Raw genomic sequence first — 144,179 nt, forward strand, 5'->3', positions numbered from 1 at the left:
CTTGTAAATTAGGAGTCATTCATTGCAGATCCCACCAGAGGGACGATTCCCCAATCACTCGCGGGAATTGTAAGGCTGACCTCGCCACCACCCACAGACACAAAACCAACTTCCCATTCTTCCATACGGCTCCCAAGGTTCACAGACACCCTCTCAGCCTCAACCGCCTAATGATAAGTCCTCTCTCTTTTGCTTTCTCCATGACCTGTTTCACACTAGCCCCCAAGCTTTATCCCAGTTTTTACAAGCCTTCTTCTCAGTCACCCCATCTGACAAAGCCCTCTTACAAAAAATTTCCTCCTCATGCACAATCTGCCAGCGTACCAACCCTAACACCCCTCTCAAACCTGGGCCATACCCCTCCCACCAGGCCACAGGTCTCACACCTGTGGCCGACTGGCAAGTCGATTTTACACACATGCCTTCCGTCCGGCGCCTCAAATACCTCTTGGTGTTTGTTGATACCTTTTCAGGATGGGTAGAGGCATTCCCAACATCCAATAAAAAGGCCTCCACCATAGCCCAGACTCTCCTTTCCCAAATCATCCCATGATTTGGGATGCCCACTTCCATTCAATCTGACAATGGACCTGAATTTACCACCCAGGTAATACAGAAACTCTCCCAGTCACTCTCTCTCCCCTGGCACTTACATTGCCCTTACCGACCTCAGGCATCCGGAAAGGTAGAGAGAACCAACAGAACCTTAAAGGACATACTAACTAAATTGTCTCTGGAATTACACCTTGATTGGGTCCGTCTTCTACCTCTCGCTCTACTCAAGACCAGGGCTATCCCAAAAAAGCCCTCCAATCTTTCCCCTTTTGAAGTCATGTACGGTAGGCCCCTCCTACCCCCGGGGATCACAGCAACTGAAGGACCCATACCACCCACCATGGCCTTACCCTTGCTCTCCCACCTTCGCACCGAATTATGGAAGTACCAGGACTGGCTACTTCCAGATCCGTCACTTTCCAAAAATAACCTTTCACTCAGCCCAGGCCCTTCCTCAACCATTCATACCCACACCATCGCCCCACAAGGCTCTTTCTTCTGGTGCAATGGAACCCTCTCTACCTCCATCCTGCCTAATCTTACTGCCCCATGCCTTGTTGTCACCATCGTCCCTCAACTCACTCTGTACACCAGTTCAGAACTGTTCCATCTTCTTCATCCCCCCTCAAGGCAAAAAAGGGCCACCTTCTTCCGGATCATGGCCGGTATTTCCCTAACAAGATCAGCGGTCGGAGCCGGCCTGTCGGGAGGAGCCTTAGGATGGGCGGTCGAAGACATAAATGCTAAACTTGAAGAGGCTCTGACCTCCACTGCCGAATCTCTTTCCTCTCTACAGAGACAAATTACCTCTTTAGCTCAGGTCACCCTCCAAAACCGCAGAGCACTAGACCTCCTCACCTCAGAAAAAGGAGGTACTTGCATCTTCCTTGGGGAAGAATGCTGTTATTATATCAATGAATCTGGTCTAGTAGAAACAAACATCATCAAACCCACCGACTTAGCTTCCAGCCTACGAACCACATCCAGTTCTAACCCCTTTTCTTCTTTTATCTTAAACCCTATCCTAACTTGGGTTTGGCCCATTTTGGGACCTCTAATCATTATCCTCATAACCTGCCTTTTCTTGCCCTGCATCATTAGGTTTCTTCAAACCCAAGTGGGAAAAATCTCTAATCAGGCCTTTAACCAGCTTTTGCTTAGAAACTACCAGCTTCTAGGTACCGATGAACCCCCTGCCTCATCTCGTGAGCGCCTCAGCCGATGCTGAAGAGGTACCACCTTACAGAGGGAACGCATTCCTACATGCCCTTGCCACCGACGCCTGGCTGCTCCCTCCAGTCTCCAACTACTAACAATGGAACCGGTGCATATTCGACTTGTGGCTTCAAGGAACGTTTATGGACTTTTCCCCTTTTGAAATTACTTGTTTCTCCACCCTCCTTTGGGGTTTCATAATGGGTATTTATGTACCTTCCTCCCTTTGCCCCCCCCCAATGCCCCAGTTCAGCAGGAAGTAGCTCGATGACTTCAACGTCCCCTTTCCTAAAACAAGAAAAAGGGAGGAATGTAAGAACCCAAATGCCCCAAGGGATAACACCCTGATCACATAAGTCCTTCACGGCCACACCCCATCATGGCGCTGGTTGCCCTTCTACTCTCCTTCCCGCCGGAATCGCACCCCAACAGCTCACCCCGAGCCCCATGCGGTATGCTAAGTAGGGATTGTATTTTAAGCCAATCAACCTTCCCTAAAAGCCCTATATATATATGTGTGTGTGCCACCTAATAAACGAGCTCTCTCCAGTGGATCGTCAACTGGTGTCGACTTGTCCTTTCACTCAGCAAGAATTAAGTTTGGAATTTAAGACAAACTAAACTTTTCATTATTTTTCCAATGCTAACTTCAATACAGATGTTTTCTCTAAATAGCTTACCTTTAATCCCTCTGATTAGTTGTTATTGTTACATTTCTCACTGTGTAACAGAGATGAAGAAAGGATTACGCAAAGCAGCATGAATGGGATGAGAAGTCTGAAGGGACTTCACTTCAGCAACTCCTCTGTTAGGAAGAGAAAACTGGATACAGCCCCGATTCAAAGTTAGCTTCTATTTTTTATTGTAAAGACAAGGAAGTTTCGCAAGAAAAATCCGTTGATTCAATCATTACAGAAGGACACAGAGACATGGGCAGTGTTACAAAAGTTATCTATGGCTAAGTATAGCTTAAACAATGGAAACTAGCAACATCAGTAAAAGTAACAATGTGCATTCCAAAGTACAATTTGTGAAAAGCTAAAGTTGGTCAAACTGTGATCATTATCTAAAGTATAACCTCTCCTTAAATGATATAAGTAAAAGTTGCATTCTTATGATAAAAATCTAAGTATAATTATCTCTAAAGTTCCCCCCAACAGACAGCTTGCCCCTAGCAAATATCTTTTCCACATCTTTCCCTTCAGCAATTCTTAAAATCTCTTAACAGGATCAGTATGACAACTACCTGTTAGCTCTAAAATCATTAAAGCATACAATCCCATACCTACGCAGTGATTAGAGTTGATTAGATGGGCTGTTGCCCAGCGAGCTATAGGCCGCTGCCTCCTACCCGAGGACTTTTGCCCTATACATGCATTTACCTAAAAACCCTATTCTAAAAATCAAACGAGAATCAAGATTTCTAACCCTCTACACTCATGATATACAAGAAAATCTTCCCACACATATATGAAGATTCTAATTTTAGTAAAAAAGGAAAAGCTGAAATTCTAAGTTGATGTGATACCCATTATGCAAATCATCACAAGCCCAAGGAGAGATGAACTAGTGAGTCTAAGAAGCATGGTCTGGTTTGTCCTTCCCTTACCATGTGTAAGTTTTTTACGTAGATGCATTTCTGAGTAAGGATTGTGTTTTCAGCTGACAGTCTTTACACTAAAATATTGGAATTCTGGGGCTACAGCCCTGCCTGAGGGGACCCAGCGTTTACAAATATGCATGGGGCTAATTCAGACTGGACAGGGTCAAAGATTCTTCTTTTTTCCTTTAAACATTTTATTTTTAAATCATTGTAGACTCATAAGAAGTTATAAAAATCGTACAAAGAGTCCTGTGTTCTCTTCATCCGGCTTTCTGCAATGGCTACTTGTTACGTAGGTGCAGCACAACAGTAAAGCCAGGAGTAGACATTAGTATGTTAGCACTAGACTACAAACCTTGTTTAGTTTTCACTGTTCTATAAATGGAATCACACAGTTTGTAACCTTTTGAGATTGGTTTTTTTCACGAAGCATAACACCCTTGTGATGCATTTAGTTTGTTGCATGTGTCAGTAATTCATTCGTTTTCCCTGGTGAGTAGTACTCCATTGTAGGGATGGACTAGACCTTGCTCAGCCATTCACCCACTGAAGGACATTTGGGTTGTGTCCAGTATTTTTCTACTATGAATAAAGCTGCTGTGAATATTCATGTATAGATTTTTGTGTGAACATAAGGTTTCATTTCTCTGGTACAAATGCCCAAGAGTGTGACTGCTGAATCATGTGGTCAATACTGCAAAAACTATTTTCCAGCATGGTTGTGCCATTTTACATTCACACTGGAAATGTATGAGACCCAGTTTCACCACATTCTCACCAGTATTCGGTATTTTCATCATTTTTTATTTTAGCCATTCTAATAGGTGTGTTGTGATATCCCATTGTGACTTAATTAATGATATTGAACATCTTTTCAAGTGCCTATTATTTTGCTTGCTTTTTTTGTTTTAAATTTCATTTCCTTTTGTTCTTTCTTTTATTTATTTCTTCTCTTTTCCTCCTCTTCTTCTCTTCTTCCTTCTTCTTCTTCTGCTTCCTCCTCCTCCTCTCAGTAAACTTACACAAGTATAACATACTTGTACATAGAGAAAACTATAAGCATACAGTTCTAGAAATTTCTCAAAAAGTGAACACATCTGTCAACCAGCATTCCAGCAGAATGTTTCTATCACCAAGAAGTCTCCCACCCAAGGTAACCACTATTCTGACTTCTAGCACTAGAGGTTAGTTTAGCCTGTTTTTGAACTTCATCTGAATGGAATCATTCAGTATATACTCTTTCGTGTCTGGCTTCTTTTATGCATAAGATTCATCAAATATTTTTGAATCATCTCTAAGAGTGACTGACTTCCAACTTGAGGCAGCAAATACCATGAGGATACTCTCCAAGATACGTTGTGGAGTTAGATGTAAGAATACAAAACCACTCTAGGCAGAGGCTTCCGGTCAAGATGGCAGAATAGGTGGTCCCCAGCATCACTCTCTCCCACAAATCAACCAATTTCCAACTATAAAAAAGTAACAACAGCCACGCTGGGACCACTAGAGCTCAGGGGAAGAGGAGGAGAGACCTACGGAGTGCATGAAGGTGGGAGAAGCCACGATGAGAGAAAGAAAAAACCCCTCTGACCATTTCAAGCCCTGGCCGTGTCCAGGCTGAGGCTGAGCACACAGAGCAGGAGCTGGCAAAAGCCTCAGCTGTGCCTTTTGGGTGAAGTTGCTTGGAGACTGCGGAGGAGAAGAGGGCTTTGGTGGCCCCCAGGACAGCAATACCACTAACAGGGTTCCCATGGACTCACATAGTACTGAGGAGCCACAACAACTGAGAAAAAGGAGCCACTCAGAGGCCAGTGGATCATTGCAAGGAACTGGAGCATGATCCATCCTATGGGAAGTGTTTGGAGCACAGGCAGTAGGGGAGATGGGCCTACTGGGAAAACACTGGGGCACAGCAAGGACAGCTGATCTGCACCCCTATGAGCATAGGATCCCTCAGAGGAGACTAGTCAGGAATAAAGAATTGCATGGGGTTCAGTTTGATGAAAAGACTCAGGCCCACACCAGAGTTTCTACACAACCCAGGTGCACTGAATCTCTTGAGAACCGGAAGTACCTATAAAGTCAACAATTAAAACCTGAGCTGCACAAAAAGCCTTCCCCAGGGAATCAGTAGCAAAGCTGCAATTTAGCTCAATCACAGAGTTCAAGTACTGATCCCCACAGGAAGTTCCCTCATTTTAGAAGTAAGCAAAGGACAACAAATTAGTTACAGTGCAGAGTTTAAGTGGTGGGAACAGCAAGTAATTCAACACAGAACTAAAAGAAAAAACGAAGTACCCACAACCAGAGACAAAGTTTCATATTAACTAGTAAAGGTCTTATTTCACCAAAGAACAACTATAACACCTAGAAGGACTGGAAGTTCCCTGGGCTACCAAGCCAGCAAGGAGGGAGGGCTGGGGGCCTCAGCAATGGCCCCTGACATCCTCAACCAATCCTGAGGGTGGGGTCTTGGGCCTCAGCCACACCCCCTGACATGTAGCCAGCCCAGTGATGACCACTGAGCTGCCACAGGAAGCACCCAGGGCTCTCCCGACTTGGGGTGATGGGGGGCCGAGGGCCTCAACCACACCCCCTAACACTGCAACCAGCCCAGCAACAACCACCAAGCTGCAGCAAGAAGGGCCCTGGATTCCCAAGCTGGGGTGGTGAGGGAGTGAGGGCTTTTGCCACAGCCCCCTGACAACTTCACCCAGCCTGGCAATGACCAAGCCATTTCTGGAAGCCCGTGCTCTCCCCTGTGGGAATGAGGGGGGGTTGCCACAGGCCTCGATCCTGCCCCTCCTCCTTCCTCCTCCTTCCATCCCATTTCCTCCTCCTTTCCCTTCTCCCCCTCCCTCCCAACTGCTCCACAACAACATCCTAGCATGTAAAAAATAATATTAATATAATTACATTTTCTTTAAAAAAACAAAAAACCCCAGTCTTGGCTCCCTAATCACCTGGGCCTGATATCAGCAATCAAGCCAGTGATGATTCTGAGGCCTGATAAACACTAATGACAAATACTATTGTGGGATGATGATGATAATGGCATGGCCTAGGCATATACTTAAATATAAACTACTGAACCTCCTTGGTCCATCTTTTCAAGGGAGTAACAGCTGTTTTTAAAGATAGCTTTTGTGGGAGGAAGCAGATACTACCAAGAATACTAATGAGTTGCATCAGGGATAGTTCCCTGAGGTGTGATGAACTCCACCATCAGCTTCTTGGTATCTGAAGAGGTGGCATTTCTAAGATCATTTGGGTAAAGGTGGAGGCAAATTGGCTGACCTGTCCCACCCCACCTTTCCTCACTAATAGCACGGCTGCTACCAGTGATAGTCTGAAAACTCTGCACACAAGTGAGAGTCAATCAAGGGAAACTGTGATGTAAGTTCTCACGGATGATAAAGTTACTCTCTGTTCCCGAAAAGAGGAAGTGGCACATTTAGGGTAGTCAAGATTAGTTCTTGCAGAGATAAAACGGGTATCTCTGAATTTAATCCTTCCTGTCATCTGTGAATTCTGTCCCTTCTGCAAATATCTTGTATTGGTCATCTTGGGACTCAGACTTTTCCACCCTGAATATGATGTTATCATCATGGAGGATTTGCTGTGTGCTAACAAAGGTCTACTGTATGTTTTATATCGTATTCTCTCACCAGGAGGTGTGTGGTGTCATTCCCTTTTACAGAAGAGAAACTGACACTAAGAAGATAATTTTTATCAGTCGTGCAGCTGGTATGGAGCAGAGTCAGGGCTTGAACTCAGGACTGATGTTGAAAGCTCTGCTCTCTGGGCAGTGCCCTAGTCCTCCCTGAAGGGTGGGTGGCTGACGTGAATGCTTACTATTCTCCTTCTCCGGTTCCAGATGTTCAATTGCAGAATGTTTGTGGTGGGTCAAAGTTGCTATCAAAAATTATCTAAATCACCTTAGTCCTGTCTTTACCCATGTGCGGCTTGCTCATGCAAATTCAATTAGAATGCTGACAATTATTAGATGTAACAACTAGCTTGCTGCTGAAGGTGAAAAAAATTGAGATCCTTACTTCCATGTCCACAGATCAGATGATTGTTAAACATTGTATGAGGGAACCACTTACTGGCTGTGACCTTGTGCAGGTTACTTATTTTCTTTGTCCCTTGTTATTTTCATCTAAGTAGAGGTAATTGTAGTGCTTATATATAATCCATGTAAAGCACTTGTGTAAAGAAGAATGCCTTGCATATGGTAAGTGCTCAATTACTGTTAGCCATTGCCACTACCACCATCATCGTCACTATCATTGCCTGGAGGAAATGGACAGGGATGTGGAGGTGATGGGGGTAGTGCCATGTGTGGGCTGAAGCCAGCTCCCTGGGCTGAGATACCTCTGTAGTTAGCAGCTGCCTTTTCTAAGAAAATTCTAGTTGTTGAGTTTTAGATTTGAAATGTACTTTAATCATCATCCAGGCTGTTCTATGAAGAAGGAATCTGATGCAAAGAGAACTTATTTAGGAGAATTGCTTAGTCCTTGGAACATTTTCAATGAGCAGTTTATATGTGAGGAAGATGCAGATTTAGAGTGAAGTGTTAATCTTCATTTTGAAAATAGTCACTAGCTATCATTTTGCATCTCTTTACTTTTGGAATATAATAACATATTCAACCAAGGGTGCCAAGCCTGTGCGAATAGTTTCATCCAAAACCAAATTCCGTCTTACCAGTCTGCTCTCTCTCTCCAACAATGACCATTCTTCTTCCCCAGTGCCTGCTGAGATCATGTTCTCCGGTGAATTCCAGCTATATGAAAGGTGACTGATTGGTTCCTTCTGCATCACCCTTGTCCCTGGCTGTAGATTTGACCTAAATTCCATGTACACAATATGTAAACCATATGGGGACCATCTGAGAAGAGCCTTCTCCTCTGTTAGCTCTGTAGGATAAGCTAAAACTCAACTCAGGCCTGCTTGCCTCTGCCTCCTTTTAGTTTCCATTACGGCTCCTCTGTTTTAAATCCTGGAATTTCCAAGGTTGTGACTAAGTGAGTGTGGGGAGAGAGGGATGATTAACCCCTGTTACGTTATTCTGAATTCACAGGTATTGATCCTGGCCTAACAACTGTCGAGTGAAAGGGGCTTTGTAATAATTGATGAAATCCATATTTGCTAAAATATAGGACCTCTGCCCATATGTTGGCAGTGGTTTGGGTTTTAGGGATTGTCCTGATTTCTAACATTATGTTTTATTGTTATTCCATGGGCCTGGAGTTTAGTCAAGAATATATATGGTTGAGTCCCTAGATTTATAGGACCTATAATCATGCACGTTTGTGGTCTTTTACATTTGTTGCTTAGCATTCATTCCTCATTCCACTGTTAATAATATCCTTGTTTTTCTTTAGGGGTACCTCTCATCCCCAACTCTATCCATGTGCTGATGTCACTTCTGGTAACTGTGGAGCACATGAGCTAGGTCTGGCCAATCAGAGCACTTTATCCCCTTTGCCACAGTGATTGATTCAGGGTTGAATACCTAATACAGGCATGCAATCAGACTTGGCTATAGGTCATCTTAGGACTTTTGTGTGAGATACAGGCAAAGAACCATTCTTTCTTCCCAGTGGACTTAAAACTATGAGGCTATGAGCCTGGAGCTTCTGGCAGCAAGTGTGCTTCCATGAGGAGAGAGCCAGCTTGGGAAAGAAGTGAATCTGGAAAGTGGAGCCAAGAGATGGGGAGAAAGTGACCTGATGCTGTTGTCTGAGGTGTGCTCTCAGCTGTGCCTGCAGCCAGCCTTGCCCTTGACTTCTTCAGTTTCCAGAGCCAATACATTGTGCTTTTTTCCTTAAGCCAGTTTGAATAAAATTTCTTATAACTTAAAGAGTTCTGATTGATACAAGATGATTGCTAGGTTGGTCTTTCATTCTTAAGGGAACTTAAGAAAACTCTAGTTTCTGGACACTGGCTGGAAACAGACTAATGAGCACCTGGCATGGTCAGTAGAGACAGATCAGTCAAAACTCAGAATTAAAGTCTGTCCTTAAGTATTAGGAGAATTATTGATTCAAGTAAAGGTTTATTATTTTTAAGCATTTGTGATCACTTATTTAAAGTATTTTGGAAGGTTGTAAATCATCCTCAGTTAAGAAAACAATCTTTGTAGTTGGAAATTGGGAAAGTGACTTTATTTCTTTTAGCCTCAGTTTCCTCATCTGTAAAAGAGCATATCCAGAGTACCTATATCAAAGAATCATTAAAAGAGATAATTTATATAAAACACTCAGAACAAGGTGTCTAGTACATCCTCAACAAATAGAAACTATCAGTATTAATAATGGTTTGAATTTTTACTTTTTTGGATTGTGTGATAATGAATCATATTGCATCCTTGAGACAGAATTTGAGTGGAAATAATCTAAACCAGAAGCACAAACTCTCTAGAAAGAGGAACTGGGTTTAGTAAACATTCTTCAGGCTGCCTCAGATTTGTGTGCTAGCTCTTCCAAGTTGGTAGACAAAAGGAAACTTGAGTACTGTTCCTCTTGCTCAGTTTAAGACTGCTGTAAGTTGTCAATGGCAGTCCTTTTACTGATGGAAGTAAGAGTCTTGGCAAAGCTTTACCTCCTTTGCACCTGAAAACACACACACACACACACACACACACACACACACACACACACACACACACGAAGAAAACACAATACAACACAAATAAAAAGCCTAATCCAGATTAACCTTTATTTAGTACTATGTGCCTGGCAGTATGCTAATCAGGTGGACTATCTTGTCTCTATTACAATTCCAGAAGGTAAGAACTCTTATCATCACTTTACCGATGAGAAAACTCAGGCTCAAAAGTAAAGGACTTGTTCAAGGACACCCACAGCTGGTAAATTGTGGAGCTGGAATTGTAGGCTAGGCTGCCTGAATCTGGAATCCTGTTCTTTTAGCCACTGCATACACTGCCCCATTGTCTGTGCCCTCTCGCGTCTAGCAGGGTTTGAGTCCTTATCCTCTTCCCTCCAGCTGTACCCCCATTTGTCCCTGTAGGTCTGAGCTCATCAGGAGACCTCGTTCCCAGGAGTCAGTACTCCCAGGATCACCCACAAGGCTGACAGTGGGATTTTCCAGTGGCAAGCTACAGACGATGGGGGCAGAACTGAATCACTTTGAGGAAAAAAGATGTCTTTCCTGGGAAGAATGGTTGTATTCTCCTTATATCTGCTTGTTGCTCTGTAAATTTGAAGACGTCTTACTGTGGAGGGATAATCACTCCTGCCTAATGAACCACTAATAATCTATTTGATTACAGGTAGTTAATATGTGAACCAGATGGGAGGGAGGGGTAATTGCTCTTATTTATTTCTTTATTACAATGCTCAAGGGAGGGGCAGAGAATGGAGCTGTTTACTTGAAAAAAAATGACTTATTTTATGTGAATCTTGTATTGATAACATGCCTTCTTCTACAATGAATTAAAAACAGTGATAACAAACATTTTCTACCACCCTGGGATTCTCAATGTTTCCCCCATCACCTTGACAGTTAAATCCAAGATATGTGTTGTTGCTGTCAGATGTCTTTGTCTTCCTTTGTCTCCTTGAGTTTCTTTTATGTGTGCGTGACTTGTTGACGATAGAAATTAATGAAGGATAGGAACAGAGACTGAAACGGTACTGAGCAAACGTGTCCTCATCACACAGCATGTGGTTGCTGATAGTCAGGGCCACCACGTTGCACACAGCACCAAGGGCCTTGTTTGCATTATATTCAGACATCCAAGGTTCCAAATGGGCTGTGCTAGGTAATGACGGAGAGGGAAGAGCTAAAAATGGCTGAGCTGGATTTGTGTTGCTTCTTGGCTGCCCAGCATTCATTTACTGTATTTATAACAGCCTCCAACATTCACTGGGAATCTTCTCTTCTACTCTCAATGTGGGCTGTTCCAGTAGCGCTGATTTCCAGCTCTAAGGGTGGCCTGTGACCTGGGTCTGACCAATTGAAGCTTCATATTCCCCTGACTGCAGTGATTGGTTCAGAGATGGATAATGACAAGCCATTGGGACTCAGTCCTCTTTTGCTGAGACTTCTGAGATAGACTTTGACATAATGACTTCTCAGCTTGGGTATAAGGGTGACCTGTTTCTCAGAAGTCTCTGAGCTTTGGGACCCAAGTGTAAACTCATATTGACTTGAGCAGGTCTAAAGCTGGGAAAGAACACTGATACCATGGCAGGAATACAAGTTTGTGGTGAGTTGGAGGTATATATTTCTCCATAATAAATAAGCATTGTGTAAGAGGGACCAGTGTTTATGGAAGAGGGTATTAAGGGAGGAATTTGCGGAATTGCATCACAAGACATTCTGGATCTGAAGTCTCTGCTGGAGGACTCCAAAACTCACGATGTGATGGGTCTCCCAAGTTGTAATGAGCTCCTCCAGCTTTTGAGATCACCGAGATACAGGGCCTTGGCTGTATCCTCCTTCCTCTAGCCAGCTGAATGTTTTCACACCCAAAGATTTAGCCACTGCTCTTTCTCCAGTCCTCTTCCCTGTAAGGCATTATGGTTATTGCTTTTCCTTCTCACACCTTTTCTTCCACCACCAGAGCTGGACTATGCTTTGACTCTGGGAGCATTTAAAAGAACTTTACATTTCCATTCAGCACAACACTTTGAACTCCTTGGAGAAAAGTTATCATAGAAATCTAGTACAAGAATGACATTTGGTAATTTGTTTTCAAATTTTTTCCATCGTAATTTGGAAACCCGTTCTGGTGAATCTGTGTGTATTAGTAAGCACAAGGCAGGATTCAAGGAATCATATTTCTGTTGTCACAGTCATAACTTTTCTTCCATTGTATTTACTCCTCCCTGTATTTTTTGCCTGACATTCTGCCGGCAGCATCTGACTAACTCTGCTGAGGGAAAACTATCTTACTCAGCTCTATTAATCATTCCTTTTTCCAGGCCATATTAACAATGACAAAATAAACCCCAATACACCCTGTATGGTAATTACATATAACGTGCCACCATTTATGGGTCTGAGTTTTAGAACTTCCGCAGGCACAAAGGATTTAGGAATGATTGGGGATTATAATTGGGGATTTCTATTTATGTCATTCCAAGAAAGGTGTGTTTCCCAGGCTCGAAAGCTGACCTTTCTTTGCTTACTGAGTGTTTATGGTAGGCCTTTGAAAGTTACTCATTGCTATCTATATCATCTAGTTGCTTTAATGTCATGATAAATTAATTAAAAAAGGACTTGAATAGTTGAACATAGCAACTATTTCCATAAACAAGATATTTGGGCTCTGGTGGCAAATCAGAACAGAGACAGGCACTGGACAGTGCCTTCAGCACTGGGACAGGAACCCACTGCTGTGTAAATCTGTGTCAGGAAGTGTTTCTTCGGGAAGCCAGCCTGGAACAGCAGCAGGAGATATACGATGCTCCCAGCTATCTTTGCTTCATCTTTTTAAAAATAATTTTCAAAATTGCACTTATTTTGGGGTACAGTGTATTGTCTCAATACATGCATATATTGTACAATGATTTACTTAGGGTAGATAGCATGTCTGTCACTTAAACATTTATTCTTTGCCTCATCTTTACAGTGAGATCTGCAGATATTGGCTCTGCCTTTAGCCAGAAGAAAGTCTCTGGGTTATTAGAAGGAGAAAGAGAGTAGGGGAGATGGAAATAACAAAAGTCCTCTGTTTTCTCCAGAATGGTAGATAGAGCTTAGCCTTAGAAACACTGAATATGTTTCAGTGGCTCTTTACTCCCTCTTGTGGTGATGTGTTGACACTGTGTTCTAACTGTCAACCTTTGTGTTTGCACAAATCACCTAGTTGAATGTGAGAGTATAATTAGATTGCATATAATAATACAATGAGGCAAAGAGAAGAGGATCTATGGTGCATTGGGATATACCTCTCAGAAAGTTAAGGAATTCAGCTTTAAAACCTTGTAAATAAGCATGTAGATCCACTGTTCCCACCAACAAATAGCTTTGCAAACACTTTTTCTACCAAATGTTGGACTAGTATGAGGATTTTCGGATTTGGAGAGGAAAGAAAGTGCCAGATTTTCACTTTCCCATTTCAGCTCAGGGTAAATAATATAATTAATTATACTATAATTACATAATTATTTAAATAATTATATTTGTCCCTACAAAATATAAAAATGTAGGATCTGAATTCATACATACATTTCAATGATATAATATATATCTAATATTACTGGAATTATTTTATTTATTGGATGTTACATCCTCTATAATATCCTTCACTCTGAAGCACAGAGAGAAGTGGAACAAATGACACAGTTTAATTGGGAGGTCCCTTTTTTGAAAACTTATACGGGATGGGCAGCTCTCCAAGAAAATGTGCCAGAAATAGATTCTGTTTTTCAAGGAAAATGAGCTGGCTGCAAATTTTAAAGTACTATGCATTGCTTTAGGGTCATTCTCAATAGAGCCAAGTGCATCTATTGTGTTGCTCAGTAGTTTTCAGTACTTCGAGAAATTATGTGACATCAAAATAAAAGTAAACTCTTCTCAGGTACAGACTCTCTAAAGGGTATTCTTTAACTGGCCTGACTGCTCGGGCACAGTCAGGGTGGCTGTCAATATTTGTCTCTCCTGATGTGGTACGCAACCTCTAAAATTGTCCCCATTGTCCTTCCCTCTTGTGTTCATGCCCTTGTGTAATCTCTCCCCTTTGAGCATGGGCTGGACGTACTGATTTGCTTCCAATGAATACAATGTTGCAAAAGTAGTGGTCCATCACTTCCAAGATTAGGTTACAAAAGGTCTATAGCTTGCCAAAACTTGAAAGCAACGAAGATGTCCTTCTACTGATGTGGTGCATCAATCAAGACAACGGAATATTACTCAATACTAAAAAAAAAAAAAAAAAAGAAGAGAGAAAGAGCGAGCTATCAAGCTATGAAAAGACATGGAGGAAACTTGAATGCATACTACGAAGTAAAAGAATCCAATCTGAAAAGGTTACATACTGTATGATTTTAGCTATATGACATTCTGGAAAAGGAAAAACTGTGTGGACAGTATAAAAAGATCAGTGGTTGCCAGAAGTTGGGGTGAGGTGAGGTGGGGTGGGGAAGGGATGAACAGGCCCAGCAAAGAAGAATTTTAGGGCAGTGAAAAACTCTGTATGGCACTATAATGATGGATATATGTCACTACACATTTGTCAAAACCCATAGAATGTGCAACACCAAGAGTGAACCCTAATGTAAACTATGGACTTTGGGTAATAATGATTTGTCAGTGTAGGTTCATTGATTGTAAATAAATGTTCCACTCTGGTGGTGGATGTTGATAGTGGGGAAGGTAGTGTGTGTGTCGGGGGCAGGGAGTACATAAGAACTCTCTGTACTTCTGCTCAGTTTTGCTGTGAACCTAAAACTGCTCTAAAATACAAAGTCTATTTAAAAAAAAGACCGTGGCTTCAGTTTTGGGTGTTTTCTCTTGCTCTCTCATTTGCTCACTCTGAGGAAAACCAGCTGCCATGCTGTGAGTGGTCTTACAGAGCAGTCTACATGTCAGAAAACTGATATCTCCAGCCAATAGCCAGCAAAGACCTGAGGTCTGCCTATGGCCACCAGAGTGAGCTCAGAGTAGATCCTCCCTGCAAATGAGCCTTGAAATGATTCCAGCTGAAGTGGACACCTTGATTGCCTTGTGAAAGACATTTTGAGAGATGCTAAGCTTTTGGTACCCAGCCAAGCCTTGCCCAGATTTCCAACTCCAGAAAGAGATAATAAATAGATATTTGTGATTTTAAGCTGTCCAGGTTTTGGAGTAATTTGTGAAGCAGCAATAGATAAAGAGGCTGTCTTTATCTATTAAATAGATAAACTAATAGATAAAGGTGGCTGTTAAGCCACCTCTTATATCTAAATATTGAAGAGAATCTTTAAAAGTGAGAATTAGATGAGAAATACTAGAGCCACAGTTCATATTATGAACTCTATGCACAATTAAGCATAAATACATCCAGCTATCTATGAGTATAAACTTACAATCACTGTATTGTTCTAGAGTAAATTATCGATCCCTCTTCATGAGGAAAATTAACTTTTTATTTTTATAAAATTAACTTTCATTACTATTTACTGAGCACTTAAATTATATCTTTTAGGAGGAGATTAGAGTAGTTAAATAATTTATCTAAGTCTATACAGATGAAAAAGGAAGGAGATGGGATTCAAACAGACATAACTTTTAAGTAAAACTAATTCTAGAACTTTTCCTTGCATTTTCTGATTCTATATTTTCTACTAATCTGTGTTAAATGGTTAGGCCTCCCCCATAGTCCATGTTGGACTGGCCACTTCCTTGAATCTGAGTCATTACACTAATTTCAGAGAGTTCTCATGCTCTGTATCAACAATCATAAAAAGCTTGGTTGCAGTGAAAATTTATTGTACTGTCTGTGCAGAATAGTAGCCCACCTTTTTTGAGGATTTCTCATACGGTTTTTGTTGTAAGCTGCCAGTCCTAGGTTTTACCTTAAGAAAGTATATCATGATCCAGGATAGACTGTCAAAGCACCCTTGGCCACAGTGATTGTTTTCCAGTGAAACACCAATCAGAGAATTTCTCTAGAATTTTATTTTATTTATTTATTTGTTTTTTGACATCTGGCCAGTAAGGGGATCTGAAGCCTTCACCTTGGTGTTATAACACCATGCTCTAACCAGCTGAGTTAACTGGCCAGCCTCCTTCCAGAATTTTCAAAATTAAACCTTGCCGGGGTTCTCATGTTCTTCAAGAGGGTCTGGGTAATTTTCCGGGTCTTAGTCTTCTATATTATACAGTGGATCACAGGAAGATAGCATAACTTCGAAATATATAAAGCAAAAAATGAAAAGAACAATAGGAGATTTAGAAAAATCTACAATCATAGTGGGATATTTCAAACATATTTCTCTTAGTAACTGATAGTTTAGGCAGGCAAAATATCAGTAGGGCTATAGATGACTTGAATAATATGATCTGAAAACTTGACTAACAGCCATAAATAGAATACTTAGCCCCAAAATGCAAATTACACATTCTTTTCAAGTACACATGGAATCTTTATTAAAATTGACAATATGGTGGGTCATAAAGTCAGTCTCAATATATTTAGAAGGATTGAAATGAGAGCATTTTTTTTATAATAATGCATTAAGCTCAAAATAATTACTAGGAAATTCCTCTGTTTGACATTAAGAAACAAATCTGTAAATACCTCATGCATTAAGAAAGAAATGATAGAAGTTAGAAAACATTTTAAACTGGAAAACCTCAAAGCTTTTTAGGAGAGTGTGATAGGAAAAGAGAAGCAATGTTGTGGATTATAGTGATGAGTCATGGAGTCTAAGCAGGACAAGAAAGGAAGACAGAAAAGGGCTTTGGGTATTAAGAGAACTGTGGGAGTCAACACACCGGAGGCCATGGTGATAATGAAGAATTCTGCTATGTGAGTGGTTGTGCAAGAAAGGTAGGGCACTTGGACATGAGATTTCAGAAGTGGTAAGGTTTTTGGTAATGAACGTGTCCAGGGTGTGACCATGGGAGAAAATGCCAACAGTTCATGGATTAAAAAAAGTCACTGAAAGTGAGAACGCTAACTAGGAGGCAGGACTTTGGATGGGTCCAATGCATATAGATTATGAAGACTGAACGTAGAATAAAAGGAGTTGAGGTGGAGAGCAAAACAGCAGGAAATAAACTGTGTGATGAATGAGTTTGTGAACAGGAAGTTGAAAGATTGAAGCCAAGGAGATGTGAAGGTGGGTGGTAAATCACAAGTAGCTCAAGGATCAAAGACGTAGATGAATGAGGTGAACCAGGTTTACTCCTGAGGCACATATTATCAAGTACATTCTGTAAAGAGAGCTAAAACCTGGCTGTAGCTCAGCTTTACACTGAAAGTGGTTTTCATAGTCTACACAGTGCACAGGATTATCAATTGCCTCCCTTTGAGAGAGACCAGCCAAGTGTTTTCTCCTGAATTGCATTTTCTCAGCCTCACAATGCAGCTTTACTTAGCATGCTCCTCTGCATTCCCAACTTCTCTGCTCCCCAAGCTGATTTGCTTACTCTGCAATACACACGGCTGCTTGTGGTCTCTCTGAGGGAGACACACATTCTATAACTCAGGCTTCACGAGCTGCATAGTACTCTTCTCTTTAGCATGATGCATCTGCTAGCAACTGAATGGGCTTTAAGCTACACAGCACATGGGATCTCAAGAAACTTAAACTGTTTTAAAAAGTTATTCATTTGTATAATTACACGAGTACATTTTCATGTTAAAAAAAAAAAGATAAAGATAAAGTCCCCTTGATCACCATCATGGTCTCCAAATCCATCTCCAGAACTAACTACTGTTATCAGTTGGATGCTTCCCCTGGACTTTTCTCTGTGTATTTACATTCTGATAAATGTACATAGGGAAATATGTAGTTATATGTATGAGATCATTTAACTCCCTGGCTTTTCAAGGGCTTCCCTTTATAATTAGAATAAAATCCACACTCCTGACTGTGTCTACAAGATTCTATGCAATCTGATCCTTGCCCACCTTTCTGACCTCCTCACATACCGGGAAGTGCCAAGGACAGCCTTTCTATGTGCTGTTCATTCTATGTAGAAAGATCTGTCCCAATCCTTGTTTGACTGATTCCTTCTCAACATTCGGGTCTCAGCTCAAAATTCACCTCCTCATAAGCCTTTCCTAGATTCCCTCTTTAGATTAGTACCTCCTTCCCCTGTCTCTGCTTCCAATTTCCTTAGATTCCCATTAACTTGTTTTGGGCAACAGAGCTACACCACTGAGGTTTGAATCCTTACTTTACTATGTGGTAGCTAAGTTTCTTAACCTGTTTGTCCTCATCTGAAAATGAGGATAATTATAGTACCACTTTATAGGCTGTTAGGAAATCAGTTGAATTAATATTTGAAAAGCACTAAGAAAGTGCCTGGAACATAATGAAATCTGTGTTAAATCAATAAATATTTTCCCTTAGCACTTGCAATTATCTGGAATTACTGATCTATTTGTATGTTTATCATCTCTTTTCTTCCTCCAGCATGTAAGATCTATAAGTGCAGGGACTTTGTTTTTTTCTTAGCACCAAGAATAGTGCCTGACTCATGGCAGCCCTTAATAAACAAAGGTTGAATGTATGAATGTTCAAATCTTACCACCAGCGTAGGGGTCTGTGTAGCCAATAGATAAGTTTAAAATGGAAAACATAGTCCTGCTTTTATAAAATGCTTTTCACTTTTATACACAGGCCACTGGTTGCTATCACCATATCTTTCACTACTGTACTAGAATCGATGTGGCTCCTCTAGTACCTCTGAAGTAGTATTAACCCAACTATAATTCACTCATGTGTCTTACTTTTCCAAAGAGCACAGGATCTATAAGACAGTGTAGCGGCAGCCACACACTCACAATATTTAGAAAACACTAGCAGCAGTTATCACAAGCAAAAATGACATTCCCACATCCCAGCACAACCCAGACAATATATATATATTGCAGTTGCCAGCCAAGTGATTCAGGATTATCTGGAGGATGGAGAAAAGAGAAAAGCTTCTTGTTTGAGTTTGTCAGATTGCCAGTCATACTGTGCCAGTTGGCCAGGGTCTGTGAACCTAAACCCAGTTGGGAAATATCTTGTTTAAAGAGGTTAGTTATGCTTCTATGTGCTCTTCCTGATACCTTGCAGAAACCCACGGCATTCCCAAGCAGTAGTAGCTACTGTCACCACCATGACAGGGCTTCAGAGGCCCAGTGAGGGCACACTGACATAAACTTTGCTACTCCAAAAAATGCATAAGAAGTTTCTTTCTTGCAAACATTTTCTTGCTGCAGCAAGCCTAATGTGGATCATCAATACAAGGCTAAAAAACAAGACGAAGGAGAAGAAAACTAGAAAAAAAAAAAAAAAAAATTCCGGGCTGGCCTGTTAGCTCAGTTGGTTAGAGCACAGTTTATAAAACCAAGGTCATGGATTCAGACCCCCATACTGGCCAGCTGCCAAATAAATAAATTAAAAAAAAATCCATTTGATTTTCGCTGTAGTGGTTTAGAAATCTTGATTCTCCTTTGATCTTAGAATAGGGTTTTTAGGTAATGCATGAATGAACCAAGAGGCTCTTGAAGGGGGACAAGAGTCCACAGATAAGTTTGGCAAAAGCCATCTAATCAATTCTAATCACTGTTTAGGGATGGGATTGTGTACTTTGACTGTTTTAGGTTGCTGGTTTGATTCCGGCTTGAATGGCTATTGACTATTTAACCTACTGATTGTTCTGAAGATAATGTAAAGGAAACTGCTTAAATGCTATTTAAATATGCTAAGGAAATTGCTGTAGGAAGCATGTGGAAAAGAAAATGTTTACTAAGGACAAGCTGGTTGTTGGTGAATTAACCTAGCTTTTTACAAATTACATTCTGGAATGTCACATTGTTAATTTACTGCTGTTACAAGTTTTACACTGCCTGTTTTTATGTCCTTCTTTGATGATTGAATCAACTGATTTTTCTTGTGAAACTTCCTTGTCTTGTCAATAAAAAGAAAGGCTGATTTTGGATCGCGGCTGCTGCTTCCCTGATGGGTGGCAGTCCCTCCAGGCCTCACTGATGGTACTTTGAGTGAATTCTTTCTTTCTCTTTTTTTCCGTCTGGGTTACACAGAGGAAAGTATAACATTTCACCTACTAAGATGAGCTTAAGAAAAACCGGGTCTGAAGTGCTGCATTCCTGGCTCTAGCAATGGTTCTGAAATTTATGCAAAGCACAGCTACCTTTGCAGTAGATGGTCCCTCAGAGAGCTTCTGGTGACCCCCAGGAAAAAAATTTTTCTATCTCTATCCAAGACTTGATCCTGACTAATGCAATATGAGTTCCTGGAAATCCTGTGTTGATCCCCAGATAAATCCATTTTCTTATTAAATTTGGCTACTGTGGTCTAAAAGTACAGCTCATATAGCCACAATCTAAAACCAGCTGCAACTCAGTGACAGCTCAAACCAGCCATAGTAAGTATAAAAGTTTTCTCCTCTCCTTGTCATACTTTGCCCCAAGATGGTAGGTCTCATCTGTTGCCACATCGGTGAGCACCTATATGTTCAGGGTTCAGCATGGGCCTCTCTCTATTTCACACCCTAAGGTCTGCAACTGCAGAGATAGGAAAGCTATGCCCACAGGAACCAAAAGAAAACAAAATAAATTATAAAAAAGAGTATGCTTTTCCCAATGCCCATTGTCAGGCAGGTCTAGGCTGGCCAGTCCATGGCTGAAGTGATGATCTGGACCAAGCTGCCGTACTGGAAATAAAAGGACAGAAAGGTGATGGCTGTGCCTCTTACCAGCTGAGAAACAGTCTTGACCCACTTGTTGATCCATGTGATAGAAGAAAGGAAGTGGAGAAATCTTGCTGTATGGGTGTAGGAAGTGAAAGAGACGTGGTGGGCCTGACGACTGCCTTAGAGCAGTAAGTGTGGTTCAGTGAATGTCTCTGGTGCTCTTCAGTCAGACTGGCCATTCCTCCTACTTTGGGGGAGAGATATTAAGTGGGGCCAAATGAAAGAGGAACAAGATATGTCCTCTGTTCACTGTGAGCCAAGGCTGAAACATGGCTTAAGGTGCAGAAAATTCCCCCTTCTTCCTAATCAGTGATTGTTTCTGGAGAAGTCTGTCGAAATGACACTCTTTCAATGATATTCTCTGCCACTGCCAAACAATTGGCGTCTCCATTTTCTCCTCTCTTGGGTGGATTGCTGTATTTTTCTGGTTCTTGTCACAGCTGTCACTTCTCCTCATTCTTCACTGTTGCCTTTTCTCTACATGGGTCTTGAGCATGCGAATTCCCTCCTCTCTCTCTTTTTGTTCCTTTTGTTCTCTGCATATTCTGGCTGCATAATTTCATTCACTTTCAAAACTTCAGCTCTTCTTTCACGTTGGTCTCTTCTATATCTTATACTCTTACTTCTCTCTTAATTTCCAAACCTAATTTTTCAACTGCTTTCTGGGTTGTCCACAAAAAGGCCTCACATACATCTTAAAACTTATATGTCAAACCAAATTTATCAACTCCACCTCTGTTTCCCCAATTTTTTCTATCCGTTGCGCTCAACAAACTCACTCCTCCTCTGAGGTTCCCTATTCCAATTACTGGCATGCCTACGTAAATCTTTCAAGCTTAGATCAAATTCCTCCTTTTTGAAGTCTTCCACAACACTTTGGTTAGAATAATGAACTCTTATCTCTGCATAATATGTTGCTTACTTTTCTTTTTAACATGGATTTGTCAAGCACTGTGAAGATTGTACCTTACTTGCAAGCTTAGTAGTTAGCCTGGCATAGTTCAATGGGTGCAGTGATCAGATATAAGACTCCGGGGTCAGAGACAAAGGATTTCACTTCTCAAAGCACAGCAAGCTACATGAACTTTATGTTTGCATTAGTTCTGTTGTCCTCACCATGTCCCATGAGTGAGAGTTAGAGGGACTTAGCAGGCTGCTGAGCATGCAGTGGTTTTGTGCCACAGCTGAAGAACTCCGAGCATAGGAAAACTAGATCTTTTTAAATGGTTGCAAGCAAACCTGCCTGACCCTTGCTCTAGAAGGAGATCTTATATTTATTATAGTAGACAGTAAACAAACCTCTCCTTTGTACATTGGAAAATGCCGTCTCTATCTTCCAATTCATTATATTGTTCATTACACGAACATTCTTTGTCCCTGGGACAAAAGGGAGTTAGTGCCTCTTGTCATAAGTTGAGAAGAAACATGAGGGATTCATCCTGCCTTGTACTGTATTAACTACTTAACATGTTTTTCCTGTATGTCTCAAATGTAAACTCTTTGATATCAGAACTGTAGTTAATTTAGGTATATTTTCAATAAAGATAAACAAGTTTCTCTCATGTCCTCGTGAAAACTGTTAATAGAACAAGGTACCCTTGACTATTGCTAGACTACTGAGATCCTGAAAGGAATGGGGGAAGGATTCGGCATAGCATCTGTTTAAAATCATTACCCCAACAGTGGCCTCAAATATTACAGTGTGATGAGGATAATACTTTGGAAATAACTGTATCACTCAGGGTTTTTATTTACCAGCAAGAAAAACTGATTCTGGCTGACTTAAGTAGGGAAGAATTATTAGAAGGACATGGGATAGCTGATAGAATCTCTAGGCGTGCCAGAGAGTGAGGTTCCGAGGCTCTGCAGCCATGACCTGTGCCCAGATCACGCCACAGAATTGGTCTGATGAAGATACCATTATCCTTACAACTGGAAACCCAGTGCTGCCACTTGTACTTCTGAGGCTACTGCCATTGAATCCTGCCCATTACTGCTAGAACTGGTGTCATTGCTGCGTCCACCACCTGTCACCAGAATGGATTCTGTAGGGCCGAGCCCGTGGCGCACTCGGTAGCGTGCTGCGCTGGCAGCGCGGGGACGCTCCCGCCACGGGTTCGGATCCTATATAGGAATGGCCGGTGCACTCACTGGCTGAGTGCCGGTCACGAAAAAGACAAAAAAAAAAAAAAAAAAAAGAATGGATTCTGTATAGTTTGTCATCACCCCATCAACCATTAATTCCCAATTCACCACCTTGGGAGGAAGTATCTGATTGGCAGAACTTAGGTCATGTACTATGCCCAGCTGCAAGAGAGGCTGGGAAGATTAGTATCTGGTATTTTCAACCTCTAGGGCAGGAAACAGGTGAGGTATTCTTCAACAGTAGGAAGTTGGCTTAGAAACTGGACAGCACAAAAAGGAAAAGAATGCAGTTTCACTGTAATATCCCTTCATGCTCTCTCACCTTTCCATATTCCATCAGGACTAAACCATAAAGCTTAGAGTTTCCCTTGGAAGAATGACCCCTTAGAGGACCCAAGGGCAGCCCCATCCACCTGGAAGCAGGACAGTGTTGTTTAATTTCTACACATTTGTGAATTTTTAAAATTTCCTTTTGTTATTTTGACCAGATAACATATTTTCCATGATCTTAGTCTTTTTAAATGTATTAAGACTTGTTTTGTGGCCAAAAAATAAAAACAACAAACCCCCCCCCAAACAAAAGTTTATGATAGATCACCAGTAAGATTATGAATTCATATTTCCCCATTAGTTCACAGTACAGCAGAATGACGTTTTAAAGCTTGTGTGGAACGAAACAAACACCTTGTCTACATTACCTTAAAAAAAAAAGAAGAGTGACCTCTTAGAAGAAAAACATTCATAAGGCTGAAGCAAAGAGAACAAACTTAGGAGGTTCTAACCAGCAGAAAAGATGAGTAGAATTCTTCCTAGGAAAAAGATGGAGAAAGATGAGGAGGGTGGATAATAGGAGGTGTGGTCTGTCTGGGTTCTTCAGGGACTCAACACCCCTTTTCCCCTTCCCAGGTCAGCCTGAAGAGATGGTGCCGTGGAAGGGATAGAAACAGCAGATAGATTTCGACCCTGAGAAGACACTACCTTGCAGGTGATCTTGAACCATCGCAGGTTGACTATATATAGCACAATGGCAATGGCCTGGTTGCTTACTTATGTGATGAGTGTGCTGAAGATCCTACTCCAGTTTTCCTTGACTCCTTGCTGGAGTGGATGGGATATATTTTTGTTTGTTTAAATATTTTATTTTAGTCTTTCTCCATATTAGAATAAATTAAAAACTATTTAAGCAACACAATAGGACAACCATAATTAATAGACCTAATGCTATTAACCACAGAAGCTCAAGCGATTGAAAAAACTGGAAGTGGTTACGCTTATTTAGAATTTTGCCAATGTCAAATTACAAAGAGGAGTGTTTTCATTTTATTTAAAATTTTAAAATGTGCTTGTAAAGGCAAAGCATTGTCTTTATACTTTGTCAACTTTTTTCTTTAAAGTTTTAAGTTTCCATCTTTCTTTATATAGTGCTTTGGTTTATCAAAATGGATTCCATTTTATTAATAAAATTATATAGTGATGGAGTTTGGATGTATTGTCCTCTCAGAACTCATGTGGAAATCTGACCCCCAATGTGGCAGTGTTGGAAGCTGTTTGAGTCATGGGGCAGATCCCTCATGAATGGATTAATGTTCTCCCTGGGGGAGAAGGGGTAATGAGTGAATTCTCACTCTATTAGTTCCCATGAGAGCTGGTTGTTTAAAAGACCCTAGCACCTCCTCTCTCTCTCTCTTGCTCTCTCTGCTTCCATCACCTTGCAGTGTGAGACCTCTGGGTCACTGTTACCACCACCAGATGGACTTTGGATTTCCCAGCCTCAGAAACTGTAAGCAAAAAATTTCATTTTCTCTATAAATTATCCAGTTCCAAGTATTTTGTTATAGCAACACAAAACAGACTAATACACATCTATGAGTAAAAAATATTTTATTTTAATAATTTTTTATTTAGAATAATTTTAGACTCATGGAAGTTGCTAAAATAATACAGAGAGTAACAGATAAGACATAGCAGATTCTAGGAATACCTAAGCCCACATACTGATGTGAATGTGATTCAGAGGCTAGACGGATTTGAATTGGGGCCAAGAGCAGGTGGGTTGAGGACTACTTAGACCTCTCAGTTATGCCGAGAAACAAACCACAAGTTTCATCTACCACAGACGTTATCAGTAGCTGGAGGGAGAAGCAGAGGATAATATGGCCTTAAGGAGCATCCCCACCCCTGCCAAACCTTTCCTCTATGTTAAAGTGACACTTAGGCTAGGAGAAGAGAGAGCAGGAAGAAATCCCCAGAGACAACATTTACCCCCAACAGACTGAGTTACTTTTAACTGGCAAGTTTACATTTCTTTTTCTGCCTCCCCTCTGACAAAAATGGGACTTTAGAGCAAGATGAGACCATTACATAAAGTAATCTACACTTACATGGCAACACTTTCACAGTGTGTTAAATTATACACCTCACTGTACTTTGATGACTGTAATTCCTAAATCTGTATCACCTTTACTTCATAGTCAAGTCATATTTATTTGGGCACTTATTGTACTAGGCACTTGCATTTACCTATCCCTGTTGGCTGTGGTCCCGGATTGGCCAGCATCAAGTTTTGCTTCTGGGAAGTGGGATCTTGGCTCCCCAGCAATGGCTGAGAGAAATTTAATTCTTGCTCATGTTGTGGCCTGGTGGCTGAATGCACCTCCTCGTAGGTTTCTCACTTACATTTCTGAACATAGAAATAATGTGCCCTGCTTTTTCTTTTTTGAAGATATTTTTTCCCTTTTTAAACAGAAGAACAGGGTTATTGGATGAAACAAGAAAGATTACCACACAAGATTGAGACTGTTACGCTGCTGTGCTGATCTGGGAACTTGCTCCATGCCGGAATTAGGCAAAGGGGCCAGTGCACAGCTTGGTAGACTTCCTCACTGGATATAACATGAGGAAGACTAGTGTCAGGCTAGATCACAGACCCTTCTACCCCGTCCTGTGCAGGTCCTGAGTCAGGTAAGCAGAAGAAAAACCAAGTAGCCGCTGGCGATGTGGACATGCTTTATTTTTAGACGTGAGCTCTGCCAACCTGCAGTTCAGAGCTGCTGCCTTCCATACTGAAGGTACACAAAAGTGGCAACAAGCTAAGAAGTACCTGGGCACACATGCACACTAACTCTACTCCCATGCAACTTGTTTACAACGGATGTGCTGAATCATACCCAGCCGGATATGAGGCGAAAGGGCCTGACTGGGCTAACTCCATTTTCCTCACACTCCACCCCTCCAGGGTCTCTCACTGTACAATCTACGCATCTGTGATCTTCCACAGTGTTCCCTTAGCAAGGATGGCTCACCCTTGCATCCCTATACCCTCCGTACTTATTGTGCATTCAATACACCTTGAGGCTTGTCCCCGTAGCTCTATCCTTTCAACTATTAGCCACAAAAAACCCCACCCATACACATGTTCAGTTAGTCGTTACTATTGGGGTGATTGTCCACAGGAATCCTGCAGCCACACTGGTTGGAAACTTGGTGCATATTCAGCAAGCCGGCACATTGGCCACATGAATGTATGTATGTATCCAGTCAACTCTGGTGCCTGCAGCCACAATACTATGGGCAAAAAGACAAAAAAGTTATTGGCACCAATAGAGGTAATTCTCGTCCCTCTGGCAGAATACCTGCCAGTTTACCATCCTGGAAAGAACGGTTGCAGGAACAGGTGCTGCGGCTCTACTCAACAGAGCCTCCACTGGAGAGGGCCCACCCTAGCGGGGTCTCTCATTTAAGATCCTGACTGTCGGCCATAACCACTGTGTCCACCCCTTCAGGGATGGGGATTGGGTGGATAGCCTTAGTCCCTTTTTTCAGAAGGCCACTGCCTGGGGATGATATGGCACATGTAACTGCCACTGAATGGACAACTGGGAAACCCACTTCTGTACTTCTTGTCCAGTAAAGTGGGTTCCATTATCACTTTCTGTGACCAGAGGCCATCCGTACATGGCCGTAAGGCTATTCAACACCTTAATAGTGCTTACCTGGTCTGGGGCCTTACTGGACCATAGAAACAGAAGACCAGTAGCCATATCAATGGCTGTGGAGATATGCCTGTAGTTCTCTGGCTTTGGCAGTGATCCCACAAGATCCACCTGCCCCATGTTAGGAGCATCCTCCTCTCGGGCTTTCTGCCTATCTCCATGTGTCACCCAGCAAGTCATCAAGGGTACATCTGCCCATCGGGGGCATTCTTTCTCGGGTTTAGGCAGCACCTGGCAGGCCATTGACCGCACGGTCTTGCAGCCAGCATGTTGCATTCTCCAATTTAGCCACCCAGCTACATCAGTGTCTGGGGCTCTCTCCAGCCCTCTTACCTTAGCCAGTGTGTCAGCTTCATCATTGCCTGGACTGGCTAAGGGGAAATGTCCTGTGACATGGAAGAGACTTATTTCCTTTCCATGTCCTAATTCCCATAACTCTTGCCACATGACTTGTGCCCGCAGGGGTCAGTGGACTACCATCCACCATTGATATTTCCAAGTACATATCCAAAGGGTATTTGGATTATTAATTTATTATTAATTGTACTGGCAGGGAGCAGGGTCGAATAGCTCCAGAGGACCTTCTCTCATCTGTAAATTTGTGCCCAAAGCCAGGAGATGCTCAATAAATACTGAATGCATGAATGACACCCTATGACTCTTCTCAACATACAAATGCAAAATTCATTTCGGAGCACTTGTTAAAGTTTTTTTGTCCCCTGAGTTCCTATTTCGGGAAGTCAGTGGTGGGAGGCCCAGGACTCTGCATTTTGACAGCTCCCGGATGATTTTTATACAGGAGGTCCAGGAATTACATTCTGATAAATCTTCACCATCGCTAAGAGTGATTTTCCTTCTTAGGGGCTATATCCGAAAGCCACAATAGGGGCCGCGTGCTATCACTCTAAGCCAGCGCCTGAATCCAGAAAACGTTTGTTGTGTGAATGACGAAACGATAAGTGAACAGATGAACAAAGGATACCAAGTCAGCCACTTTGCCACACACGTCTCAGCAGCTCCCATTGCTTCTTTGCGGGAATGACCCTTTCAAGCCAAGCGTCTTTGGCAGGTTCTCCCAGAGCGGAGTCACGCTGGACTACATTTCCCAGTGTACTTAGGAAGCCCCGCGCAGGCGCACTTGAAAAACTACGGCGCTCGTCCTACCAGAAACTGGTAGGTCACTCACTCGCGTCCCGCCCCCGCCAGTCCCCTGTTGTTCTCTGTCCCCCAGTCTGAGCCCAGAGGCTCTGATTGTGTGCGTGTCGCTTCCGGCCGGACTCATGGACTTGCCGCTGAGGTTTGATGGGCGGGTGGTACTGGTCACCGGCGCAGGGGGAGGTGAGCACGCAAAGGTTGGAGGGTCGGCGCGCCGTCTCGTTCTCGCACCGCGGGCCCCCCCCCACTTTCGGGCCCGGCATACGCACGCAGCCGCAGCTGTAGGGGCTAAAGACAGTGGTGGAGGGGCGGCTTGAAGAGTGAGCAGCGGGACGGGTGGTGGTGTAGGGCAACAATTGTTCTCGGGGCGCCTGATCTGCTGGGCGTGGGTTGGGGAGGGCTGGTTAGCCTTAAGTGGAGCCAGAAACTCCTGGTTATTCAGGCAGGTGCAGCCCGCTTCTCCCCTGCACCCCAGTGGAAGCACCCCAGGGTCGCAGGTCTTGCCTGAGAGGAGAGGCCAGGCTGGGCTGCGGTTGCAGAACTGGGTAAAAGTTCTTTCTGACGCTCGTCTGTGGCGTCGTTTGCGGCCCTTGTCTAGTCTTTTAAAGGCCTGGAAAGCCGCTGGGGAGCTGGAATTCGGTCCCCCCCTCCCTCAAGAGGTGTAGAGATGTCAGCCCCTTGCCTTTGAAAACTCAGTTATTCAGAGTTTGTTTCCTTCTGTCGGATGATATTTATTTATTTATTTATTAATTGTTTTGGCGAGCTGGCCGGTACAGGGATTGAACCTTAGTCTTTGGTGTTATCAGCCCCATGCTCTAACTACTTGGAAGCCCGACAGTCCATTAAGTTTTTTTAAAGAGGGCGTCCAATAAGAGCCCTCCTTGTTGGCCTTTGTATGCTTAGCAAGCCACACACTATACTCAAAGTCCACTGGAGTCTTGGCAAAGGTTGTAAACTCAAATGTGTACAGAGGTCAGGCAGATGATAAAAGTGATGATAGAATAAAATGGGAGTGGGATGGGAACAGTGAGGTACTGGAGAGCAGAAATGTTTCTGAAGTAGGCCAGTCGGTGGGAAAGTTGCCAGATCTTCCTATCTCAGGAGAGGCAAAATGGAGAATTGTTATCTGAAATAACTCTATTTTTAAAGGACAGAAAATTAAAACAAACCACTTATACCCACAGAGATGCTCTACAGTGAGATTTTACATTAGTTTCCCACCAGTGGGTGACCTCTGTAATCTCCAAGTGCAGGAATCTTGACCTTATGCACCTTTGATTCCCCGCTGATAGTACCTTATATCAAGAAAGGCCTTCATGCATGAATTATTTGAATTGTATATTAAAAGTCAAGAGCAATGGAATTCTGTCAGTTAATTCATGTGTACTTTTACATCTCCATTGATAAAATGGATTCTTATGCTGTGTCTCAGAAAATGCTTTTGGTATTAATTGATAGCTAAGTATTTTATACCCACAGCTATTTTCATCCTACAATGATGTTTTTGGAAAACATTTTGTTTACTCTTTGCTTTTAGTAGAAATAATGTCATGTACTCAGTGTTTTAAACCTCTTTTGACAGTGACTTGCAGTATGCTGTACCTTTTACATCAGGACTCCAGTATACATACACACAACGCACACACACACCCCATCTATATTGGAAACAAGCTCATGATATGGTAACATAATAAATGCAATGCACTTTGAAATTTTCTGTTCTATTTTATTTAATAAGTTCTGATTGCAACCCACCAAACTGATTTTGTGAAATGTTGATGAGTTTAGACGATTATGAGCTTAGCACTTCCTGTTCATAAACTGGTCGAGTTCTCTCTCATCCATTCAGGGTAGATTAAATTCTAAGATAAATTATTTGGTGATATCTTATAGTTTTGGAAAACTTTATATTTTGGGTTCTTTTTGGAAGAGCCTGATAATTTATCCATCTATTTGTTATTTGTATACTTATTAATCAATTAATTTATACTAAGTATGTTACCAATTAAATTTATCCATTTATCAGTGAAATTTATCAATTAAATTAAATTTTTAAAAATGTGAGCACATTAAAAAAATTAAGCAATGCAAAAGTAAGCCTTGTACCCCTGGTTGCCAGCCACACAGTTCTGTTCCCCAGAGGTAACAACTAATTGCCAGAGTTTCTTATGTATACTTCCTGAGATATTCTATGCCTATAAAACTTCTGTAGACATATATATTCCTTTTGGGATATATAAATTTATACCTCATAGCTCTGAGTCAGAGTTAAATACTTTTTTCTGTGTTTGGTGATTGTATAGTCAAAATTCAGTTCAGGATACAGAAATCACTAGATATTTTAAGCAGGAAAGGATTTAATATTGGCAAATGGGTTTTAGGCAGGTCCTCTTGGAATGATTTCTGGAATAATGTGGAACTGGTCCATTAGAGGAGCCAATACCTCTGAGGCTGTCATTGGAGCTCTGCCACAGCTCAAGTAGCCACTGGACACCAGGGACCTGAAGTGTGGAAACTGCCACCAGGGATTGGGGAGCTGGATCAAGAAGTTGCCTCTGTAGCCACTGTTTCTTAATATGTAGGACGTCTTAACCAACAGTGACAGCCAGAACTCACAGTAAGGTGGCCTCTGCCCCACTTCCACCTTCTGAATTCCATGTAAATATGTCTAATGGTGGAACCCATATCTAGCATCCCAGCAGCTAGGTAGAATAGTAGGAAACGGTAGGTAGAATAGGTGGAAAAATGTAGTTAAGCTTTCCAACCTCTGTAAGCAGAAGAAGATGGAATAGAGACTGAGGGTACCAATGAAGCCTACCATTGTAATATAATTAATTGCTCATCAGTTACTTTAAAATGGAGGAGTTGAGTGGACCAACAAAACTATGCTGACATTTCTTCAACTTCCTGATTATTTTATTTTCAATTAGGATTGGGCCGAGCCTATGCCCTGGCTTTTGCAGAAAGAGGAGCATTCGTTGTTGGTAAGTTGGTGGATTTTCTTTTTTAATCAGTAGCTGATAACTAAAGTACAGTTTTCATAAGCTATCTTTGTCTTTCTATCAAATAGTTTGTCAAGGTTGAATTTCATCATTAATTTTTACTTCTGCCAGAAAAATTTTGCCCCCCTCAAGGCTAACTTTTTAATTTACTTTTTAAAGTAAATTGGTTTCACAGAATTTCCAGCTTAACAGAATTGATAAAGAGGGGCAAGCATTCATTATATAAAAGGAAATTCTTGACTTCAGTAAATTGTGGGCTGTAAGTTTTTGAGATAGAAGGCTTATCTACTGGCACAAGATCAAAGGAGAGTCCCTGTAAGCATGCTGAAAAAAGTAAGAACTGAATTTCGAGAACTGGAATTTAAGAGTCAGGGGATCCAAAGTATGGATTTCTGATTTCTTTCATCAAAACTTTTCAGTTGGAAGCTTTTTTTATTAAAAAAATGAAAAACAGGATTTAATTGGGGGGGGTAATTACTTGAGTTTTAGTTTTATTTCGGGGAGGGGAGTCAATTGGAAGATACTGTATTGAAGAATCCAAAAGGTGGGAGGTTTTAGTAATCCAAATGGTTTGGACTGGACTTAATGTACTTGGCAGTTGGTATGGGAACAGGAGTGAAGTTCACAACCAAGTCTCTGTGGGGAATAACTGAATGGACATTAAGTGCAGGGGGTGTGTAGGGCAGATGTTATGAGTCAATATTTATTAGTATCTTTACTGGGATAAAATTGTTGATCCACAATGACCTCCTAATCCCAGCTTTTCTACATCTTACTATGGAATACAGAGATACAAATTTCCCTCAATTTGATTATAGAGACATGTATAAGCATACCTGGGAGATATTACAGGTTTGATTCCAGACCTATAATCACAGTAAAGCAAATCATACAAATTTTTTGGTTTCCTATTGCATATAAAAGTTATGTTTATACTATGCATATAAAAGTTATATAGTCCATTAAATGTGCAGTAGCATTATGTCTAAAAAATGTACATATCTTAATTAAAAAATACGTCATTGCTAAAAAATACTAATGATCATCTGAGCCTTCACTGAGTCTTAATCTTTTCGCTGGTGAAGGGTCTTGCCTCAGTGTTGGTGGCTGCTGACTGATCAGGGTGGTGGTTGCTGAAGGTTGGGGTGGCTGTGGCACTTTCTTAAAATAAGACATCAGTGAAGTTTGCTGCATCCATCGACTCTTCCTTTCACAGAAGATTTCTCTGTACCATGGGATGCTGTTTGATAGCATTTTACCCACAGAACTCTGTCAAAATGGAAGTTAATCATCGTAAACCCTGCCACTGCTTTATCAGCTAAGTTTATGTCATATTCTAAATCCTTTGTTGTCATTTCAACAATGTTCACAGTATCTTCACCAGGAGTAGATTCCATCTCAGAAACCACTCTTTGCTCATCCATAAGAAGCAACTCCTCATCCGTTAAAGTTTTGTCATGAGATTGCAGCAATTGAGTCACATCTTCAGGCTCCACTTCTAATTCTAGTTCTTTTGTTATTTCTGCCACATCTGCACTTATGTCCTGCACTGATGTCTTGAACTTCTCAAAATCATCTATGAGGATTGGAATCTATGTCTTCCAAAATCCTGTTAATGTTGATATTTTGACCTCCTCTCATAAATCACTGATGTTCTTAATGGCATCTAGAATGATGAATCTTTTTCAGAAGGTTTTCAATTTATTTTGCCTAGATGCATCACAGAAAACACTATGTGTGGCAACCATAGCCTTATGAAATGTATTTCTTAAATAATAAGACATGAAAGTCAAAATTATACATCATCCATGGGCTGCAGAAAGGATATTGTGTTAGCAGGCATGAACAACATTAATCTTCTTATACATGTTCATCAGAGCTCTTGGGTGACCAGGTGCATTGTCAATAAGCAGTGATATTTTGAAAGGAATCTTTTTTTCTGAGTAGGTGGTCTCAACAGTGGGCTTAGAATATTCAGTAAACCATGGCGCAAACAGATGTGCTGTTATCCAGGCTTTGTTATTTCATTTCTAGAGCACAAGAAGAGTAGATTTAGCATAATTCTTAAGGATTGTAGGATCTTTGGAATGGTAAATGAGTAATGTCCTCACTTAAAGTCATCAACTGCATTAGCCCCTAACAAGAGTCAGGCTGTCCTTTGAAGCTCTAGTTTTGACAGTCCTAGATGGCATCTTCTTCCAGTATGAGGCTGTTTTGTCTCCATTGAAAATCTGTTGTGTCCTGCAACCACCTTCATCATTTACCTTAGCTAGATATTCTGGATAACTCAATTCAGCTTCTACATTAGCACTTGCTACTTCATATGTAGCATTTACTACACTTTTATGTTATGGAGATGGATTTGTCCCTTAAACCTCATAAGCAAACTTCTGCTAGCTTCCAACTTTTTTTCTTCAGCTTCATCACCTCTCAGGCTTCATAGAATTGAAGAGAGTTAGTGCCTTGCTCTGGATTAGGCTTTGGCTTAAAAGGATGTTGTGGCTGGTCTGATGTTCTACCTGGACCACTAAAACTTTCTCCATATCAGCAATAAGGCTGTTTTGCTTTTTTGTCATTCATGTGTTCACTGGAATAGCACTTTTAATTTCCTTCAAGAACTTTTCCTTTGCATTCACAACTTGGTTCACTGTTTGACACAAGAGGCCTAGCCTTCAGCCTATCTTGGCTTTTGACATGCCTTTCTCAGTAAGTTCAATCATTTCTAGCTTTTGGTTTAAAGTGAGACTTGTGACTTTTCCTTTCACTTGAACACTTAGAAGCCATCGTACTGAAATTGGCCTAATTTCAGTATTGTTGAATCTCAGGGAATAGAGAGGCCAAGGAGAGGGAGAGAGATTGGAATGGCTTGTCGGTAGAGGAGTCAGAATACACACAATGTTTGTTGATTAAATTTACCGTCTTATATGGGTGTGGTTCGTGGCACCCCAAAACAATTACAAAGATCACTGATCACAGATCACCATAATGGATATGATAATAAAGAAGAAGTTCGAAATATTGTGAGAATTACCAAAATATGATGCAGAGAAATGAAGTGAGTACATGTTGTTGTCAATAGACTTGCTCAGTGCAGGGTTGCCACAAATCTTCAGTTTGTGAAAAATGCAGTGTCTGTGAAGCACAATAAGGTAAAGTGCTATAAAACTAGATATGTCCGTGTAACAGAAGATAAGCAAGCAACCAGGTTTTCTAAACAAGCGGACATTTAATATACAGTTGTCGCTTGGTATCCATTGGGGATTGATTCCAGGACCACTACGAATACCAAATCCGCAGGTGCTCAAGTCCCTTGATGTAAAATGGTGTAGTATTTGCACATAATCTGTGCACATCCTCCCATATACTTTAAATTATTTCTAAATTATTTATAATAAATAATACAATGTAAATGCTACATAAATAGTTGTTATATTGTGTTTTTAAATTTGCATTTATTAGTATTATTATTTATTATTATTACTTTTAAAAAATATTGTCCATTTGTTATTGGTTGAGTCTGTGGATGTGGAACCCACAGATGCCGAAGGCCAACTGTACTCTTCTTCCTCAGTGTGGATGTGTAGCTTATTTTCTGGAAGGGACACAGAGACTTTGGATGTTCCTTGTTCAAGATCATAGCCAGTGCCTCCTAATTCAATCTGCTTCTTACTTCAAGGACAAATTTTGACATTGTAGTATTTGGATAGGGGGTGCGTATTTCAGGTTCTGTTTGCCTGATTTTTCCAAGAATATTTCATGTTGGGCCTAAAGACATGTGCTGTTACTGTTTCTTTCTTATTTTTTTTTGGGTTGCTGGCTGGTACAGGGATCCAAAACCTTGACCTTGGTGTTCTTTTTTTATTTTTTTTTAATGTTGCTATTTAGTTCTTAATATTTTTACCTTATAACTTTTTATTTATTTATATCTTTTCTACTCAATTCTGTTAAGTGTAGAGATTTTGTTTTATCTTTCATATCTCTTAAAAGGACCTAGAATATTGCCTTGTGCAAAGAAAGGTACTTTGTTCATTGGTTCTTTTATTGTTGATATAGTCTCTTTTTGTGGGGAGAGGCTGATGTGTCTGATATTGGTTGAATAAAATTTTTTTTTTCTTTGACTAAGATATTTTTTAATATATATTTTTATTATTTATGTATTTATAAATATATATATTTATATATTTTTAAATTTAATATATATTTTTATTAACTTGTTTTATAAAAAATTTATAGTAATGCATATTTCCCTATTACCTTTGAATTTATTAAATTCAGATTAGGAGTGTGTGAGTTCTAAGAAAAATATAAAATAAACAGGAACAATATTTCTACTTTTTCTCTTATTACCTTATGATAGTAGAGATGATATTGCAGCAAGTCCTGGTGAAAGTCAAAGAAGGCAGAAGAAAAATATTTGCTAAACTTGGCTGGAAGCCAGGTTTAGTTTACTGTTAAAGGGGAGATTTCAGTCTGCATGACACTGCTGAACTTTTGACTGATGTTTTCTATACCTTTTTTGGCTGTGTCCTACCCGTGAACTTTCTAGGCCACCAACATCTTGTGTTCTTCCTTACCATGACTACCCTTTACTTTAGCTTTTTTACATGCTCACATAGACACCCTACTTCCAGGTTGCACCACATGCACTAACATTTCTCCTCTGTTAATTTGTTTCTGCTTAGCATAATTTTTACCTGAGTAAGCAAAAGATAGTAAAGAGGAATAAGCAAACCTATGATGTTATGGTGATATCAGGGTTTTTTTTTTTTTTTTTTGGAAAAGTGATTAATCAGATTATTTTTTGACCAGCTCAGAGGCCAATAAAAAGACCTTAAGATATACAGTAGGTTGTTTCTCATATAAGTCATCTTTTGCTAGGTTATTCTAGATTAAACAACCTCTAAATCTCAGTGGCTTACAATAATAAAGGATTATTTCATGCTTATGTGACCTTTTAGCTCTGGTCATCCGTGGCTGTGCTTTATGTGTCTTCCTCATTTTGGGATCCCAGCTGAAGGAGCAGCTCCTGTCTGGGACATTGTTGTTTTTGGTGCAGAGGGGAAATAGTGGATCTGTTTGATGGCTCTTAAAGCTTCTGTTCAGAAGTGGCGTGCCACTTTCATTCATGTTTCATTGGCTGAAGGAAATCACTTGGCCAAGTCCACAGTTAAGTGAATCTTTTAAGATATTCTCTAATTTCATGTTACTATAATGGCTGTGTTTTGTATTCCATCACATAAGGCATTATGGAATACTTAAATTTGGGTATAAGAACTACTAAGCCTTATGCTGTTACTGTAACAAGGGACATTTGATTTTGTATAAATTACATCTTTCAGGAAACATTGGCACATACTGAAGTAGGTGCTGGGAATTGAATAGTTTTGAGGTTTCCTTAGTAGATGAGCCATATCCAGTTCCTTGAATAGTAAGTTTTATCTTGAGGACATGAATAAAAGAAAGACTGAAGTGTTCCAGCAAGAAGAACCTCTTCTTAGTAAGGAAGGCAGAAAGTTTTCTTCTCTTGAATCAAAGAAGTAACACCTTTGGGTAAATTCAATTACAGTCCTTTAAAGTAAAATTACTTGACTTCTTTTCCATGCTGCAGTTGCATAATAACTGGTGAAACTGAGTCTTAAATTCTCATGGGTTGATGCCAGAGCCTGTGTTTTTAAATCATCGTGTGATGCTGACAGCTGGGAAGTGAACGTTAGTGTGGAAAATGTATTGCCCTTGAAGTCAGGTCAGGCTTCAAATCCTGGCTCTGCTGCCTAATTACATGATCTCTCTGTAGTTGTCTTACTTACCTTCCAGGATTATGATGAGATTAAATGACATAAAAAATTAAAGCCCTTTGTAGAAGGAAGAGAAAGGAACCAATATTAGTGCCATGTACTAGGCACTGTGCTCAAGAACTGGATGTATCAAGTGAACCTGAGGTCTTGTTCACTCAGGGGGCATCCCAGCCCCCTTATATAAAACATGTTTCTCCTATAGGCACTTGAAGTAAAAGGGCTGCTTTAGGCACTGATATGTTCTCTGCAAGTGTAAGCATAGTGCTTTGCTTAGTGATCAATATAAGCTGATTGAGTAAATAACTTAAACTTATATAACACAAGAAGCACATGTGGATTCCAGCTTATAATGAATGAACCCTATACATAATACCCTTATCTCCCCTAAATGTCTCCATAACTGTCACCAACCCAGATTATAGGGGAAAACCTTTGAATAGCTTTAGAATAGCTCTTATTTATCATTTTGAAAGCCCTATTGAAAAAAAAAATAAAGCTAATTGACTTAGCATCGAATGGATTCATTTATTCAACCAATAAGTATTTATTGAGTGCCTATTATGTAGCAAGCACTATTCTGGATGCTGGGGGAATATAGTGGGAATAAAAACAGAGTGCCTTCTTCATGGAGCTTACATTCTAATGGGGGGTAGCAGAGGGACAGATAATAAATACATATGTAAAAAATACAGTAGATAGTGGTAGGTGCTATGGAGAAAAAATAAGAGTGAATGGGATAGAAAGAGGACTTTTGAGGAGAGATCTGCAGGAAGTGAAAGAGTGTGCTTTGCAAGATTTGGGTCCCAAGAGTTTCTGGGGGAGCAGCTGGTGCTGAGACAGGAGCAGGCTTGGAGTGTTTCATGGTTAGCAAGGTGGCCAGTGTGGCTGAGTGAGCAAGGTTAGCAAGGGGAACAAAAGTGAGAGATGAAAACAGGGAGGTTGCAGGAGGCTAGATCACAAGGGTTGTTTAGTTCAGAGTAAGGACTGGCTCTTACCAAGATTGAGATGGGGAGCCATTGGAGGGTGTGAATAGCAAGATGACCTGATTTAAGTATTAAATGGATCATTCTTGTTGCTACTAGGTTGTAGTGGAGCAAGAGTGGAAGTGGAGAAGAATAATGGACATATTGGATTTATTATACTATTCTTTTGGTATATGCTTTGTAATTTTCCATTAAAAAAAAAAAGTGGAAGCATAGAGACCAGAGACTATTGCAATAATCCACAGACGAGATAGTGGTGGTTTAGATTGGGTGGTGGGGATGGAGGTGGTGCAAAGAGGTTAAATTCTGGACATATTTTAAAGGAAGGTATGGCAGGATTTGTTGATAGTTTGTGGATTGTCAGGGATGATTCCAAGGTTTTTGAGTTGGACATATGAAAGGATAGAGTGGCTATTTACTGACATAGGAAAGACTGAAGGAGCAACAGATTGGAAGAGAAGAGACATTCCTATTAGACTTTCAGATGGAGATACTAAGTAGGTGTTGCTTTGCTCCCCACGGATTTGTCACCCCACTTCCCGTGGGTGACAGAGATGCAAAGAATTACTCAAAGCCCATCTCTTCTGAGCAGTGAGAAGCCCCAAAGTGGTTAGCTTTCCCTCCAGCAAGAGGGATCCCTTCCTTGGGAAAATTAACACCGAATTGGGGTTCTCTTCCTGCATTTGTCTTCCAGACCAGGAAGTTACAGGAAGAGAACAAAGGTGGGGTTTTAGTTTAACAATATAGGCTGGTAACTTTCAGTGAAACAAGCCAGATGACATTCCAGTAAGGCTATCAATAAAAGCTTTGATCTTAACAAACATTCCTTTTCCCTCCGGCAGTTTCTCAGTGTCTTTACAGAACAATCAGTAACTAGTCTGTCTTTGAGCCAGCAACCTGCTGTGCCACAAATCTTTATCTTACACCAGAGACTTATAGCCCGAGGAAAATTTCCTGTCCTTGCAAGGTCAATATTTGAAACTGCAAGACTTTGGAAAACCAGGCCCTGTGAGGTTCATTTGCTTTATAGTATAATCTACAGGTAGGCAGTGGGATGTAGCTCTTTGTAGTTGGGGGGACATGTGGAGGCTAGATATATGATACATAAATCTGAGTATTCTCAAGTTATAAATGGTATTTAAAGCTAAGAGACTGGATCAGATTACCTAGGTAGTGAGTACAGATAAACAGAAGAGGTCAGAGGACTGAACTCTGGATGACAGTCTCTCATTTTCACTTTTCGTCTTCCTTTAAGGATACCTTTGATGCCTTCTTGTTGAGGCAAAGAAAATGAGTTAAAGGGATCTAACTCAAGATACTGCTCTTTGAACTACCACCACATTTTGGAGTCTTTCAGATATTTAGATACATACATGGCCATTCTGGAAAAGATTCCTGATGAACTAAGGTGATTGTATCTTTCTACCAAACACTGAAAGCGGTGTAACTATATGTTTTCTCCTGTTTCCTTGGCTGTCAAGAAGCTTGAGAGTAAACCTGACACTTTCCCCAGAGTAACTGCCATTAGCCTTTGCTTCCAGTATGCTTGTCTTTCCCTGACATAACTTCTTGTTAATTTTCCCCTTCTTTAATAGTCCTATCACACTTGCATTTCATATTTAAGTCACTTCAAATACTTTTTGGTAGCAGTAAAGGCATAAACAAAATACAGGAAAAAAAAATCCCCATCGGGTCCACCGCTCTAAAATCAATGAAATGATTCTTAATGCTATTGTTTGCTATAGGAAACTTTATATCAAAATGGGAGAAAAGGCATCAAGTATAAGAAACAGGAATGTATGGAAAGACATCCAAGAAATAGTTAATAGCAGGTACCTCTGGGAGAGATTAGGGTAGGGGCAAGAATAAAAAAGGAATTTTTGGTTCTGCACAGTATGAATTTCTTTAAAGCATAAAAAAGTAAATAATCCCTCCAAAAAATAAATATATTTATAATATGATATTGCCCTTCTTCTTATATACACTTGGATTACTCAGGACAAAGGATGTCACATAATCAGTACATTTAAAAGTTATTCTGATTTTGCAGAATTGGGAAGCACCATTTTACTTTGGAAATAAAAATAGTTTATAGATTTGTCATTGCTAATAGATGTGCTGTAGTGACAAGTCCTTGGACTGAGTATGTATATGAACATGAATATGTGTAAGTGTAATTATAAATCACTCTATAAGTGTAAAGCATTATAACATTATTACTCTTGGTAGGTAAGTGGAGAGTCAGAAATTTCTATATAAATAATTTTCCACACTGGTCTACAGCAAAAAGAAGGAAGTGCCTGTGGTACATTGAAGCTTTAACGTGAGGCCAGACTACAGGGTATATTCAGTGTTAGGCAGTGAATAATAGGGAAATCCTCTGCAGTTTTTGAGCAAGGGACTGACATAGTGTAAAGGCCACATTAGGAACATTACCCAGCAACAGTCTGATGATAGGTTAAGACTGGAGGCAAAAGACTACCTGGGAAGCAACTCTAGTAAATCTAGGCATGAAACGATAGAACAGTAAAGAAGTGGAGATAGTTCCTAAAAAGAACTGGCAACTTCTCAGTACATAAATTGTCTACTTTGAGTCCAAAGCACCCAGGACAGTGCTGGATACAGAGTAGGAACACAATAAACATTTAAAGAATTCTAATGAAATCGTTGACAAGACCTAATGACCCAGTGGCCTGAGCTGTCCAGAAATGGAAGAAGGGATAGAGTGCCTGGGGGAAGTCTTACACAGCAGTGAAGTGACACTGAGAAGAGGGGGACAGTTTGAAGAAGATAATGCTCAGTTTGATTTGCATTTTTTTTGTGTAAACTAAAAGTGAGACATGGCCCCTCAGCTGGTTTAGCAGCCCTGATAACAGGAGACCCTAGCACATTTTTTCCTGTAGTCTTTGGAGCCAGTAGTCAGAGAAGGCTGGGAAGGACAGAGAGAAAGAACAAGAAAACCAGTTTCTAAGAATAAAGACATATAGAGCAATATATAAGACAAATCCAGATTTCTCAATCTGGTTTATATAACAATACACTGAAAAACAGTGTACAGAACACTCATCAAGTAATATTGATGCTCAGACGTGACCTTTATTTGTCAGGATTTTAGTAAAGGAATTTATGATTTGCAACATGTATAACAAAAGAATTAAAATCTTTTAAAAATAAAGGACACAAAGTTTATAACAAAGATGAATACCCCAAATAAAATGTGGACTAAACAGGCAAAACAATAAGAAATATAAAGAAAGAGCCAGTAAGCCCATGAAAATAAAATATTGCTTTACTAATGCTCAAAGAAATGTAAATTAAAATAATAAGCTACAATTTATAGTTATTTTTCAGACCGAAAAGAATGATAATAGACAATGTGAAGATTTGGGGGAACAGGCATTCTTACAAACCTGTGGTCTTATTTTTCAGGCTGTCTTTTTTGTACTTTATATTTATTTATCCATTTACCTACTTATGAATACCTTTTATAAGATCTTAGTGTGTTTTAGAATTCCCTGGATGCTTATATTCCCAATATAGCAGATATTTAATAGAATTTTGAGTTTGGATTTTTAGGGAAAACTTCTGTAATCTTTAATAGGCTATTCAAGTCACTGTGTTACTTAAAATGACAGAAATAGGGAAAATATTTTGTGTCTTAAAAGAACCTTCAGTTCAAACCAAACTGGATTTTGTATGGAGAAATTACAAATCTATGACACTTTGGAATATTTTGATGGTTTCAACTGAAAAGATTCTATCCTTACGTATCATAATCTTACCATTTTTACTACCTTTTTAAAAGCTATTTGTTTAGTGGGGTGGCTCGTCTAACTTTTCCTCTATATCTTTGCCAGCAAATTTGATTTTTTTTTCCTGGTGGAAATAATAATAATAATAATAATAATATATGTGTGTGTGTGTGTGTGTATATATATATATAATATATATATATATATATTTTTTTTTTTTAGGAGAAAAGAAACTTGCTTACAGCATTAGGGGAGCAGAGTGGTATTGTAGTAGGTCCAGGTTCTAGTCTAAATTTTGCCATTTTTATATAGCCTAGGCGCCTGAGGTTAGATACCTAACCTTTTCCAAACTGTTTTCTCTCATCTGTGAAAATAGGAACACTTGTTACTGCCAATCACTTAAAAAGCTATAGGGAGATTAAATGCATCATTTTACATAGTGGTTCTTTGAAAATGTGAAGTACACACATACCAGTATAAGTTGTTGGTATTATTATAATTATTATTACTAGAATTTCAGTTATACATTTAAGCGGTGTCACATAGTGTGGATACATTTCTCTTCATATATCATTGCAAAAACTCTTTTTAACATCGTTGCTGTCCAAGCACTTCAGCATATAACCACCACTTCCTGTGATTGAGCTCTGGTGATAGAGGGATGACTGACTGGGTTAGTGTTAATTTCGTGCTAACCAATGTAGAGACTTGTTTTTAATAAATCTGTTGTAATATTGTTTAACTGCACATCATTAGTCTTAATAAATTACTTTTCCAGGCTTCAATGCTTACCTGTTTGGAAGCACTTTGTAAAATTTCCACTTGGGGGTAGTGTTTCACTGCACAATTGAACAATTCTTTCTTAACATATATATCAAATTTGCTAATTTTCTTTTGAACTTTCCTGTGCTTATTTTAAAACAGCCATAAAAGACTGTTTGAACATCTTGATTTTTTAAGAATTAGTTTTAACGTTTACTAGTACATATTTGTGGGGTACAGTATGTTGTTTCAATACATGCATATGCTGCACAATGATTCAGTTAGGTCAGACAGCATAGTTTTGTACCTGTTAATCCAGCACTTCTGCTCCCTGCTCCCTTCCTCCCCTCTCAGCCTCTGGTAACCATTATTCTACTCTCTACTTCTATGAAAACCACTTTTGTTTTTAAAGATTCCACATGTGAGTGAGATCATGTGTTCCTTTTTTTATGGTTATTTTGTTGATTCTATTTGCCAATCTTCCTTCTTCCTTTGTGATTGGTTTTCTCTAGCACTGTATATTGATTTCTCACCATTTATTTTTAGTATGTCTCTGATAAATTTTTGGTTATGTTTACAAAAGTTATGGTTATGGTTACAAAAAATATATTGTACTTACAACAGATTATTTTAGATTAATAACAACTTAAGTTTGATATCTAAGAAAAAAGAAAAAACCAAAGCCAACTCTCTGCTTTAGTGTCATTTCCCCTGACTTTTGGCAATTTGTTGTTTCAAGTTACATCTTTTTATATTGCCCATCTCTTGTATGGTTGTTGTATATGTTAGTGTCTTGTTAGATTTGTCTTTTAGTTTTTATACTAAGGATGTAAGTGGTTTATTCACCACCCTTATGACATTGGAATATTCTGAGGTTGTCTGTGAACTTAGTTTTATTAATGAGTTATATACTTTCAGATGTTTTCTTGCTGCTGCTTAACATTGTCTTCTTTCAGGTTGAAGAACTCCCTTTAGTGTTTCTTGTAGTACACATCTAGTGTTGATGAATTCCCTTGGCTTTTGTTTGTCTGGGAAAGACTTTATTTCTCCTTCATGTTTGAAGGTTAGTTTAGCTGGATAGAGAATTCTTGGCTGATAGTCTTTTTCCTTCAGCATCCTGAACATATCATCCCATTCTCTTCTGGTCTGTAGCGTTTCTGCTGAGAAATCCATTGAGACATGTATTGGGGCTCTGTTGAATGTTATGTGTTTCTTTTCTTTTTTTTTCATTTGTCTTTTTCGTGACTGGCACTCAGCCAGTGAGTGCACTGGCCATTCCTATATAGGATCCGAACCTGTGGTGGGAGCGTCACCGCGCTCCCAGCGCTGCCCTCTCCCAAGTGCGCCTCGGGCTTGGCCCTGTGTTTCTTTTCTCTTGCTGCTTTTAGTATTCTTTCTTGTCTTTTTTCTTTTTTTTTCCTTTGGTTTTTGATAATTTGATTACAATGTGTCTTGGGGTATTCTTCCTTGCAATTAATTTGATTGACGACCTTTGAGCTTCCTGTACCTGAATGCTGTCATCTTTCTCCATACTTGGGAAATTTTCAGCCATTATTTCCTTGAATATGCTTTCTACATCTCTTCCTTTTTCTTCTCCTTTCGGTATGCCAATTATGTAGAGGTTGTATTGCTTGATGGAGTCCTATATTTGCTGTATTTCTGTTTTCTTTTTTCTTTTTGCTCCTCTGATTTGGTAATTTCATATGTTCTGTCTTTGAGCTCACTGAATATTTCCTCTGTTTAAGTCTGCTGTTGGAGCCTTCTGTCTAGTTTTTCAGTTCAGATAATGTGTTCTTTATTTCTAGAATTTCTTTTTTTAAAAAAATTGATTCTATTCCTTTGTCAAGTTTCTCATTCTGCTCTTGAATTGTTTTCCAGATATCGTTTAATTTTCTTTCTGGATTTTCTCGTGACTTCCTGAACATCCTAAGAGGGTTATTCTGAATTGTCTGTCAGATGTTTCATGAATCTGCTGTTCCTCTGGGTCCATTGTTGGTGGTTCATTTGCTTTGTTGGTTTCATATTTCTCTATACTTTCTTGATCTTTGAATCTTTCCGTTGATTCCTAGGCATTTAAGGAGACTGCTACCTTTTCTAGGTTTTATAGGTGTTCTTTGGTGGTGTTAGACATTTACTGTTTATTATCAGAGCTTTGTTTCTGGTCCGTGGTTTTGGTTAATTCCAAAATTGGGGGAACTTCCTATGGGGACCAGCACTTGAGCTCTGTAGTGATGCTAAATTGTCGCTTTGCTGCTGATTCTCTGGGGAAGGCTTTTTGTGTGGACCGGATTTTAATTGTTGGCCTTGTAATCACTTCCAGGTCTTGTGAGGTCAGATACACCTGGGCTGTGTGGAAATTTGGGTCCAGGTTTGAGTCTTTCCAGTAAACTGCACCCCCTGCAGTTCTGTCACCCTGACGAGTCTCCATGGAGTGGGCCTGTGCTGATTTGAAGGCAGATCAGCTGTTCATGCTGCACTCCAGTGTTCTCCTGGCAAGCCAGACTGCCTTCTATACTCCAGACAATTCCTGTGGGGTGGGCTGTGTGCAGGTCCCTTGTGATGACTCACCAGCCTCTGGGTGGTTCCTTTCTTTGGTCAGCTGTGTCCCCTCCTGTGTGGTTCTGGGAACCCTGTCAGTGTTCTTGCTGGCCTGGTAGCTGGTATGGTGTACTCTGAGGCCCTCTTCTCTCCTGCATACTCCAGGCAACTTCATGCAAATGGCTCAGCTGTGGCTTTTGCTGGCTACTGTTCTGTGTGCTGTAGCTTCTTCCTACCTCTCACAGGGTGGGCCCTGAAGCTGCTGGCGCCTGAAACAGTTGAAGCAGTTTCTTCTTCCTCTCAATGCTGCTTCTCCCTCATAAACTCTGAGGGTTTCTCCTTTCTTCTCCCGAGCTCTAGAATTCCCAGGTTGGCAATCTTTTGCTTTTTAATAGTTGTAAATTGGTCAATTGCAGAGGAGAGTGACACTGGGGACCATCTATTCTGCCATCTTGATGACATCACAGTCTTGGTATTTTTTTAGCCAGTAGTTTTCTGTTATTTGAATAATTGTATGAACATGAACAATTAATACAAATTCGGTCTTTTGAGAATGTTATCACTTTTTTCATCTCTTGACGGTTGATGTAAGCCTTTTTTTTTCACATTATTTTGTGTCTTTGCAGCATTTTTTAATTTTAGTAAGACTGATACTATTTCATTGTTGGAAAAAAATATATCACAGTCCACATTTTGAAAAACTCATTTCCTTTTAAAAAAGAAAAAAAGTTAAGTGAAAACACATTTGCTCTACCTTATTTTAAGAGTGGCCAGGCATTGTGTTTTTCCTCTGTATCTTCCCTTTACTTCCTTAACCACCCAATTCCACTTTCAACCCTCACCCTAGTCCAACAAAAGAGTCATTCTGTTTTTTTTAAATGCTATTTGTAATCATCATCTTTTAAATAATGCTTCTTGTTCATTAATTATTTTGTTTAGAATACTGTTGCTACTACTTTTATTTTTAACATTTTAACTCATATACAAATCTCACTTACCAAATTTTAATATGGATTATGAAAAAAATAATACATTGCATTTTATTCTTTAGGGATTTAAGATTAATGATTAATCCATGCCTTAAACATTGTATGTTTAATCTTTCTGTTCTTTATTTTTTAATTTTATTGTGGTAAGAACACTTAACGTGAGATCTACCCTCTTAAATTATTATTATTTTTTTTAAAGATGACTGGTAAGGGGATCTCAACCCTTGGCTTGGTGTTGTCAGCACCACGCTCAGCCAGTGAGCTAACCAGCCATCCCTATATAGGATCCGAACCCATGGCCTTGGTGTTATCAGCACCGCACTCTCCCGAGTGAGCCATGGGCTGGCCCTACCCTCTTAAACTTTTAAGTACACGATACAGTAATGTTACAAGCCCTGTGTTGTACAGCAGAATTCTAGAACTTACTGATCTTGCATAATTGAAAACTTTATTCCCATTGGTTAGCAACTCCCCATTTCCAGCCTCTCCCCAGTCCCTGGCAGCCACCATTCTTTTCTCTGATTCTATGAGTTTGACTCTTTTAGATACCTCATATAAGTAGAATCATGCAGTATTTCTCCTGTGACTGACTTATTTCACTTAGCATAATGTCTTCAAGGTTCATCCATGTTTATCACATATTGCAGGATTTTCTTTTTTAAAAAAAATGCTAAATAATAATCCATTACATGTATATACCACATTTTCTTTCTTTATTCATTCATCAGTGGACATTTGGGTTGTTTTCACATGTTAGCTATTGTGAATAGTGTTGCAGTAAACATTGGAATGAAGATATCTTTGATATTTGAAGACAATTTCAATTCTTTTTTGTTTTGATTTCAATTGTTTTTGATAAATACCCAGAAGTGGAATTGCTGGGTCATGGGATAGTTTTAATTTTAGTTTTTTCAAGAATCTTCATACTGTTTTCCTGTGTACTTAAAGTGATTTTTACATTTTTTTCTTTTCTTTCTTTTTTGCTAAAAAATGGGTTGAATCATGTTCTTTTCAAAGGATAAAAAGCATTGCAAAGTTAAAAATTCTTGATATGAACATGTGTTTAAGTATTTTTGCTGTTTTAAAAATATCTGCATGGACAAACAAAGAGGCATGTTTTGAAAATACATATTTTATGGTGTGTTTAATAAGATGGGAGTAGGGTAGAAGGGAATTGGGCAGATGACTGAAGAAATACACTACTAATTAGAATTTTATTTCCAACTTATATTTTGGAGGTCTAGAAATTAATTATTCTTTGCTTGTTTTTGCATTGCAGTGAATGATTTAGGAGGGGACTTCAGGGGATATGGTAAAGGCTCCTTAGCTGCTGATAAAGTTGTTGAAGAAATAAGAAGGAAAGGTGGAAAAGCAGTGGCCAGCTATGGTATGGTATTTGAGACAACTATACTGTTTCTTTTATTTTCCTTCAACTTATGCTATTGCCCATGTTAATAATCTGTTAGTAAATATCTCAGCATTCTAGTGTAATTATGAAATTAGATTTTATCTGAGTTGGCCAAAGCTCTTTGGCTACCTATTTTATATAATATGTAAGATTTTTAAAAACTTTTGATGTAGATTATTTCACATGATTCTAACCTTTGTTCTGATGTTTATCTAATATTTTTATTAATGAGTACATGATATAACGAGTAAATTATTACAGATATGGATATGTTCTTATTTTTAAAGACCTGTTTTAGTTAGAAGGTAATATATTTCCACAGAATGATATTAAATTCTTTTAAAAATTGTTATAAAAAAATTCTTAAAATAACATAGTGTAAGAAGTGAAATGCCCCTTTTCTGTATCCAGCCTTCATATTCTGTTTTGTGGAAGTAGTCACGGCTATATGTAACTTTTTTATCTTTGTAAAAACTTTAGTCAAAGTTAGGCATTAAATAAAGCCATGAGAAAAAAACAGCAAATACAACTTTTGCATCTGATGAGTTGATCGTCATAGTATTTGTAAGGAGCCTCGTTACTTTATGATGCTAGTTGCTTACTGATTTTTCTGCAAACTAGATTGTTTTTATGGGCTGGGGATAAAATTTGAGTGACTTTATTTTGAAATTTTAGGGGAAAGGAAATAGGATATGGTTTGTTTTAAGTTTTTGAGGGAATAATGAGACAGACATTTTAGTATCTTTTTTCTACATTGGACATCTAGCAAAAATATTTTCAACTTTTTTTTTTTTTTAAAACTCTAGAGCTTTAAAAACCTATCTTATAAAGATAAAAATTCCAAACTCTTCTCCCCCCCCCTGAGTTCTGATAGGCAATCTGTATCAATCAGGCTTCAGTCAGGAAAACATAAGCCCCTCAAGGTTTTCCAAGTGTGAAGGGTAGGGAATTAGAGGCTCACACAACTGTTGGGAGGTCTGGGCAAGTGAAGGTCAGGGAAACTTTTGGTGACCAGCTCAGCCTGCAGCAGGTGATTCTCAAAAGCTCACTTACATGCGCTGTTAATCTTACATCTGTAGTCTGCTCACAATATTGCCTGCATCTGCAGCCTTCTCCTACTTTTTTACCTTCTAGGTGAGAATCTTTTATTGGCAGATCTAACTCAGGGCTACATGGGTCCCAGGGAAGGGACTGACTGTATCTATTGGCTTCTGACCTGTGATTAAAGAGAATACAGAAGAGGCAGCAATGTTGAGTTGACAACAGTCTGTTTGACACACAACTGTGCAGATGTGAGCTCTTCTCTGGGCTGGTTAGCAGAAAATAATAAAAGCATAAGATTTTATTGAGCTTTCTTTTTGTAGTTAGTATTGCAAAAACAGGTTTGTTTTCCATATATAATTATATAGCATTAACCGTGCTTTTTCAAATTAAACATGTACCTTCCTGTCTCTCAAATTCTCATTTGCATCCTGAAGGGGAAGTGCCTATGTAGCTATTTAAAATTAAATATAAATTAAAAAAAATAAAAATTTTAATTTTTCTGTGACACTAGCCACATTTTGAGCATTCCATAGCCATGTGCAGATATGTGGCTACCATATTGGATAATGCAGAAATAGAAGATTTCCATCTTCACAAGATGTTGCATTGGACAGTGCTGTTTTAGATAGTATTTGCCAAATATTTCTCATTCATCTTCTCCCCTCTCCCTTTTTTTTTTGTATGTTAAAGAATTGTCTATGGGCTAAATTTTTTTGTAATATTAGACCATCCATATTTTGTTGTGTGTCTGTGATATAAATGTATTGTTTTGGAAATATTCTGTTGGGTAAATAGTATCCATCCACCATGTGCTCTGATCCACAGAATTTAGAAGTCATTTGTGAGAGAGATTGCAGAAGTTTTGTACTAATTTCCCTTTCCCTTAGATTCAGTGGAAGCAGGAGAGAAGATTGTGAAGACAGCATTGGATGCTTTTGGAAAAATAGGTGATATTTCTTTGCCTTTATGGTTCTAACAGAGCAGCTTCTACCTTCCTCATAAAATATTTTTGAATTTACTTTTGTTTATTAGACACATCTCACTTTCTTGATAATCAAATTTTAGATTTGTTTTCTAAGTTAATTATTTTACATACCCTGCCTTATTCCATAAACAGCTTGATGTGAGTTTTATTCATATATGATTAGAGTTTATTGTTTTTTGTACCTTAAGTGCTTTAAAAACCTTATACACATTTGCTCAGTTCCCTTTTTATAATAATTCAATTAAACCCCAAATATGTTTGTAAGAAAAAATGTCAGTATTTTGGCAATAGAGGACTCAGTGGATTCTTTTGTATAATTATAATGATTTGGATAGAAATGATTCAGTGTCTTTCAGTTAATTAAGGTATCATAAGTATCTTCATTTTTAAGAAGCCCTTTACATATATCGTTTAGTCCATGTTTCTCTAGATAATCTTCCCAGTTAAAACTCATGCACTCTTAATAAAAGATTACTGAATTACTACAGGGAAGCATTACTGCAGATAAGCCCAACATGTTTACAATCTGAAAAACTTTACTTTTTGTAAATCGAATGTGCTCCCCCCTTTTTTATTTGGTCTAGTGTATTTATTTTTCTAGTTATGTTAGGTTGAACTCATAAGAGCCATATTCACATATCATCTGACAGAGGAATAGAGACCACAAAGGAGTGAAGTCATAGGGTGAAGCAACAAGATGATGGTTTAGCCTTAAAAAATAATTACTTTCTTTGTATCTTCATGCATAGAGAATGCAATTATGTGTCAAATTTCTAACTTTTTGGGGGAGGGCTTTTGACTTTTGAATGGCAAGGAACAAATCTACTAACCTTTTAACCTTCCAAGAGGATTTTGAGGTTAAAGTGAAGGATGGCTTATATTATGAATCCTCAGAATTTAAGTGTCGTGCCACAGCTAGTTCTATAGATAAGCTGATAGTATTTAAGTTGAAGGTAGAGGTGGGAAAATGTAAATATCCTCATATAAGTTTAAGAGGAAGATGCTGATATAATGTGATACTTGTGTTTTTGTGAATGAGTTTTTTTTGCCATAGGTGTAAAATTTTGTTTTGACAGCCAATTTTGAAAGAAATATGAGTTGTAAGCAAATGCACGTTAATATGCTTGCTTTTATATTTGTGACTTGGATTTTTTTATATTGTAGATGTTGTGGTCAACAATGCTGGGTGAGTATTTCTTTTTTCATTTTTAGTGAATGAGCATACAGTTATTTTTTAAGTGTATACTATCCCCCCTGCTTCTTACCCTATGTAATATCAATTTTTTAGAATTCTGAGGGACCGCTCCTTTGCTAGGATAAGTGACGAAGACTGGGGTAAGTTGTTTTTAATATGTATGTCTGTGGAATATACCTACCCACTTAACTTTTTTAATATTTGATAAATTTATACATTTAAGGAAAATCCTGCTTCTACCTACTTTTGCTTCTGCTAATATAAATGATGAATAAGCGCTGTACTGCAAATGATCAATAATTGGAAGTAGCCTATTTTTTTTTTCAACATTTGATGAATTAAGAAAATGTTAAATCTTTCAGCAGAAGTTATCTAAAAGGGTTTTGTTTCTTTCAATTTGTTTCCCCCTTTTTCTCAAGTGGTTGTCAGCATTTTCTAGCAGTATAAACTCTTTCTTTCTTTCTTTTTTTTTTGTGACTGGTAAGGGGATCGCAACCCTTGGCTTGGTGTCGTCCGCACCGCGCTCAGCCAGTGAGTGCACTGGCCATGCCTATATAAGATCTGAACCCGTGGCCTCGGCGCTCCCAGCGCTGCACTCTCCCGAATGAGCCATGGGGTCGGCCCAGTATAAACTCTTTCTAACAGCCTTTAACATTCTTACCTAGCTGTGTGATTCTTTTTTCAACAGCAGGAGTAGGATATGGAAGGGAGTGTAGGGCACTAAAAATGATGGAAATATGTAAGTAGGATAGGACAAAACCTGGATGTAATTTTGAAGCTTCTAATAAATAGGAAAGATTTCCATGTTTCTTTGCCACACTGGAAAGATCTAGTTTAGATAATGAACAAATCACAGTTATGAATTATTTTTTTTCTTTTGCTCTTTTTTGCCCTTACTTTCATTGGCCATCAGAACTAAAACAACCAACCAACCAACCAGTGGTGGCTGTGACAGCGGCAGGCATAGCAACTCAGGTGCAACAATTGTATCATAGTTTATAAAGTGTGCTTCTGGAGAATATTGCCAGAAGTTCTTTTGAAAGAAGAAAAATATCTTTGTGATTTAGAATTAAGCAAAGAAGAGCTTTTAGTTTCCACTGCACTTGTCACAACTGGGGTAAAATCTTTTTTCTCCCGAAAAAGATCAGATTTGCTGGCAGAGGGGGCTTATGTTGGTGCTTTTCTCAGAGCTGTGATGGGACTGGGGTATTTTCTTTTCTGATTCCATCCTACTAAGTCTACCATCCTGACTACACTTTCCTTTTTAAGTTCGTCTTCTCACTCTTGCATTCTTCTCAAATACACATGAAAACATTTGTTGAAGCCACAGACTGAAGCAAAAATAAGTAAGAATGATTAAAAAACTCTACAGGAGAATCAAATTAAATCTAGATTTGTATATCTAAACAACATTCCCTAAATGGTCTATTCATTAGATTGAAACCTCTGAAAACAGGCTTCTCTCTCTCTCTCTAACTCATTTGCAAACATGGTAAAAGTGGGGATATAGTGAGTATTTTTAAAATATTTCTTGATGATGAACTGTGTGGTTTATGATTATGCTTTAACTAATATTAGTGTTGAGTGCCAATTATACATGTAAAATTTTTGAATATTTATATTAGCAAATTTTTATATAAAGTAGGCATAAATTAAAGATGGCATTGTATTTAGATGTGTACAGAGATCATAATAATTTTGTAAATTATAGGGAAGACTGTTGTAAATCTGGGTGTGAACTATTGATTGATAGCATAATTGGAACAAAAGCAAAATACTCAGAAGAGGGTGTGACAATAGGTGATTTTGAATGCTAGGTATAAAATAAACATCTTTGTATAAGTAAACCATTGCTTATGTTTGTTCTGAGACATGCCTATGTAATTTTTGACAAAATATTTAATAAAAATAATTTCTTGTTTTAGATATAATCCATAGAGTTCACTTGCGGGGCTCATTCCAAGTGACCCGAGCAGCATGGGATCACATGAAGAAACAGAATTATGGAAGGTACAGAGACATGTGGCTGTCACGGGAGATTGACAATGTGTGTGGTTTCTTGTATACAGGGAAGGATTATACAAAGTGTTAATGAAATGATAGCTTGATGTCGAGGAAAATATCTTAAGATATGTGCAGCCTTTTAAAATGTAGTTTTGGCACATACCCTCTCATTAAACTGGTATCATTTTGTCACAGAGTTGCTGGCAGGACAGTTTATGTATTTCTCACTTCCTACGTTTCACTAATGAATTTCCTGTTGTTCGCTGGCATTTTAGAAGGTAGTACAAACATTGAGGATACAGCTGTACCTTATTCTCTAGCCAAAATGTCATTTTGTGTGTCCAGTCACCAAATAGGGAGAGATGAGTGGCTATTTTGTGCTAGCTGGTACTGGTCAGACATGAGTTAGTTTTTACTGTTTAGGGACTGTAGGACTTCTCATGATTGCTGCTATGTGAGGAGCTCAGAATGTGGCAGTGCGAGTACACTTACTCATGTACTCCGTTGCACTCTAGTCTCAAGGTCATTCCTGTTAACTTAGGGTTCATACATAGGTACTAGAAGCAAATTGTCTCTGATGCCTGTTGTTTTTGGAGATTTCTAGTTTATCATGATCCTGGTGGTTTCTGAAAATAAATGATATGTTTTGTTTTACTTGGTCTAAGTAGGTGAGTGAGGTTGGGTCAGATTATGAGATAACATTGTTTTAATGAGACATTTAATATCCAGAAACGGAGAGGGGCAAAGTGATGAAGATTGAAGAATTAGAACTGCTTTATCTAGTATTTCTTGCTATAATTTTGACATATACATTGCCAGTTTATTTTATGTTTGTAAATATTTATTGTTGTTTTTGATAGCTAATGAATGTACATTCTTACACTTAAATTCATTTGGTTTTGACTAGGGGTTCTTTTTAAAAGTTGAATTTTGAGAGATTACTTTTATTATATTAGTGTTATTTTAGATAAATGAATCATGACTGTAAGAAGCCAATGACAGTGTACAGAGTTGCTTTTGACAGGCACAGTAGTACCAGAATAGGATTAGAGTGGAACATTATCAAAACATAGAAACAATGACACTGAGAGATTGATTTTCCTTTTAGGATCATTATGACTTCATCAGCTTCAGGAATATATGGCAACTTTGGCCAGGCAAATTATTGTGCTGCAAAGCTGGGTCTTCTGGGCCTTGCAAATACTCTTGCAATTGAAGGAAGGAAAAGCAACATTCATTGTAACACTATTGCCCCTACTGCTGGGTCACGGCTGACTAAGACTGTTATGCCTGAAGGTAAGTAAGCTTAGATGTTTCAGTTCTGTTACCCACAAATCTGTGTGGAGTGAGCTTTGCAAAAGCATTTACTTTTTTGAATACTTAAAAAAATTATTTTCTTTCCTATTTCAAAACCATTTTGTGTAATTTATGTTCATTGTGGAAGGTTTAGAAAAGGACAAAGGAAAAAATAAAAAGTGACTCAATTTTACCACACCACAGTGCACTTTTTTTTTCTTTGCATAGACATAATGTTTTTATAGAATGGGGTAATAACATTATTACTGTTTTATAGTAATTATTATTAAAAAAATAATAGATTTGTTTTTCAGGGCAGTTTTAGGTTTATAGGAAAATTAGGCAGTTAGTACATAATTCCCATATACTCCCCTTCCCACTCAGTTTCTCCTGTTACTAACATCTTGCATTAGTGTGGTATATTTATTACAACTGATGAACTAGTATTGATCCATTATTATTAACTAAAGTTCATAGTTTACACCAGGATTCACTTTATTTTTTTTGCTGCTGGCTGGTGCATGGATCCGAATCCCATTCTTTGTGTTGTGCAGTTAATTGGGTTTTCACAAGTGCATGATGTTATGTATCCACTGTTACAGTATCATTCCAAAATAGTTTCACTGCCCTAAAAGTCCCCTTTACTTCGCCTATTCAATCCTGGGGGGATTGAAGTTCATTTCTTTTTATCATTCAGTAATATTCTGTTGTATGGATATACCTAATTCTTTTATTCATTTACTTATTGAGGGAAATTGTGGTTGCTTCCAGTTTTTAGCAATTATGAATAAAGCTGCTATAAACATTCATGTGCAGGTTTTTGTTTGAACATAAGTTTTCAGCTAATTTGGGTAAATACCAAGGAGTGTGATTGCTGAATAGTATAGTAAGACTAGGCTTAGCTTTGTAAGAAATTGTCAAACTTTATCATTTTGCATTCCCAATGAGTGAGAGTGAAAGACTCCCGCAGTGGGTAGTCAGTCAGTTCAGGGAGACCCTCCCAAGGAACAGCGAGACCACGGCTTCGGATGCAAAAACAAGAGGTTTATTGAACACACAGGTACCCGGGCGACTCAGTCTTTCGAAAGACTGGCGCGCCGAGTAGAGCTCCTGGGTCCTTTTTATAGCAAAAAGCGCGGGTACAGAAGCGAGAAGCAAGGTAATTGGTTAGTTTAAATCAAGCCAGGGGTGAACTTCGGTCAAGTGGGAGTCCTTGAAACAGCTGAGGGGCACTCTTGAAACTTTAACTGACTTGTCTATTTCTGGGAACTATCCGCCCTTTGCCTCGGGCCGGGGCCCAGGTGCATAACCACAGATATCCTGTTTGACTCTGTTCCCCTTGTTTCTTAACTTGACTTTTTGGCTGTATTTTCCCTATACCCTTGTAAAAAGCACTTCCTTCATTCCCCCATTTCTCTTGTGGATCGCTCTAATCTTAGAGCGGAATTAAAAGTTATCTTCGCCATTTAAGGTTTGGTATTTTTGCCTAAGGACCAGAATCTTAACTGCACTTACCCTATCATTGATGAATTGGACTAGTCTATTGATGACGTAGGGCCCAAGGGTGAACAACAGAAGGAGGAGTAATAGGGGCCCGGCGATGGTTGACAGTAGGGTGGTCAACCAAGGGGAGTTATTTGATCTGGTTATAAGCATTTTCATAGTTTGAGTCAGGAGGCCTGACTCTTTTAGAGGCCGGTGCATCAATTTCTGGAATATCCCAAGCCTCGAGACCCGCCGCCAGGGCACATATATCAGGGGTAAGGGAGGGCCACCAAGTCCAAAGGGGGTGGACTTCTGTCTTGAACCAGACAACCTTTCCAGTTTGGGACAGTACCTGCCAGGTGAGGGTGTTGGGCTGGTTAGGGTTATTACTTGGTAGGCTTGCTCCGCCGCCGCCGAATGCGCAACTTAAGAGGATTATCAGTCCTCTCCAGCTCCCAGGATTCATCTGGTACGGAGGGTGGCGCAGGCTTGAGGTGAGAAGCATGTACCCAGGCTGCAATGCCGTCTACTTTTACCGCTGTTGGTGTGGTCAGTAGCACCAGGTACGGGCCTTTCCACCGAGGCTCAAGGCTGCCGGTCCGATGGCGCCTAACAAGCACTTGGTCTCCGACCTGGAACGGATGAGGGATGGCCACGGCACCTGGCTCGTATACCTCCTTGATCTGGTCCCAGATCTGGGTTTTTACAACTTCTAAAGCCTTTAAGTGAGTAAATAAGACAGGAAGAAAGTTATCATCGGGACCCAGTGTTCCTCCCAACTCAAGTATGGGGGGGGGTCCCCCGTGGAGGATTTCATAAGGGGTCAGACCAAGCTGGCCAGGGGTATTCCTGGCTCTGAACAGCGCTAAGGGAAGGAGGGCCACCCAGTCTTTTCCACCGGTCTCTAAGGCCAATTTAGTTAAGGTCTCTTTGATGGTTCTATTCATTCTCTCTACTTGACCTGAGCTCTGGGGCCTATACGCACAATGTAATTTCCAATTTATTCCCAGTTGTGTGGCCAGTCCCTGGCTTACCTGAGCAACAAAGGCTGGGCCATTATCTGACCCGATCACCTTAGGGATCCCGAAACGGGGCAGGATTTCTTCTAGTATCTTTTTACATACAGTCAGGGCCGTTTCAGTTTTGGTAGGGAAAGCTTCTACCCATCCAGAGAAAGTATCTACAAATACTAGCAGATACTTGTTTCTATACCGGCCAGGCTTTACCTCTGTAAAGTCTACTTCCCAGTATACGCCGGGTCGATCTCCCCGTTGTCTTTTTCCGGTCTCTCGGTAGGTGGTAGCCGCATTAGTCATGGCGCAAGCCGGACACCGATTGGCGACTTCTTGAACAGTGGACCGGAGGTTCGGGATGGAGAGGCTGGTGCGGCTTGCCAGTTGAAGGAGCTTTTCTGGTCCTAAGTGTGTTAGCTGGTGTAACCGCTGAATGAATTCCTTTCCCTGGTCAGGAGTGAGCTCTCCTGGCCTGGTCTTAGCTTGAGCAGGCTCGATTGGCTCTTGAAGCTTTATAGTTTCTGCTAGCACCCTGACCGACAGGGCGGCTTGTTTTGCAGCCTCGTCGGCCCTCCGGTTCCCGGCCGCCACAGGGTTATTTCCTCTCTGGTGGCCCGGGCAGTGGATAATGGCGACCTGCTGTCCGTGTAGATGTTGATGTTTTTTCCTTCGGCTAGGCGTAATGCCTGCGTCAAGGCGATTAGCTCGGCCTTCTGGGCTGATGTCCCTTCTGGCAGGCTGCTTGCCCATACCGTCCGTTTGCCATCTACGATGGCGGCCCCTGCTCTCCGCTTACCTTCCACAATGAAGCTGCTACCGTCTGTATACCAGGCAGGCACTCCGGGCAATGGCTGGTCCTTCAGGTCCCGTCGAGTCCCAGCTTCTTCAGCAAGGATTTCTGAGCATTGGTGTACTGGGGTGGATTCTGACTCGACTGGTAGTAGGGTAGCTGGGTTCAGGACAGCAGGGGGCGCGAAAGATATCCTTTCGTTTAGCAGCAAACTCTGGTAATGAGTCATTCTGGCATTGGTCATCCACCGATTGGGGGGCTGCCGCACAATACTTTCGAGGCTGTGGGAAGCAATCACAGTCACATTTTGCCCCAAGGTTAACTTATCAGCGTCTTTGAGGAGGAGTGCCACTGCAGCAACCGCTTTTAGGCAGGTTGGCCACCCACTGGCCACTGGATCCAGTTTTTTTGATAGATAAGCTACTGGCCGTCGCCATGGTCCTAGGGTCTGAGTAAGCACTCCTCGGGCCACACCGGCTCTTTCATCTACGTATAGAGTAAACGGTTTGGTGAGGTCTGGGAGAGCCAAGGCGGGGGCAGACAGCAAGGCTTTTTTTATGTGGTCAAAAGCCTTTTGATGCTCCTCAGTCCAGGTAAAAGGAATGTTTTCCCTTGTCAGGGGGTACAAGGGTGCAGCCAGGGAAGCAAACCCAGGAATCCAGAGCCTGCAGAATCCGGCAGTACCCAGAAATTCGCGGACCTGCCTGGGGGTTGTGGGAGTGGGGATCTTCATAACTGTAGCTTTCCGGGCCGCGGTCAGCCATCTTTTTCCCTCTTTGAGCAGGTACCCCAAATAGGTGACCTCCTTCTGGCATAACTGGGCCTTTTTAGCTGATACCCGGTACCCCAACTTACTCAGTTCCTGCAAGAGCTTCTGTGTCCCTTTTTTGCAGCCTTCATATGTGGGAGCCGCCACCAGGAGGTCGTCCACATATTGGAGTAATGTGACCTGGGGGTTGAGAGCCCTAAAAGGAGCTAAATCTCGGTGGAGGGCCTCGTCGAAGAGAGTGGGAGAGTTTTTGAACCCCTGTGGCAGCCGTGTCCAGGTCAGCTGACCTGTGTTACCTTTTTCTGGGTCTCTCCACTCGAACGCGAACAGTGGCTGGCTGTTGGGGTGTAGTCTGAGGCAAAAAAAAGGCATCCTTGAGATCCAAGACTGAGTACCAAGTGTGACTAGGCGGAAGGGAACTCAGGAGGCTGTATGGGTTTGGGACTGAGGGATGAATGTCTTGCACCCTTTTGTTAATTTCTCTCAAGTCTTGGACTGGCCGATAGTCATTGGTCCCTGGCTTTTTTACTGGTAGCAGAGGGGTGTTCCAGGGCGACTGGCAGGGCACTAAGACCCCTAGGTCTAAGAACCTTTGGATGTGGGGTCTGATGCCTTCCCGGGCTTCTTTAGTCATTGGATACTGTCGGACGGCCACCGGTGAGGCACCCGATTTCAGCTCTACTACTACTGGTGGGACGTTATTGGCCAGTCCCATACCTGTCTTTTCTGCCCATACGGTGGGAAAAAGTTGGAGCCAGGATGGGTCGATGGAGGGAGAGGCCGGCTTTTCATACAGCCGGTATTCTTCTTCTAGGTTTAGGACCAGGCACATGGTAGAGTGATCTCCCCATGTTACTTGTGGGCCCTCTGTAGAAAACTGGATTTGAGCTTTTAGTTTGGTTAGGAGGTCCCTGCCCAACAGAGGAGCGGGGCACTCGGGTATGACCAGAAAGGAGTGGGTTACTTGTTTATATCCAACTTTTAAAAGTCTCTTTGTGGTCCAGGGGTAGACGTTGCTTCCTGTCGCTCCTTCTACAACTGTCCGTCTAGGCTCTATTTCTCCCATGGGTTGGGTCAATACCGAATGTTCAGCCCCGGTATCGACCAGGAACTCAATGGGGGTCCCCTCCACAGTCAGTGTTACCCTAGGTTCGGGGAGGGGGTCCGAACCCCGACTCCCCTAGTCATCTAGGGATAGAACCTTGGCTTCTCTGATGTTCTTTTTCCGGGGACATTCTCTTGCCCAGTGACCCTTCTCTTTACAGTACGCGCATTGGTCTTTGTCTAGAGGGGGTCTTCCATCCCTAGGTGTTTTCTTTGCCCGGTTGCTCAGGTTCCCTGTCTGCCTATCTCTAGACCCTCTTTCACCTACCACTGCGGCCAAAATCCTAGTCAAGTTTTTTTCTTGGCGCCTATCGCGCCGTCTCTCTCTCTCTTCTGTCTCTCTTTTTTCTCTTTCTTGTTTTTCCTCTTCTGTCTCTCTCTTGTGGTACACCTTTTCTGCCTCTCTCACTAAATCTTGTAAGGAATAATCTTGGAGCCCCTCTAGCCTCTGCAACTTTTTCTTGATATCTGGGGCTGCCTGTCCGATGAAGGCCATTGCAACCGCAGCCTGCTGCCCCTCAGAAGAGGGTTCAAACGGAGTGTACCTTCTATAGGCCTCCATTAGGCGTTCCAAGAAAACCGAGGGGGGTTCTACTGGTCCCTGCAAGACCTCTCTTACCTTAGCCAAATTGGTGGGGCGCCGGGCTGCCCCTTTGAGACCTGCCACTAGAGTCCGGCGGTAGACCAGAAGACGCTCCCTACCTTCGGCCGTGTTGTAATCCCATTGAGGTCGATTGAGGGGGAAGGCCTCATTAATGAGGTTCTCGAGTTGTGTAGGGGCCCCGTTGTCCCCGAGAACGTTCTTGCGGGCCTCCAGAAGAATCCTTTCTCGCTCTTCAGTGGTGAAGAGGATCTGGAGTAGCTGTTGGCAATCGTCCCAAGTGGGCTGGTGAGAGAACATAAGGGACTCAAGAAGTCCCGTGAGTCCTGCTGGTTTTTCAGAAAAAGACGGGTGGTTAGACTTCCAATTGTAAAGATCTGCTGAGGAAAAAGGCCAATACTGTAGAGGGACCAAGCCATTAGGCTCAGCTGGGGGCCCTATGGCTCGGAGGGGCAAAGCTACGGTGGAGTCAGGACCGGAGCCGTCTCTCGGACTGCGAGGTTGGCGGCTCCTAGTCCCCGCAGCCGGTCCCTCAGGGCTAGGATCACCGGGCGCTCGGCCTGGTGCCGATCTGTTTCCCTGAGGGGCCAGAGGGGGCAGCGGAGCCGCCGGGTAAGGTGGGGTTTCAGAGAGAGAAAATAGGTCATCTGGTGTCGGGAGGACGGGGGGTTGGGGAGGGGCGGAAGGCTTCCTTGTAGGTGGCCTTTGAGTATTTTCTGATCCCGAAACAACAGCGACTTTGCTGGAGGGTGGCACCCAGGGAGGGGGATTCTGGGCGAGGTCTTGCCATACCACGACACAGGCAACCTGGTCCGGGTGTCCTCCGGTCTCCTGAAAAACAATCTTTTTAACTGCAAAAATGACAGTAAGATCAAAGGTTCCCTCTGGCGGCCAACCTACGCCGAATGTGGGCCACTCAGACGAACAGAAAGTCTGCCATTTTCCTTTTTTGATCTCCATGGACAGATTGTGAGCCCTGGCTTTGACATCTTTCCAATGATCTAGAGTAAGGGAGAGGGGCGTAAGGGCACTTTGCCCCATCTCGAAAATTTCCAATAGGGGAACGACGACGCAAAGACCTATCACAACTAAGACAAAAAGAAACCAGAAACGGCGACGAGACCGAGTGCCGTAGAAATAGAAGAAAGAGTCCGATGGCAGAGCGCGCCTCCCGAGACGCGGTGAGACCAAAACACAATAATCCTCTGCCAAGGGGTCCACCAGGCGTCCCTGGTCCTCCCCTGATCCTGGGACGTCTCCCAGGATTGCCGGGTGGCGAGCCCCCGAACACGTCTGTTCGCTACCCGCACTTCGCTCCCAGAGCGACTAACCCGGAACAAACTGAAACCAAAATGCGCGCGCTCAGAAAAGACAGTCGAAATCACTGAGTCAGACACAGAGACGAGACACAGAAACGAGACACAGAACGACTGCTGGCCAGCTTACCTCCCGTTGGTGGGTCGGTGGTCCCTGGGTGGGGGTCTCCGATCCCGGACGAGCCCCCAAATGAAAGACTCCCGCAGTGGGTAGTCAGTCAGTTCAGGGAGACCCTCCCAAGGAACAGCGAGACCACGGCTTCGGATGCAAAAACAAGAGGTTTATTGAACACACAGGTACCCGGGCGACTCAGTCTTTCGAAAGACTGGCGCGCCGAGTAGAGCTCCTGGGTCCTTTTTATAGCAAAAAGCGCGGGTACAGAAGCGAGAAGCAAGGTAATTGGTTAGTTTAAATCAAGCCAGGGGTGAACTTCGGTCAAGTGGGAGTCCTTGAAACAGCTGAGGGGCACTCTTGAAACTTTAACTGACTTGTCTATTTCTGGGAACTATCCGCCCTTTGCCTCGGGCCGGGGCCCAGGTGCATAACCACAGATATCCTGTTTGACTCTGTTCCCCTTGTTTCTTAACTTGACTTTTTGGCTGTATTTTCCCTATACCCTTGTAAAAAGCACTTCCTTCAAGAGTTCTTGTTGCTCCACTCCTTGTCAGCATTTGTTGTTGTCAGCCTTTTGGATTTGTAGTGTATAGTGGTATCTCATTGTTGCTTTAATTCACAATTCCCAAATGACATACGGTGTTGAGCATTTCTTCCTATGCTTATTTGCCATTTATTTATATTCTCTGGTGAGGTATCTATTCAGATCTTTTCCCCATTTTTTAATTGGGTTTGTTTTCTTGAGTTTTAGGGCTTCTTCGTATTTTTTGGAAACAAGCCCTTTATCAGATACGTGTTTTTCAAATATTTTTTCCTGGTTTGCGGCCTTTTTATTCTCTTAATTTCCTTTACTTTTGAAGTACAGTTTCACTGGGTACAGAATTCTAGGTTAGCTTCAACACTTCAAATGTTTCACTTCTTGATTACGTAGTTTCTGAGGTGAAGTATGACATAATGCTTATCCTGTGCCTATGTAAGTAAGATGTTTTCTTTCTCTGGTTTCTTCCAAGATTTTCTCCGTGTCTTTGCTTTTCTGCAGTTTGAATATGTTATGCTTAGGTGGAGATTTTTAGTATTTATACTGCTTGGTGTTCTCTGAGCTTCCTAGATCTATGGTTTGCTGTTACTACTTTTGGAAAATTCTCGGCTATCATTACTTCAAATACTTCTCTTGCTTCTTTGTCCTTTTCTTCTCCTGGGATTTCCATTGCACGTACGTTATATCTTTTTTTTTTTTTTTTAATATATATATTTTTTATATCTTTTGTTAATTGTCCCACAGTTCTTATATCTTCCATTTTTTTCATTCTTTTTTTCTCTTTTCATTTCAGTTTGAAAAGTTTCTATTAGCATATCTTCAAGCTCACTGATTCTTTCTTATATTCTTACAGTGGTTTTAATTTCTAGCATTTTCTTTTGGTTCACTCTTAGAGTTTCCCTCTCTCTCCTTACAGTACCCATCTATTCTTGTGTGTGGTCTACTTTTAACACCAGAACCCTTCGAGCATATAAATCATAGTTATTTTAAATTCCCAGTCTGATAATTCCCAAATCTCTGCCATATTTGAATATTTTCTTATAATATTAGTGATAATATATGAAATAAGGTACAAAGCAGAAATATTTTTCCTATGTGGCTTTTTTTTTTCTTTTTTCTTAACAGATGTTTGGTTGGGTTTTATAGATATGTTTATTTTGTATTAAGTATGAAGTTAGTCAAGTCAAAATATAAATACCTTTAACATTCAGTTTTGCCAGTTGATTTATGGGAAATTAGAGGAATGAATGTTATGTATTGGGATGAATGGTATATAGATTAAGAATTTGTTGTATTGTGTAATTTGAGGTGGTTAGAGTCTACCTTTTGTTTTTGCCTCATGGATATAATGGAGAATTGAGAACAGTGTGCCATTGGATTGCTTGCATACTTGAGAGCATTTAGGGGGTATAAAGTGAAAATTTTTGGAGCTTCTCTTTAATTTACAGGGACTATAAATACCACCTTTGTTTCTTTAGCATATTAATATAAAATTATATTTTGTCATTTCATAATTAAATTTTTGCATTTATTTGATCCTTTAGATAAGACTATAAGGTATTTAAGGTATTATAAGATATATAAGGTATTATAAAATAGAAACTATCTCATTTGAGCCTTAGAATGACTTGGTGGAATAGGCAGGGAAAATATTTTAATTACCAGATTAGTGATGAAGACACAGATCCAGGGGAGTTGAGTGCTGTGTTCAGTTCCCAAGTTGCCTACGTGGCAGGACCAACACTAAAATCCATGTGTTCATACTCCTGGTATGATACCTTTCTGCTCTACAAAGCTGCTCAAAGTATGCAATGGAAAAATGGTGCTTAGATTTTGTTACTCATCAGTGATAGTTACAAGTTCTATTTTAATCATTATCTGCCATTACAATTATCAAGGCTGTTTTATAGTTTTCTAGATTCTTGTTAAATAGCTGGGAAGTAAAATAATTTTGGGAATGAATGGTACCTAAATATCTTATCTTATATACAGTTTTGCTCACCAGTCTTTACCTAGGCAGCTCTAATTTTTCTCCTCTAGAATAGTATGTTACCCATCTTAGAAAGTTATGTTTGATGCCTACAATTTTAGAAGCTTGAGAGTACTTCAGGAATGTCTTCATTGTGATGAAAAGTTCTTCTAAAAGCCACGAATGTTATACTAGTTATATGTATATAATTTTGTTCTTATAAGAAAGGCATTTTCAGAAAGTAAGGTTATCGATTAAGTAAGTATATATTCTTGTTTATAAACTTTCTCTCTTTCTTTTTTAAAAAATTTATTGCAGATATTCTGGAAGCCCTGAAGCCAGAATACGTGGCACCCCTGGTCCTTTGGCTTTGCCATGAGAGTTGTGAGGAAAATGGCAGCTTGTTTGAGGTATTCTCCACCTTCCTGTTTTCTCCTGAAGTGATGTTTGTGTAATTAAATATAAAGAATGATTTGAAAATTAGTATTTTCCAATTGCTTACATTTGTAAAAAATCTGTACTAGTTGACATCACTTGTATATTTTTTAATATTATGTATGTGCTACAGTTGAGGGACAAGTGTTGATGACTAATGTTCTTTTTGAAAAAGTAACACAACTTCATAAATTCTGTTTTTCCTTAATTCTTGATTTCTAATATACTTACAAATGAAAATATGGCTGGTTTTATATGTTTAGTCAAATATAGAAAGCCTCCTTGATTTAAGAAGCTGAATGATGAAGTGGAAGGATGGAGTTTAGGGTTTAGGGCCAACCAGATCAGGCTTTAAGTTCTTGTCTGGTAATCGCTGGCTTGCTGGGGTATTGTATAAATCAACCTTCCTGAGCTCTAGTTTTCTTGGGGTTTGTTGTGATAACTGCAAATCATGTTTCAAACTCTTAGCATTTGGCCTAGTACATAGCAGTCACCACCCCACCCACCCCTAATTTTAAGTATCTGTATAGCAGGAATTTACTCTGGGGTTAGATCAATAAACACAACTTATTTATCTTAACTTTAAAAATAAACTTCCTATTTTTCCTTTAAAGAAAAGCTTTTAATGTTTACTGTAAAAGTGAAAATCACCCATATTCCCATCATTTAGTGAGATCCATTGTTCATTCCAGGGTAAAAGTCCTTTTAGACCTTTCTAAGCCAATTTATATATTTTTGATTACGCATTTGAATTTGATCTCTTTTTTCTTTTCTAGCCTGAACTGCAATCTATTAACCACCCCCCACCCCCCGCCCCCCTGTTTTTTATTCTCTGTGGGAATAATGAACCTGTTGTATGTGGAATACTGTTTTTGGTAGCAAAAGAACCTGGCTCAGTCTGAAGTGAATGATATATTGGCCTGTTTCATCTGAATAACAAGATGATAAGTAAATTAACAAACAAACAAAAAAAAAGTCCACACATGTCTAAGCAGAGATATGTGCCTCCACCTTTCTTATCATAGCCATTGAGTGTGAATTGTGGAATATCAGAGGTGGAAAGAATTTTACAACCCTGGTTTTACAGAAAAGGAAAACTTAATAATATCAGGTCATTTGGAGTTTAAAATTTGGCCTGCCTCTCTTTTACGTCACTAAGGAATTTTAAAAATTTATTTATCTTTTACAGTTGTATTTATCATTAATTTTGTGAACAAAAATAATATATGCTCTTTGTGAAAATTTCAGATATACAGAAAAGGATGCAGAAGAAAAATAAAAATCATCCACATTATCACTATGCAGAGAGAATTACTATTAATATTTTTATTATCCAGTTAGCTCAGTTGGTTAGAGTGTAGTGTTATAACACCAATGTCAAGGGTTCGGATCCCTGTACTGGCCAACTACCAAAAAAAACCTCCCAAAACATTTGAAGAACGGTGTCAAACCTTGGTCTCTGATGTCAGTCATTCTTTTCTATTACATGCATTTCTATTACATTGTGCTGCTTTATGTTTCTGGTTTGATAACATGAACAATGCACAGTCATGGGGGCCAATGGACTTTTGTAGAACTGTATTATTTTTATTGATTGTCATCTAGCATTCTAATAATCCTAGTAAGATAGCTGCCTTTTTCTTTTTAATTTAAAGAATTCTATGAGTGATTTCACATTAAATGGTATAATGTTTTTCCCTTCTTTTTGGTAGGTTGGAGCAGGATGGATTGGAAAATGTGAGTCTCTCTTGGTTTTTGGTTTTTCCATAGACTGGTTACGTATCTTTAAACCTGCATATCTAATTTAAGCTGGGTAAGGATCTTGTCAGGTGCCTAATCACTGGATCTAGTGCACACATATATTTGAACTTAAACATTGTTATAGCAACAGGTATTCTAAAACATGGCAGTTGTCCTGCAGGCCTATGGCACTTTCAGAAACCCACCTATTCTTCCTGTGTGCAGTCCTTATTCAGAACATATCCTGTCTTATTCAGAATTGACTAGTCCTTTAGACAGCATAGTCTCTCTTTATATTGATATTTATCCTCCCACGTCTCTAGCATCCTACATGCTTGTTCTTGCTGTTTCAGCAAAGAAGTTAGTGGGTGGGAGGGCTGTTTTTGAAAAGATGGAAGAGCCTATTCTAGATGGTACATCAGGCAAATTCTCCAATTCTTTCATGTAATTCTTTTCTTCCTTGGAGCATGAGCTATCAGGAGGAGAGAGTGAGGAATCACACTGGACAACTTTCTGGGAAGAAATTGCAACTGATCTATGGGAATTATTTTCCTTCAGCCCAACAGTGAATTTTTTTCGGCATCAACCCTCTCCTACTCCATCTCTTAAACCTTGTGCACTGTAAATTTGATAATTGCTGTATGGCATTTTAAAATATTGTGAAAATTCTGCTGTCTCAACTTATTTTCAGTTGGCTGCTGATATCAAAATTAATCACACAATTAATTGAATTATTTAAAAGGTTGCTATTACTGGAGGGCACTGTTACAACATATTGTAGAGTATCAATATTTTTAGCATTAGTGACTGTTCTCTCCAGTCGTTAAAGTGATTTATATTCCTCAAGCATTTCTGAGTGTCACATGACATCCATTTAAGAAAGGAAGACCAACTGTTGCAATAAAAACTGCATCTGGCACTTTATCAGTAGGGAAGCTCTAGAAGCAGGCATTTCTGTCATTCCCTTGGACAGATCTTTAATTCAGCAATCATCAAAGTCTGACCGTTGTGTTTAAATAAGGTTCACTAGTAGTTATCTATTACTTTGGGTTTTTAAAAAGAAAACAATATTAAAATTCTCCTCGTGGAGCTTATGCAGAGGTAATGATTTCTGTGAATCTGTATATTCTAGTTGAGTACTTGTGGAAATGGAGGAAGAGCAAAGGGAGAATAAGGGAGAATTATTCGGAGCTGCCTAATATACTAATATTTTGTTAACTGGAGTCTTTGACCTATTATCACCACTAGTCCTCAATTTGCTACTTATCTCTACTCTGTTATCTTCATTTTATAAACGTGGAGAGTAAAGTATTGAGTGATCTGTGGTCTTGAGATCAGTCTTTTTGTGTGATTAGTATATAATTTAGATTTTTCAGATGCAGCATAACGTTCTACCTTTAATAGTGTCTGGCATAGTCAGAGAAGAAGTTTTTCCCTTCAGCTTCAAATAGTTTTAAAAAATACTTGACATTATCCTGATAGGTTTGTTGGGAAAAATGCATTTTAAGGATTGTACAGTAAATCTCTTTAGAAGTTAGAATTTTTTTTCTGAATTTTCTTTTTCTTGAAGTTAAAAAAAAACTTTAAGGGGCTCCTATGCATCTTACTTTCTGTCTCCCTCTTAAACTGTGTACTCAGTATCTTAGTTTTATTTCTATAACCAGTACGCTGGGAGAGGACCCTTGGAGCTATTGTAAGACAGAGGGATCAGCCAATGACTCCGGAGGCAGTGAAGGCTAACTGGAAGAAGATCTGTGACTTTGAGAATGCCAGCAAGCCTCAGAGTATCCAAGGTAAGGAGAGTCCCCAGTCAGTTTACCGTGCTTGGGGAACCAGAAGCCACAAGCATTCTTTTGTCCTGTGAATTTGTCTTCTGTCTTAACTGTGGTGACTTAGATATTGGAAACATCTGTTCCAATATCTAAGTCACCACAGGATTGATTGATTCCAAACAATCCTTGACAACGCTTGAAGTCGTGAGAACACTTTCTTGGGATGGTCCCAGGAGACACAATATAGATAACCAAGTGCTTCAGAAGGGAGGTAACGGCCTTCTGCTCTTGAGAATAGTATAACAGAATTTATGCATTAGTGCTTATCTTGCATGCACTAGCTTGCTAAAGGTAATAAAAGCTGTAACAGCGGCTGGGTTGGTGCTATTTGCCTGAGAGAGCAGTAGCCCCCCTCTCTTCACCTGCATCTCGTCTGCTGCGTCTTCCTTCGCGTCTCTGATCATTTTAATCAACAAGTTTATTTAAGCCTATTTCATTTAGGCTTACCTCTCTCCTGTCCAGTGAATAGATGTGGCTTTGTTTTAGCATTTTGTCTTTGCTGCTGTTTCTCTGCCTTTCTACCATGCCCCTTCCTCCTTTTATTACCTCTGCTAACCTTAGTGCTTCTTTAGAAAAACTCAAGCCTCAGATGTTCTACAAACCCTCCCCAGATATTCTGGGTTATGTTGATATTCCTGTTAGCGTCAGTCCTACCACTTAAAGCATTTAATCATAACTGCTGTTCACTGCTTTTTCATGAATGTATGGTTTCTTAAATGATGGTACGTTTTTTGGGGGCAGAGACTGTATCTTGTAGGTACTTTTTTTATATTTGGTGCTAGCATAGTGCTGAACTCATAGAAGGGATTTAATGAATACTTGTTAACTTGAATTATTTAATCACCTATTACCTGACATGGAGATAAGTAACCAAGTATAAGTCACATTTTTTTTCCAGTATAACTCACATGTGCATGCAGTACATGAAATTTAAAAGATTTTTCTCAGAAAGATCATGTATCAGGGTCATTTTATAGAAAAACTTTTTTTTTCTCATAGTAATTTTATATTCAAAGTTTGATAGAAGAATATATCTGAAAAATGACTATTCTGTTTTTTTTTTTTTCTTCTCTTTAATGATACTTTCCTGCCTGCTGGTACACTCATTGAAATTTTCATTGTGCTTTTTCTCAGTCAAATGATAGCATGATTTTTATGTCATAAATGGTAGCATTTTTGCATTCTGTATTTTAGTATTTGAGATGTTTGTTCTATGAATAACAGTCACCTCTCAATGAAAACTGATGAAAGAAAAAAGGAAGAAATATATTAAAAACTTTTCTCTGAAATCTGCCTCAAAAAGTATTTCTGCCTCAAAAGTATCAGATTATTATTAAGAAAGCTAACTAATTGAATAATGTAAAAATATAACTTTATTATTCAGAGTGCAGTAAAAAAATTATCTTTTCTATAAGAGTTGACTTTCCAGAATACCTATTCTAGCCTTTCCATTTTACAGATGAGAGAACTAAAGTCCAGAAAAACTAAACTAGATAGTGTTTGAGCCAAGCATGAATTCATGTTGTCTGTCTCTTAGTGCAGCACTGTTAGTCTGTACCAAGGTGCCTTTCAATGAAATAGTCTCCCCTCTAGGCAGCATTCTGAAAGGGGTTGTAGGGAGAGGATTAGTAGGCAAAAAGCCTCTCCGCTGGTGTCACCAGGAATGGCAGGTATCCCTGGTCATCTCAGACTCTGTAGTTTGGTTATGGTTTTTGTCTGAGTTCAGAAGGAAGCCCATAAGATTTGTTAGAAATGTCTCAGAGCCTTCAGAATATCTTATGGCATATAGGGATGCCCCATGAGCCTCTTTTATTAACTGTTTAGGCCCCAGAACAGTAGCTTCCAAACCCTGTTTGTAGTTACCGGTCATGATGATGGTTTTCTCTGGAAGATTTTTGAGTACTGTCCTCAGAGCTATTACATGTACAGAGACCTGGGGGGTAATTTTGGCTTTCTTTCCTCTGGAGAAGGGATGATGGTAGGGAGAGAAGGGAAATCAATTCTGTCTCCGTAAGACAGAAATTGCCTGTCTATAGACAAGCATTCCACTTTACAGAGTTATAAAGTAGCACAAAGACATTGAAAAGCCCAGAGCCCCTTAGAATCAGATAACCTGGGAAAGGTATGTTAGATAATGTCCTGTTTTTCATTGAAGACATCCAGTTATCTTTGGTCTTCTTTATAGTCTTTCACAGTTTTCCCCTGCATTAGCCTGACATCATACATTCAGTTCATGAGTGACAATGGAGGTTCTGTAGCAGGTTTGCTGAATGCTATAGGAATAATTATCTATCATATTGTAGCCTTTCTTAGTCACATCTTTAAAAGAGCTTTTTAAAAATTTTTAATTATTTTTTTAAATTTTAGAATCAACTGGCAGTCTAATGGAAATTCTAAGTAAAATAAATTCAGAAGGAGGAGTTTCAGCAAATCATACCAGTCACACAGCATCTGCAGCCACATCAGGATTTGTAAGTGGGGAAAAAAGCCTAAAGCTTTTACCTTCTCAGGAGACTCGTCCTTCCTTCCTTCCCTCCTTTCTTTCTCTCTTTCTTTCTCTCTCTTTCTCTCTCTCTTTCTCTCTCTCTCTTACTTTCTTTCTTTTGTATGCAATCTCTAAAAATGGAGAGAAGCAGTGGCACAGATAATTTAAAATAGAGGATTTATTCAGAAATTATTTATGATTGACTTTAGAACAAGGCAGATTCTGACCTGCAGGGAATTCACAACAGTTGAATCACATGAGGAGGTGGCTTAGATGAATTCTGAAGCTGTCCAGACTACTTTATTCTTCTTTACCCTTTTTCCCTCTCCCTCTCTAGATTTCTCTGCATGGTACCACGCTTTTCTTTCCCCTAGTGGAGGACTGTGTCTTGAAATACCAGGCCAATTGAGTGTCAGTTTTCAAATTTTTTCCTAGAGTCTGAGTGGGGGTAGGAGAATAGAAGGTAACCCATTCAGCATCTTCCCTTGGCTTTTCTGGATGATTGGAAACAGTGGTGCTGAAAGCTTATCATGAACTTTTCAGAGGAATACTCTTTACTTGAATTTAATTTTTAGTAGTCTCCCTTTGGGGGTGTAATGAATCAAGTTATTTGCCTGACTGACGCTTCAGCCACCTCTTTTTTTCCACTCTCCATTGCTGTTTGGAAATTAACTCAGGGGGGTACTGTTGATAAAAAATATTTGAGGCCAAGGGTTGGCTGGTTACTCAGTTGGTTAGAGTGCAGCCTTATAACACTAAGGTAATAGGTTCAGATTCCCATACTGGCCAGCTACCAAAAAAATAAGTAAAGTACACAGTTCAGTGGTTTAAAAAAAAAAATACTTGAGGCTAAACTAATATCTGATCTGGATAGCTATGTCTTTCCAGCCTATCTACCTTCTGTATACAGTTCTCATTGTTCCCATTAATAGCTCTTTCTCTTTCCAAGGCTAGCTTTAAACTGATTTTAAATAGATTTGAATTGTGTGGAATTTTTGGAGTGGGGGACAAAGCAATAAGACTCGTGGAGGTTATATGCTGCAGGTTTTCTGCTGTGTTTTCTCCCCTTTACCTACCACACACAAGGCTTTATGCCTCTATATTGAAAATGCCTGTAATCAGCAAAATTTTGTTTGAAATATAAACAATTCCAAAACATTTTCTTTATCATACAAAAAATTACTTTCTAGGCTATCAATTTGTTGTTAAATAAGTGACCACAAAACTTTTCATAAAATATGTATGAAATATTGATTGAACATAAGCTAAAATATTGCATGTAACTTTTGCTTTCTCTTCTTCACTACGGTTTGACAAGTGTCATTTTTTTCCTTGACTATCATTGATCGTTTTACTCTAGTCATTATTTTTCTAACATTTTAGAAAAGGATATTTATTTTAGTAGTCATTTCTTTTAAGAGAAAGCTTTGATAGGATGTGTTTTGGAAAATTTCAATGTGGCTGCAAGTGAAAAGCTTCCCACTGTGTCAGAAATTTGAGTGTAATTGCGGTTATAGCCCATGTGAAATCTGCCCATTCCCTGACTCTTGTACATATCCCACTTCTTAAAAAAGAGTTTTTAGTGGATAAATAGTAAGAAATAAATAATTTGCCACATTAGATTCTGGTGTTTTGTGACCCCAGGCAGGCTTAGTGATAAAATTAGGACCCTAATTTTAAGCCTGACAATATGGTCAGGCTATAAATGTGATTTTATTTTAGAATAGGGGTCAGCACACTTTTTTGGTAACGGGCCATATAGTAAATATTTTGGGCTTTGTGGGCTACATACTATTTTTGTCACATATTCTTCCCATTTTTCTTTTTTTAAACACCTTTTAAAAATTTGAAAACTGTTCTTAGTTCTCAGCCCTTGTTTGCCAACTCTTGCTGTAGGATAAAAGTAATCAAAAAATTGGACATTGTTCTTTTATAACCTAATATTTGCTTCATACATTAACTAGTCACATCATCACTAAATAAAAAAATACATCTTATTAGACAAAGGACATTCCTGGGAAGAAATTTTAGGGTAAAGCTCATTTTAATTAAAACCATTGAGGCAGTCTCATTTACAAGCATTAGGCAGTGTTTGGCTCATCTGTTCACAGTGAATTTTATACATTAGATCATATAAAACAATTCACTATACCTAATTATAACAAATTCCTTATTTTTTTGATTTAAGGGTAGCTATTAGTTGCTGAGTTAATAGGGCTTCACACCATCAGAGACAGGAAAGTTGAAAATGATACTATCTGTTAGCAAGAAGCAAGCAATAAAAAAGTACTTATCTGTAAATGAAGCCCTTTTCTACACATTATCTAATTGTTTTCTATTTTAAAAAATCAATTGTAAAGAAACAATTATGCTCCATCAAATTCAATGACATTCAAATCACATCTTTTCAAAAACAAAACTAGGTATGTAGGCAACTAACAGTTTTGAAAAAGTTAAAATTTCGAAGATATGACAAAAATATCCATGAAAAAATCATTTTTTTGCAACCATCCTGTAGGCTGAAGCTATTGGCTATAAACTTCCTCCATTTTCTTCTGCTTATACGGAACTGGAAGCTATTATGTATGCCCTTGGAGTGGGAGCATCAGTCAAGGAGCCAAAAGATATGAAATTTATTTATGAAGGAAGTTCTGATTTCTCCTGTTTGCCTACCTTTGGAGTTATCATCGGTCAGAAATCTCTAATGGATGGAGGATTAACACAGATTCCTGGGCTTTCAGTCAACCTTGCAAAGGTTTGCCTAATAAACCTTTGTTTTGCTTTTCTTCTGCTCCTTTAAATATTATTGATAAATGTCACATCCTATATGTGTATGTTTGTCTACTCTTTGTAGGTAATTCCCAACATATTATAGGAATGGAATATTGACGTTGACAGTGCTTTGACTTTGAACATGGTTGTAAGGTTTTTCTTTATATTTTAGTTGAGTCGTTTGTATTTGCATGTGTGACCTGGAATTACTTTACAAGCACTGACCCATTTGTTCATTTTTATTAAACATTATTGGATGCCCAATATGTTCCAGGCACTGTTATAAGCACTGGGAATACAGCCTAGTTTAGTGTCTTTATTGGCAAATAATCTGTAATTATCAGTCAACAAGGATTTGTGAGTGCCAAGGAAGAATACAAATATATCTTCTCTGTTCCAAAAGAGCTGACTGTTTTTAGAACGGAAGACAGATTATTTCTGAATCATATGATTAAGAAGTAGAAGCCAAACTGAGATAGATAATTTAGGGACAGTAGTGATGTGAACATGTGGGCCGTAAAATGTCACTTGTGATTAGCAGTATCCATAGGCGTAACCTGTGGAACAAAAAAGTTTGCTCATAAAATTTTGGTTACCCTAACATAGGTTCTTCATGGGGAGCAGTACTTGGAATTATATAAACCATTTCCCAGAGCAGGTGAGTTTTTGATACACTAATTTCATAATGCCATAATTTTATTTTCTGATTAAGCTTCCAAACTATGTCAATGTGATAAGCTGGCATAGAGTGACCTAATAAAACATATAAGTTATTATGTGCACGTAAACCACTAGAGTAGGTTGATGTTAACTAGTACCTGTTTGGTTACCTTAAACTTTGTCCTTTGATAGTCTTAAAATAAATTATTTCCTAATACTACCAATTTATCTCTATTGATGTGTGTGTTATTAACAATTGAGAGGAACATTGTGTGTGTGTTCTAAACTTAGTGATTGCTTACAATCAGTTATGATTCCTGTGATTATAGTTCATTTTTTTCTCAGGTATTTGATCTTGATACTGATTTTCATGAACTGAAAAAATATTAAAAGATAGAGAATTTCTTGTAATTGATTAATTTTTTTTTCCTACTTTCTTTTGGAGAAAATGAAGCCAAATCTGCTTAATAGTAATTTTTTCTTTTCTCGATAATATATTGTTTAGTAAAGCTTCTCTTTTTATTCTTTCATTGTAATTTGATATATTTCTTTTGTTTCTCTCCTTTCTTATCATGTCTAATTATTTACTGGCCATATAAGGTGGAAAAATACAAAAAGGAGTGTTTATCATTTCATATTATATAATGTAGAGGTCAGCAAGTAGCTAGAATCCTATTTTAATTTTTTTTTTAAACCTTTTTATTTTACTAAAATGTTTATGAGATTTTTTTATTGCTTAAGGCTGGATAGTGTTTTTTCCAGTGTAAGTACTACAGCATAAGTTTTCAAACAGCTCTTTTTATCTGAGACAGTGCACAGTTTGTGGTGATTATGTACTCATCAGATACCTGTTGGAAACCTACCTTTTGCAAGGCATAGTATTAGGTTTTATTAGACAATTTTCTAACCTGGCTGCATATCAAAATCACATGAGTTATTATATTATATTACCTGTCACTTTTAATAGAATATGGATTCTGGACCTGAGCCCTGGAGATCTTGTGTGTGTTTGTACGTGTGTGCGTGTATGTAGTGGTAGTGGGTGGTGGTGGCTAAGGAAGCTCCCTCCTTACATGTTTTATATTCAACCAGCCTAACGGGTTCATTTGGAACAGCTGTTATAAAGGAAGCAGAAATGTGTAAGATAGGTTTCTGCCTGCAGGGTTTTTAAAATATGAAGAGAGAGATTAGACTTGTACTCTAAAATGATTACAACTTAACAATGATAGGAATAGGAAGGTGTGGATAATACCTTAATTTCTTTTACCTCCTTGGCCTCAAGTTATGTTTCTCATGAATTATTTTTCTTCAGTAGCACTGGTGCCTTTTCTTTTTGCAATTTTAAAGTTTACTGTCTAGTAAATGTGAATATTGAAAATTTGAGATACTTGAGGTTTATAAGCTTCTTAAACTACAGAAAACCAAGAGCATAACTACTATTTATAATCTTTCCGTAAAATATAACAGTGGATGAGACATAGAGCCTCAAGTTTCAGGAGGTTGATATCAGCATCTCTTCATGGCTCATTTGTTAGCTATAGTGGTAGTACCATAGGCTGGCTAACCCCTCATCATGGTAAAAAATAACCATTAGATGGAGTGAAAGAAACCTAATAGCAGCACTTTATTTTCCTTCATGAACCAGAACATATTCTAGTACAGGACATATACTGGTCTCTAGATTTTCTGGGTTCAAGAGTTTGATCTTTATTATGTTTCTGTTTGATATCTGTCTTTATTAGACTCATTTCTTTCAAGGTAATTTCTATTATTAGTACAAAACAGTACTTTATTTCATCTGGAAAGTAAGACTGATAATGTTACCAACTTTGATCTTCTAACAGGGAAAATGTGATGATCAAATATTAGTATATGTAAAAGTGTTTTTGAATAATTAAGCATTATGCAAATGTAATTGTGATGCCAGATTTTCAAAATAGAATCTCATGGAGCTGTGGTTTTGGTTGTTAGGGTAGATTTAACTTTTTTCTCCTAAGTACTCATTTAAGTAGATTTTAACAAAGTTGTAAAATAATATGTGCTTGTTGTAGAAAATTTGGAAACTACAGGAAAGTATGGCAAGAAAACAATTGTCTGTAATTATTTATTCACTCATAGAATATTTATTAAATACTTATTGTGTGCCAGGCATTCTGCTAACAATTGGGAGTATAACCATGAAAAAGACATTATCCTTGCTTATACGGAGCTTAGAGTCTGTCTAAGAGACAGTGGGCAATGATAAACATTGTATAATGTGTTATAATGGGAGAAGTATGAGGCTACTTCAGAAAGTTCATGGAAAGATTTGTATTATCATTTAAAAAATTTTTTTGTGGCCAGCCTATCTTTTAATTCTGTTTTTTCATGAACTTTTCAAAGTACCATCATATAAGTGTGGCATAGGTGCCACAAGAAGTTCTCTAACTTAGAATTGAACTTGAAGTTGGGGAAAGCTTCTTGGTGGAAATGAACTCTAAACTGCACTCTGAAGGATGAATTAGGAGTTAATCATGTAAAGGGGAGATTGAATAATGTTTCAGACAAAGGAAGCACTATGTGCAAAGGGGTAGAAGTGAGAAAGAGCATTGGTCGTTAGGGGAACTGAGAATAGTTCATGTTTTCTTAAGGGCAAGTTGGGGAAGATAGCAAGATATGAGAGTAGAGAAGTGAGAGGGGTCTTGAAAGGCCTAGAAAGTCAGGTTAAGCAGCTTGGATTTCATTCAAAAGGCAGTAGCAGGAGAGCATTATAAGAACAGATTTGGATTTTGGAAAGCATCACTCTGGCTCATCTTTGCAATGCCTGGATTCTCTTTGACCATCTCATATCCAGACAGTTACCAGGTTGATTCTTTCCTTTAAATCCACCGATAATCCTTCTATTTCTGTCTATCTCCACTCCCACTTCTTTGTTTCTTTGTTCATCTCTCACCTTCTAAGTGTTCTCTCTGCCTTTATTCTTGTTCCCCTCAGGTTCATTCAACTCACTGCAGCCAGAATGTTATTTCCAAAGTGCAAAGGGACTGGCCGGTTGGCTTAGTTGGTTAGAATGCAGCCTTGTAACACCAGGATCAAGGGTTCAGATCCCTGTACTGGGCAGCACCAAAAAAACCCAGCAAACAAACGAAAAAATGAATATATGTTTGCCACTTTTCTGTTAAAAATCCCAAATGGCTGTCCAGAGACTTCAGGGTGAAGTAGAAAGTTTTTAGTATAATTTAGCTTCTACCAATCTCCGCATACTCAAGTCCTGCCATGTGCTTACTCTCTATTTTGAGTCAGGGATGATGCGCAAGTTTTTGGCTTGGCTGCTGGGTGTTTAGTACCATTCATTCATATAGAGAATGAAAGAGAAGAGTTAGGTTTTGAGAGAAAGATGATGAGTTCACCTCCAGAAAGTGATAATCTTAAGACATCACCAGTTAAATGATGGGGAAAAAAGTCCGGAAAAGAACAGAGTTATTTGAAAGAAATAATGTCTCATTAAACCAGTAGAGATTTGAGAAGAAATGGGGTTAATGGTATTGGTTGTATGCTTGACAAATGTTTGTTGAATGACAGAGTTAAAAGAGACCAAGAAGAGTCATTGATATTGAAAATGATTATTTTTAAAAAATCTAATTTATCAGAAATACTGATGTTTCATATTTAGGTAATCAGGTGTTCTGATTGCTTTTAATATTGAATTGCTTTTTCTATTGAGTTCAGGAAAATTATTTCAAACCATAATTTTTTAATTTGCTGAACTTGCAGGTGGAAATTAAATTTTCTCATGTCTTAATGTAATAATTTATGCCCTTTAAAATGGTGTATTTACTTATTTATTTCACTTTTCATTTTAGGAAAATTAAAATGTGAAGCGATTATTGCTGATGTCCTAGATAAAGGATCTGGTGTAGTAATTCTTTTGGATGGTAACTCATTTATAGTTCTTATAATAATATTGTTAGATTGATAGGCTTTGTGTGTAACTTAATATTTCACATAGCAGTTGAGTAGCAAGTTTTTATCTTCCAATTTGTAGGAAAGTGAGTAAGCATTTAAAAACTTCTTAAGGTCTTTAAGAAAAATAAGGGGAGGGGAAGGAAGCAGATTGGGGCAAGGGCTGTGGGGTGGAGGGGGCGGCATTTCAGTGGATTTAAAACAATCTTCCCAAAGCACAGAGATGAGAAATTTGGCTTGTATAGAGAATGTAGAGGAGAATTATGCTTGCTGGAGTATGTTTTTGGCAGGAAGGAATATTAAATAGACCTCAATTGATAATTAGGCTGTGTTGTAGGTATTTTTTGTGTAAGCTGTTTGGAACTTGCAACATGTTTGATCACTGAATCATCCTTATAAATGGTAGTTAGTGTCCTAGAATTGTGAATTTAAGCCTATTGAACTCATAATGTGGTTTAAACACCATAGTCACATTTTATTTGCAGTGAGAAAAAAAGATAATAGTTTAATAAATGTCGAAATAGTGGTAATTAACATCAGCCAAAGATACATTGCTTAAAATTTGTTTATTTTAAAGTCAAGAACAAAAGAAATAGGTATTTGTTGTCAAATTTTAGAAATAAAGAACAGTGGAAAATTTAATGTTGTTTTATATTTGGAATACAAGCCTTATTTTTTGTTGTAAATACGTAGGAAGTTATACTGTATTTGCTGTTTTGGAACTTGACTTGTTTTTCCTTAATGATATATTGAGAACATTTTTGATGCTCTTGAATATTATATATGTTCTCTCTCCTTTTTCTCCTCTTTTCTTCCTCTTCCTTTCTCTCCTTTTTTTTAGGTTTTTATACTTTTCATTCCAGATGTTGGCCAACATGTGGCTACAATCCTCTCAGTTCTCTTTTAGTCGTCCTACCATTGTACCACAAAAGTTCTGTAGTAATCTTGCTATAGTTTTTACTGTTCTCTCTTGATCTACTCCATTTCTTTGACTATGACTTGGTAATGGGTCATAGTGTATTAGATTTTGTAGATAAAATATAGATGAAATTAGGTGTCAAGTTTCCTGTGTAATAAAGATAAAAATCTTATTTAGAATACCAATTGCCATGACTTTTAAATATTTTTGTTATAATTAGATTTTTCTGTAGTATGCAGTTCAAAATCACATTCCTAGTATTCTAGACCTAGATATACTCAAACTCTCACTAGTAAATTAGTAAGTAGAGGGTCAGCTGTCTTATTCATTAATTACCTATTTGCTAACTTGCTCACACATTTATTCATTGATTTATTAATTAATTTAATAAACATTTATTTGGTGCCTTCTTTGTACCAGGCATTATTGTAATCACTGGAAATATAGTGGTGAGCAGAACAGCTATGATCTTGCCTTCATGTAGCTTATACCTCCATTCTTACTTATTTTCTCTTTTATATTCCATGCTCTTCTTGAGTGCTTTGGAAGAATGTTTGAAAGTTTGAATATAGTTACCTGCACTTTTCTAGTGTGATTGTTTGAAATGTTTGGTATGGAAAGAATTGAAATATGAATGGCAGTTGGGGAGGTTTAAGAAGAAGTGAGAGAAATAGCTATTTCAAAGTTAAGAAAGGATTTGTGAAGCTCCTGTTCTCTCTCCCTTTCAGAGACTGGTGGTAAATGCATTAAAACAAATGCTTTGTAGTCCAAACTTGGGCATCTGTAAATTACAGAACGCTTTTTGTTTTTGAAACTTTTTAAGGAATTGTTGAACGTGTCTTGGTTAGCTAGTTATGTCTTTTAATAACTCCTTTTTTTTTTAATTTACTTTTTAGTCTATTCTTATTCTGGGGAGGAACTTATATGCTATAATCAGTTCTCTGTCTTCCTCGTTGGCTCTGGAGGCTTTGGTGGGAAGCGGACATCAGATAAAGTCAAGGTAGGCCATGGCTTTATAAGCAAAATATGTGTGCAGTTAAGGATTCTTATGTATATTTTGATTTTCTCATATTACCATATAAGTAATTTCATAGAGTAGAGACTCAGTAACCCACATTTCTTTGAATTAGAATGTTTCTTGGATTTGACATGCTTTTTGTGTTTATATATTTTATATATAACAATTTATATATGCTTGCTGAGGTAAGTTTAAAGTACCTGAGATAATTGTGGGACTTTTTGTTATTCTCTTGTGTAATATTTAGAGCACCCAAAAGTTTTTAGAAAAACCTAGCACAAGTGGTCCTTATGTAGATTAAAATCTTCATTCATTAAATGACCTAAGTATTTCTCTTGGGTGAGACAATTCTATTTACTCTTCATTTCTCAAATTCTCAAAACGTGTTTTTCCTAAAAATATTTTATAATTTGGGTTTTACATTAATTTAACCTGGCCTTTATCTCTAAATTATTTGAGATAATAAGATTATACTGTAGTTAATATTCTTCTGTAGTAAATGAAATATTATTTAAAGTGATATTGAGAGACAGCTTCTGGAATGGTGGCATAAGGAGTTCCTTGGACTCTCTTGCCAACGAATTTTTTAACTTATAAAAAATATTAAAAAACAACCATTTAAAGTCTCTGGAAATTGTCCTAAGGGCATATAGCAAATGAAGCAATATTTATTCAAGACAACCTACTATATTTCGGTAAGAACAGTGAGAATCTGTGGCATTTGAGCCACAAGCTGCTCCCTTCCTTCCTCTTCCACTGGCTCAGCATGACCAAAGCTGTACCCCAAGAACACAGGATCTCTCTGCCTTCAGCTCCCAGAATAGGGCCCTGCTGTCTTTCTGGGAGGAGCAGGCCACTAACTTTTTTTATTGCACCAGCTCCTTATTGAAGAAGCTGTATTTGGGGTAAAAATGGCTGACTTGTGGGGCTCTATTCCTCCACCCAGCCCCCACTTATAGGGTGGAAACTCTATCCCACACATGGCAGGCTGAGAATACTGGGGCCCTGATTGCCCCTGCCCCATCTTTCCTATAGGGTGGAGGGTCCATGATTGGAGGGGCAAACTGAGAAGACCAGAAGCTACTACCCTGCCTAGCACTCTTCTTGTAAAGCAAGGGTGTCACTTGGAGACAAGTGGGCCACTGTCTGTGTCCCCATCTTTGCAACAGTGAGAATTTTTGCCCAGTGGGATAGGCAGACTGTAATAAGAGAGCTATGATGCTGTTCTCAAGGAAACTGACTCTTTTTGGAACTGAGTATTTGGAAGTTCAAGTATAAGGGTGCCCTTGAAAACAAGGTGACTTTAGTGATAAGCAATTAAGAGAAGGCTGTTAATTCCATGAGAGCAGGAAGCTAACCTGTAGTCCAGATAGATGTTTACTAGAGAGAACCAGGTAAAGACACAGCTAAGAAGAGCCTTCTTGGTATCATAAGAAACCTCAAAGACTGGCCTCAAAGATTACCTCTGCAAAGAGAACTGGATTTAATTGGATCAGATTGTGGAACAATTTATGCCCCAGGACATTGTTGAAAATAATGTAATAGTCATCTGGCAACTAGTGGAGCTTAACAGCTGAGTATGATACCGAAAGAGGCAGATGACTTTACAGAGAGATCAGGGAGAGAGAGTCAAGGAGAGCCCTGCTAAAACTACTGTCATCCGGGGTGACTGTGTGCATACTTCTCTGACGAGTAATATCAGAGGCTGCACATTGTGGGAAAATAGACTTAAATAACTAAAATAGTCTAACCAAGTCACTAAACAAATAAACAATAACAACAAGCCCTGGAAGGGAAGGGGGATCAGTACCCAGATAATATATTATCTGAAATGTCCAATTATCAACAAAGAAATTAAAAGACATGAAAGAAAAACAAGAGTAATCCACAGACGGGATAAAAGACAAAGAAAACCTAAAACAGGCAACAGAACTGCCTTTGAAAGGACTTAGTAGAAAATGACTTCAAATCTGCTATTATAAATATGTTCAAAGAACTAAAGAATACCATACTTAAAGAAGTAAAGTATGGTGATAATGACTCATAGGTAGAGAATATCAAAAATAGATATAAAATTATAAAAAAGAACTAAATATTAATTCTGGAGCTGAAAGTATAATACTTGAAATGAAAAATTTACTGTTGAGGGACTCAACGTAGATTTGAACTGACAGAAGAAAGAATCAAAAAGCTTGAAGATAGACTGATTAATGATTATACAATCTGAAGAACAGAGAGAAAAAAATGAAGACAAGAAAAAAGAATGAAGAGCTTGAGAGAAATGTGGGATACCGTTAAGTACACTAACATTCATATAATGGGTGTACCAGAAAGAGAAAGAGCAAAAAAAAAAAAAAAAAAAATGAGGAAATAATGCTTTGATGAAAAACATTAATCTATACATCCAGGAAGCTCAACCAGTTCCAAATAGGTTATAAATCTGAAGAGATCCACACTCCATGCATCATAGTAAGACTGTTGAAAGCCAAAAACAAAGACAAAATCTTGAAAATAGCAAGAGAAAAATGACTCATTACTTATAAAGGAAACCCAATAAGATTAACAGCTGACTTCTCATCAGATACAGTGAGGCCCACAGGCAGTAGAGTAATGTATTAAGAGTGTTGAAAGAAAAAAAACAAAAAAAGCATCAATCAAGAATATAACCAGCAAAACTATCTCTCTAAAATACATTTCTAAATAAACAAAAATTGAGAGAATTTGTTGCTAGCAGAACTACCTTACAAGAAGTACTAAAGGAAGTTCTTCAGGTTGATAGCAACTACCACATACCGTATAATCTCATTTATATGAAATGTTTAGAGTAAGCAAATCTGTAGAGATAGAAAGACTAGAGGTTGCCAAAGGATAGAAGAGGAAGGGACAAAGGGGATTGGCTCCTGATTGGTATAGGGTTTCTTTTTGGGAAGATGAAAATGTGCCAGAGTGGATTCTCGTGATGGTTGCATTTTGTGAGTATTCTAAAAAACATTGGATTGTGCATTTTAAATGGGTGAATTAGATGTGAATTATGTGTCAGTGAAGCTATTAAAAAAGTAATATTGATCAGTACTATATGAAAAGCATGTCTTGGGCCCACATTTTTAAAAAAAATTGTGACCATGTATTGCTTGTATGTGGCAAAATTACTTGATAACTATTAGATGATTATTGTATATATGAGATTATATCTGTCTATAGATAGTGACTTATGTGTTAAGAACCCTATTGCAGGTTGTGTACTGCACAAGCATATGTAACAGCCTTGTCCAGATGAAAAGCTTGGAAATGTTATAATTACTCTTAAATTTTTATTCATTTTTAGTATTGGACAACAATGAAGTATCATGGACCAACAAAGAATCTAATCTAGGTCCATTTCTCTAGGTATTCCTTAGATATTGTTGTAATAATTAAACAGAAGTTTCTCACTAGTATTATTTGTTGCTTTGAGAGACAATAAGAGATGCTAAGTCATGGTGAAGCTGTATGTCATAAACTGGTTGCTATTCTGTTAAGAAAAAAACTACTGTGGCAGTACTGTGAATCTTATGTGCTCTTTGCACATATCTTTATGGTCATGACTTACAACTGAGTTTGTGGAGAAAGTGTACACAAAATTTTAAACGGCTCCTTAGGACTACTTACCTATAAGATTGGGAATGACGTCAAGTCCCCAAATATCACTCTTTCAAAACCTAGTAGAATGAACTGAAAATAAATATAGAGGGAAAACCTGCAAAACACACTGGATGCAACTAAAATAATGAAGGGATGCAATTCATGAAGTAATTTTTGAAAATCAGCAGCCTTTTGTTTGTTTTTAGAAGCAGTGACTTTCCCCATCTTTTATTATGTTTTTTGGGGGTTTATGAGGATAAATTTGGGAATATATCTAAGCTCGGCATTTTAGGAATGAAAAATCACCATCTAATTCCTTAAATCTTTGAAAGAATAAAAGCTGACTTTATTGTAGAAAATTTACCTAATGGAGAAAAAATGAATAATATAATTTTGCCTCTAAGTTATTGAAAAGTAGATATTAGCTATTAGTATACAATTCAACTGATGAGAATGTTTTTATCTTTTCTTTGATTTAAATCAACCATAATTTGGTGCTCAGAAACTTGCTTTGTAGGTGTTACAAAGTTTTCATCAAATAGTTATTTTAAGTGTTAGCATTAAGGGATGCTAATAATTCAAATTTTGAGGGGTAACTGAGCTTAAAATTATTTTGTTAAGATGGTAAACTAAAATAGGTGGGGATTTTATAAGACAATTTTAAAGACTGAATCAATTTAGATATGAATTGTGTGTCTAATTCTTATAGTTGTCATCATCTTTTGCATAGGGAAAAACTGTCCTTAATTTTTTCTCCTTCATGGCCTGTAGGTAGAATGGATCTTATTATATAATTCCTTACAGTGGAAAGGGTCTTTTCAGGGAAATCATAATGTATATGAAGGTAGGAGTTATGGAATTTTAAATATTATTATTTCCCAAATATATATTTTAAAAAAACTCTTTATCCAATTTACAGTTTATTATATTGAAACTTGGTTGTTTATCAAATGCCAGTTTGGGTAAAAAGAATAATAATACTTTATATTTAAGATTTGATATATAATGTCTTTTGGTTTCAGGTAGCTGTAGCCATACCTAATAGACCTCCTGATGCTGTACGTACAGATACCACCTCACTTAATCAGGTAAGATTATATTTTTGGAAAGCGATAAGTCCACCTAGCTGATGACACTTTTATTTATAACTCTGATACTAAACTTTTGTGCGTCCAAAATTGTGGTGCTTTTGTCTTCCCTGTAGTAAAAATAAAGACATGTAGTAAAAATAAATACAAATCAAGTAGAAGATCTACTGTCAAGGAGTAGAAAGGACACTTGGATACTCAAGATGTAGATGTCTGAAATAATTGGAGCACCTATTCCAAGCAATGAATGATTAAATACAAGACTTTTATTTGTAGAGTAAGTGCTGTAGACATTCAGAGAATGGGTACTCATAGGGAATGATATATGGAAGGGTTTGGTAGTAAAGATGGGACTTAGTTGAACTGAGATGATATATGGATGTTCCCTTCCCAGATGGGGCTTGCAGTGTGTCAGGGAAGGGGAGAACTAGGGGTAGCAGAGTGTCAGAGAGGAGGAGGAGGGCATGATATGTATAAGGAATAAGAATTAGAGTGTTCACGTTGGAGAATGGTGGAAGGTAATTGTGGTTGGACAGATCTTTAGGGAGAAGTAGAAATAAGGAAAAAATTGTGCCAGTATAGCATAAACTTTGTGCTAGGTATTTATATTAAGTAAGTTTTTAATCATTAAGGAAACTGTCAGCCATATATTTTTTGCTCTACCAATATCATTCTGGAATATCCTATTTACAATATCTTTGGGAGAGTTCCTTTATTTTCAAACTTGTATGACAATACAAGTATACTGTATTTTTCGTATATTAATAAAGAGAAAATTCTACCGCAATAATCTAGAAAGACCAAACAATAAATAGGTACCAGATGTCAAGCTTTTTATTTGGGGAGAATGAGAACAAATACCTGTAGTTTCTCCAGATACATAACCTTATACTATTTATTCTAACAATTAGGCTTTTAGTTATCATTATTAAGTAAAGTTAATCTTTGGGATATTGGTTCTACTATCCCTTAAAATATAATTCTTTATTAAAATTACTACTGTGATGAACTCAAAGCAGACATAGGCTCAAAAACAGGTCTTCTACTCAGGGACTCTTGCAGATTTAGGACACCACATTGCGGGGCCATAAAGTGTGAAAAGATCATGGATGCTAGTTGGATCATCTGGGTCACTTCCAGATACCTACCAGAAAGTGCTTATTCTCTAATGGGATCATCAAAATTAACTGCCGTTCAGCTCAGCTCTGTATTTATAGATGCAGAGACTGTGTTCCTAACGTTGCAATATGCAAGATTCACAGTGTTTATTTTATGTCCCGAAATGCTTGAGTGTTGTGTTATAGTTTTTTTATGTTTGGTAGCTGTTTCATTTGGGAAGATTTTTTAAAAAATTAAATGTTTTTATTTTCTGTTTTAGTCTTATAGTAGCTTTGTGTAGATGAATATTATTTACCTCTTTGCATTTTGTGGATAAGTTGATGGTTTGGGATGATTCCCAGATTGCTAATTCAAAATTGTCCTCTTCTTGTAACAAAGTGCGATTTTATAAATGGATAATGATCAGAAGTGGGGCACTGTGGGGAGGTGTTTTATTTAAAAAAAAATTTTTTTTAGTTCTCTTTAATTCGTGGGATTATAAATTCTCCCTCTTGCTTCTTTTTTTCTTCATGATACAGTCTCCAAAGGGGATATATTTGTTTTATCTTCTTCTTCCCTAAAGGTGATGCTTTCTTGAACTGCCATTTGGAGGACTGTGCACTTTTCTTTTCTCTGTAGTCGGTGCTCTGATCTTTCAGGATTCTTTTCAGTATTTTTGACTCGAAGGTGGAGTTCATCTGGGAGTGATCTTCCTTTGTTTTCCTCTTTTTTCTTTCATGCCCTGTTTCTACCCCACCACCTGACCCTCCAACCCTGCCATTCTCTGCAGTAGCTTTCAGAGGGTGCTCAAAAGAGAGTGTTGCTAGAAATTGGTTTTTATTTTTCTATTTATGGGAATTTGGAGTTTGCAGTGTTGTCTGTCTTCTGGTTTTACGTAGGCTTGTGATTTGTGTAGTTTTATTTGTTCTTGTTGATCTGTATAGTTTTTTTTCATAATATGAGGATATAGAAAGCACCAGTTTCTGAGCCTTTATATTCAGCAATTAGTTTAACTTAATGGTATAAATTTAAAAATTAAATTAAATAATTAACTCTTATACAGATGATCCTCCTACCCACTTTAAATGCACAAATAATATATAGGTACTTTTCTTTCTTTTTTTTTGGTTGTTACTTTTAATATCTTTTGTATCTAGGTAGAAATGAAACAAACAAAAAAACCAAGAAACTTTAACTTTCCTTCTAAAATATGCCAGTCCTTCAAAATATTTAGAAAATAAACAATGGCAGTGTTACCTTATTAATTGAAGAACACTTATTTTGTATTATGATTGAATGGCTCAAACATCCAGTCAGTCAGCTTTTGTCATTTATTGTGGTGAACCTTTTTTGTCTTTGCTAGCTATGCAATCTGTAGGGAGCAGTGCCATCATTGGAATAATGACGTTTTTCATATTACTTAAAATGATTTATTTAGAAGATTATTTCTTTTCATTTATAAGAATGATATCTGTGAGATAAGAATCCTAGCACTAATCTTAAAAGCTTGGTTGTCTTATATTGTTGATAAAAGTCTTTTTTTTTTTTTGACCGGTAAGGGGATCGTAAACCTTGGCTTGGTGTCGTCCGCACCACGCTCAGCCAGTGAGCACACTGGCCATCCCTATATAGGATCCGAACCCGTGGCCCGGGCGCTACCAGCGCCGCACTGCACTCTCCTGAGTGAGCCACGGGGCCAGCCCAAAAATCTTTTAAAAATAATAAAAGTTAACATTGATTAATATTTATCAAGGATTATCCCTTGTAAGCTTTATCTCATTTAATTTTCCAACAACTCTGTGAAAGTAAGTCTTGTTAGCCTCTCAATTTTTAAAAATGATACGATAGAGGCTTAGAGTGGTAAGAAATATGTCCATCAATGGTTTAACTGTACTTGAATCAGAGTCTGTCTGGTGCCAAAGCCCATGGTCTATCATGTGTTTGATAATTTCCCTTTGAGGCCCTGATATGTGTTTTTTCTTTCATTTGTATACAACATGATGATGTCTGTTTGCCTAGTGTTTTATTGCTTGTAAAGTGCTTGAAGAATTATCATTTAATCCTCTAACATCTTATACAGAATCTTGCAAGTCATTAATATTCAATAATTGATTTGATTTAGTTATGTTTAGAAGATGTATAAAGGAAAGAATATTTTCATTGGAAGAATGAATAATTTATAGAACTATCATATGGGGTCATGGGGAAGGGAAAGAGCTTATTAAAATTATACAAAGCATATTAAAAAGGAAATGAAGTTTTCTTAAGAATAATAGAAAATGTTATGTTCTATAAATCAAACTTGTTTAAAAAAATCAATAATTTAAAAATAATAAAAAATCAGTAATTTAAAAAAGTCAAATATGCTGACATGGCTAGTCTTTACATAACAATTTAATAGTCTTGGAAAACTTAACACAGCAATTGACAAGAAAAGGAAGACATTTTGAGGCAGACCCAAAAAGGTCGAGTTAATATACTGATACATTTAGTACTTACTGTTAGCTGTTTTGTGAAATTTTCTCCTTCAGTCCTGAAAAGTACTCTCTAGCTTGAACAATGCACAATTTAAAGTGTGCCAGGAAGTATGGTGAATTTACCCTATTGTTATCCATGTCTGTCTGCTAATTCTATCTTATTTAAGTAAACTAGCAATGTGAAAATCTGGACTAAGCAGAAATTTAATCATAAGGGCAAGCTATCAGTTCATTTTCTTGCAGTGTGAGCTAATGTTCAGGATTTAGTATAACAGGACTATGAAAGTTTATGAGAAGCCTTTGATGTTTAAATGTCGATTATTGTGTATGGGCTGCAATTTAAAACACCCCATTGAGAAAAATGACATAAATTTTACTTGGTTGAAAGGCTATAAACATTTACCTTATCTTCATTGTGTTTTGTTGAGAGTAGATTGATGGAATCCTTTTTGTGAAATTTTCCTTAGTGGGAGCAGTATTATAACCAGATGTACTTCTTGGCTTTTCTTCCTATTATTTGACAACTTTTTCCCCCATCATCGATGTCAGTGTCAGGTGTTACAAAAAACATTTAATTTATATGTAATCATTTTGTTAGAAATAGTTATTTTTTTAATCAGAGCCTCAATTAGGTACATTATGATGCATTTTTCATACAATAAGCAGCCACCATATTACCTGTTTTTCATTTAATATTTTCTAAGAAAGCATTAAGTACTAGTTACATTTATAATTCTTTCTCTATAGGCTGCTTTGTACCGCCTCAGCGGGGACTTGAATCCCTTACACGTCGATCCTAGCTTTGCTAGCCTAGCAGGTGAGTTGCTAATAATATGTATCAATGAAAAATATTAGCTCAGTTATATAAATAATATACTTAAAGACACTGATATTTATGACTGTAGCTTGAGTAACTTTTTATTTTATTTATTTATTTGTAATTTATTTTTATTAGCATATTCATTATTATACATCATATTATTCTTTATGCCCCTTGTCCCCTCCCCCTCCCCCCTCTGATAACCATAGATTTGTTCTCTCCATCTGATAAATGAACCGTTCCTCTGTTGGTTTGTTGCCTAGATGATCTGTCCAGTACTGAGACAGGTATGATCAAGTGCCCCCGTTATTGTAAAGCAGATGCTTCTTCTATTACTCTAGTACTCTAGAGTGTGTTTTGTGGAGAGAGAGGACCTCTTGTTTTTTTTTTTTTTTTTTTTTTTGGTCTCTGCTGGTGCCTCTCCTTGTGTCAGTGCAGTTGAGAGTCTGGTGTGCCATCTGCACAGTGGCTGTGACTGCTGCTATACAGACTAGCTGCTTTTGTGGTAGCCATGGCAATTGCGGTGGCTGTGTTGGGCTACCTGCGTGGAAATGGTGTCTTTGGTGTGCTGTTTACCTGGTTGTGGCTGGGTTTGGCTTCCCTCAGCTCCATGCCTCAGGACCCCAGTGGGGCCTGGGGGTGGTGGCAGCAGTTTGCATAGTTGTGGCAGGGTTCAGCTTCCCCCGGGTAACATTTTAAAAATAGCCCTGTCCACATTACGTTATGGAAAGGTAAGAAGTAGTGTTCAGAAAATGGTGTACTTGAAATTTGGATTATGGTAGAGGGAAGCTCCTGCTGGTTCAACAGGACCTTGGGGGTGGGTGTTTGAGTTATCATGAAGGACAAGGTCATTGGAGGAGAGGAGAGAGCAAAGAACTGAAAGGTTAGGGAAGAATCATCTATCTACCTAGATATTGACATCACCATGGATGATTTCATCGTCAACAACCAAAGCTAAACAAAACAATTCTTTGTGTTCCCATATCTCTCACAGTCTTTTCCTGTTCTTTTCTTTCTTTATTTATTTCATAATTTTCTTCTGGGAATTATTATCTATAAAATATTTTCCGTGTTTCTTAAAATAAATAGTGTAATTCATTCTAATGCAGTTTAAAGATATATTTTTAAAATCCTGAATTAACTATACTTTATTTATAAACATGAAAGGTGCCTATCTCTAACTAAATTCCCTCTCTTTTTTTAGGTTTTGATAAGCCAATATTACATGGATTATGTACTTTTGGATTTTCTGCCAGGCATGTTCTACAGCAGTTTGCAGATAATGATGTGTCAAAATTCAAGGCAATTAAGGTATTATATATGTATATTATTACATAATTTGGATATTAGTTCCTTTTTTATCTTTAGAGAAGAAAAGGAATTTAGTGACTTAATTTAAAATAGGTATTGTACTGCAGCAATATATATTTTAATTATTTCATTGATTTGGCAATCAGCACGTTTTCTTTTTGTAGTTCTGAACAGCTCCATTACATGTGCACCAGGAAGGATATCATCTACAGTTACAATTTAACAGATTAATTAGATTGTTTTATAAATTAATTAGGCACAGATATATCAGCATATATGCCCTAAAAACTCAAGATTTACTTTTTTTCCCCCAACTACTTTGTAATTTACCTTGATTTAATTGAAAATGTTAAGTGGCTTGGGCCGAGCCCGTGGCGCACTTGGTAGAGTGCTGCGCTGGGAGCGCGGCGACTCTCCCGCCGCGGGTTCGGATCCCATATAGGAATGACCAGTGCGCTCACTGGCTGAGTGCTGGTCACGAAAAAGACAAAAAAAAAAAAAAAGAAAATGTTAAGTGGCTGTATTTGACTCTAATAACCATACACCTACAGCAGTATGATAGCTGCATGTTTTTAGTTTTTCTACTTTTAAATTGATTTCAAATTTTTATTCATTATAAATTACAAGGGAAAATATGTGTTCACAATATTTTTGCATAATTGTAAGTCAAAAGATGTACAGTTAAAAAAAAAATTTAAGGCCGTTTCCGATAGCTCCAAAAACTTTTTTTAGTTTATGCTCCATGTGGCATAAAAATGCATTTTCTGATGCCTTGCCCTTGATAACTGATTATTCTCATGCTTTTCTTTTTATTACAACAATTTTTATTATCCAATGATATGTGCACAATGATATAGAAAATTATGAAATAAAAAGTTGAGTTGTTTTGCCGTATATATCCCCTCCAGGCCTCATTCTCCCAACTTAATTAGTACCACTTTTAACTATTTCTTTAAGTTGTTCTGGTGGTTACCTATTTTTATATATCTCCACCTACTATGATTGTGGTTTTGTTTCTTGATAAAACACTATTTATTGATTCTGTACTTTGAAAGACAAATAAATAGCTTACTTATACTAGTGATATCCTTTCTTTGCTAATTTTATCATATTATTTTTAGGTCTTTTATGAATTAAAAATATATAAACCCCTATTTTATTGCTTTTATGCTCTCCAACCTTACTTTTAATTTTTTCCCCCACAAGTAGAAAAGTTTCATTTTAAAACATTTTTAAGCCCAAACTCTTTTTTTAAAGGCTCGTTTTGCGAAACCAGTATATCCAGGACAAACTCTACAAACCGAGATGTGGAAGGAAGGAAACAGAATTCATTTTCAAACCAAGGTATGAATGATAGAGTTAGAGGTACTTTGCTTCATCACCCTCTTTACCACACCGTGTAATCCTATAATTTTGTTGTGTTTTAGTATTTTGTTTTTTGGTTAGTACTACGGATGTGAAACAAAATCCAGAAAGCTTTTTTTTTAACCAATGATAACTTTTAATTGAAAATAATATGCCTTATACACCTTGTTTTCTGTTTCTCTTTTATTTTCAACTAAATTGGCGCCTGTCTACGTAACAGTGGCCCAGCTGTTCTGAGAATCCAACCAACCATATCTTTTTGGTTCAACCAGTCAACCAAGTCATTGTCAGAATATAATCTTCAAAAAATAAAAGACATGACTTAGATAAACAATCAAAGTACCAAAAAGGTTAAAATTCATTAATGATGGCTCTTGCAACATGATAAAACTGGTTCAAAAGAGAATTAGAACAACAATTTATACAGGCCAATAGGAGAGGCATTCTAAAATAATTTTACTGAGTTAGAGACAAAACTTGTTAAAGTCCTACAGAACAATAAAATCATATCCTTTTTGGTTATCTTTTCTCTGGACAAAAATCTGTTTTGATCACACAAAAATCCACTAACATCTTACATCACAGAGTGTAGGTCTAATTAATAGTAAGTGACAAGCCAAATAAAGGCATTTCTCTCTATAGAGTTAAGTAATTTTGGGGTGAGGCTATTAGCAATGCTCCAGTAAAATACTAAAAGGACGTGCAATCATTACTTGATTTTTAAAGATAATTTTTGTTAACACAGTTGACCAATTTAATATTTTTTGGCTTGATCATTTTATTCTTGTGGAATAAATAAGAGCAGGTTAAACAACTCCAGTGGTAATAGCAACAGTTTCCATTTATTGAGAACCTATAAGCAGGTTATACTATTATCTTTAATATGCATAACAACTCTGCATTTAAAAATAAGAAAATCTAGGGGCCGGCCCGGTGGCGCACTCAGGAGAGTGCGGCGCTTGGGAGTGTAGCGGCACTCCCACTGCAGGTTCAGATCCTATATAGGGATGGCTGGTGCGCTCACTGGCTGAGGGCGGTGCAGACAACACCAAGCCAAGGGTTGCGATCCCCTTACCGGTCACAAAAAAAAAAAAAAGAAAAAAGAAAATCTAGGGTGTTTGTTCTAAGTAACTTGTGTAGGTCACATAGCAAGTAGATGAGCTGGGATAGAACCCTAGGTCAGCCTGGCTCCCAAGCTTACTTAGATCCTAGGTTCCCAGCTCTTTTTTTTTTTTTTTTGTGACCGGTAAGGGGATCGCAACCCTTGGCTTGGTGTCGCTCGCACCGCGCTCAGCCAGGGAGCGCACCGGCCATCCCTATATAGGATCTGAACCTGCGACCTCGGCGCTCCCAGCGCTGCTGCGCTCCCAGCACCGCACTCTCCCGAGTGAGCCACGGGTTCAGCCCCCCAGCTCTTTTTATGGTATCATGTTTTCTTTCACAGATTCCCTCCTGCTGTTTACAATATCATTTTCCTGCTTTATTTACACATACTGTTTATTTTACTTCTCAAATTTCTTCTTTTAGGCTTTAGTTCAGGCTCTACCTTGCTTTTAGAGGCAGTTTCTTACTACTCCCCTCTTTCCCACTTGCACATACACACACATTAGCTCTCTCTGAAACTCTCTTACAATTAATATCTGTGACACATGTTCTGGATCCCTCTTTTATTTTATTTTTGAGTAAGATTATGAACACTGAAAGTGTTGAGGACCATGTTAGTATTATAATAGGTTTTTATTTTCCTGCAATTCTAGTAATGAACAGTATGTAAATAATTTCTATGAATATGAACTTAAAGGGCTGAGAAATTATTTAATGTCTAAATATAATACATTCTTACCATTCTGATAATTTCTAAGCATGCTTTCTTATCTTTTCAGTATATTTGCTATTTCCCCCCAAATTAGAGGTAACCTTTTTCTATTAGTTATGTATAGGACCAACTCTTTCCCACCCTTCCTCCCTTGCTTTCTTTCTGTTGTATTTTAAGAAACATTTTATTATTATTTATTTATTTATTTATTTATTTTTTGTCTTTTTCGTGACCGGCACTCAGCCAGTGAGTGCACCGGCCATTCCTATATAGGATCCGAACCCGCGGCGGGAGCGTCGCCGCGTTCCAGCGCTGCACTCTCCCGAGTGCGCCACGGGCTCGGCCCTTAAGAAACATTTTAAACCAATGTTTCAAAATGATATGCTTGACTTGGTTACAAGAAAGTAATTTACAAAATGCATTTTGTTCATTAATTGTCTCTTTCCATGTTTTTCACTATATATAATTTGAAGTAAAATGAACAAATTGTTTGAAAAATCTTTTTTTTCCTCCAAAGTATGATAGTAAGTAGTCAAGGCAGAAAGATCTTACTAATTGCTTAAAGTTAAAGTTTTAATAAATGCTACCTTAATTTTTAGAAACTTATTTTATACATTTGTGGCAATACCATAATTTTAATGAAAGAATAGCCATTGGAATAATTTGAGATGAAGGATTAGGAATTAGAATTTGAGTTCCTTTAATGACTATTTTGATAAAAGCCTGTTAGGCATTTAGTTTATGCTATGTACACTGCCCATTTGAAGTAAGAACTACAATTACTACTTTAAAACACTATTATGGTCTTTTTCTAGCCACTTTTTTTCTATATTAACGGAACAAGTACTGCTGCCTCTTGTGGATATTGTGTCATGCCTTTTATTATTTATAGGAATTCAGCACTTCTCACCCTGGCTTCCAATTAGACTGACTTCTGTTTGGAAAAAAAAAAAAAATCCTCAAAATACCAATGCCCGGCCTTCATCTCAGACCATTTAAACAGAATTTTGGGGGATGAGACCTGTTCATAAGTATTTTTTAAAATGGCTCCAGTTGATTCTACAGCTAGGGTTAGTAACAGTAGTATTAAGCCACAAAGGCTGTGTGTTCATTCATCTTGACATTTGTTTATTTAATAATCTTTTTATCTTATTTAGATTATTATTTTCTTTTTCACATAAAGCAAAATATAAATTTCTTTTAAATGACTTTATCCTGTTTTACAATGAAATTGTGTTTCTTAGAATTATTAGAATGAACTGTTTTTTTCTTCTTCTACTAAAAAGGTCCGAGAAACTGGAGACATCGTCATTTCAAATGCGCATGTGGATCTTGTGCCAACATCTAATATTCCAAAAAAGCCATCCTCTGAGGTAGGTTATAAAAACTGGTATCCGAGTCACTCCCTTATTTATGAATTTCAGTTAAGATCACTTGAGGAATGTTGAGGCTACTTTAGAAAATTGAGAGCTATAAAAAGCTTCTTAATTCTTGAAGTGAAGGACATTAATTCAAAACTGCTTAGAATAAGAGGAATACTTTGGCAGCTTATGAATTTTTTAAAAACCTTTTTGCAAGATACTGTAATGTTTTGAGAGGAAATAATTTTCTAATTTTAGAGTAACTAAATCAGTTGTTTAATGAGAAATCTTAAGCAAAGAGCATTTTGGAGAAAAATAGGTTAAAAATTTAAATATCAAATGATTTGTATAAAGATTTGTATGGAGCTTTGTATGCAAATATAAAAACAATTGCATGTATTGGTTATTAAAACGTTTGTATTGTTCTCTATTAACATGCTGAAACTTTTGAAAAATATGTTTATATTCTGTCTCCAATAAGATACTAACTTTGTAATGTTGAGGTTTTTATTCCCACGATCTGTAATTGTCTTTCACAAACCATATTATTATGTAAAACTGACTGAAAGTTAAAATTCCTTAAAAATTATCTAAGATTTAAAAAAAAACTTATGAAGTTTTAAAGCTAGAATTCAGGCTTCATGTAATTTAGTCTCATTTTACAAGTAAAAAAATGAGACCTCAGAAGTTGATGGATTTTTCTAGTATCTTCCTGACAACATAGGTTGTCCAGTTCCTAGTTTACTTTTAAAACAATATTTCTGAATTCTGATAAAAGTAAAGTCCTCTTAGTAAGAGGACTGAGGTTCTGTATGACATAAATAAATATAAGGAAAGTGCGAAAGAAGCCCAGTGTGAAAAAAAACAACGAATTTAACTGCCCTACGTGCAGACTTTCTTAAAAATTAATTTTATTGTAGATATATTTTGTAATTATTTTTTTCCCTTGAGTAATTTTACAGCCCTTTTAAAATTAAATTTTCTCTTTTTTTTTTAGGATGGGGAACTTCAGAGTACCCTTGTATTTGAGGAAATAGGTCGCCGCCTTAAGGATGTCGGGCATGAGGTGGTAAAGAAAGTAAATGCTGTATTTGAGTGGCATATCACTAAAGGTGGAAATATTGCAGCCAAGTGGAGTAAGTCCTATACCTGATTTTATAATATAAGGTACTCTTAGTAAGTAGAGATAAAGTATCTTTGTTATAATTGAAAACTATCTCTTTGAAGGTAGGTAAGTCTTACTTTTTTAGGTAAGTTTTTTTTTTTCATGGAAAATAACATGTATTTTTTTTAGAGATATAAGAAATCAATTAACATGAAAATATTTATTTAAAAAATTTCATTGTAATACCTGAAATGAATACTTTTAAACAATAATCTTAGCTGTATGCTTCTTTAACAAACATTCAACTTCCTTTTAAACATAAAGCAAGTTCATCAATTCAAATGAAATATAGATATGCACCACATAGTGGTGTTTTGGCCAACCATGGACCGCATATATGATGGTGATTGGAACAGTAGGCTATACCATATAGCTTAGGTGTGTAGTAGGCTATACCATCTAGGTTTGTGTAAGTATACTCTATGTTTGCACAACGCAATCACCTAATGATGCATTTCTCAGAACATATCCTCATCGTTTAGTGACACATGACTGTATTTCTAAGTCATTATATTTGACAATTTTAAAATTGTTTTATTCATCCCGAAACAATAATTTGGATTATCATCTTAACTGTTAGTATAAAATCATAATTATTTTCTTGAAGTATACAGATTGCAATCAAAGGTGCTTATTTATCTAGCGTAGGAAATTACCTGTTAGAGCGCCATGTTAGCAAGCTGGCTAGGCACCCAATATAAACCAACTTGCTGCAGAAAGGAAGCAGTTACAATTCCTTTCACTAATGTGGAGGTCCAAAAGGACCCTGGTACCATTTGATGAAGAAAGAGAATTTAAAGGATAAAGAAAAAATAATTGTACTGGATCTTTTATATCTGCTTTGTAACTCACATTCTTAATTATGTCTTAATGTAAAAGACCCTTTTATTTATAAAGTATTCTAACCTTACCTTTATGTTTTAGAATATTCTAACCTCTAGAATTGTTGGAGAAATATGGTGTGCCAGTGAATTTTTACTGAAACTTTTTGATTTTTCATGCTTTTCTACCTGGAAATCCCAAAGCATAGGGTCCTTTTGCTTTTAGTCAAGGGGCCTGTGATCCTCTGAATCTACATACTAATATGGGACAAGAAGCATCCAGGATAGTTTTTTGCTCAAAGCATTTTTCCTTTCCTTCGTAATTGTGAGACACAATGGAATCCTATGTACTTTAGTTTGGGTAAGACCCCTGGAATGCTGTTGGGGGAGGTTTTATACTATAGGACCATCTAAACTTTTAAGTTCAGCTCAAGTCTGGTTCTAATCCTTCGCTGGGGACATTGGGCCAGCATATTAGATTTTTACTATGGTGGTACCTGAAAGCAAGGGCTGCAGGCTGTGCTTCTGAAAGCCCTACAACTGATGGAAATAACCATCTTTCCACTTAGTGTTTGTGCACCGTATACTGTACAGATAATGTGTCTGTGTAAATTTTTTTTTAAGAAAAACAATGTATAGGTTTGGGTTTTTACTTGCACAGCAGAAGCTGATATTTTGCAGGTTTACATTCTTTTTATTCTAAGATTATTATTTAAGAGTACCTATTTAAGTGTCTTGAAAATCAGATTGTTTTATTACTCATTACAACTAAAGAATCACTGTATATGCTCACATAGACCAAAAAATGAAAATTTATGTAAATCAGCTGAAACTTTTTGAAATAATCTATTACATGTGCTTAGAAAACATTTTGAAGTTTTCTTCAATTGGTTTAGGTTCAATAGAAACAATTTTCTTTTTAATATGACATTTGCTATTCCTTTTAGGCAGTTATGTTCATTATATAAAATTTGGTCAATAAAGATATAAAGAAAATAATGATGTATAATCCCACTACTCCCAGTTAATCTTTTGGTGTTTGTTCTTCTGGAAAACATTTGTAATTTTAGAAACTTATTTCATAAGAGGGATAAAGGAAGGCAAAAATGTAGTATGTACTAGTATTTATTCCTCCAAATTTCAAAGTGCCTAAATTTTTCCTAAATAACTTTATAGATTACCAGTGTATATGTAGGTGAGTCATCACTCTCCTTTCTTTCGTCTTTTCTTCCTTCCTTCCTTCCTTCTTTCTGTCCATCCATGATGGAATTCAAGTTTTTCCCTATGGTTGAAAGTATATTAGAAGTTGAGTTATAACTCACAGGATTTTTGGAAACATTGGTGAATGAGAGGAGTGAGATCTGCAAGAATCAGGAAAGGTGCTAGAACTATGATTCTTTAAGTTGGCAGAATAAAGTCTGTGGGGATTTATAAAGTGTACAGTGATTCGCTCTAGGCAAATAGTGTAATTTCAGTTAATATGGTTCAGTAACCAACCAAGATTTCCCCCTCATTTTGATGATACTTTCCTTGCAGACAATATTAGAAAATATGATTACATTTAAAAATTACCTTTAGTTAACCTAGGAAAAGTTTTTTTTCCTCCTTATGTTTCCACTGGAAAAATGGGAATATTAGAATCCTGTTAATTGTCATTATTGATGCCTTGTGGCTTTTGTTTGTTTTCTCACCTCTTTTTTTTAGGTCCTTATTTGTCAAACATAACAGTCAAATTAGATCTTAAGGCTTTCTCTGAAAGGATTCACCATTTCCTTTGGTCTTCTGCCTGGCTCTGTTACTTGATTTGAGTCTCAGCTGTGTAACTTTTCTGTTCTGGTTCTTGTTTTCTCTTGCTCTTTGTGTAATTGATCTAAGTCACAGTAGCTGGCAGCAGTAGAAGCTATCTAAGTTTTTTGGCTTATGGTATCTTAGAAGATGATTCCATGTTGGGATCTCTATTTTGCATCTTGGTGCTTAATGACATGAAATAGATGACTGAAAACTTTGGCTTAGGTAATACCTAACATTTTCTTTTTTATAAGCAGTTTTAAAAATGTTTTGCTAAACACTTAATTACCAAATATTTTGTATTTTAAATTGCTGTTAAGTTGTCCCAGCCTTGTTCACATCATGGCAGACCAGAATCTAGATGCAGAGAATGGGCCTAGCACCTCAGTTCACTTCAGCTGGACTCAGGACACTGAGGTTGCTCTGGTGATTGACTGAACCAAGGGGTTTGGGCTCAATGGCTTGAAAGGTGCGTTCCAATCTAAAGATCCTGGACCATGCCCATCTTCCCCATTACCTCTCCTATCCTGCCATCCACACAACAACAACCGCAATGACAACAACACATCTCTGGGAAGAATGTGTGTGTTTATATGTGTGTGTTGGGGACAGTCTTTTCAAACCAAGTTAGTCTGGGTTTAGAGAGAATTAGTGGAGCTCTGCTGTCATTGCTGGGTCAATGTTGGTTTTAACTGTGGAGGAAGAGGAGTCATAACTGTGTCTTTGAATTTAGTCTTCTTTGAGGTTTGAGGTCCTGCATGGTTGTCTAGGAGCTGGAGGGCTGCCTGGGAAAGGCCAGTGTGGCCTTTACCTTGTCAGACTGAGATGATCTGAGAGAGGCTGAAGAGCATGCCTTCTCTCTGTGGGCCAAGAGTGTGGACCTGAGAGGGCAAGCCCCTGGTCTGCATAGGAAGTCAGAGGGAGGGCCTCAGTGAGGTGCTTTGGGAAAGGAAGCCACATCTTGGGATGCTCATCTGCACCTTCTTATTTCTACCTCTGGGGACAATGTTTTGATTGTGAAGGATAGTTTTGGGATTGATTAATAAAAGTGTTATGATTCATAGATAGTGCCTTCTTAAGTAGCTAGTAGTCAAGATTAAGCCTATCTTTCTTATTATACTATTAATATCTTTTATAATAGTGTCATCCTGCAATAACAGGCAGAGAAGCTCTCTAAAAGAAAATGATATTTATTCAGGAATGAGCATTGCAATGGGAATATATGTGGGTGTATTCAGGGAGGTAAAAGAAGATAATAGTTTTTTTTTTTTAAAAGAAAATGATAAGGATTACATAAGTTGTTTTGAAACAATTATCCTCGGCTGCAGGGATCAGTAACAAGGGTGGCATCAGTCCAAGGTTGAACAAGGAGTTGCTGGGCAGACATCCTCACAGAAGTATTTTTGGTGTAAGCTTATGGTGGCATTAGTGCAGGGTTGTGATTTTTGCAGTCTCTTGTGATAGTTATTATTATCAGGCATATGTACATGAGAATCCTGCTTTCATGGCCTTCCCTGTCTTCATTTTGTCAGGGTTTGACACAAGTGACTCCATTTTGATTCTGACAACTTTCACATTTCTCCTTTTTCATCAAGGTCTTTCTCTGAAAGCATTATTGATCAGTCATCTTATGGTCAGATTTTGATTGTTCCTCGGTGCTGGGATGGACCTGTCCCAGGTTGTTGGTCTGTTCTTATGTTGGCAGGAAGTGATTGGCGACTAGGAGTCAGTGTCAAAACCCCTTTTAGCCACATTTGAGCAACAAAGGAGGTTTAAAGGGAGTGGCTCCCAGGCTAAGTCTACCTGGTGTTAATTGTTAAGTTTAATTCTGTCTGTTCCATAGGCATTGGCCAGCATTATTCTCAAAGCACTGGGCCAGCATTATTCTTTTTGGAGGTGTACTTCTGCAGAAATTTGACAGGCAACAGGTACAGAGTTTAAATAAGAAAATACAAAGTAATATTAACAGTAATGTGATAATCCCAGTTTGCTTAATAGTTTTGAGCATGAACCTAGGCTTAAAGGTAACCAGTTAAATAACTATGGTGGATTAGGTGAGGCCTGTTATATGTGTGTGGCTGGATCTCCTATTTTGGATAATTGGGTCTCAATTTTCCCCAAGGAGTTTATCCAGGTACAACATTTAGTAGTGTTAGCAGTGGCTTAGACATCTATTTGTTTAGCTAGTAGGTAGCAGTCTTAATTATTTAGCATTCCAAGTGGGTTGAATTAAAGCAGAGAAAGCTAGCTTTATTTAAAAAAAAAAAATAAAAGAGCTGTTGGTACAATTTGAACAAAAAGTTGTATTAGGGATGTTACCAAAATTTCTGAGTAGGTGGACTAAAAGATTTCTCAGGTCAGGTTCTGTCAAGTTACCCGCAGTAGTTACTGATTGTGAAATTTCCAATTACACCATTATCCTCTCGAGAGAAAAAGGTAGGCATTAAGGGGTGTAATAATCTCATTATGATATGGAGTCTTGTTCCGAATTCTTGGGAAAAGTTGTCCACAGTATGAATGCATCCATTTCTCCATCTGATTTGTAGTTTTAATGTCTCTGGTTATGGTGTTAGGTGGTTTGGTGAACTTTCTCTATGGCCCATACTACTCAGACACAAGGTTTGTCCCTTGAGATTTATACCAAGTTGTCTATCTTCAGCTTATAGGGCTTTAGGAAAGAGCAGTTCCCATTTTCAGTAATTTCATGGGAGAAAATGGATTTGGAGGTACCTAGAAGAATTTAGGATCCAGTTTATTCTACAGTAGATAAAAAAAAAAAAAATCTCAAAAACAATGCACAGGGCTACAATCTAACAACAGGTGTATTATAGTTTTTCTTTAGAAACATTATTTTTCTCTCTCCAGTCACCCTGATTTCTGCCAAAGATAATCAGAGTAAGATTAATTTGTTTATAAAATAAGTTTAGTTTTATCACATTTGGCCTGATCATTTATGTAAGTGCAGTAAGAATAGTAAATTATGACATAGGAATCTCAGATCGGACTTTTAAAAACTTCTTGAGGCTAGAAAGCCAAACCAAGGCAGATTTCAGACTCTGTCTATAGTGCCTGTAAACAATTCAAATTTGGTCAAAACCTTAGTAATATAACCAATTTTTCCAATTGTATCCTGTTATGTAGAAAGCAAATTCTTATTGAATTTATGCAAACAACTATATTGCCACAAAAAATTTAGAGCACTTATGAATAATGTCCAAATTTTGAGGGATCAAGTAGGCAGAAAAAGTAAATGTTTCCACTTTTGTTCACAAAAGTATACCTTATCAAGTTACTGTAAACTATAGATAGCTTAAGAGAGAAAGTTTCCTTAAGTCTGGAAAACAAAGTATTTAAGTGAAGAACCAACATCGTTTCAAATAAAAGTCATAAAAACATTATCTTCCTAAGATATTCAATCTCATGTAATCCATTTCTGTTTTATTTGATTTTTATTAGCAGTTTCATGAATTCATCAGTTTTTTTTTTTCATTAGAGTTCTGGAAATTTTTACTTAGTACATCGATCTTAAAGTTTTTAGAAACCTGTATTCAGGAGTACTCGTTAGAGTCTTTTCTGGGACTCTGATTGCAGATGCCTATAGAGAAAGATCAAAACTGTGGGTGACAGAATAGCCGTGGTTAAAACCTGATGAGAGTTCATAATTGACAAAGAAGTTCAGTTATTTTTATTGCATATAGCATTTTAATGTAATACCAAAATCATGACTGATAGCACCACATCAGGACCATCAGACTTTTATAAATATCACGTAATCTTTAGAACATGCACTTCAAAAACATATCCATATAAATATAACTTAAAGAAGATTTAGCATTACTTTATTATTTGACAATGTTTCCTGTACAATTTAATACATTAAATAAGCCTAATCAGTTTAACATCTCTGAATATGAAAGATACATCCTTTGAGGTTCTCTAGGGGCCCAACTGGAAAATTCTGAAGTTATTTAACGTCAAAAAGACTTAATTTTTGATTTTGGGGAAGTTCATTAAAAAAGTCAAAGGCTTAAAACACTTAATCAAAATAGGATCACAAATCACTGTGAAATAAGTCATTCACTTAACCGAGTGAAAATTTAAAATTTTAAAAGGAAAATACCGAACTTACAAAATTAAAGAGAAAACAAAAAAAACCTTATACACCTTTAACAGAGATGACTCAATTTCCCCATACAATTAAAAGACCTTAATAAAGACAATATGAAGAACAAGAAATTATTCTGATAAAACACAAAAATCTCTGTTTTCTAGGCAAATTATTTAAAGGTATAGAAAAACCTCTTGCTGTGTGATTGCTTCTCCTTATGGGCAGCCAATTTAGATAACCTGGAAGTTGAACCTGATGAAAAAGTACTTGAATTCAGTCAGACACTGGAAGAGTACGTGTTCAAGGTTGAGTGTACAACATGTTGTAGAAGTAAACGAGAAAACTAGTACCTTGAGCAGGGAAATATATGGCTCTCAGAAAAAGTAAAAGCATGTGAAATTGCCTGGTTACCTGCAACAATTTAGACACATCAAGAAAAGCCAAGAGTACAGAATCAAGTCATACTAGAGGAAGACATTGCTCTCCTAGGCCTTCAAGATAAACATTTTTAGTGTCAGGCCACAACAGCAAAGTCAGAACTGAGAGGGGAAAAAAAGGATATAGTAGCTGACAAAAAAGTTGAGGAAGAGAGTTATCACCCCAGTCAAGCAGAAAGATGTACCTCCTCAAGAAAAGGAGGAACAGCTGAAGGCAATGATGCTTGACTTGCAAACCATGTGCAGCGAGGTGCAGCAAGAGTTGAGCTTCTGAGATACGAATCAGAAAAGCTTCCAAAGGAAAATCCTATTTTGAGAAATGACATTACTGCTTTAAATTGAAGAAGATAGCATTTTAAATGTGGAAATAGGGAAATTAAATGGAAATTGTAAAACTGGAAAAAGCTGAAGTTCAGAAGATGGTTGAAAACTTTAAGAAACAGATTTCAGAATTAAAAACCAAAAACGTCTTGCAATTTTAAAAAATTTTACCAAGAGCACATCAGCATTCCAAGCAAACCTGTTCTTCTAAACATAGAGGACCAGATTCTGGTACAGCATCAGTGCACCCCTGACACCAATGCTTAATTATTAGAAAAACTTTTAAATAATTCCTTTCTAATTTTAGCCAACTTGATTATACATAAAATTCCTTTATTAAGATTTATTTTTCACCAACCTTTTATAGCTTGCTAATACTTTCTATGGCTTTCTTAAACCTTTAGTTTTGTCTTATGCATTTTTCTTTTTTATTCTGCCTTAGGACAAAAATTTACTTTCCTTTTTCCTTTTGATCACACAAATTTTTTTCTCGTACAAAATTATTTTATTTTCTTTTTAACCTTTCTTACCAAAAATACATTCTTATAACTTTCTTTGTATCTCTCTCTTACCTCTGATCCCTTTTTGCCTTGTTTTAATTTTTTTCCCTAAATCCTAATTTGAAAACAATTTTTAAATAACCTCTGGACTAGACAAAGCTATTTTCCCTTTCAATAAAATAATGCATTTTTATGTCCTCTTTATAATAAATAAATTTTTTTCAAAAATATTTCTTATATATACTTCTTATGTATCCTATTTGCACAGCCATATACATTAATTGGAATTTCAACTTTTAGCAACCTTAATTTGCAGAGAAAATACAGGAAACAAGCAAACTCTGAACTTTCATATATCAATATTTTATGAATACATATTTTATAATTTCTAGAAATGCATTTTCTCATAGAACACTTTTTTCCCCCCAGGACATATCTTTTGTTTTTCTATAAAAGCCAAAAGGAACTTATATTTAATTATTAATGTTTCAGTATTTTGCCTTACTTGGAAATGATTTCAGACATTTTTGAATATCTGTTACTTAATATAACTAAGATTTTAAGTTACATGAAAATTTCAGTTATAAACATTTATTCCATTTACATTTATCTAATTTATTATTTTTAACAATTATACCTAGATTACTTATGACAACTAAGATACTAGACAAAGCTAGTCATTATTTTACGTTATTTCCTTGTCAAAGAAAAACCCTAAAAGTTAAGTTGCTGTGCATGACATACAGGAAGCCATGGACAACACATTGCACTCTCATATGTACATTTATTCTCAAGTTAAAGTCATTCCTTTATGATCTTAAAGATCTAACAAATAAAAGTTGTATGTCTGTCATATTTAATGCTGAAAACTTTGGAGACATAATTGCTTTAATTAAAATATTATATTAGTGTTATTTATCAAAGAGTTACAGAAACAAATATCATTTTGCTTTTAAGGCCAGATTTATAATTTTATGACTTTATATCAAACCCTCACACCTGGCAGAGACAGATGTAAAACTGCCTGACCAATAAACTCAGGTAAAAATGTATGCTGACAATTCTGAAGACATTTCTATTTTTATTTTATCAACAATTTTAAAATTAGTTTATTTACCAAATATTTACCTAAGTCACATGGATTTAGAAAGTATTTGGGTTAATTAGTGTATTTCTGATAAATTTATTAGAAATTTATCAGATTTAAGTGTTTAATATTTTTCTTTTAAGCCAATTAAATAGAGCTCTTTGTAAATTAAATATCATATACACATGTTATATAGACACAAAGCCATAAAAACATACAGATGAATAAAAGCAAAAGTCTTAGAGTTTTCATCTTCGCTGTGAACAAAATTTTTGGATAAAGTGATTTTTGTTGCAGTTTGGTTTTTTCAAAAAAAAAAAAAACTTCTTTTTACCTTTTTTTTAAAAAACTTTTTTCTGGGCCGGCCCCGTGGCGCACTCAGGAGAGTGCGGTGCTTGGGAGTGCAGCAGCGCTCCCGCCGCGGGTTCGGATCCTATATAGGAATGGCCGGTGCGCTCACTGGCTGAGCGCGGTGCGGGCGACACCAAGCCAAGGGTTGCGATCCCCTTACTGGTCACAAAAAGACAAAAAAAAAAAAACAAAAAAACTTTTTTCTAATGAATTTAAGGGTTAATCCCTGAGATAATTACATTTTAGGTAGAACTGGCTAGAAAAACAAACCGCCAAGGGTCCTTGAATGTAGCAATAGGTTTATCTTTCGTTTGCTGATCTGGTTGCTTGACTAGTCTGTGCAGGCAGGGAAAACACTTTAGGAATGGATTTTAAAAGATTATTTGCAGTTGTTGAGTTTTTTTTCTGGCCTATGTGTGGCAGACAAAGCAATTTCTATGCTGGGCAGAGATATCTTTTATTATTTCTCTGAGCTTAAGATTTTTGCCAAGGCATGAGGGTGGTTAATGAGTAGACCTGTTGGATCTGAGAGCCCAAATTTTATAAACACTTGCCTGGTTCTCTTCTTTTAGACTATCAGTCTTCCAATTTGTATTACAAGGACAAATGCAGCAGTAAGTTTTATCTTAATACAAGCAGAAAAGTCAGCAGATTCAATTTAGGAAGAGGAAAAAAAGAAATAGGTTAGAAGCCTCTATGGGCATACCACATTCAGACTGTTTAACTCTATACAGTTGTAGTTTTCTATGAAAAACAAGCTTGGAGAGTTTGAATAATTCCCATGATGGCCATAAATTATCTTTGGTTTAATTTGTCCATCAGTTTAAAAATGTGCATGAGAGTGGACCATAAATTTTGAATGTATAGTTGGCTGGAGTCCCAGAGGGTTTGGCATGCCTTAGAATTTTAGAATTTCATTCTGTTTTTTGTAAATCTCTCGAGAGTAAAATAAAATTCCATAAGCTTTGTCAAGGAATTTTAAGAGTTTGGGCAAAGTGTTTTGCTTTGACAAATGTACCTGGCACAATTTTAAAAAAAAATATTTTGCACAGCAAAATATAATATTTGAATTGTACACTTGTGATCAAGTTTTCCCTAGTTGCATGGAATTTTTCTTGAGACTGGCAGGCTCCTCAGTGGTAATCTTGCCTGTCTGTGACCAGTTTATCTTAACATAGGAGAATTTTTCGAAGATCCTTATATGAGAATCCCTCATAGATGGTGCCGACCACCCTAGTGGCTTTTAATTGGCCATCCTGTGCCTCCCATTTAGAATGTTTACTTTTGCTCTCAGAAGATGTTCAGAAACAAGCAGGGGAAGAAAAGTAAAAGAGCCAAATCATTTGCAGATGCACCAAACCAAAATGAAACCCAAATAAGAGTGCTCACAAAATTTTAACCCAGGCATGCAGATCAAACAAAATATTAAACCAGGTGTACAAAAACCAGGTGTGAAAAAAACAAAAAGTGAATTCAATAGAAAAGACAGGCTTCACAGACAGAACGTAAATTCTCTGTAAACTGGATGGGGATACTCGCCAGAAAGACGAAATGTCTTTGTACCAGAGAGGACTTGCAGGAAAGGAAAAAGTCTTTTATTTTCCCAAGCGGGATGCAAGGTCCTTTACTTAAGGCAGCCTTATAACCAAATGAGATCCTGAATAAAGTTGAAAGACCTCACCAAAGGGAGGGAGTCTGTGGATCTGAGAAGATATTCACCAGGGCAGAAAAGGCAACTCTCAGAAGTGGGGAGCACAAAGTGCTCAGTGGGCACTGCACTTGATGCCAGGGACTGCCAATTCGTCTGAGGTGAGCTTGCTTTGGTTCTGCTTCTTGACATCAGATTATATCTTCTTAAGATAAAAGACAGAGAGAGAGCCTCTCTAATAGAAATGATATTTATTTGGGAAACAAGCATTGCAGTGGGAATATGTGTGGGCATGTTCAGGGAGGTAAAGGAAGACAAATTTTTAAAAGAAAAGGAGGAGGATGTGATACCATTGAAACATTTTATAAGTTGTTTTGAAACAATTGGCCTTAGATCAATAAGAAGGATCACTAACAAGGGGGGCGCCAGTGTGAGGTAAGACAGGCAGTTGCTGGGCCGATGTCCTTTGCAGAAGTATTTTTTGTGTGTGAGGTTGTGGTGGCCTTTGTGCAGGGTTGTGGTTTTTGCAGAGTCTTTTGTTATAGCTCTTGTTACTAGGCCTATCTGTATTAGAACCCTTCCTTCATGGACTTCCCTGGCTCCATTTTGTCGGGTTTGACACAAGTGACTCCAATTTGATTCTGACAACTTTTGTAATAGCAAGAACACAATGATTTTGTTGTCCGTGTCTTTTTATTACTCCAAAATGGAAATGAATGGACATGTTTGAACACTTTTTTCCAATATCCTATGCCTTCAGATGTTTTACCCTTTTGAGTAAAGATTGTCCTTTGGCATTTTATTTTTCTAAGGATTCTTTGATTAGGTTAAAAAGGTGGAAATAGACAGCAGGTGGAGAAATAGTTCTTTGAATTCCCTTTAACAAGGTCTGTTGCTTGTCACAATTATCTTGCTATATTATGATCATTTATAATTATATGTTTCCTCTCACCTAACTTGGCCTTAATCTTGAGAAAAGGCTGCAGTTTAATTTGTCCGTTTCCATATTCTAGTGTGGTCTATAACACATATTATTAGTCTGACTCTGAATGTACTGAATAAGAGCTAAAAGTCACGTAGAAAGCATAGTTTTAGATGGAATAGGATGGTTGCCATTTTTAAAAAAGTACTGAAATGGATGCCTTACTTTCTATTAATAGATTTGTCGTTTGGATAGTGACATTTATTTTCTATTTAGATGTGTGAAATATGTAGGAAAAATATGTTACCATTGAAACATTTTTTAAGTAAACAGCATTTTACATTTATTACTATTAATTTCTAAAACTAGCTAAAAGTTGTTCTAACAAACACCTTGGATCCTATTCTATTGTTCAACAGTAAAAATTCAGAGGAAATGAAAGGTGATAGAAAGGTAAAGAAGATAAAGAATCAGAGGCTGTATTAGTCTGTTTTTTGTATTGCGTAACAGAATACCTGAAACTGGGTGATTTATAAAGAAAATGAAATTTATTGCTTACAGTTTCTGAGGCTGGGAAATCAAAAGTCCATCTGGTGGTGGCAACAGTGACCCAGGGATCTCACATTGCAAGATTTTGGAAGCAGAGAGAGCAGAGAGAAAGCAAGACAGACTTCTCTTCTTTTAAAGTGCTCTGAACCACACCCCGACCACCATTTTTAATCCATTCACTACTGCATGGGCCTACAATCCAATCACCTCTTCAAGGCTCCACTTTTCAATTACCATAATAGGATTTCTCATCCTCTTAACAATCATTGTGGGAGCTAAGTTTCTAATACATAAAACTTGGGGAACACAATTCAAGTTTCAGGGAGTTTTGGGGGGACATAATTCAATCCCCTACAGAGGCTTTATGTGGCCTACAGAATAGTCTGCTCCTAAAAATTAAAACATACTTATTCTTATCTGAAACTCCAGAGACCAAAAACCTCTCAAGATGGAAGATTTTTTTTCCATAACTCACTGGTAGCAAGGCCTGACCTGAACTTACATGATGCTATTGATTGTCTTTATTTAATTCACCTAGTGTGAATTAATCAAGTATAGAAATATTGTATTTGTTTATAGAATGTGGCACCATTTGGGGTATTTTCTAATATATAATATGTGTTTTATGTATAGTATTTCCTTCCTAAAATCTAAAAAATTCTGAAACACACCCAGGCTGAAGCAATTTAGAAAAGGAATTGTTACCTATTCTTACAGGTGCAAGTGATAAGAGGCATGCAAATGGTGCTCTTGGCTTTCAGAGAATGGGAGGATTGGTTAATTCAACAAATATTTGAATATTTAACTATCTGCCAAGTTCTCTACTAGGTTGGGTACTACAAATATGAAAAGACAGCTTGTCTTTTCTTTGTCCATGGGAATAACTATTAGTGGCAATGTGTCAGGAAAATTGAAATACTAGGGTTGAGGAAACAAAGTAGAAGAAAGGAAGAATAGAAGAGTAGAAGGAAGACCTAAATTAAGATAATGGTATTAATGGAGAGGAGAGAACCTGTGTGGAACTACTGCTTAGATGCAATCAACTGACTTGACTGCTAATTATGTCTGAAAAACAAGAGGAATGAGAAAGAGTCAAAACTAATGCTGAGGTTTTGAGCAGGTAAGCTTTAGGATGTTGACTTCATTACTGGAAGTGTGAAACAGGGGAGAGGAGGGAGGTTTGGGAGAGAAGATGATGAGCTATGGTGCCAGAACTGTAGGTGACCACGATCTGGGCTAAATTATGCGGACTGTGGGCCTAGCATTTAGGGGTAAATTTATAGCTGGAGGCAGAGGGTTGAAAACCATATTCCATAGATTAGTAGTTCCAACTACTAACTACTAATGTAAGAACATTAGCTTCGACAACTTACTTTCAAATCTTTTTACCAACAAAGATTTTTCTTCCATTTTTTTCCATTTCATGGAGGAAGAAAAAGGAAGGAAAATCTTTGTTGGTTCTGGAGGATTATCTGCTTTTCCTCTTTACTTCATAGAACAGTGATTCTCATAAACAAGGTGAACATGTTAGAATTTGACCCACAAGTTTAAATATGCAATTTATAATAACTCTAAACAGAAATAAAATCCCATGCTTCTAAATAGGGATCTATTTGTTGTTTAAATGTATCCGCTGTAAAATAGTCATAGATAGTACTGATACTTTTTGCAAAGATTTATTTTCATGTGCTAAAGATACAATGTTTCTTTTTAGAAAATTTATTTATCTTTTTTTTTTTTTTTGCATTCAAAAATGTTGTGGAGCAGTGGGAGGGGCAGGTGAGAGGGGTTAGGGAAACAGAAGCGGAGGTGGGGGGACAGGGCTGGCCCACAGCCAGCTCCTTCTCTGGCCTGGTCATGGAGGGTGGGAGGTGTGTGGCTGAGGCCTCTGGGCTCTCCCGACTCCAGCTCGGGAGCTGGGGGTTTTCCAGTGGTGGCTTGGTTGTAGCTGGGCTGGACGTGAACACTGAGAGGTGTGGCTGAGGCCCTCAGCCCCCTATGCTAGCTCTAGAGCCCAGGCACCTTCAGCAGGTTGGTTGTCACTGGGCTGGATGCCGCTGTCCAGGGGCGGTGGTGGCTGAAACCCTTGTATGCCCCCAATCCTGGCCCAGCAGCCTGGGTGCCTCCCTCGTCACTGGGCTGGATGTGGACTGATACAATGTTTCTAAGCAAAACCCTTTTGTTTTCCTTAGGAAAACAGGTTTAAGCTGGTTTGCATGGAGCAATTTGATTGTTTTCCTCCTAAATTTAAATTTGGTTTCCTTTCACATATGTGTAATTTTTTTCCATTTTAGGAACAAGTGGAATTTACATTTAGATAGAAAAATTAGACGCATAGTATGTGCTTTTGTTTAAGTATTGTTTAAGTAATAAAGTGAGTTGAGTTTTAAAAAATATGTATTCTAATTGTATAGAGCTAAGTCCACAGATCTGGACTAAATGCAGGCATCCATTATGCTCTGCATGCCACAACTGGATGAAGATGTTCTTTGAATGTTAGCAGTCATCTATTTTGGAGCTTGGCAATTTGCCACAATATGGAAGAATGTGCAGAGATTTGGGAACTGGCATTCTTTGAGCTCAGAATACATTCATTCTTGAAGATACCATTTGATCATTAGAACCTAGGAGTTCTTGGATTGGTGCTCATCTAGCAGTCAAACCAGATCACCCTTTAGGGTTTCTCAGCTTGGATGTAAATGAAATCTTAAGGTTGTTGGTTCCAAATTTTGGACTGGGATCCAAATGAGCATCTTATACATTTATAGAAAAGTCTTGAAAGGTGATCTTTGAAAAGAAATATGCAGTCTGATCAGAGATAGGGGCCTGTTGTTGGAGAGACACCTGCTTCAGGGTCACTCTCTGCTCCTTTCGCAACAATGACTGCTTTTCCTCTTACCAGCAGTGACTCCTGACTGCTTGGCCATGTGCATTTACTACTCCAAAGTACACACGAAAGCACCTTTTACAAATCACTTAAAAGAGTTGTGGCTTTCCATCTTCTATGTGTGTTATTCATCTTAATAACATCCATTTATGATTTGTTGTTTGAGATAATTTCAGACTTACAGAAAAGTTGCAAAAAATAGTATAGAGATTTATGTCTATGATTTACCCAGTTTACCCAAATCTTTCAAATGTTTGTCCCATTTTCTTTACTATTTTCTTTTCATCATACATTTTTTTCCCCCTGAAGTATTCGGGAGTAGCTTGCAGACATGATGTCCCTCTATCCCTAAAGAAAAAGGCTATTCTAGTAGCATTTCTTGAGAACAAAGACATTCTCATATGTATTCACAGAACAGTTATAAATATCAGGGAATTTACATTGATACAGTACTGTAATATACAGACCTTATTAATATTACACTGATTGTCCCAGTAAGGTTCTTTATGGCAAAAGAATAATACTAATGATGACAATAATAGAAATGAAGAAAGAAAAGGAAAGAACTGATCAGGGTCCTATCTAGGATCATACATTGCATTTGGTTGTTAGGTATCTTTAGTCTGCTTTAATCTGGATGAGTTCCTCAGTCTTTGTTTTTCAAAACCTTAACATATTTGAAGAGTGCAGACCATTTATTTTGTAGAAAGTTCCTTAGTTTGTGTTTATTTGGTGTTTTTTTCATGATTAAATTTAGTTCATGAATTAGTGACAGGAATAGCACAACAAAAGTCTTGTGTTTTGGTGTGATTTAAAAAAAAATCTTAAATCTAAGTTTTTCTTTTGCTATTGTTATTATTATTACTTTTATTATTATTTTGGTAGAGATCCTTCTTCCCTGTGCTTTCCTAATTAATCATTCATTTTACATTTCTTTTTTTTTTTTTTTTTTTTGTCTTTTTCGTGACCGGCACTCAGCCAGTGAGTGCACCGGCCATTCCTATATAGGATCTGAACCCGCGGCGGGAGCGTCGCTGCACTCCGAGCGCCGCACTCTCCCAAGTGCACCACGGGCTAGGCCTCTTTCCTAATCATTCATTTAACAAATAGTTCCTAAGTCCTTTAGCCTTGAAGGAGTTATAGGGGAAACAAAGACAAGACATATCTGTGCCAGCAAACATGTCTGTGCCTCCTTCCCTTGTAATCTTAAGGGAAGGAGGCATAAACAAAAATAGCTCCTTTTTTTCTCCTTGTAGCCCTTTGTGACTTATCACTTTACAAGAGTCATGGCTGTGAAGCAGCATGTAAAAAAGCCTGGGTGAGTGAGAAGGCAGGGGGACAGCTACGAACCTTTATTAACTATGAGACTTACTCTCATACTCTAGCATTAAGGTGTGTGGGGTCTAGTTTTATTCCTGAGCAAAATTTGGCCTTAGCTTTACTTGTGAAGAATGAAAACCTTGAATGTTAAGTCTGTTGAATACCAGAGGGTTGCTTTTCTTTGAAGTCTTTCTTTCTATCCCTCCTTCTTCCTCCCCTCGCTTTCATTCCCTTTCTTTTTAACTATACAAATAATACATGAAAACACCTTCATAATACTTAAGTGCCAATAAGAACACGGCCTTTGCACTTTATGCTACACTTCTAGTGCCTCGCATATTGTCTGACACCCATACTGGAAACTTAACAAAGTGTATAAAGCTTACAAAGCAAAAAGGTCCCTTTCTCCTGGCCCTTTCTTCTCCCCAAGGCAACCATTATTAAGATTATTTTTTGTTTTCCTTTAGTTTAGTTAGCAAAATTCTCATCTGTGTAGAACTGGAAAGATTTAATTTTCTCTTTGGAGCAGGGTTTGGCTAAGCAGAGTGTCAGTAAGCGCTCTGGATCTTCTTATTTATGTGTAGCTTTTCCTTGACCCTAAATTGGGGGTTCCTTACACGCACTTAGGACAAGTGATCCAGTTGCTGCTCCTTCACTGTAGCAGGAGAAAGCCGCTCATGAGGCTGAAGCTGAACGGGGTGGATTGGGTTTCCTGGATGCATGGTCTCAGTCACATATGAGACGGTTCAGACTTTCTAAAATGTATTTTTGGTATAAAGCTCTATAAATGTATAGAAAGCAATAAAGTTACATTTTTAATAGTTTTCCCACCTACTAAGCCTGTTTCTGGGACATTTAATCCTTCTGTCAAAAAGTTTGTTAAAGGAAAAAAATCTATTTGAATGCGTAATTGTGAATAACAATTATGGCAGTAAATATTTTATAAACAAATCATAATGTGTAACAAATAATTAGAATATTTTTCAAATGTACTTTGATTATCTTGTTATCCATATGACAGAATCTTTGATGAATTCATGTATTTGAAAGGTAACTAGATTGTATAATCATCTCCTCCAACCTACTGAACCTGTGCTGTTTTAAAATTGAACTTTCCTCCTTTTATGACTGCAGTCTTTATCTGAACCAAAAGGTCTTAACTATTTAACCTCTAACAACTTCCTTATCTTATTCTACATTAATTAACATTTAAAATATCTCTGTCAAATAAACTTCTTCGTTCAGGAAAAACCATTATTGATTTGACTAATTTGAAGAACATTATAAAAAGGGCTTCTTGAAAAGATTTTCTAAATTTTTCTAAATGACAGATAATGTATAATCTACAGATAGAATAATTATAGAATAAATACCACATTTACTTGGAAACTATAAAAATGTCTTTATTTAGGATGGTTTATTTTACTTTCATATTGTGAAGAGAAAATAATATACATTGGTTTCTTCCTATTTTTCTCAGCTATTGACCTGAAAAATGGTTCTGGAAAAGTGCACCAAGGCCCTGCAAAAGGCTCTGCTGATACCACTATCATACTGTCAGATGAAGATTTCATGCAGGTAGTCCTGGGCAAGCTTGACCCTCAGAAGGTAGTATTCTCAGAATATTCATTTATTTATCATTATTTGTTTCATATTTGACAATTGTAATTTTTGAGCTGATTTCTGGATTCTCATTTATAAGACAGATTCCTTAGGACTCTGAAGAAGACACAGTTGGTACCAATATTCTCACATTTTTAAAATAGAGTTTTAGCTGACACTTTTAAAACTGAATTTTTAGGTAAAATTCCTCTTCAGCATATATTAAAATAATGTCAAACCCAAATAATATAAAACCCATATCTTTTTGATATATTGTCAGTAGTTCAAAGGTGAAAAACCATGTGATATTAGTAGATATTGCATAAAATTAGACCTTCACCCCTGATATAAGGTTAAGAACTCACTGAAAACTGGAAATAGAAGTGTGTTTAATATAACATCCAGTTAAGTAGAATTGTCCAAAAGGCCTGATGGAGATTTGAACAAAGTAAGGGAGTGAGCTGTGGGGTTAAGGCAAAGGCCTGAGGCAGGAGTATCTTGGCTCACTGGAGTAAACAACTGAGAGGAGAAGAATAAGACTAGTAAGATAGCAGTGGGGAGAGTGGTAAGAGGTGAGATGGGAGAGGAACGGGCTAAATCACATAGGACCTTGTAGATCTTGGCAAGGAGTTTAGTTATTATTCTTAATGATAATTCTTAGAAAAATTCTAATTAATATCAGGGTTTTCCTAAAGTCATTTGGCTGTATTACCTTATCCCTTGCCTTAATGTTACCTATCATTGCTATTCTTTAGTTGTCAAAGACCTTATCTAGTGTATCATGTTTCTCTCTCTGCCACCAACTCTTGTCAATCTTCCTTCAAGATTTGTAAAAATGACTTTTCCAAAAAAATAGACTCTTACTTCTTGATCTCCATTCTAGTTATTTTTCACTCCACTTTGCATGAGTTTCAGTCCTTATTAGCAGCATAAAATGTATAGCTCCCAATGTCTATTTCAAAACATCACTGTTTTCTAACACCGTCACCTGCAGTTTCATTAACTTCTTATCCCTACTACTACAATGAAACTTCACTAAGGCCTCCAATTTGTTGACGTCACTACTTTTATCCATCAACTCCTTCTTGCTTTTTCTTCTCTCCATGTTCAGCTTAGATTCCACGTTCTGTGCTCATATTGCCCTTGAAAACACCCTCAACTCCCTTGTGTCTCTCTCATCTTACTTGCCTGGAGAATTCCCTGTTTTAAACCCATTCTCTGCCATCTTTGCATCTGTATCTGAATAGATAAACATGTCAGGAGGAGAGTCATGCAACTAGACAAACTGGTTTTCCTTTAAATTTTGATCACAAGCCTCAAATAGTCTCTAACCACTATCTAGCAATCTTACCATGGTTTTTCAGTAAGTTCCATTCCTGTTGTCTGAGGTGACTATTTCAAACTTGTCTCCTCACAATTTGTATACCCCTGCTTCTCCTTCATTTTTAGCTGATGACTTTTCTTCATGCTTCACTGAAAAAAAAAGCTTTCAGATGAAAATTTTACCTTCCCATTACCAGATCTATTTCATCAGCATCTGCACCCATATTTTTCCTTTCCGTATATTACATTGAAGGAAGCCTCCCTCTTCCTGTCAAAGACTAGTCCCTTCTCTTCTGTGCCAGATGCCTATTCAAGGTCACTGCAGCTTCTCTTCTCTTCTCTTTCCAACACCAGTATCTCCCATTCCACTGCATAATTTCCCTACACGTAAGGTAAGCTAACATCTTGATTTTAAAGCAAACACCCTCTCTTGATATCAGATCCCCATCCAGCATGCTCTACTATTTCTCTGCTTCTTTTCGCAAAAAGAATTGTGTAAACCAGCACTATCCAATAGACATATAATGTGAGCCACATATGTAATTAAAGTTTTTTTAATAGCCATATTTTAAAAAGTTAAAGAAACAGGTGAAATTAATATTAAGAATATATGTTATTAACCATAATACATCCAAATACCATTTCGATATGCAATCAGTATGAAAATATTAATGAGATATTTTATATCCTTTTAAAAAATTCTATGACTTTAAAATCCAGTATATATTTTACATTTACAGCACATCTCAGCCGAGACTAACCACATTTCAAGTGCTCAAAGGGCTACGTGTGCTAGTGGTTACTTTATTGCGCAGCACCAATCTAAACGTTCTGTCTTGACTTTGCTTTACACTCTCTTAATCTGGCTTCCACAACTGTCACTCCACTGATACCATTCTTGTGAGGGTTACTGATGACTTCTGTTTTGCCAAATCCAATGAACATTTCTCTATCTATGCCTTATTCAACCTTTCAGTAGCATTCAATTCAGTTAACTGCCAACTTCTTGAGATATTTTCATCCCTTTGCTTTCATGACACCATATTCCCCTGTTGTGCCGTCTCTATTTCTGGCGACCCCTAGTCTCCTTTGGTGTTGTCTTCTACCCCTAACCATTAAATTTTGGTGTTCCTCAATGCTCAATTCAGGGCTCTTTTATATGTCACATCCTTTCCTAAATGAGTTCATCCATCCTATGGTATTTAAAGCCATCTATATGTTGACCTATCACAGATTTAAATGTTTCACCTCGTCTTCTCTGAGCTCCATGGTGATATAATCAATTCTCTACTTGACTTCTCTGATGGGAAATGTTACTGGCATCTCAGCTTACTATGTGCAATATAGAACTTGTGATTTAGTTTTCTCCTAGTCTTTTCCTTCTCAGTAAGTGGCACCGTCATGTATTTATCCAAATAAACCCAAAGGTGTAAGAATTGTCTTTGATGTATCCTTTTTAACCTTACTCTTGCCTGATCTTTCTCCAAAATATATCTTAAATTCATCTTCTTCTCTTCACCTCTAGGGATATCACCATGTTCCAAGCATCCATCATCTCTCACCTGGCTTGTTGTAACAGCTGCTTGACTGGTCTTACTTCTTCCAGACTTGTCTCTCTATGTTCTTGGAGAACATACAATTTGTTCTCCACACAGGAGCCAGAGTAATCCTTTAAAAGTGTAAATGAGATTATAGGTTATTTCACCTCTAAGATTTCCTTCTGTACTTGAATAAAATGTAAACTACCTCTCAGTTCCTTCCCATCAGCTTTTACTTCAATATCTATGCGTATGTCTTTTCTGGAATTTCTCCCCTAGCTCTCTGCATGACGGGGAGCTGTTTCCTGTTTTACTGTAATAGCATCTTGTTTTCTTTTTATAACATTTGTAACAGGTTTTAATTGTTTACATTTTGGTTTTTGACTCCCCTACTTTAATGTTAGCTCCATTTAGAACAGGGACTGATGTGTATTCCCAAGCCTAAAATATTACCTAATGTACTGTAGGCACTCAATTAATACTTGAGTAGACTAAAGCAAATAGACATAGAAATATAAGCTCAATAGCAATAATTTAGGTTATGTAGAAATTTCTGTGTATTGGACTCTGTAAAATATTTTCATAAACCTGGGGAAATCAAGAAAATGATGATACACAGTATGTTGGTATTACTAATAAATAGAAAATTCTGGAAAGCTCTACAACCTCAATAGAAAAAGTGGACAAATGATATGAACCAGTAATTAATGAAAGACATAGAAATGACTAACATACATAAGAAAAACTATTTTTTCCAGTATCCAAAAAATGCAAATTAAAGCATGTCATTTTTGCCTAAACTTTGAAAGATTAAGAAAATAGTATTGTTAAGGTTAGGATAAGAGAATTCACATGCAGCTGGAGAGAATATAAAGTTGTATAGTCTTTCTAGAAACCGTGGTGGCAAAGGTTCCCAGACTTTCTTCCTTTATGTCAACTTATAGTCTCATTGCTTTTTTGCATGGCACTCCTACGCCAAAAAAAATACCTAACGGTTCCATTTATTAAGTAGTTAGGTCCAAACAAGAGTGGTTTTTTTCGTGTTGTGTTCAGTCAATGTGACTGTATTTCTCTGGAAAAATTTTAATATCCCACAGTGCCCCCGTGAGTTTGCTGTGATGCCCTGGTACATTGTGGTGCACATTTGGAAACCATGGCACCATGGAAGTATGATCAGGAGCCTTACTTATGAAATGTTATGATTCAGTAATTCTTCTTCTAGGAATCTAGACTAAGAAAATAATCAGATAGGAAGAAAGATTTATGTACAAAATTCTGCTCAGTGATAATTGCCAAATGTTGGTATATTTACTTTAGGTGATTAGGTGTTCTCATTTCAGGCTGTGAGTCCTTCTCAGACTTTAGTACCTGGTGGGCTGGTCTAAGCACTGATTCCTTCCCTGCTGAAGTTGTAGTCATCATTTCTATAACTGCATAGTGAAAGCAGTCGTAGTTTTGAAATTCCAGTCTTCTGTTTGAATGCCTAGCACTTGATCTTGACTGAATGAGTTTTTGCTTATTATTTCTGGGATAAAAACTTTTTGCTTTTCCTCCAGTTGATGAGGATTTGTTTCTGAGATTAAGTTGCTGCTAGTTGACAAACAGGAGGCACTGTTGAGCAAGGAACACCTGAGTTCAAGTCCTGACCCTACTTTTTTGCTGGCTCTGTGACCTTGAGCAGGTTACTTAAGCTCTCTGAACTTCAGTTTTCTCATCTGTCAACTGGGGTGAGACTATTGATGTGCCCACGTCAAGTTGTTGGCTGTGATTCTTAAGTGAGATAATATTTGTAGAGCTGCTTTGTCATGCTAAGTATACATGGATGTTACTACTTTTTTTCCATCTAGCTAAAAATTTAGGGGCATTTTTTTCACTTTGTATTTCATATAAGGTATAAAAAGTATGATTTAGTATTTTTATTTTAGTGATGGGAAATTTGCACTGAGGGAGAACTTAAGCAACTTGCAGAAATTTCTGTTGCCATGTCAGATGCAGAGGTGGTACAGGAACTCTTAGTCTTTTAACATGCCAGCCTTTTGCTGGGTAATAATGATGCACTTACTGTGTTCTTACCACATGTCAAACACTAAGCTAAGCATTTTACACATTATTTCATTTAACTCACACAACATAGTTGTATTATTTAGGTACTGTTGCCATGTCTTTCTATAAATGAGACTGGAGCTCAGAGAGGTTAAGTAATTTGTCCAAGTTCACTTTGCTAATAAGTGGCAGAGCCTGGATTTTAACCCAGCCCTTCTGATGGTACAACCAAGATCTGTTCACCACTGTGTTACACTATCTTATTTTGTCATTATATCGCTTTCTGTTTTATATTTTGAATCTGCTTTTAAAAGTTCTGAATTGAGTATTCTTACTATTAGGAATACAGTGTAGCCTTTTTTCCATATGGTCTCAAAATCATGTGTGAAAACACAGAGTAAAGCCCGAAGCATAGGTTGAAACAGAACTCCCAGATCTATCAGTTCAGATAAATTATTCTATGATTTTCTAAAATACACAGTCTTCTTTTCTCTTTTCTTAGGTGTCTAAAAATATGGATGCTGTTTATAATCATTAAACTATCATTGCTAGAAAAAAATTGCCTTTTTTGTCCAAAGTTATTAATTTTATTCAGTTTGAGCAATGGTTTTTTAGAAAAAATAAATAAATGTAACATGATAAAGGTTGTTACTCATTTTCTGTCTCTCCTTTCCAGGCATTCTTTAGTGGCAGACTGAAGGCCAGAGGGAACATCATGTTGAGCCAGAAGCTTCAGATGATTCTTAAAGACTATGCCAAGCTCTGAAGGGCACGCTACACTATTAATAAAAACAGAATAATTAAATACTCTCTTCACCTAAATAAGCTTGATTATTCTGTAAAAGTAATCAAAACCAAGATACAGGGAAAATTGCTTAACATTTTCGGATATCAGATAACCTCTCAGATTTTTATTTTCTACTAATTTTTATGTATCATTATTTTTACAAGGAACTATAAGCTAGCACATAATTATCCTTCTGTTCTTAGGTCTATATCTTCATAATAAAAAATTTCCATCTAAGTACATTTTCTTTAGAATTTGTGCTGGCATTTATAAGTTGAAAGGAAAATTAAATGAATAAAAACCACTTTGATGCCTTTTACACTTTGTTTCTTTGTTGATTTCTATTCTCTAACTTATTGGCATCCTAGTTTTAACGTGAATTTTCATGTGTGTACTCACTTTTCACACTTTACTGTAATAGTGTTCTGCTTTAAGGCAAGAGAAAGGTCTTTGTGTTCCCACAGTTTTCTTTCTTCTCTTCTACTCTGCTGGAAATTCTTTACTTTTATATAGTGTCTGTAAATCTATCAAGTATATAGCTTTCTTGGTCAGTCAGTAGACTTAAGTTATAATAATGGTCACTAGCAAGCACTGTCATATCAGTACTTTCCCCAACATTTAGCTCAGGTGAAGTGTGCTGAGGAAATGCTCTTTTGATGGATTGGCTGCAGAGGTGACCAGCAACAAGAGGGATGCTAAGGTCAGGGGTGGAGTCGGTTTCAGTCATGTAGCACACCTGAGGAGGATATGTGTCGGTGGCTCTTGTAGGCAAGTTCCCTGGGAAGCAGATTTTGAGATGGAGATTCATGGGCAGGAATTGATGTGGGAATGCTCTTAAGATCAATGCCTGTCAGGGGAAACAAAGGAAGCAGGGCCGGGCAGAGAGAGAAGTTAGGCTGTGGTGCAGGTACCCCAAGGCCTCAATTGATCCTTTGGGGAGCTCTGAAGCTGGGATGGTTCTTCTGAAATGTCCTAAGGCAACTAGTCATTGGTTATGGCCTGCCCTGCAAAGGACTCATGACATTGGGTAAAACAGCAGAGCAGTTCCTGGAATAGGCTATAGTCAGTTGATAATCTTCCCAGCAGCTGGGGGTTATGTCCTTCAGTCCTGCATGGGGCTTTGGGGAGTTCAGCACAGCACTTTGCTTCAGGGAACAAGAATGTAGATTGAGGGAACTAGAGTTTAGGGAGCAGAGGAGAGGTCTCAAAATTTGGAATCGGAATATTTAGAGCAGTGATGGACCATAGTAGAGGACCTCAACGTATTGTTAATTTAATGAATGAGGAGGATAAGTAGAAGGCATAGAAGAAAAGTTACATATTTGGCAATTATGCCATAGTCTGATGAACTCTATGTATCATAAAATTAACTTTAATTCAGAGTGATCCATTGTTCTGCCAATTGAATTAAAAAAAAACAATAGCAGTCTTATGTTGGTTTTATATTCTACGAAATAGCTGTTGTTTCTTTTGAGCCTGGAAAAGCTTAGTTTACAAATAGAAATAGCATATTAAAGTAAACCAAATGCTACCATACATTAATGAAAGTGTTGATTATATACCCTAAATGCTTAAAAGTTATGCTGAGGAAGTTATGGTTTAATTATCTCACCCATCTCCGTCAATCTTAAAGGGCAGAGAGCTACTCACATTCATATTTGGCAGCTTCTTCTTAGTCCTCATAGGCCTTAACCTTCCTTTAATATTTAATATTGTTGAATGCACCGTCCTCCTTAATTCTTTACTTCCCTCTTAACCTCCAATGAGAAATATATTAACTTCTCAATGAACCTACCTGTTAATCTCTTTGACTTCTACTTTTCTTTTTTGCGATTTCCTTTGTCTACCAATTAAGTTCATTAGAGACTCTGTGCCCAAGGGTTTTTGGGGGGTGGGGGGGGGAGGAACTTGTTCACATAGGCTTCCTCTCCCTGAACACAGACCAAAATTCCAGATTCCTAGAAGGAAAGCAGGTGTTTAGCATGAAGAACGTTTGTACAGTGAGGGAATCGTGGGACCCTTCCCGAAATCTAAGTCCAAGGGCTGCCTTGGAAGCACACTTTTCTAAGCCCCACCCAAAATACATGGCCGAAGAGTGAATCGGGTGTGATATCAGAGGACATTTGGAGTACAGTTGTCCCTCGGTATCTGGGGGGATTGGTTCTAGGACCCCTGTGGATACCAAAATCCGCAGATGCTCAGGTCTCTGATACAGAATGGCGTAGTATTTGCATATAACCTATGTACATACACCCATATACTTTAAATCATCTTTAGATTTCTTGTAATATCTAATACAATGTAAACACTATGTAAATAGTTGTTATACTGTATTGTTTAGGGACTATCGACAAAAATGTCTACATGTTTAGTACAGATGTAATTTTTTCCCCCCCTGAATATTTTCTATCCATGGATGCAGAACCCATGGATACGGAGGGCTGACTGTACTGGTACACCAGGTCACAAATGTCAACCCCAAAGGCTCTTTAGCTCTCCTAAATTGCTTTTTTACCTTATCATCTGGTAAACTCCTGTATATCCTTAAGTCTTCCAAGTGTATCATCTATGTGCAGCTGTTCTCAACCAACACTGGTAGAACAATCTCTGACTTCTCACAGAATTTAGTATATATATTTTAAAGCCAACAATCTGAGAAAACTGATTTTTATATAGGAGAGAAATAGCGTTGAATAATACTACCCCAACATATTTCAACTTTGTCCTTTAGGTCAACAAATAAAGCAGTAAAAATTTAAATGATAATCCAATCCCACTGAGAAATTCTGAAGTTGAGAAACCTCAAAAGCTGACAGTTATGGAAAATGATTTTCTGAAGAGAAGAGTATTTTAGGTCAAGGTGGACTAAGCTATTTCAGAGGGGAGAGGAGAGAAAATAAACCTTTAAAACAGATAAGTAGGTAAAATGGAAAAATTGCAAGTCTTAGCTAAAAATGAATCTAGATTTATACTGCTTGTATATGTAGTATATTGGCTGAAGTTATCCAGTTAAGTGATATCTAGACATCAGGGTTAAGACACCTTAAAAAAATAAAAAGATAACCTGAGCTGGTAAAATGAGGCACTAAAATTCAAAATTTAACTTGTATAAGAGCTGTTTAAAGCCTCATCCAGAGCCCATCTTTTAAGAAGCTTGGATATATAACTTTTGAGTCCACGGCTCACAAGAACTGAAAAATGCAGAAGTGAAAAGAACCGTGTGTTGTGAGGAGCATTGGCTGGGGGAAGTTTTGAAGGAAACATGGAAAAAGACATAAAATTAAACAGAAAACAGACTAAAAAATATCGCTGGTGTCATTTGAAGTGAGGTTGACTAGCTCTATACACCTTCATCTCCTTTGAAGTTGCAAATGTGTCAGTAAAGCACATGGCAGGTTAAATCGGAGGGTCAGCAAACATTTTCTATAAAGGGCCAGATAGTAAATATTTTAGGTTTTGTGCACCACATATGGTCTCTAGCAGATTCTTTTTTAACAAACAACTCTGTAAAATTGTAAAAACCCTTCTTAGTTTGTTAGCTGAACAGAAACAGTCTGGGGGCTGAATTTACCCTGTAGGGTGGGACAGGTGCTGAGAACTGGTTTAGAAAAGAAATTTAAACTGTCATCTTTATTTGCTTTCAACAGTTATAAAAGTATGAATGCCTTTCAGGAACATATGTATCAGTAATGAATGGCAAGGGACAAAACTAGGGTCAAGAAACAAGAAGTGAAAGTTGCTTATTCATATTTTGCTTTTTAATGGACCTTTTCCATTTAATGGCTTTTTTGCCATTATTTAAATATGTACACAAATTTTTTACTATCATAGAATAGCTGTTTTAAGTCATTTACTCATCATTTAACTTGTCATATACTTTCTGCACCTTTAAGATTCTATCTCATAATCTTTAGCCAAATAAACTATCAGTCTGTAAACCAAATAAAGTATATTAATGAAAGAGAATGATCGGCATAAACCTTTTGAGATTCCTGTCAAGATGTTGGAATTACCAAGCACACAATTCATCCCATCCCTTCCCCGAACACATTTGTTCTTTAAATATTAAAAACAAGAAGTTAGTTTATTAACGAGACAACCAGTCCAGTTTTTTAAATGGGCAAAAGATTAGAAGAGGCACTTCACAAATGAAGATATACAAATGGACAATAAGGAGATAGAAAAGTACTCAACATCATTAGTGGTCAGGGAAATGAAAATTAAGACCGCAATAAGATACCATTACATACCAACCAGAATGACTAAAGTTAAAAAGACTGATAATACCAAACCTTGGTAAGCACGTGGATCAACTGGAACTCCTACAGTGGTAGGAGTGTAAAATGGCACAACCACTTTTGAAAAACTTATAGCAGTTTCTTACGAAACTAGTGTACACCTACCCTGTGAGTCTTCAACTTCTAGCTTTTTACTCAAGAGCAATGAAAACATTTAAGAAAAGGCTTGTACAAGAATTTTCATAGATTTATTTATAACAGACAAATGTAAGTCAATAAGGAAAAGGATAAACATTGTGGTTTGTACTACAATGGGATTCCACTCAGCAATTTAAAAAGTGAACTATTTTGTACTAAACAACATGAATAAGTCTCAAAATATGCTGAGTGAAAGAAGAGTATATGATATTCTAGAAGAGGAAAATTAACATATGGTGGAAAAATTTAGAACAGTCATTGCTCTGAGGGGGAAAAGGTTGGATTGACTGGAAAGGAGCATGAGGCCAGATCTTGGGGTTCTGGATCTTGGTAGGGGTTTGTGTTACCCACATAGATGCTTTTGTCAAAACTCATTGAATTCTACACCGAAGTTTTGTACATTTGATTGTATGTAAATTGTTTCTTAAGAGAAAGAACTATAAACAATTATTAAAACTCAAATTCACGATATGCATGGCAAAGTGTTAAAGGGTAAAGTGTACTGGTGTCTGCAATTTACTTTGGAATTCTTAAAAAATAAGAGAGATGTATAGAGGGACGGGTAGATGAACAGATATATGAAGCACAAGTACAGTACAAAGTTAATTACCCAGCAGGTGGGTATATGGGTGCTTAGTAAAGATTCTTTCAAGTTTACTGTGTTTAAAAACATTTCTGCAATTTAAATGTTGGGGAAAATGTAATAGTTATTTTAAAAAAGAAAATCCATCTATATGCCATAAAATAATAAACACCTAAAGCACAAGGACAGAGAAAGAGTGTAAAGAGATGAAAAAAGATATACCAGGCAAATATACTAATTAAAAAAAAAGAAAAAGGCTGTAGTCAATTTTAATGGATGGTCTTAGAGAAGATAGAATTTAAGGCAAAAAAGTATTAATATAGATGTAACGGTAAAAGGAACCATTCATCAACAAGATATTATAATCATGAGCAAGTAAGCATCTAAAAACATGACCTCTAGATATGAAACAAAACTACCAGAATTAAAAGGAGATAATTGGAACTCCAAAATCATAGCTGAAAAATAAGATAAATAAAATAAAAATGTATCAAAGACTTGAACAACATCATTTATAAATGTGATCTAATAGCTGGATATGTAAATCTCACCCACCACAGGATAGATATTCTTCCTTGTTCACACATAGAATATCGAGTGAGGCCACAAAAACATCTCAATAAGTGCACGTGTCTTTTTTTTTTTTTTGCACTATTCACACTAGCCAAGAGATGGGATCAACCTAAATGTCCATCAGTGGAAGAAGGGATTAAAAAACTGTTGTATATAAACACAACGGAATGCTATTCGGCTATAAAAAAAATGATAACCTATCATTCACAGCAACATGGATGAAACTGGAAACTATCATGTTAGTGAAGTAAGTCTGGCAGAGAGAGACAAATACCAGATGATCTCACTCATGTGGAATATAAAAAAAATGTGGTTATCATTCAAAGAGTAGAATAGTGGCTACTAGAGGCTGGGGGATGGGGTGGAGGGAGGAGGAGAAGTGGTGGACTCACAGGTACAGAACTATGGGGTCTAAGTGCATCACTGTGCAGCATATGCATGCATTAAAACAACACACTGTACCCCACAAATATGCACAATTGTTAAAATATGTAAAAGCAATTGTTAAAGGGAAAGCAAGAAAGTACGCTATGAAAAAGAACTCTCAATATCTTTCAAAGAATTAATATGAAACAAATGATATCTAATCAAAAATGCAATAAAATTATAACTCACCTACAAAAAATTTGTATTCTAAATCTCAAACATTTGAAAAACAAGCATCTCATCTCTCAGCTAAACAGAGTTTCAACAGAAAATCACAAGGATATATATAATTACATACATTCCATGTGCACATACAAGTATATATTCTGCCATGGATTGAATTATGTCTCCCCAAATCTCACTGAAGCTTGAATTGTGTCCCCCAAGTTTTATGTATTGGAAACTTGGCCCCCACTGCAACTGTTAAGAGGGTGGGAAATCCTATTTTGGTAATTGAAAGGTGGAGCCTTGAAGAGGTGATTGGATTGTAGGACTGTGCAGTAGTGAATGGATTAAAAATGGTGGTCAGGGGTGTGGTTCTGAGGGCTTTAAAAGAAGAGGAGAGTCTGTCTCCGTGCTCTGCTCTCTCTGCTTCCGCCATCTTGCAACCTGAGAACCCTGGGTCACTGTTGCCACCAGATGGACTTTGGACTTCCCAGCTTCAGGAACTGTAAGAAATAAATTTTGTTTTCTTTACAAAATATGCGGTTTTATGTATTTTGTTATAAGCAATGGAAATGGACTAGTACGTATACCTATATGTATGTATGTATATATTTATGTATATGTGTATATACATAGAAGTATGTGTATATATATATATAAAGTTGTAGTATTGTTTTTAGTGATAAAATAAAACTAGAAATAAAATGATGTTCAATAATGGAACACACAATAAATTATGGTACATCCATACTGTGTTAGTCCATTTTCTGTTGTTTATAACAGAATACCTAAAACTGGATAATTTATAAAGAAACAAAATTTATTTCTTACAGTTTTGGAGGCTGGGAAGTCCATAGTTCAGGGGGTGCATCTAGTGAGGGCTTTCTTTTGGGTGGGAACACTTTAGAGGGTCCCATGGAGACACAGAGTATTACGAGAATTGCACGAGCAAGAGAGACTCTCCTCGCTTGCTCATTTTAGAAAGCCATCAGAACCACACCCATGACAACCATTATACCATCAACCCATTATTCCACGAATGGATCAGTACATTCACAAGGGTGCAGTCCTTGTGATCCAATCACCTCTTAAAGTCTCCCCACCTTTCAACACTGTTACAATGGGAATCAAGCTTCAATGAGTTTTGGGGGGACATTCAATCTACAGCACATACCATGAAGTGTTATGGAGACATTGAACAGAATCAAATACTGAAGGTGTATTAAGAGATATTGTTGGATGAGAAAAGCAAGATGCAGTTAAGTATTCATGCTTTCATTCAGTTTTGAATAAAATAATAATATATGTTTAAGTATGTATATAAATTTTTCACTATAAGAAAAATGTATCCCGACACATTGCATTGTTAGCAAAGATTACTGTGGCACCTGGGGTGGTGGTGGTGGTGGTGATTGTAGTGGAGGGGAGAGGAGAGAAAGAGGATAAGACCAAACAAAAAAAAAAGAAAGAAAAAGGTACATTTTAACAAAGTTTGTATATTACACATTTATTTTATAAAATTATATCTGCTTATGGGAATATATGAAAATCATATAACCCTGCAGTATACAGTTAAAGCAGTAATCAGAGGAAAATTTCATATTTTAAAATTCTTATCACTAACTATAAGAAACAATATAAATAAATGAATTAAGCATTCAACTCAAGAAATTAGAAAAAATAACAACAAATAACCCAAGGAAGACAGAAGAAAGGAATTAGTAATGATAAAAGCAAAAAAAAAAAAAAAAAAAAGAAAACAGTCATTTGTAAATATAAAAAATCTAGCATAAATAAATAACTAAATGAACAAAATAGACTGATTTTTTTACAAAGTCTAATAAATAGCTAAGTCACAATCTTATCTAATCAGTCAATCAAAAAAAGGAGACTACTTTTCTCAACTCTATGCCAATGAATTTGAAAAGCTGGATGAAATAAATAATTTTTTAAATATATAATTGACCCTAAATAGAAAGAAAATCTAAACAGATGGTTTGACATAGGAGAATATGAAAAAGTTTTGAGAAAGTACTATTCTCCTCAAATCACCAGGCCCCAGGATTACATGTGAATTCGGCCAAACTGTTAATGAACAGATAATGCCAATTTTCCTTGTACTGTTCCAGAGTGCAGTGAATGAGAACTGCCATGTTTGTTCATGAAGTTGGTACAATACCAATACCCAGACTTCACAAATGTGGTAAAAAAAAAACAAAACAAAAAACCCAAAACTATGAACGAATGGCTTTTATATCTATTGAAACATCTGAAATTAAAAACAGTCTCTAGTAGTACATTAAAAGATTAGTACTTATGGTTCAATGTTAGAAACTCAATTAATATGATTGATCACATTAGTAGATCAAAGGAGAAAAGTATCTCCATATTATTACTCTCTCTGCGTTGTTATTATCTCCATAGATCCTGAAAAAGCACTGATGAAATTCAGCAACATTTCCTGATAAATACATTTAACGTGACAGTCATAAATGGATACTTCTTTAACCTAAAGTGAGGGAGTGTTCTTTCTCTTGTTGCTTAATGGGGAAACACAAGGAGCATTCCCATTATAGACAGGAAGATAGTAAGTCCACTGTCACCACTACCATTTAACATGGAACTGGTGGCACTAGGGGGTGCAAGTGGAAAAGAGAAAGAAACAAGATAAGTAGAATTGTACTAAAACCAGAGTCAGGGGCTGCACTGAGTGAAACAAACAGGCTGAAAAGCCAGAGGCGGGCACAGTGTGCAGGGGCCCTAATGTACGGACTCAGATTTCTCCACCTCCATGAGGTTGTGTCCTTACTCATAAGAGTTTTGTGTTTGTAGACATGCTCTTATACGATGTTATGAGGAGGCGTATAAAAGGGCAGCAGGACGGCAAGATTGCAGTTGTTTTCTCAGATGCTTCGGGTTCCTTCCTGTGTGGACAGTGTCCCTGGACATGGTGCCTACTTTCGGGATCTAGAGGCTGGGAAGCAGCCCAGGCAGTCACCGGCATCTGCTCCTGTTGTGGACACTCTGATCCTGATCATTATTTCTATGATTATTTATTTTCTAATTAAATGATAAATATTCCAATTTTATAGTGGATCTGTTTGTGGTCTCTTCCTTATGAATATGTAAACTGCCTAAAATGCTACTGTTGGCAAAAATGAGAAAAAAAATGCTCCAGAAATGTGTAGCGTGGTGCAATTCATTTAGAATTTTAAAAACACACACAAAACCACTATTTTTTATGGCTATATCTACATGTAATAAACAGACAAAGCATGGCCTGGAGAGGATCCCCACCTACTTCATGAGAGTGATTGCTTCTGGTGCATGAGACCGCAGAAGGTGTCATAGGTGACCTACTTTATCTGTAAAGTTTTATCTTCTTCGCCTAAAATATGTTCATTGGTTTAACTTTGATTTCATTTCATTTCTTACTTTCTTCTTCTGAGCCTTTATTCCTGTTATATCTAGAATCTTCATCCCTCTGTGTCATGTAGATATACAGTGTCCTCTATGTTCTAATAATTTGAGTATTTTCACTTCATTATGTATCAATTTAAAAGTGGTCAGCAGGGAACATGCCCAAAAGGCTGCACCTCCAAGGACAGTTGAAGGCTTCTTTCTTTCTATTCTGGCTGCTCCTTCTGTTTCTCTAAATAGTCCTTCCATATCTTTTCTATTTGGCTTTTGAATAAAACACAGGGCCTGGAGGGACAATAGCAGTTCTTCCCATTTACCAAATATATTAATTCTAACATGTCCATTTTTTCACATTCTAACATCTCTCTGGAATTAGTTTGCATCTTACAACTGACACTTTTTGGATGCAATAAACTATAAAAGAAGGTAGCCCTGTGCATCAGGATAGACACTGATTCTCCTGCACACCGATGACCACAAGTTTATAACTCCAGCCAGACTTGTCTCCTGATCACCTCTCTATCCTACAGTTTTCTCAGAGGCCCCAGGAGCTTCAAAAACAGAAGACATGCACAACTGAATGCACACTTTTGCTCTCCCAACCGGAGCTGCTGTAGGCCACAGGGCACTCTTTTGTGTTAGGAAGAACTTCCTCCCTGGGCAGGTGGATAGCACTTCGTGAAGATCAGAAAATGTTCTCCCACTCCCTCAGCAGGGCAGTTAAAACTGCACAGCACATGCCGTGGCCTGGCTCCTACCTGCCCACCCTTATGCATTCCCTATGTCAATGAGTGACATCAACATCTACTCAGTTTCCCAACCAGCAGCCACCATCCTGGATCGTCTCTTTTTATTCCCATCGACATTCATGAACCACCGTACTCTATTGTAAGCAACACTGCTGTAAACATTTCACTTCCTCTGAATTGTTTTCTTACATTAAAACCTTTAGGAGTGTGATGATTGGGACTGGAGGTCTGAGCCTTCCATTGTAGCCCCAAGGTCTCATTAGGGCTTACCCCACTTTGGAAGGTGAGGAAAGGAGAGCAAGTGTCAGAATGTTTATAAATGGCAAATTCTGTCATAAAAAAAGCAAAAATGACAGGCTTATAGGAGCCAATGCCCACTGAGTGCAGCTGTGCTTTAATTCCTACTGTTACTAAACTTTGTATCATCAAGCACGAAAAAGTAACTGAGGCAATAAGATTTAGACCTTTGATTCATATGAAGTGCCTATGGGAGTAAATTGGACGAGAAATATGCACCCTACTTCTATATGCAGACGATAGACCAGGAGCAGGAGGTGGCCCCCTCTTCTGAGTGGGGATGGATACGTTATCAAAATATCCAGTCTTGCTCACAGAATATATCATAAGGAGATGGGTAGTACCGTGTGTTTAAATGATTTGAATCTTTGGTCTGTCTGAATAATCAACTGAAGTTGAGGCTCAGTGTCAACCAAACCTCAGTCCAAAGTGAATCATCCACTTTGCTCATGTCCCAAGGTAGGACACCTGAACAGTGGGAGTATTTGGCCTTGGAGCTCATATTGGGAGATTAGAGAGAGGGGTAATAGGTACCACCACTTTCTGGCCCACTGTACACTGTAAAATAGATATCTCTTCTTTTTCCAGTGCCTGGTTAAAAAAAACACAATTTGATTGGCCTGTGGGAAGGGGTTCAGACAGACTGGAACAAGTCATTTCCTCTCATGTTTCATCTTTCAGCTTAATTTAGGGTCTATTCCAGTCATATGACTTTTGCTCCATGTGACCATACTGATTCCCAAAGAGCAGTTTTTAAGACCACCAATGCATAGCATGTATTGAACAAGTATTTAAGGAACTCATGTGTACTGGGCACTGGAGGTTTAGATGTGAATAAGAGAAAGTCTTAGTCTATTTTCTGTTGCTGTAACAATATCACAGACTGATTTATAAAGAAAACTTTACTTAGCTCACGGTTGTGGAGGCTGGGACGTGCAAGAGCATGGCACTGTTATCTCGTGAGGGCCTTTGTGCTGTCATAATATGGTGGAGAGTATCATATGGTAAGAGAGCAAGAGGGTACAAATGAGTTCAGGTCTCTCTTCTTCTTACAAAGCCACCACTCCCATCGTGGGGGCCCTACGTTGATAATCTTATCTAATCTCAATTACCTCCTGAAGGCCCCACCTCCAATCGACATATGAATTTGGAGATTAAGTTTCCCACACATGAAATTTGGGGGACACATTCAAACTGTAACAGAGAATATCTCACTTTAAGCAGCTAATTGCACTGAATGAGTATAATTTTATTGTTACTTCTTAGAAATTATCATATAAAGAAATTTTTCCTGTAACAGCCAGCTGCCCCACCTCCCCCCAAAAACAACAAAAAAGAAATTCTTATTCTTTAGCAGATGTTCAGTGGTTTCTCAGGTTTACGTTGCATTTTTTAACTAATTAGAGAACAAACACTTTCCCATGAGTTGTTTAAAAATATGTGCAAGGGTACTTCAACAGGATCATGGGAAAAATAATTAAAATATAATACAAATCTTTACATGAACTTCTTGAAGTACCCTCGTATTTCTACACATGTGAATGATCAGTTTCTCAGAGTTGATAATTAAAAAAAGAAAAAATTCAATTTGACAAATGGCAAGGCAACTCCTAGAAGTTAAATGAATTGTTTCAGGTTACACTGGGAGAGGTATCAGAGTCAGACCGAGAAACCAGGTCACCTGACTCCTAGTTTATGTTTATTCTACTGGGCATTCCAAGTGGTACCTCTAAAATATCTTTCTTTCCTTACCTCTTAAGGATAATATGATTTGCCTTAAAGTTAGCTCTTTAATTAAGGTGAATGGGGCCCTGAGGAGTGTTATTTCTGCAATGCCAGCAGTACTTTTCCTCTATAACTTTGGAATCATAGAAAAGAAGTGAAATAGGAGAGGGCTGGGTATCATAGAACTACTTGAACCAGAGAAGCCCCTTTATCTTTGGCATTTTTAATTTCCACCTTTCCTAGCAGAGTCAAAAATGTGTCCCTGGCTTATACCTTTATAGCTCCTTTCTTCATGTGTTAAAGTTCCATTTCCTAAGTGCCTTTTTACAGCACCTCAGGGGCTCATCTCTTCCAGACCTCTACCCTTCCTCCCTCACACTATATATGCAAACCAACATACTCTGTATTTTTACTGACAAAATCTTGTAGATGACAAAGACAAATTCTCTCTTGAATTTAATTAGGCTTATAACTATAACTATTACAAAGAATGATACTTAATACATGGTCTATTAACTCCAATTTCCACAAAATAGCTCCTCTTTTATTTTCTTTGTATATCTTACAAGTGAAATTATTAGTATTATAAGCATACTGATTGTCATAGAATTATGAGTTTATCATTCAGCCATTTAAAAAAATCAAAGGTTTTAAATCTTTAAATTTTAAATAAAATGTTTAGTTGACTGTCATCTCATAAATTCAATGAGAATTGGTTTAATTACTTATTGAATAGACTACAATAAAAATAAATTGTATGAAGTCTCATATTCTTTGTAAAGTCACTTCAATTCAACTTAAAATTCATTTCAACGCACCTGAAAATCAGCTCAAGTCACAGGAAGGCAAAAGAAAACTTCAGAAGTTCTGATAATCAAATGCGGCCTGTTTTCATGCTTAATTTCACTTTTGTATGTCAAAGAATGAGTTTCATCATGATATTTTATTCTAAGAAGAGCATTAATTTGTCATTATAAAGGTATTTAATATAATAATGTATTGACATAGTTGATTGGTGTAGCTGAAATAAAGAAATTGGCCATTGCTGAAATGGGTTAGCAAATGTCATAACTCAAGAACACGTGCAGGCAACTAACAGCTTCCTAGATTGGTGAGCCACCTTGCCCACGCAGGCTCATGTTTATTCCCTTTCTCACTTGAAACAGCTAGCCCAGTGAGAGGAGAAGAATGGTTTCCCTTGGCTGAAAACTTAAGCCCATTTGCTGCTAATCATCTGCCATGAGAACTGGCCAAATCACTCTCTAGGCTTGTCTCAGCTGTTAATTCAAGAGCTTGGACTAGGTCATCTCCAGAAGGTCTTCTATTTCAAGATTTTAGGTATCTGTGAGCATTAATGTCCCACCTTGCTTTGAAACCAAGTATGTACTTCACTTTATTTACTATTATACTGTATGGGTATGTCTGCCCATTGAAAAGCAAGTGAAGAAAAGGGAGAAAATGGCACCATTAAGATGTTAGCAGTAGTCGTGGTGTGAGAGTGGTGGGACTCCCAGTTTTTCAGCCCTGTTGGTCACTTCTCATTTAATACTCAAATCTAAAGAGCTTGAGTCCCCATCCTGCTTGCAGTGAGAAATCCAATGCTCCACTCATGTGTCCACATATTCCTGGGGCAGGAGGGTGTTTAAGACTTTTCCTAATCACTTTTTCATATGATTATTTTTTATTTCATTGAATTATCAGCCTCTCATCTCATCTCATTCAGCTACTCCCTTCTTTCATCATTGCATTGAATCTAAATGAGGAACAGCATTCTTTTTCATTGATATTTCCACCTGAACCTCACACACCTTCAAGATAATTATGTGTACTAGACCATTGCTGACGTGTTAGGATTAACATAGAAGCTAGCCCAGCAGGCTCCTTGCGGAATATACTAGACACTCTGGTTCTTTAGAAGTTCCTTGGCCACTCTCACTGCTGACAAGTTCCAAACAGGCTAATTCCTCTCACATCCACCCTCCTCCCTTCTTCCCAGGACTCCAGAAGCCCCGAACTCCTACCCTACTATGCAGCACAGTTTAGCTCTGCTTCTCAACCAGGCCAATGGGGTGTTTCTTTTCACAGATGACAAGGGTTTTATTGTATATGCATAACCAAAGGCAGTTCTCTCCCTCAGAGGAATTCTGCCTCTAGGTTACATGTATTTTTTCCTTCTGGGCTAAGTAGGATGATAAGGAGAGGAGGGAGACTTGGAGGTGGCTCAGGAAGAAGGATGCCAGGAAAGGGAAAGACTGTCCCTGAGTTGCCTCTCACTGGCAGTACCCTGTATAGAGGTATTATCCCAGTTAATTATCACCACAAACCTATGAGGTAGATAATATTGTTACCCTCATTTTAAAGATGAGGACACAGGCTTGTGGAGGTTACATAACTTGCTCCAGATCACATTGCTAGTAAGTGACAGACCTGGGATCTGAATACAGGCAATCTTCTTGCTTAATCTCTGTAAAGTGCTGCTTTGTCTGTTATGCTGGTGCTCCACATACATTACTGCATTTTATTCCTGTGAGTTATCTGCAATTTTCACCATTGTTTTCTGAAGAGGAAAATTACCAGAGTCTCAGAGTTAGGATGTAGCTCACCCAGCTCCAAAGTCTATGTGGCATGTTACCTTGATAGTCTTTCCATTTACAATATTAATGTATCAGTACTTTTATTTGAGTTTAACAAGCAGAATTTATAATGATTCCATTAAAAATTTGCAAGGTTTTATAATAAACATCACAGAGTTGATGCCCAAGGACATTTATTTTGGAAGTTGATAGTGTGAGCAATAGAAAGAAAAGAAAGAGCACTTCAAAGAAGGTTAGAGAAAACATTTCACAGGGATTGTAAGGCTAATATTGTTCTAATATCAGGATTTTACACCAATGGATTCTGGTAAGAAACGTCTTACTGTGTGCTTCAACTTGTTGCAAATTAACTGATAAGTATGAAAAAAATGCATTGTTTATGTCAAATATCGCCATTAAAATATTGAGTTTTCATTGTCATTTGAATTTACAGTATCCACAGAAACATTTTCACATAAGAATTACAGAAAAGGGTGATAGGGAATTTGATTTTAATGAGTAGCCTACCAGAGAAATCAAGAAAATTTAGAATCAGTAGAATCAAATGCAGAAGATCCATTCCAATGAATGCTCAAATCCCTTTTTTAATGTACCTGGCAAATGGTTTTGCAGTGTTTGCTTGATTACCTCTAGGGATGGAGAACCCTGTTTTTCCTACGGCAGGGGAAGGATTGCCTTTGGAAAGTGGGATGTTGTGTTAGAAAATTCAGTGCAGTGATGACATACGTTTCCTCATATCATATGTTGAATTTTGGTTTTTACTTAATGGAGGAGGAGAGAACAGATTTCGCCTGTTCTGTAGAGTTGATTCAAATCCTTTTTAAAAGGGAGGGAATGTGGTCTACTGGCAACAATGTTAGACTTGGGTCACAGGGCCAGTTGTGTGATGCCTGAGGATCCACTCTCTGGGCCCATCTTGTGGGACTGGGTCAAATGAGAATGAATATGGAAGAGTCTTAATAACACCACTTTGTACTGGTGCCAACAATGCTCTAAATGTAGGCAGGTAAGCGTCAAGTTTCATGATTCAGATATTTTGCTTAATTATACAAGAATTGTCAAGACCCAGAGCACTGTGGGCGTGAGTTTGTGTGGGGGTGAGGGTGGGTCTGGCCATCGGAGATCTGCTGCCAGGAGAGGGAAACACGTGTTGCATTCTACCTGCAGATGGGTCAGATCCTTTTCGTGGGTAGAAGATGCTCCCAAGTTTCCTGCCCTGAGGCTCTGTCCCAGGGGAATTGCTTAGTCTCTGGGAACCTTCTGCAACACATTGCCTGGCTCCCCTAAGGGTCGTAGTCCTGATCTGACTCCAGCAGGTGGAACTCAGCTATAGGACCCTGCCTAGCTATGTTCACCTTTCCCGGGGTGAGGCTTTACTCCTCACCTAATGGAAAAGAGCCTGCCTTTTTGGGGGCAGATTTCTGGGACTCAGCCATTACCTGCCCACTTCCTGTCATTGGTGGCTTAGTTTTCTTAACATTATGTTCTGCTTTTTGGATTGGATTCACCTAATACCAAACCATTTCCTAAATAATGCCTCAGTTTTCTTAACTTCTGAGATATTATGTCTTAGACAAGTGGTTCTCAAAATACGGTCTTTGAACGACTCGTATCAACATCCCCTGGGAACTTCAGACTTACTGAATCAGAAACTCATGGGGTAAGGTCCAGCAATCTGTGTTAACAAATCCGCCGAGGGATTCTGATGATGTACATTAATGTTTGAGAGCCCTGTCCTGGACTATCTGGTTGCCCTCTATGAAGGCAGGTTAGACCATTTTCACCTCTTCCTTCTCCCTGTCCTTGTCAGAGAAGGGTTTCTTCCTGTTGTCAAAATCCATCAGAAAGGATCATTATTGTATATAAATAGTCTAGGTTAAGATTACCATTGGAGTATGATAAGCCAAATATTTTGATACCAGGATTTACAGATGTCCATCCTGATCCGAATTAACCAGGCACTTATACTGCAAGGGCAAAAAAACATGCAATTCTTTCAAAAATGAAAAAAATGCCATTGGGGGTGGTGTTTGTGGGGCTCAGGGGATGGGAAATCAGGATAATACTCTATTTCACACTCAGGATAACTTCCCTGTACTTCCTTCCTCTCTTCTCTTCTTTTTCCTTGTAGTTGTATTCTTTCTCCCTGCAGGAACAGATGAGTAGTTTGACAACGTTAATGAAAAGAAGAGAGCATTACCTTATTCACAGACTTTGGGTGTTAATATCCTGGGGTTTAAAAGTGAAAGCTAAGGTGGGTCTTCATGATTGCTCCTTAATTTCCTCAGGAATAACTAAGTGGGAGCTACAATACATCTTTGTTCAGCAGCTATGGTTTTCATTAAATTTAATTAAGTCTCCCAGAAGCTTTAAATTTAGGGCAACTTCAAAATGCAGGTGGTTTCTGTTAAGTATAATTATATTCCCTTTACAGCTGCCATGGCTTCAAATCTTAAAGGAGCTTACCAGTGCTTTGGTTTCAGAGAGTCCATTTCCAAGTACAGCCCTCCCTCCCTCCCTCCCTCCCTCCCTCCCTCCCTCCCTCCCTCTCTTCCTTTCTTTCTTCCTTCTTTCCCTTTGGCAGAAAGCTGAGGCTAATGTGAACCGCTAGCTGTGCGGTTATGCTTACAAATTCACTAATGAGTTAGGTCAACATTTCAGAGGTTATTTTTCTCAGAGGGATTCTAAGCCAGTCTGGTTGCCCACTGGGCAGGTTTATGGGGCAGGCAGGTGTCCTTGAGTTTAGTGGATTCCGTGTCCAAAGAAACAAGGGGATGCAAGGCCTGGACTGGATGAAAACAAAGGTCCGGGGCTTCTTTAAGTGCAAACACCGACTGCCAGAGTGGAAGGGGACTGAAGTGCATGGAGCCCCCCTTGCCTTCTGTTTAATCCTTTTCCTTTGAATGAAGTACATTCTTTTTATTTCTAGACTTAGAAGGGAGTTTGTGCAAAATTTGTTGTGAAGTTAGTGCAGTAACATTGTAGAATGCCTTCTTATGTAACCGTCAGTATTTCCCAAATGACTGAGTCACAAAAAGTAATTTGCTCAGGGTCACACAGAAAAGAAGCTGTTTTCTGAACCCCCACCTATGTGCAGTCCTGCAAATTGAGGTGGGCTTAGGGAGGAGGAGGAAGAGGATGAGGAGTCATTAAACAGCTATGTTGTGCAAAACTGGTCCTTTGGGCTCCAACATTTTCATATGAGAAGAGTTCCTCCTCAGAGGTCCCAGAATAATTGCATTTTCTGTAATTGGGCTGAAGTTTTATATCAGCATTTTTCTCACCTTGCTAAAAACATATCATTACAAAAATAATGAGAGAAGGTTGTCAGGAGATTGATGATATCTAAATATTTTTGTACTCTTGATATCAACTATACTTCCCTGAGTCGGAGCACAGATTATCTAGGTCAATTCAATTTCTTTGGAAGTAAACAATTTTCTTTTAAAGTTGAGAGTGGATTTCTGTACTTTCTGTGTCTGTTTTATTTGATTACCATTCTAACCTGGTGCATGTTTGATGACACGTATAATTGTTATTAAGATCTGTGGTCATTGGGGATAAATGTCAAGCAGTTGAGTAAATTGTTTTAATTGGTGTATTTTTACACAACTAAATTAATCCAATGTTTGAGTTTTGTTTTTCTTTGATAGTTGTTATGGTATTTATAGTCAGCATTACTATAATAGATTTTTCAATAGTATCAATTTTCCTACTATTCATACAAAATAAAAACATTTCTCTCCAATTCAGGTTTGAATATGGACTGGGTGTTAGATGATATCAAAGAATTTTATTAACTGTAGTAATAGCATTCTGGTTATGTAAAAAAAAGTCCTTATGTTCTAGAAATGCACACAGATTTATGTACAGTTGAAGTAGTGTGATAGTTGATTATCATATTTTCTCTACTTTTGTGCATATTTGAACATTTTAATAATAAAAAGTTAGCCCCCTCCTACCTGAGCATACTATATACAAAGCTACTGGATCTGATTTATGCAAATATCAGGTTCTAGTTGCAGCCCCTCTCTTAAAGGTGGCAGTCATCGCTGGTTGACCCACAGCCCTTTTTTGGGAATTTGCTCTGTCCATAGCTCTTGATACCCTTCATTTAGTGCTGTATTCTCTTCCACAACACCCTGACTTCTCGGACACAACAGATTTAGATAAGATGCTCTATTAGGGCCTCAGACCTAAGCTGTGTTTTCTAGTTCTGTTTATCAGAAGCCCCTCATTTAGAAAAATCACTGGATATTTGTGTGACCCAACAATGGCCATTGATAGAGTGACCTACTACCCTCTACCTAGCTTGAAAAGGTGAGCAGGGATGCCTGGGAAATGCCAGGGCTACTTCCTGGTTCTTGTGACAAACAGAAGCAGCTCACATTTCTAAATGTGCCCAGGGCCCTGGCGTCTGGATAGTTGGTTCCAGGGCTGAGAAGGTGGGAAAGGAGAGGAAGGGCTCTCTGCATTTAGGCTGAGGCTGCAAGACAGCTGGTGTTCATGCTGGGGAAGGAAGGGCTGCAGCCGGTAAGGCTGTATCTGTGAGATGATGCTTTCCTCCGGCTCCTTCCTCCCACCCACCGTATTCCCTCCATTTCCAGAAAATTGTTCTGAAGTGCTCCTTCCAAATTTTCCCTTCATCTGCTTGCTGATGGCTAAAATGCCTGTAAGGGGGAAGACATTTCAATCTGTAATCAGCAAGAAAATGTATAAAAGTAAACACCAGGTTGAGATGAAGCATCAGAATTCATTTACCCTGAAGGTAATCAGTCAACAAGTGTTAAGTGGTGATATCAGAGCTTTTCCTAATGAAAGGGAAAGTAAGTGGTTGGGCTGATGTGGGAATTTTCCTCTGAAGGCAGAAGAGGTCGTACCCAGGCATCCTGACCTGGTGAGCAGTTTTCATGTGCCTTCAGAAAATAGGCCTACTTTTTTTTTTCACTGGGCGTTTATCTGATTCAAGATAAAGAACAATAATGCTGCAATACTGAGACAAGGGCAGCTATAGGCGGATAGTAAAGCAGTAGGAGTCTGGAAAATTCTGAAAATTAGGCAGGGGAGCAGGGTCCAGAATCTGGATGGCCAGAGAATCAGCAGGAATGATTTTAACAGTAATTATAGAACCCATGACCTTTGGATTTGGAACAGCTTGCAAATGAATTCTTGAAGGTTTTAGCAGTTTAGAAGGCCTTTTCAGTCTTTGAAGTTGATACATGTTGAGAAGAGTTAGTATTGCCCCAAGTTGGAGGTTGTTGGGAAAATAGAATAATTTAATCAGGCCCCCTGGCCTGCCTATCTGGTTGGGGGTGGTGCAGCACATTCTTTGTAAGCAAATTGTGTGTTTGTGGGTGGAGTTAGTGTACCTGTGCGGTGCCGCGACTTGGCTGGCGTCTGCCTCAGGGGTCCACTGCGCATGGCCCTGCTGTCTGACCTACAGCTTCCAAGGACCTATTTGCTGGTTACCTAGCTCTTAGACCTGCGTGTGAGGGGTCTGGTGATCCAGCCTGGTGTGTGAAGGGTTTATGACCCAGTCTGTGAATGGGCTTGAGGTATCTGGGAGCTCCAGACCTAGTCCCAGCACGGCAATTGGCCCAGTTGGCAAGATTATGGGCAGGTAAAAGAGCCCGACAATTGTCTACATCAGCAGGATTGTGACATTAGCCTAGCTCAACAATTGGTATAGTCTGTGACAGGATTCTGAGCAGGTACAGGAGCCAAAACCCCTTGGAAGAAGGAGGAAATGTGGCTACTTTTGAATATGCTCTGCCCTATGGCCACCTTCCTATTGACTGGGATCTGGTTGCTGCTCACTGTACTGCAAGGCAGCGTAGACCAGGCATTACAATGGAAAACCCCTTGGGAAGGGGAGGAAATGTGGCTGTCCTTGAGCATGTGGTACCCGGTGGCCACTTTTCTGCTGACTGGAGCCTGGCTATTGCTAACTATGCTGCAAACTGATTGAGATTTGTGGCAGAAAGCTGAGTTGTTGGAAGCAAGGATGATTATCCTGGAGGATGACATGCAGCAACTGGCCACTCCTGCCCCTCACACCAGGGAAGACGACCAACCCAGTGGTGAGTTGGGGGAAACCATGTGTCTCTAGGCACGACCTGCTGTGCACAAGAAATTGAAACATGAGCAGCCTATGGGACCAGATGGACAACTGGTGGGTGATCCACATGTGACCCAGTTCACCACCTATGTCCCGTATACCCAGGTCGAACTGGTTGACTTGGGGAGACAATTCAGGCAGAAACAGGGGGAGCCTCTGGCTACTTGGCTATTGCGGTTATGAGACCTGGGGGTGGATAGTGTGATGTGCTCTGGTGAGGAGGTGGAGAAATTGGCCTCCATTACCATGTACCCATCCCTGAGGCAGCAGCTACAGAATAGACACAGATATACACAAGGGCCAGGTAATCACTCCTTGATGGACTGGGTGAGTGCAGCTGCCTGAACCATGTGGGCAAATGCTGGAGAACTGCCCAAGATTGTTAGTAAATGCAAACGATGCTGAGCTGGTCCAAATCATTGGAGAGCTGGGGATGCAGTAGTCCATGTTTAATGTAAACACGTGTGGCCCGGGCGATGAGAACTTTACAGGCAGCATGAGACACATAGTGCTGCAAAATGCCCTGTCAATGTCCTTCGGGTCACTGATGGCCATACTGGCCCCATACATTGGTCGTTCTATACATGAGGTAACTACCATGATAGCCAGCCTGGGTGAAGTAGAGGATAGGAGACAAGCAAAAGGGGTCCGAAAGGTGGCTAAGACCAAACCCCCAAGAAATGCTCAAGATTTTATCCCAAAGGGACCAAGCAAGACTAGCCGTAAGCAGATGTGGCTTGACTTGCTTGCAGCTGGGGTTGATAGGAAGAAAATTGACAGGCAGCCAAATGCAGTCCTGTTTGCCTTGTGGCAGCTGTTGCTCCCTGAACAGCATTTCATTAAACATCTGGAAACAGGTAGCAAAGTATGCTCGGTGGATTTAAAGGACTTTTTGGTTGCTCCTGAGGAGGCAGATGAATTGTTCCATTTCGATTAGGCAGCAGGCCAAGGTACTTGTCTTTTGGGGGCAGGCGAAGGTCGGAGGCCTCATGTTGAATTGGCAATATATTGGTCAAGGACAAATGTGCAGCGTGTTGTGGCATTGGTGGATACAGGCGCAGAATGTATCCTGATATATGGCAATCCAGATAAGTTTCCAGGGGCCACAGTTCATATAGATGGCTATGGAGGACATATGACTGAGGCCAAAGCTCTGTCCTTGCCATTGGGCATAGGAAGATTACCTCCTTCTGTATATACTGTATATATATCTCCCATAGCTGAATACATCTTGGGTATAGATGTACTTTATGGTTTGCACCTGCAAACAACAGTTGGAGAGTTTCGGCTGTGAATACGGACAGTAAAGCCTGTGTTATAAGGATATGCTAAACATGACCCACAAGTGTTACCCAAGCCAAGACGTGTAGTTAATGTAAAGCAGTATCGCCTACCAGGAGGACATGCAGCAATAAGTGTCACTATATTGGAATTAGAGAAAGTTGGCATTATCCATCTGGCTCAGAGCCCATTTAATGCTCCGGTATGGCCCGTGAAAAAGCCTGATGGTACCTGGAGAATGACTGTAGACTACTGAGAACTGAACAAAGTAGTGCCTCCTTTGCATGCAGCTATGCCTTTAGTTCAAGACTTGATGGATCAGCTGACGACTCAGCTGGGGACTTATCATTATGCATTGGACCTTGCAAATGCTTTTTTCTCTATTCCAATCTTGGCTGATAGCCAAGATCAGTTTGCCTTCACGTGGGAAGGAAGACAGTAGACCTTTCAAGTATTGCCCCAAGGTTACTTGCATAGCCCAACCATCTGTCATAGTTTGGTGGCTGGGGACCTAGCCAAGTGGACTAGGCCCAGCATAGTTACAATGTTTCACTACATTGATGACATGTTACTAACCTCTGATTCTCTTGCAGATTTAACCCAGCAGCTCCACTGCTGTTAAGTCATTTGGAACAATGTGGGTGGGCTGTGAACACAGCCAAAGTGCAAAGACCTGGGCTGTCAGTCAATTCCTGGGAGTGGTCTGGTTGGGTAAGACAAGAGTCATCCCAGAAGTTATTCAGATAATGTATTGGTACCAATAACCCTTCTGTCTTTTCTCCCATAGTGTACTGGCTGCAGGCACTGCACCAGAGTTGTGTGATTGGTGTGTTGGCCTACTGAATGTCCGTTGAACTTCTCATCAGTATGACTGCAGGATTCGCATGGAGGATCACACCAATGGTGACTACTAACCGGACATATGCGGCTAATAGTTAAAAGGACAGAACTACAAGCCTTAAGGCATATTGAATGGACAACAGCTTATGCAAATGTAAGGGTCATTTGTCCTCGCTAAGGGAACATTGCAGAAGATTCTAAATGTGTACATTGTACAGCAAGGGACCCTGAAGGGGTGGATTGTTGGGAAAATAGAATAATTAAATCAAGCCCCCTCGCCTGCCTATCTGGTTGGGGATGGTGCAGTGCATTCTTTGTAAGCAAATTATGTGTGGGGGGGTGGAGTTAATGCTCCTGTACGGGGCCCATGACTTGGCTGGCATCTGCCGTCCACGGCCATGCTCTCTAACCTATGGCTTCCAAGGACCTATTTGCTGGTTACCTAGCTCATAGACCTGTGTGTGAGGGGTCTGGTGACCCAGCCTGGTGTGTGAAGGGTTTATGACCCAGTCTGTGAACGGGCTTGAGGGGTCTGGGAGCTCCAGGCCTACCCCCAGCACAGCAATTGGTCCAGTCAGCAAGATTATGGGCAGGTAAAAGAGCTCGACAATTGGATACATTGGCAGGATTCTGACATTAGCCTAGCTCGACAGAGGTTAACACACAGGAATTTGTGCAATGGTTTTCAAATCGTGGTCATTGAACCTGCAGCACCAGCATCACCCAGGCACTCATTAGAAATGCAAATTCTTGGGCCAAGACCAGACCTTCTGAATCAGCAGTCTGTTGTAAGTGTCCAGGTGATTCTGATGCATGCCCAAGTTTAAGAGCCACAGGTATACATACTTTCCCAGCAAGGGAAACATAACCGTGGGATTTCCAGAACTCTTGGTGAGGTGGTAAAAATCAGAGCTTGGTTTCTAAACTTTTGGGTAGTGAATGAGTGAATAGGAAGTTGAGTTTTGGGGGCTAAAGGTGGCTAGGAATTCAACAAAATTTATTTTTTAAGAAATAATGGAGATATCTTTCCTCATCAGTGTAAAATACTTTAGAACCTAAGAAGGGACATACTAGCTTAAAAAGAAAAAGGAAAAGGAAAAACTGTGATTCTAGGAAACACCAAGACACAGACCTGGCAAATGGTTATCAAGTTGACAATATGACAATTTCTGTCCTCAAAAGGGAACTTATTTGATGATATTAAATGAAATTTTATCCAACTGAAAGCATATAAAAATTGAATATGGAAGAATAATTACCATGAAATTGTTGAATTTCAGTAGAGGTGATTTTCATTTGCAGAAATCACATTTTTAACTCTGTAACTCTGTATTTTAACTCTGTTGCTCAGAGGCAACATCCATAGTGGAAAAGAGTCACAAGATTTTTAGCTCATTGAGCCTTGGATCAATTATGTTACAGGTCCATGGTTGACGATAAAATAGCATTAGTATTAAATATGAACCCCCTCTTGCAAATCATTGTACCAGTAAAGTTGTTCCC

General features: G+C 38.1%; 1 protein-coding gene across 1 annotated transcript; it reads left to right on the plus strand.

Moving 5' to 3' along the window:
- The first annotated feature begins 28,105 nt into the window (after positions 1-28,105).
- On the plus strand, positions 28,106-119,490 carry HSD17B4 (hydroxysteroid 17-beta dehydrogenase 4). Its single transcript, XM_063085310.1, has 24 exons — positions 28,106-28,242; positions 30,990-31,043; positions 47,160-47,267; positions 49,220-49,279; positions 50,482-50,503; positions 50,606-50,652; positions 52,438-52,522; positions 53,625-53,812; positions 63,831-63,922; positions 65,660-65,684; positions 67,352-67,480; positions 69,887-69,990; positions 72,523-72,759; positions 73,383-73,434; positions 77,279-77,350; positions 79,194-79,297; positions 83,959-84,024; positions 88,347-88,416; positions 89,624-89,730; positions 90,988-91,074; positions 94,198-94,284; positions 95,270-95,408; positions 113,657-113,784; positions 119,359-119,490. Exons 1-24 carry the CDS (start codon positions 28,185-28,187, stop codon positions 119,446-119,448), a joined length of 2,211 nt encoding a protein of 736 aa, XP_062941380.1. The 5' UTR covers positions 28,106-28,184; the 3' UTR covers positions 119,449-119,490.
- Positions 119,491-144,179: the final 24,689 nt, after the last annotated feature.

Source organism: Cynocephalus volans, chromosome 2, assembly GCF_027409185.1.
Source record: "Cynocephalus volans isolate mCynVol1 chromosome 2, mCynVol1.pri, whole genome shotgun sequence".
Taxonomy (NCBI): Eukaryota; Metazoa; Chordata; class Mammalia; order Dermoptera; family Cynocephalidae; genus Cynocephalus; species Cynocephalus volans.

Excerpts from the sequence above, each read along its gene's own strand:
- HSD17B4 (XM_063085310.1), top strand. The coding sequence starts at position 28,185 with ATGGACTTGCCGCTGAGGTTTGATGGGCGGGTGGTACTGGTCACCGGC. Across the intron at positions 91,075-94,197 it reads GAATTCATTTTCAAACCAAG|GTCCGAGAAACTGGAGACAT; the intron begins GTATGAATGATA and ends TCTACTAAAAAG. Across the intron at positions 113,785-119,358 it reads GCAAGCTTGACCCTCAGAAG|GCATTCTTTAGTGGCAGACT; the intron begins GTAGTATTCTCA and ends TCTCCTTTCCAG.